At 41.3% G+C, this 101,592-nt stretch overlaps 5 protein-coding genes across 7 annotated transcripts; 3 read left to right on the forward strand and 2 right to left on the reverse strand.

The window, feature by feature from the left end:
• The first annotated feature begins 4,584 nt into the window (after positions 1–4,584).
• On the forward strand, positions 4,585–67,335 carry LOC6579659 (semaphorin-2A). Of its 3 annotated transcripts, none has more exons than XM_032729905.2 (16): positions 4,585–4,923; positions 24,892–25,565; positions 52,348–52,435; positions 53,966–54,017; positions 57,094–57,162; positions 57,406–57,516; positions 57,772–57,909; positions 58,580–58,712; positions 59,545–59,901; positions 62,064–62,292; positions 62,886–63,389; positions 63,938–64,090; positions 64,263–64,371; positions 64,560–64,701; positions 64,857–64,975; positions 65,111–67,335. In XM_032729905.2, exons 2-14 carry the CDS (start codon positions 25,391–25,393, stop codon positions 64,692–64,694), a joined length of 2,253 nt encoding a protein of 750 aa, XP_032585796.1. In that variant the 5' UTR covers positions 4,585–4,923; positions 24,892–25,390; the 3' UTR covers positions 64,695–64,701; positions 64,857–64,975; positions 65,111–67,335. The 3 variants fall into 3 exon arrangements, with proteins under 3 accessions (XP_032585796.1, XP_002005541.3, XP_032585797.1); XM_002005505.4 differs by having other exon boundaries at positions 57,409–57,516; XM_032729906.2 differs by lacking the exon at positions 64,857–64,975.
• Positions 48,428–50,757, reverse strand: LOC6579660 (NADP-dependent malic enzyme). Its single transcript, XM_002005506.4, has 4 exons — positions 50,552–50,757; positions 50,370–50,496; positions 49,091–50,290; positions 48,428–49,019 (listed from the first exon to the last, which is right to left on the reverse strand). Exons 1-4 carry the CDS (start codon positions 50,593–50,595, stop codon positions 48,561–48,563), a joined length of 1,830 nt encoding a protein of 609 aa, XP_002005542.1. The 5' UTR covers positions 50,596–50,757; the 3' UTR covers positions 48,428–48,560.
• Positions 67,336–69,839: 2,504 nt separating the features above from the next.
• On the reverse strand, positions 69,840–71,814 carry LOC6579661 (NADP-dependent malic enzyme). The gene has a single exon (XM_002005507.3). It carries the CDS (start codon positions 71,724–71,726, stop codon positions 69,894–69,896), a length of 1,833 nt encoding a protein of 610 aa, XP_002005543.1. The 5' UTR covers positions 71,727–71,814; the 3' UTR covers positions 69,840–69,893.
• Positions 71,815–80,430: 8,616 nt separating this feature from the next.
• Positions 80,431–83,856, forward strand: LOC6579662. The gene is made up of 3 exons (XM_002005508.4): positions 80,431–81,028; positions 81,571–81,761; positions 83,560–83,856. The coding sequence occupies exons 1-3, from the start codon at positions 80,455–80,457 to the stop codon at positions 83,734–83,736; spliced, it is 942 nt and encodes a 313-aa protein (XP_002005544.3). The 5' UTR covers positions 80,431–80,454; the 3' UTR covers positions 83,737–83,856.
• A 1,290-nt stretch (positions 83,857–85,146) lies between these two features.
• LOC6579663 (protein mono-ADP-ribosyltransferase Parp16) lies at positions 85,147–87,297 on the forward strand. Its single transcript, XM_002005509.4, has one exon. It carries the CDS (start codon positions 85,342–85,344, stop codon positions 86,458–86,460), a length of 1,119 nt encoding a protein of 372 aa, XP_002005545.1. The 5' UTR covers positions 85,147–85,341; the 3' UTR covers positions 86,461–87,297.
• Positions 87,298–101,592: the final 14,295 nt, after the last annotated feature.

Genomic DNA, 101,592 nt, shown 5'->3' on the forward strand with positions numbered 1-101,592 from the left:
ATTTATAATTACAATTCACTTTGATGACAGAGTTCAAGAAGTAGTTAATATTTACAATGTTTCTAAGGAAAACGGAAATATAAATTAATTATTTATGTATTTAAATCGCTAACAAAAAGGGTATCAGATAAGCTCTGGGTTGTATTGTAGCTATAGATAATTTACTTCTTCTTGATGTGTCAGGCAGCTAATAGGCATAGATACATAAATATATATATTTTTTACAGTGCACTAAGAGGGGAGCTACCAGGGCGGTCCCAGTAGAATCTTACTTAACTACTAAAACCCAAAAAATTAATTAAAGTGTTATGTTTTTTTTTTTACGTATTTTAAGATTGAATGGATAGCTTGATAAATATGGTTATGTAGGAGTTTTGCTACGCTTCCAATATTCATAAATAGACGTGAGTACTTATAACATATATGTGCTTAATTCCAATTCCTAATCTCCAGCTGCAAAAGCTCTCTAACAATTATTCAAACAGCATAGGAATACTCATTTTTGTATACTCTTTACTAGTAAGAGATACACAGATATAGGTATACGTATTCCCAATTGCACTTCACTCGCTTCGCCCAAAACTAATATGCCCGTCTGCCCCATCTGAAGTCGCATAAAAATGCCCGAAATTGAATTGCCCAAAAATTTGTTTGTGCAATCCGTACAGAAGCCGCACAAAGGTGCGAACTACTTGTGCCGCTGGGGGCGGGGCGGCAGCAGGGCGAAGTTGCGACTGTTAACCCTCTTGACAAGAGCCGCTTCATAATAAGTAATACATGTTTTGTTGCGTACAAGTGTTTGGCCAAAAAAAAAAAAAAAAAAATGTTAAAAAAAAAATAAAGAAAGAAAAAGGGTCGAGTTTTTATGGCTGACGCCTTTTTTACGCCTCTGCTTTGTGCGGGGGAATTAGAAGTGTGAAGCAAAAATGTTGTTGAATTTAACAGGCTTTAAAAAAGAGCGAATGAAATGAAATTCAATAAAAGCTAAGCGAAAGGCCCATGAAAATAAGCGCGATAAACAAAAGCCAGCGCAACTGAAACTAATAAATTGTTTGTCAAATTCAACAAATCACAAGGAGAGTCAGAGAGAGAGAGAGAGAGAGAGAGAGAGAGAGAGAGAGAGAGAGAGAGAGAGGGAAGGGGAGAGGTTTAGTAAATGAAAGAGAGAGATGCACACACACACACACACATTCAGCTCGTTTGAAACGTTAGCGGAAATCATTTAAGCTGCCAAATCAGCCAAGCAGCTGGGCCAAAAAGCTGCCGTCAAACTGTACGTATTATTAAGGTAGTCGACTGCGGCTACGACTCTCCGGCGGATGCCGTGTGGCCAGATGCCAGAGCAGAGAAAAGGAAAGAGCAGAAAAAAACAACGAGACGATTAATATTCATTCAGTGTCGCGCGTATATCACTTTTTATTTGCACAGGCAACGGGCGAGCGCCGGCAAGTATGCAATGGAATTCGCCGCACGCAGCAGCAGGTGAGCAGCGCTCGTGTGTGTGTGTGTGAGAGTGTGGCGCGCGTGTTGATGTGTATGAGTAACGCACAATTACATACAACAATTTGTGCTTTGTTTCTGTGCACGTCCATGTGACTACAGCGCGCCCCAAACTCCCAAATCACCAAAGAGCATTCGTGCTGCAGACTGAAAAGCGCCAAAAGCCCAAGCAAAAGCGAAGGCAGAGGCAGGGGCAGGGGCAGAGGTGGGGAAAGGGGCAGTGGCAGTGGCAGGCTAAGCTAGGCTAGGCCAGTGCCGGCACACGACTCGCTGCTGTCTGCCTTACTGACTGTCGTCTCGCCCCCCGGGAGAGAGGAGCACTTCAAATTGGATGGCCAAACATCAAGTTGCAGTTGCAGTTCGAATTTTTCTATGTTTCCATGTGAAAATTGAGAGAAATTGCCAAATGACTTGGTAAGCGATATTCTGTTTTGACAAGCCAACACACTCGGGATGGGCCAGCCAACTGGCATTGTGCTGCTGCTTGAACTTGAGCTGGCAGGTGTGCAGCTACACCTGCTGCTGCTGCTTGCTTTGGCCACTTGGCAGTGCTTCTTCTTGAGAGTTGGCGCCACTGTTGGAGAGGACATTGCGTCAAATCAAATGAAATTCGACTGCCCGGCGCTCAGTGTTGCGTTACAGCACAGCGCAGTCAGGGCCCACAGAATTACCACTGGGATCAGGGCAAATGACGCGAAACAGTCGAAAAGGGGGATAGGGAAAGAGGGAAGCAGGGAGAGAGCAAAAGAAACGACAACAGCAACAACAACAACACGTGCCTTACATAAAAATCGTGCAGGCCATGCTAAACGTTTATCCCTTTTAGCCCCAAGGACCCAACAATGAAAGTCTTCAGTTTCAATGGCTCGTTTAGCCGCTGGCTGCCTTGGCTCCATCTTGGCTCCATCTTGGCTGCCTCGTAAGCTGAGACTGATTGTGATGCTGTAGTAAGTCGGATTCTGGATAAATGCCGCATCATTGGTTATTTATATGCGTGCAACTCTACCTGTATAGGTTTACACACACACACACACACACACACACATAGATATATATAGATATATTTATTTGATTTCATTGATGAATGTGGCTGGATTTGCGTCCACTCACAGTGGCTTATGTCCTGTCATTAAGTTAGCCCCGGCAATGCGCATAGTTTCAGTTTAGCTAAGCACATGGCCTAATTGAAGCTCTCTCTCTCTATCTCTCTCTCTCTCTTTCTCTCTACCATCCATCTACCTCGCTCTTTGTGAAATTAATTAAATGGCATTCAAATGATTGGCTACGTGCCATTATTAATTTGCGCATAAATTATGCACATGTCTTAATGCCAAATGATTTCCTTTTTATGGCCAATCACTCGACTTGGCCACAAATTAATCAGCTCGGCCCCAATGCCTCGCGCTGTGCGTGAATGTACTCGTAAATATTTAAATGCGGCACGTTCGCCATTCACCTCGCATTTGCCCGAGCTCATTAGGAGGCGATTGCTCTGATTTATAGTTAACTCCTTCAAGCGATGCTCACTCACTCATGTTTACCATATCAATAATTGCGCAAATAATTAAGCGTGCCTCAGCTTTGTGAGCCATTTTCTATGCAGATTGAAAACGATTCCAGGAATTTGTTACTGTGGAAAATACATACGTACATGGAAAATCCTATTGAAGATAAGTTATTGATCTCTGAAAAAAAAAAAACAAGAAAATTCTTAATGCACAGGTTTATTATTATTTGATTGATTTATTTTCTTTTTATTTATTATTATTATTTTTTTATTTTCTTTTTATTGACATTAAAATAAAAAATGTTAAACATAAATTAGAAAAAACTAATCTGTAAAAAGAATTTTTAAGGAGTGGTACCAATAGAAGCCGAAGAAGGTTTTAAGAGAATGGAGAGAAAAAGAATGGGTAGTTAATGACAAATGATAATGATAATAATAATATGAAAATAAATGAAGGAAATCTGATTATCCAGCAGTAAAGTAGTCTAGAGAAATATAATGAACTCAAATTCAAAATTGATTGGAAAGAGATAGAGCATTACTTTTTCCTCTTCATTTAAAGGATTCTCTTCTTAATCAATACTTGGAATTTCATATGCAGTCCATATACGACGGACGACGACCCAACTGGAATATGGAAAACTTAGATAAATTGGATCACTTATTACTTATTTATATGTATATTAATATTTCTGCATTTTAAGCAATCAAGCAAGATTCATTGAAGGACTTTTGTGAGTCTCTAGTGGTATATATATATATTTCATATACATACATACATATGTGTATAAACAAGATCTTAAGTTTAGTTAGTTAGTTAGTTCTTGAGTCTAACCATATTGCAATTAGAGTTGAAGCTGCAGCTGAAGTTTGAGCTAGTCATTCGTCGGTTGCTCTTGTTTTCCAATTTAGTTGTGGCCCTTGGCACTTGCAGACCCTCGTCTAGGTCTTCGCCTGTGTGTGTGTGTGTGTGTGTGTGTGTGTTGGGCTGACAGTGCGTGGTTTCTGGCTCAAGGATTTATGGGCTGTGCGGCAGATTTATGTGTTTTTGGCTGTGAAACTGAGAGTGGTCGTGTGAAAGCGACTGGAGAACTGTGCTAATTGAGTAGAGCAATGAATATGACTCAAGCCGTGCCCGCAGGCAGAGGAGGAACTAGAGGCCGAGGCAGCGCTCTCAGTGAAGTGCTGCAGTGCAGCAGCGTATGGACACAGTCTTTGATTGGCCAGTGCCAATTGCATGTTGGTGCTGCAGCCAACAACAGGCAGCAACATGCCGCAACCGCGTTCGACTGCTGTTAACAGCCGGCGGGAGACCGACGCCTGCGCGCCGCAACGTAAACAAATGTTAAGCCAGATGCCGGCAAGTGTACCCAGTAACAGGGGCAGCGTTGCCAGCTGCGAGCGTGAATGCTAGAAGCTTGGGCAAGAGCAACAAAAAATACTGGTTTTTGACGAAGCCAGCCGAGGGCGAGAGAACGAACGCCAAGCCGAGCGCACGAAGCTGCCAGCGCCAGCTGAGGCTGAGACAGAGGCAGAGGCACTCTGACTGAGGCAGCGACAGCGACATTAGCAGAAACCAGAAACAGTTTCAGTTTGTGCTACAAACGCGTTTTGAACGGTACATGTTGCATGTGACGCGCATTCGTTGAGTGAGAGAATCGAAGCATAGAAACCAGAATAAACTCGTATCGAACTCTGAGACATAAACAATCTGAACTACCTGAAGTGAAGGTGTGCAAAAGCTGAAAGAAAAACATGTGAAGCTAACAGCAACCAAAAAAGTAATAAAATATAAATAAAAAAAATCAAGTTTGTGTTTAGTGCATGAATATAGCAAAAAACGGCGAAATTAGTTGACAAAGACAGCGTCAATTGTGAACTGTAAAATTGTGAATTGGCAAGCACACGAAAGCAAGGTGAATATATCAGCAATATGCCCAAATAAATATACATATATGTGTGTGTGTGTGTGTGTGTGTATAGCTATATATTTATGTATGTATATGTTAATGTGTGTGCCACAACCTGAAATTCTGTTTGTCCCTTGTGAAGTATTTTTTTGTTGCAGTTGTTGTTGTTGTTGTTGTTGTTGCAACTTGCAGCGTCAGTTGCTGCTCAAACGGCTCAGCCCGTTCTGAAGCCGTTCAGTACTCGATGCTCGAGTCGAGTTGAGTCGAGTCGACTGGCGTGGAATCGAATCGAGTCGAGGTACCTGTTTGCATTTTGGCCGCTTTTATAGCCCCGTTCGCCATTTCATGAGCTTGGTAGTCGTTTTGCATTTGGCCGCGCTGACCAGTTGGACCAGCTCTGGGCCAGCCTTTGTTGAAAAACACTTTTCATGTGTCTCTCGATCGCAGCGCTTCTCATGCTAATTGCATATAAATGCCAATTGCATGTTTGTGCTCTCACTCTCTCTCCCTCTCTCTCATTCTGTCTCTCTATTGAAATGAAAAAGTCATAAATTGTCTATGCATAAATCCAAATTGTTATTGCCACTTAGCAACGCGAAAAAGAGCTGGCCAAATGCACAAGAAACAAATAAAATAAAGTCAAATAAAGAGCAAAGTGGAAGTAAGAATAAAAACTGCATAATCTGCAAGCAGCCATCGGGCCAGCACCTGGTGGCAGCAACAACAAAGAAAACGGCTAAAATGCAAGCCAGACAAAAAACCGGGCAAAGGCAGAGGTCGAGGCAGAAGCAGAAGCAGCGGCAGAAACAGAGGCAGAGGCAGCGGCATCGCATGCCGAGGTCATTTTATCTTGCCCTTCCCGCACGAACTTCAAAAGCATTTCAAGCTGCGTCGTCTGTTTTTGGTCATTATGAAGAGAAAATATGCGGCAACAACTGCGACAGCGGCACAGCTCAAAAGAACCAAAATAAAAAATAAAAAACAAGCAAAATAAAAAAAAAATAAAAAAAAAATAAGAAGGGAAAAAAAATCACATGCAGCGCGCAAAAAATTTGTAAAACTGAAAAATAGTTAAACAAAGTAACTAATACGGCAATCTCAAAGCTGGCTCCTGGTCTGCTTTTGGCGCCCAATTGCGACAGCAGCTGCCAATCAACGTGTTTTGGCCATGTTGCATGTCAGTTGGCCTCGAGAGCGTGCTCGAAGCATACGCCAATTCAATATTCTCTGCAGCTAAAGTCTTGCTAAATTCTACTCAAATTGTTGTAATTGTGCGATAATAGGGCAAAGTTATTTGCATAAATAAGCAACTGCCTATATTTTACCTTGTAAAAAAAAGAGAATATTTCTGATGGGCGAAAACCTTATGTGCGGGTCGAAGCTAGAGAATATGTAGAACATGGCTAGTGTTTTGATACTCTTTACATATACCAATATATATATAATACAATATATTGCAGATTGTCTTTAGATGGTCTAGGCTGTTTGATTTATAAATCATTTGCCTATTATTGTAATAATAATGATATTTATAGTAGACTAGGTGAATATTATATAGACTTGATTAGGTTTGTAAAATAATTTTCTTTACCATATAATATGCATCTAATTTTAATGAATTTATAATTTATTATAATTTTCAATTATTTTATAGGTATGATAATATGTTATTTTATTTGTTTTTTTTTTATTTTTTTATTTATTTATTTATTTATTTATTATTTTTTATTAATTTTATTTTGTAGAATTTTCCATTATAATTAATAATAATAAATGAAATAAAATATTTAAAATTATATCATAATTGATTACAGCTAAAAATAAGTTTTCAATGGTTTTATAATTAATTTTAATTTTCAATTTTCGTGTGTTGAAAAGTCTCGTAAAACTTTTCGTATTTTAAATATACATATATGATAATAAAATAGTTTTTATTTTTTTTTTTTATTTTTTTTTTATAAAAAATACTGAAGTCTTTTTACTATGCAAGTTAAATAAAATCTCCCTTTACATATTGCACAATCCATGACAAATTGAATATATCCCCCATTAGTAGAGTATAGAGTAGGGAATGAATATTGTACGAGAGCAGCAGGGGAATTGCTTCAATTCGTAGCTTCAGCAAATTGGCCGCGATTACCGCTTATAATAATAACTTCACATTCAATTATTGAGCGCGGAGCGAGCCAACAAAGACATTTGCTGATCATTAAACGAATGAAGCAATTACTTTATTATTCTTGCATATTTGATTTAGGAGAATCGACACATTATCTATTGTTGAGAGTATAACAAAGCGCTTTTGTATGCCCGACATGTGTTTATATATATTATGTATGTATAAATGTATTTAGATATATGTATATGATAATTTACTGACTTGGGATGAGTTTGTTCTAATATTATAACTAAATTTGTTACGCATTTATAGATGGGCGTGTTTCTCTGCTTAAATAAATAATATAAATTAGTAATCCGAATTAGCATCAGAATGGGAATTTGAATTATGCAATGGATTTTTCATATATCTCTTACGTTCTTTTCTATTACTGATTACACAGTCCAACAAGGTTTAGTTACTGAAAGTCAATAAGTATTACATGACTTACTTTTTCGTATTATTAGAATGCTGTTATAAATAAATCAAATAATTTTTTAATATAAAATCTGCTTCAATAAATCAATTTAATAATTCAGTTTGAAGTTTTAGTTTTATAAAATAAAATATTTATATTACTTCAACTGTTAAAATGAATCAAAATTTTTGGAAAAAACATTAAAAATTAATTGCCTTTAAATTGCAATTAAGCTGTAAATAAACTTCTGCATAGACCCACTCTTCGATAAGTCAGCTCTCTCTCTACTACAGCTAGAAAGTATTGACATATCTGCATAGTATTTTCAACCCTCTGAGCTTAAATTTACCCTGCGCTGTTGTAACGGTTGTTAATCAAAACAATCATACATACTATATACGATTCACAGTTGTATTGCCTCGAAATAGTTTAACTATAATAAGCTAACTCTGGCTCTAGTCTTATCGATTCCACTTTCTGGCCACGTTAATGTTTTCATTGCGTTTACAGGAAATGCCGTGTCCTTTTTTTTTTTTGCTGCCTCCCAATATCAAAAGAGAAATAAGAAATTACGCCTAATGGTTTTTTAATTGTAACAATAATTGCTGTCGCCATTGCATGAGCAGCTGCCCAAATAAAAGAAATAAAAGCGAAAATCAAGAGGCGTAAGCTAAAGGCGAAGTTTAGATACCCTTTAAGGGGGTAAGAGAAGTAACGAATGTTAGATGTGTATATGAGATAGATATCATATGTTATATAGATAAATGTCGATGTGTATACTACTCTAATATATCTAAGAGATAATATATAAAAATATATAGATTATATATAATTATTGATATATATCTAAAATATATATATTAACATTTTTTTTATATATACATACTTATAGAGTAATAGATCTTTGAGTTAAAAAATAGAAAATGTTTTTGACTACATCGACTACAGGACTAAAATCGAATTTAGATCGAACAATATTTTCTATAAATCGGAAAATATGAAATGGTTTACAATATTGCTTGGAATGAAAGTTAGGAGATTTACTCACTTTACTTTACTTTACTTTCTGCTTTGCTCTGGAGCATTAGTCTTAAGATGTGTGAAGACAAAATTGATATAAAATGTTTATTAAAAATCAAATATGCTCCATAGCAATCGTTTATATATTTTGTCAAGTCGATGCTGCTATATAAACTAATGATGTACCTCATAATGAAACAAAAACTCTGCTTAAGAGTTATCTAAAATATCCAACAAAAATACTCAGCTGTAAAGGTCAACCAGACATTTATTATAATAATAGTATCATATATCATCTCTTCAAAATCAAAATACCCTTTTAAGGCCAGTGTAGCTAAAAGGCTAGCAACAAGCTCGGCAAGTGTTTAGCTGGCTGTGAATTGACCAGAAAGGAAAGGAAAAAAAAAAAACGCATTGAATTCACTGGCAACGCTCGACACATAATCGCTCATTTGGGCTAGTCTGGCCCCACAGACGTGTGTGAGTGCGGGTGTGCGTGTGTGTGCGTGTCTATAATTAAGCCTAAAAGTGCTGGCCTATGCCTTTTTTATGAGCCAACTGTCCTAGCTAGGCCCCAGCTTACTGACTTTTGCTGCTAAAATCTCGCTTTGTTATTTTATTATTTTGCTTTTGCTTCTGCTTTGCTTTTGCTACTCCTGGCCGAAACTGGCCTTTGTGGCAAGCAGTTGATTATGAGCATTTTGTGTTCCTGTTGCCGGTATTCCTGATGTTGCACAGTCTTTTCTATATTTTCTATGTTTTTTTTTTTTTTTTTTTTTTTTTTTTTGGGTTAGCTGGCATCGCTCACACTCGGCTGTGCGTTGCTGCGGTCTCTAATGTGCGCCATTTAGGTTTTAAACGTAAGTGTGTCTGAGTGTGTGTGTGTGTGATTGTGCTTGTGTGTGTTAGCTGCTTCTTTGTTGCCACATTTGCCCAGAGGTCATTATAGACGCCTCGCCCGTTGCTCATACGCGATGTAGCCGGCAACTTCCGCTGCCACTGCCGCTGCCTCTGCCACTGCCGCTGCCTTTGCCTCTGGCGTCGGCTCTGTCTCAGCTGCTTTGCCTCTGGCCTCTAAAGTGGCAATTTGTCTACTTTTGTAAGCGCCTCTTTTAACGATAATGATGATTGCGCTCTGTTGCGTTTTTATTTCACTGCACACACACACACACACACACACAGACAGTTCGCACATGCAGATCCAACTGTGGTCAAGCGTCCAAATAACCTGAAACCGAGTCCATTTTCGCCAGCTCGAACTTTGTTTTGCTTTCATTTTGCGGGCACATTCGTTCTCTGTTTGTCTCTTTTGCCACGTTATTTGCTTAGAATTTTTCGATTTCCATTCGCATTCGCTGTCCGTCCGTCCCGCCGTCCGCCTGCCTGCAGCCGGTTCATTCAGTTTTGCGAGTGGTTTAGCTCAGACAGACGCAGGTTTTAACATTTCATTTCATTTTTTACTTTTTTTTTTTTTTTTTTTTTTTTTGTTTCTATTTCCGTCAACGTCTGTCGAGCTGCACTGAGCTGAGCTGAGCTGAGCCGAGTTGATGTCCTGCTATGCCTTTTTTCGCACTCTGTGGCTGCCGTGTCGTCGCCATTGTTAATTTTTATATATACACACATATACATATATATATATAAATATACATCTACGGTTATTTTCCCATTTGCTTTATTGGCCATGTCCAGTCCACTGTCTAGACTATTTGCGTGGCAGCTCGCCTCACTCTCTCTCACTCTCTCCCTGTCTCTCTGTCTCTTTCTCGTTTTGGCCAACTATTTGATTTTTGTTTTGACATTAAATTCTGTTTTATTTGATTTATTTGCACTTGCTGTCTGCAGGTAAATAAAATATCTATATATGAATTGCAATTGGCAGCGATGCAGTTGAATTTATGTGTGTGCCCACACTGCGTATGCTTGATGTTTACCTATATGATATATGACCAATATAAAATCAATAGCATATATGTATGTATATAATCAATAAGCGTTTCCCTTCTTGTGGCTGGTCAGTGACAAGACAGCGGCAGGCAATCTATCGATTTATCTTCGCCTTTGTCAAATAACATCAACTGATTACTTTATCACAAAAGCGTAAAATGAGCAGCACACACACACACACACACATATGGAGAGAGCAAATGTGCCAGCCACTAAGGTCAGCTCCACAGAGAGAAAGAGGGAGAGGGAGAGAGAGAAAGCGAGAGAAAGAGAGAGACGGCATTCACGTGCTGTTCTGCGGCTGTGGCTGCCAACATTGAATGACTTTATCGGCTGCTAAACGTCGCTTGGTCATTTGAAGCGCACACGTTTAACCCGCTTTTACGCACACACACACACACACACACACATCCGCACAGTCGCACACACACGCATACACTTGTAAAAGTTGACTGGCATTACAGATTTTCCCAGAGCACACACGCAGTGCTCCGTGGCTGTGTTTGTGCTCGACTATTGGCTTGGCGCTTGGCCCTCTAAAAGTTTATTGCTTCATTTTGTTGTGCAATTTAATCGATGTTGATGTCTGTGCCCCCTCGCTCACCCTCTCATGCCCTCTCTCTGCCTCTCTCTCTCTCTCTCTCTCTCTCTCTCTCTGCCTTTCTGTTGTCTGTGTTTTTGTGATTTTAAAGCGCAGCTAATGTAAATCGCTCTAATATCGCCATTTAGGGCTTAATGAGCCAGCACAATTGAAGAGGCTTGTTCCATGGCTGATCCCAATGGCTTAGCATTACGAGCATTACGAGAATTTCTCTGTTTGGTAGGCAGAGATTTGCTGCCGCTAGGAAGTACTGTTTACTATTTAGAGATAGGCGAATTCCGTTTAGCGGAAAACTTTCTGAATTAAATTATTTGCCTCCTTTGGCATTTGCGGCATTTGTGTTGCGCTGTGCCACAGAATGTGGCAAACAAAGAAATGCATTGGCAAAATCAAGTGCAATTAGGTTTGATAGTTTTTGATTTAATACTAAACTTATGAAATATTTTAAAAATATGTATGATGCTGTGTTTATCTATTTATATGTGGGATAAAAATCCTTAATTAAGAAATGACTAAATTGCTTAGCTTATTAGATTCTGCTGGCGAAACTAAGCACACAAGAAAAGCATACTCAGTCGCTCTCTTCTCTGCCTTCGGCTTTTCGTTTTCTGTATGAGTTGAGTTTAACGAACGATTGACGATCCCACAATGCGAGTCAGTAAGTAAGCAAATGTCTCAGAAGTCAATGCAAACGATCTTCGCACACACATACACATGCACACGCTCAATGCACTTACGCTCTCGATGTGTTGAGCGAACACAGCGCTCGCACACATACCAATACATACGCAAGCGACTTTTTGCTTATCTTAACTCAACTCTGAGAACAACCAAAGCGAGTCAATCCCAAACGAAGTCGTTGAAGAACCGATGCAATTGGTTGCTCTCTAACTTTTTTTCTCAGAGTGTGAGCCACAGACACTTATTAATCGAGATGTAGAAACATTTTTATGGGAGCTATAATATTATGTATAGTCATAAAAAATACTAAAATTGAGCGAAAAGAAATTAGTGAAGCTGTTTTTCTGTTTGGTTTTCTTCACCTAAGTAAAATCGAAGTGCAGAATTGGCAGACATAAGAACAGTTTCGTAGCCAAAGTGATAATTGGGCTTACTTAGAATTTGCTGAACAGTTTTATAGGTGATCAGCGAACTGCATTTATATATGCATGCACATATGTTTGATCAGTATTAAAAATATTTCTCAAATATATTTTATTGGCAGACTTATGTGAACTGATATGCAAGCTAAGCAAAATTATTTAAAAATAAAAATTAAGAAAGATTGTCGGAAGATTATTTTAAAAATCATTTATTTTACTTAAGCTGCAAAAATAAGAAGACCGAAACTTTTTTTCAAAGTCCTTTTTAAATATTATTAAATAAGATTATGTCTAATAATAATAAGAAATATATTAATTATAAATATATCTTATAATATATAATAAATAAATATAAATCATAAATAAATTATAATATATAATAAAAATATTAAATAATTATAATCTCTATCAAGCAAATAAATAACCATTAATCTTTACGATTAAAATGAAATATCATTTGAATTTTTTCAAAGCTTATCAAATTTGTTAATGGCATAGCTTTGAGCAACAAAACTTTTTTTAAAGTACTTCAATTTTTATTTTATGTTTTTATTTTTTTTAATATAAATTCTCTAATTTGAGTCAAGAGTTAAGCTGTGTAATTCTAGCTCAAATTCAAACACATATATCAACTGAATTTCAATATCAATTTCAATACAAATTTGTTGTAAAGGGTCTCTCGATTGCCAAACTCTGTTGAAGTTAAGAGCGGAACACTAAATGGCTCAAATTAATTAAATGATTGATTACGTTTATTGTTTAATTGAATTTGGCCAATGTAATGAACTTGCAATTATTTCGTGTTCAATTGCATTAGCTACCAATGCAACTGAATGAATGCAAAGCGAATCCTTAAACACAGTTGATAGTTTTGGCGATTGATTAAAAATAAATTCAAATTGAAATAAAATTACAGTAAAATAGGAAATGACAAAGCAGTTCCAAAAATATATTTCGAATTTAATTAGATGTCAATTTCAAAGCAATTTCCTCTATATTTTGGTCTAATTAGTTGAGCAAAGAGAACTTAAAAGTGTAATGGGGGACCCTTACACTTCTCTTACACTTCAATTCAAAGTTCAAACTTTGTGTTGGTTATTTGGATTAGCTCCCTGGGCCTTTATTGGCCCGGGCACTTTCACGGCGGCTTAAATATTTATGCTTTTCATTAAGTTTGTTTGGCAGCGCGTCAATCATCGAACACGCCCCCAACAAATGTTGTTGTTGCTGTTGTTGTTGCTGTTTTTCGGTTGCTTAAAGCAATTATCTCATAACAGCGCAAACACGCAATCTCCGTTGGGGTCAATCCGTGCCGATTGCGCCTCATTTTGCGCTACAATGCGCCGGCAAAGCATTTAAGTACCTTGAAGCCGTTCCTTTCCTTACTTTTTTTTCTTGCCAACAACAACAACAATTTCAACTTCGTCTGGCACGTTGGAGCATCAAACGCTTGAACCCCTTTTCGCCATTATTGTGTGAGCGTCTTTGGATTATGTATTTTGTTTATCTACAACGCTCAACTCTATAGCAGCTCCAAAACTCGTCGCCAACTCCAGCGTCCTTGTCGGTCTGCCACCAAAATAAACACACACAAAGGCACGCCCATACACACACACACACCTACACACACACTCGTAGATATGTCTGCGCCAAACAAAAATGTAATGAAATGCAAAATCGCTTAAGTTCCTCGACGAATGTTGCCCAACTCCCTCGAAAAAGCAACCCTTTTAGCCCCCGCCCGGAAAATCTTGTATTCCCATAGCTCTGGCACCACCCATCCCCCTCCCTGGCAGACCCTCTGCCCTTTGTTGACAGCGTGTTAGTGCAAACTAAATGAATTTCTCCACGGACTGTGGGTTTTTGTTTCGGTTAGTGCGTTTTTATTCGGGATTACGTTTGGCTGGGTGAGTGCCTCGACAGGCTGGCTGCCTCTCTGCCTCTCTGCCTGGCTGGCTGACTGGTTGCTGCACTCATTTAACTGTGCTAATGCGAGGCACACACACACTCACACACACACACTTACTCACACACTTACCGCACACTCATGTACAATTAAAGAGCTTCTTGTGCGCTCGTCGTTGGGTCGCGTCAACTTCAGCATTATCCTCATCATCGTTCCCAACAAGTTGTACATCCACATAATAATCGACTTTACGAAACATGACTGTGGGATATTGTCTACTCATTACTGCCTGCCTGCTGCTTATACCCTGTAATAAATAGCCTGCGGTAGCTTCTGCGGCTTTGCATAATTTATTAGAATTTCATAGGAATACGAAATGTATAGATGAGTGTTATATAATAAAGATGTTCCCCATGGATCGCTATTTCTTGGGATATTAATGTCTTTTATTCTTATTCTCTTTTAGTTGACATATTTATGTATATATATTTAGTATATTTTTGATATGACTGATATTTGGCTCTAGATTAATTATTCTTTAAATTTACTTAAAAGAAATAAAAAAGTTAAAATATTTGTATTTTTTGCATTTATTTGTAATGTCCTTTACAATTATTATATATATAAAATATATGTATATAAACAATATTATATTTGTATTTAATAATGTATATACACAATTTGCTTTTATTTATAAAATAAATTTGAGAATAAAATTATTCAAATATGTAAAACACAAAAATCTTGAAAATTTATAATACATGAATAAACATGGCTAATGTAATAAATATATATAAGAGATATTTTTTACATTTATATTATACAACTATATTTGATTTAGACTATAGCACGGAAATGTGCTGATTTTTTTTATTTTATTTTATTTTTTTTTAATATATGCAGCTGTGTCTAAAAAATAAAATTTTAGTAAAACTTACTAACGATTACAATGTAAGTTTTTTTATTTCACTTGTCCAGTTTTAGTCTGATAAGCACGTTTGGCACGATATGATTGAAGTTTATACTTCAGCTAGTCTGGTATAGATATATAATGTATATACAAATTTGCATGCTGTAACAAAAAGTAATAGATATAAGATATAAAAAATATATATATGTGTGATTGCTTAAGGTAAAATTATAAATCAACTTAAACAATAAGTGAAAGCCTTGATTAAGCATTTAAGCTTGAGCAATGACTTAAGACTTTACATAGATTTCTATGTGGAGTAATTCCTGTCTCAAATTCTAGTAATTTCAGTCCATTGAGACTTCTAGCTAATACAGGATGAGCCAAAGTCGCATATGTTTATGTTTACTCTGGCCTTTTAAGTTTATTTTGTTGTTGTCCCTTAGCATAATTGAATGCGCAGGCACTTTGAAATTGTGCTCCATGTCATGTGTGTCTGTCTGTCTCTCTTACTCTCTCTCTCTCTCTGAGTGTGCAATGCTTTTCAATGACTTCCGCATAAGTGTTTAATTTCCTGTGTATTAACATGCTTAGCAAACAGAGAAAAACGCAACGAGCCGCAGGCGGCAAACGCACCTCTCACAAATGCCAAATACGGCCAAAGGGGGTTGCACACACACACAAACACACACACACACACCTATAGAGCGAGCGAAAAGGTGCGTGCCACCGTCCCCGGGCGGCATAACGATTTGTGCCAACAAATTTATTTAAAAAGGATTATCAGCAGCTAAGCGCCATGCTGGCACACTTCAAACGAAATGCGCCACGCCCCTGTCGGCATAGCCGCCCTGCAGTAGCCCCCCACACGTGTAAAATTGCGCAAAAAACACAAACAACCCCATACATACATACGTACAAACACGTATATGTACAAACACGTATATGTAAGAATTGATGGCATATGCAAATTTCAATGTCAAATTCATGCCACAAATATATGTATTTATATCTATGCATGTGCATGTATATATAGAAATTGACATTCAATTTTGTTTGACACAAATTGTGTAGCTGGAGCCGAGGAGGCTGCAGAATATTCAGAAGGCTAAGTGGCTTTATTTGCCAATATAGTGGGTTAACCTTGGCTATTTGCACACGGAATTGCCTTTGATGTTGCGAGGGGGGTTGCCAAGCAGCTGGTAGGGGCAGGGGTGCCAGAGGGGGTGTCTGAGCAGTTGTTGTTAATTACAATTGTTTTGCGTTTATTGAATTTGGGCGGAAATTAATTAGATAAGCTGCCAAGATATGTAGCTGCCATACGGTCGATATGTTTCATATATATGTAGATATTTGCTGAACTGAGATTATTTGATGTGCAGACTCTTCACTTTATAAAGGAAAAAAATACTGCAATTATTTGATGTGCAGATTCTCCATTTCATAAAGGAGCAATAAAAAATACTGCAAATCTAGATATAGATAAAAATATTCTGGAAGAACCAGAATTCAAATAGAGTTTAGCATTATTCTGGCAGAGAAATAGAATGTCTGATTAAACTGAAGCAGCTCAGCTGCTTGATTTATGTTTTTAGCTGAGTCTCCAAGCTAAGACAATATCTAAAAAAAAAATACAACTTTTTATTTTATGGTTTTTTTTCTGTTTTATTTCGTTTTAAATTTTTAAGCTGATATAGTTTCTCATATAAACTTATTTTTTACAGATGATAGCTATTGCTGAGTTAGATCTATTATCTTTCCCAAAATCCCACATTTATCACTCAGTCATACATTTTCCATTCGCAATTTTCCCATGTTGACCCTTTGACCTAAACCTAATTCAAATGACGTCAGCATCAAAACAGTTAGATAACATATTTAGCTCGATTATTTATTAATACACGTGTTTATTTTTAAGCGAATAAACGTGCTAATTATTAATGCCAGCATAAAAATAAATGGCATATATATAAATAATTTAAGCAAATAAAATAAACAAAATGCAAAATACTTTTAGCTCAATGAAATTCGATTCCCTTAATGGGGACTCGCTGCCAAGTTAAATGAGAAACTTGACTCGAAATATATAGATGTATATATATTCATTTTGTTGCTGTTTTTATTTGATTATTGTGAGCAAGGGGCAAGGGACACGCCCTGTCAGTCGACCCGGCAAAGTCTCTTGGCATTTTTATACCCTGTTTCTCTCTGCATTTGTATCTTGCTCAAATTTAACTCAAAATTACAAATTTTCAGGCCGATCTATATGTATTTGTATATATATATGTATGTTTGTATAGTGAGGCGTGAGAAATTCAATTTGCTGGCATGTCCATCAGCGCAAACCGCGCAAAGTGAACGAGGAACGAGGAGCGGGAAGCGAGAAGCGAGGTTTGAGTTTCACTGTTATTAAATACTTTAAAAGGTTTTCGGCCAGCTACAAAAGTGTCGGGTTGATGTCCATGAATGCCAAGCAGCAGCCGAATTCGCCCCTTGGCAATATTTGCTGGCAAAATTTATATACTAATTGCTTATATTTGAAAGATTTTCATAGTGACTGCTGCAAGATTTGTGTGCGTGTGTGTGTGTGTGTGTGTGTGCATGTGCGGAAGTTCACACACGCCTGAACACCACTTCGCTGTAGACATTGACAACGACATGCGTGCTGTCAAACGCACTCCAGGCAACAGCTGAAGCTGAGGCTGGGAGCTGAGGCTGGGAACTGGAAGCGGAGTCGAGTCCTTGGCATGAAGGAGTTTCTTCAGCTTGCACAAAATTTCAAATTTCCGGGCGGTTTCTACCCACGTTCCGCCATGACTTGCAGAGGATTTAGGAAATTGTGTACGCATGTTCCTGGCACTTTGCATGTGTGTGTGCGTGTGCGTGTGTGTGCGGGCTAAACTATTTAGTATTTGAGCATTATTAATGCATGATTTCAAGGCGAACACAAATTTTCAATTTGCACAAACTTTGGCCACACCCCTCATGCCCACCCCCGCCCCACAAGCCGGGCTTAAAGATTAGAGCATGTTGCTTTGGCTATTAGCAACAAATTCCCGTTGGGCGATAAACGTTATCGCAGCCAACAATGCACTCCACACACACTCACACACGCACACACTCACACACACACACACTCGCACACCCTGAGTGCCTGCCATATGCGTTTCCGTGTGCGGTCGCTCGTTTCCGTTCGCAGTTCGCTCTGTCCTTTGTCCATCGCCGTGCTGTATCTCGCCGTTGTGTTGTTGTTGTTGTTGTGATGCCTTGTCTGACGTGATAATCCGCAGGAATTAATAAATAAACCATTAACAAATAAACTAGAGTAAATCCCATGCAACATTGCACTGAGTGAACCGCCCGTCCATGGACTCGGGCGACCCTTATCAGTGGCACACGCCCGACCAGACGTCGCGACGTCCTTGTCGAAGGGTGGCCATGGCCCGCTATGAGCCGCAGCCCTATGTGACTTGTCGTTGACTTTCTGCAAACATCAGCAACAACAAAAGCAGCAGCAGGAGCAGAAGTAGCAGGAGCAAGAGTAGCAGCAGCATCGCCGTCGCCCCTGGGGACAACGCAATCGTTCGCCGTTTGTGTACAGTGAAACGTCTGTTAACGTGGATTTACATAGCATAGCATGCGTGCCGCGCCGTTTCCTTCTATCAGCTGCCTTGCAGTGCACAAAGTGTTGTTGCGCCTCTTATCAAAGATCGCGCAGCGGCTATAAATTTTCTGAATGTTGCAGGGCTTACATAATGGATAACCAAATGCACATATATACATATAATGGATAACCAAATGCACATACATACATATATATTTATATGTATATCTGCGCGTGTGTGTGTGTGTGTGTTGCTCCAAATGACAGTTGTGCGTGCTTGCTTGAAGACGTCTCCAATTATTAGTTGATTAAATGGCAGCTCATCAATAAAGTAAGGCCCCGCTTTAGGGGGCTGTTCCCGGGGCTGGGACCCGTTTAATTAAAGGTCTGCGCGGCAGGTATTCCATTTAAATATTTAAAATATGCTGTGGAACGCACTGCTGTGGCTGGTCATTGCCAATGCCATTGCCACTGCCACTGCCACTCCCACTGCCTTTGACTTTGCTGGTGACACTGACACGGCGCGGCGGAGGCAACAACAATGACATTAATGACAGTGACGAGTGGCCGTGCGCCTACGCGCACGCACATGCATTGAATGCAAACAAGCAAACAAACAAATGAAATGAACGCAGGACACAAACACACACAGACACACACACACGCACACTCACACTCATAAGCAATCAAATGCCCGGGGCATGCAAAATGGAGCAGGCGGCTTAGCTAAGTGCGCCTGCATGTATTCGTGTGTCACTGCGCATGTGTGTGTGTGTGTGTGTGTGTGAGCCATGCACTTGCTAACACTCACACCTAGACGCACTCACGTACGCATGCAGCATGCAGCAGGCAGATTAACAAACACCAACACAGACAAACGTCAACAAATGGCGCCTGATTGCATGGAAAGACAGCAACAGCAACAGTAGCAGGAGCAGGAGCAGCAGCAGGAGCAGCGCATAAAAAATGCGTTAAAGTTGAGCCTAACTGACTGTTTAATGCTTGCCTTCTTGCCCTTTCAAATTATCAGGACTCGACTGTAGATATATTATATATAATATATCTGAGTATGCTATATGTATATGAATTTATATTCCAAATTCCAAGTAAGATATTGCAAAGGCTAAACAATTTTTCAGATTTTTAAAGCTCTTTGCGAGATAGCTATGTACTATGTAACTTTAATAGTGTTGATCAGCCACGCCCCCAATAGCAATTACATATATACATATTCATTTATACACTACAAAATATCTCTCTGTATTTGAAACATCAGTATATATAGATATAATTTCAAGCCTCTAGCTGCAAGAGGTCTGCCAAAAACCCAATATACCTCTTTATCCAAACTGAACGAGTATTAAACGAAAAAAAATAAGAGAAATGAAACAACAATCAGTTTGTCTGCGTGTTTGCTTTGCTAGTCTGTCTGATTGTCCTGCTCGTTTGTCTGTCTGTCTGTCTGTCTGCCTGTTTCTGTCCGTCTGTCCGTTTGTCTGTTTCGCTGGCTGAGCTGTGCGACGAACATTCAACATTTTGCCGCCATTAAAATCAAATTGCGCTTTCGTGCACGCTCCCGTGCGGCATAACCAAGCAGCCAAAGGAACCAAAGGAGCCAAAGCCGCGTCCTGCCGTTCGCCGTTCGCCGTTCGCCAATTTCGACTATTTCAGCATTTTTTATGATTAATAAAAGCAAATGTAAATAGTACCGAAATAAGAAAAAACAGCCAGCAAACGAAATGAAAGCGAAATGTGCGCCCTTCGCTGCTCCTGCGCCCACTCCTGCTGCTCCTGCACCCACTCCTGCTGCTGCTGCTGCTGGTGCTGCACTTCGTTCCAGCTCGACCTTCACACGCTCGCTGCAGGGTGGCTCGAATTTGCAGTTGGCTGGCAACCACCCAGGTACACTCACTCCAGCCAGCCCACACACTCGCCTCCTCCTCCGCCCACTCCTCTAGCAGCAGCCATCAGTCGTGCAGCACTTTCGTTTAATTTCTATTAGCGCTGCCGCGCCGCTTGTCATTGCTGTGGCACGCGGCGCAGGTTGCTGAGGTTACCAAAATGAGGGTGGGCGCAGCCGAGGGGCGGGGCAGGAGTGGTGCATGCCCGCCTGACTGCCTGGCTGCCTGGCTGCCTGATGATTGTTTGTATTTCTCATGGCACTCGATGTCAGTCAAAATCGTTTCCATTTGCCCAATGCGTCTGGCTTTACGACTGACAATTTCCAACCAGGAACATCGAAACTGTTTTTAACGGACTAGAAAAAAAAAGCCAATAACCAAATTAGAGATGTGAGCGTGTGAACAGCACTATGTTTAGTTTGAATAGTTGGATATAAGCAGAATGTTTGCTTACCATATGTAGAGCTTTGAGAAGAAGATGTATGCAATGACTGAATTTTGTAAAATTATGAAAATGAATTATGCAATTGAAGGTAATTTTTCTAAAGGGGTAGTAAAAACTAGTATTTTAATTAGTCAATGTATCAGTAGGTTAATAATTAATAAATATATTATTAATAAACATGGCTGATAAGTCAAAAATATTCTAAACTCATCCCAGATTTCATCTCTTGTAAGCTGGTATTTTATATTAATGTATTTTCCTCTATGTAAACGGCTTCGTTGAAAAACTACTCTCTGTTATGCTCTCTGCTATGTTATGCTCTCTGTTAATCTATATATGTTATACTCTCTCTCTCTCTTATACTCTACTCAGTTCTTATTTTCTATATATTGTATATTTACAATATATTTTGGCTTATATATTCCAAGTAACTAACATCGTAGGAGTGCCAGCTCTTCTTTCTGAAAAGTGTCTCTGTTATAATATCTCTGTTATACTCTCTCTGTTATACAAAGATCATACTATACTATATACTATAACAGCTCTCCAAAATATATTCACATATATATTCCAACTTAGCCCATCTCTAATCATCTCTAGTTCTTTTTGCTGCCCTTGCTGAAGCTTTCGTCCCCGAAAAGTATGCAGCATTTTTTGCTCGCTCCTAATTTCCTGATTACCCTTAGCGCTGGGTGGGCAGCTCATCTGAGAGCCATGCCAGCCGTGCGCAGCCCCACAGTCGAGGCCAACGCCAACGCCAACGCCAGCGTCGGCATCGGCATCGGCGTCAGCGTCAGTTGCCACTCATTTCGTTTTGTTTGTTGTTTGTTTTACAACGTTTTTAACTTGTTTGCAAGGATTAGGTAAGCAACTCAAACACAACAACGTCAACGACGATGACGACGACGACGACGACGACGTCGATGGTGCTGGATGAATAGCAGCCAAATGCAAACTCATAAAAAAGCAGGAGGCGAAGCTCAACCTGAACCTGAACCTGGGTATCGGGCACGTCGCATACCCTCGGCTGCGACTCGAGGGCAACCTGCAGCGTTTGGCGTTGCCAACATTAAATGCATCGAATTACATTTTCTATTAACCAGCGCGGGCGCGGGCGTGTGGCTATGGATGCCGCTGAGGCTGAGCAGGAGTATGAGATAGAGTGAGAGAGAGGGGGAGAGAGAGGGGGAGAGAGAGATGGTAGCTGCGGGTGAGCTTGAACCGGTCTGCTGACTTTGACGTTGCAGATATCGCGCGCCTGGAGCAGACCTCGTTTGCTGGTCCCGGGTCGCTGCGGGTCGCTGGCTACTTTGTGGCTGCCTGCTAGCAGCATGTTGTGCCTGTGTCTGTGTGTGTGTGTGTGTGTGTGTGTGTGGGCGTGCCCTTAGCGAATGTTGCTCGTTTGTTTGCTGTTTGTTTTACAATTCATTTTTTAACGCTTTTTCGCTGTGATTCCTTCGGCTGCCCGTCGCTGACATTGTTGTGCGGCGCCTTGAAACTGCTGCAGTGCCAACAGCCTTGGTCCTGGCCCTGTTTTATGCTGTTGTAGCCGCCTCCTGTACGCCTTTGCCTTGATTGCATAAGTTTTTGTTGCGCTTTGGCTAAGAAGCCGCCGGCTGCACGCGGTCTACTGCCAGTCTGCCTGTCCTGCTCCTGCTTCTACTCCTGCTCCTGTTTTGTCAGTGTCTGTGTCTGTGTGTGTGTGTGCTAAAGTTATGAAAAGTTGTGTCCTTGTTTTTCCTTGTGCTGTGCCTGCTTTCACGTATTTGCCGGCTCTTTAAGCGTACATTAATCAAAGTTTTTTCCACTGCTGCCCAAAAACTCATTCCGTTTGAGTCCAAGTTTGAGGGCATTTATAAGGCAATTGTTGAGCTTGTTTTTGTGCGCTCCAGTGCACAGGACAGGTGCGGGTGAGCCGCATGCCGCATGCCGCATGCCACACGAATGTGCTGGCTGGCTGCCTGGCGCACAGCAAATGTCTGGGCCACTCGTCTTGATGCCACACAAATTAAAGCCTTATGCTTTTCGCTGCTGTCGCACAAAGCAGCCGCAAATTGTCATGGCCTTTCCAAAGATACACAGAAGAGGGAGATGGGATGAGAAATAGAGAGGGTTAAAAATTCCAATGCACAAAATTTAAGCCAAAATGCAGAGAAGCCAAATGGCAAAACTTTGTTAACTTGCGGTCAGCTGAACAGACAGTTTGTTGTTATTGGACTCCGTCTGATCTGGATGCCAAAGTCAAGTCCAAGCGCGCCATAAATAGCAAAAGTATGCTGAAACTTGTTGGACTGTCTGATAGTTATTACACTGCTAAAAATAATGTCGATTTTAAAGTGCTTCAAATGATAATATGCATGAATTTTGAATTCTAGCATTTAATGCAGACGAAAGGAGAAATGTGAAGATTTTGTTTAAGCTTTTTTTAAGCCATAATTCATATTGCTCAAGTTCACATAAATATGTAAAAATATTTAATTTATTAAATATTAAGAATTAAAATATTTTTAATATGATTAGACAACAATTTTTGGTAGTAAAATTTAATTTAATAAATATTTAATTTATTTAATTTTATTTTTATACTTTTTTTCCTAAATTGATTTTATTTTTTTATTTTTATTTTTTATTTTTTTTCTAAAACAGCGTGAGATAAAGAACAATTATAAATAAATAATATTTAATAATAATATAAATAATAATAAATAAAAATAAAAATAATAAATAAAATTTAATAAAATATTATGCCACATTTAATTTGTTTAAATATAATTTTTGTTTATTATCTTTTTCTAATCGTATTCGCAGAGAAATAAAAATTATTTAAAAATTTTCTACGAATAATTTGGCTTACCTCTTAAATATATTAAATTTTTAAATGAAAACGAGAAAAAAAATAAATAACATGAAATATTTATTGAATCCATTTATAAATTTAGAACAATTTTTATTTCTTTCTTAATATTTCCAAGCATTTTAATTTCTCGATTGTCTTCATTGAATATTAACTAAGCCACAATTATAGTTATCGACTAAAAATTCTTTGCACATACTTTTAGAATAAAATTATTTCCAACTTATACTTCAAGTGCTCAAGCCCACGCACACACACACACACACATAGAAAGAGTGATAGAGCGGGATAGAAAGCTTCTGTTGGCTAGCGTCTAATTGTCTCTGAGTGTCTGCCCTGCAGCTTGGGCCGTCTGCGTGACTGTCTGAGTGACTTATGTCTGGCCTTAAGAGAACCTTTTTGTTGTTTTTTCTTTTTTTTTTTTACAGCCTATACAAATGCAGCATTGAAAATGTGCTGAAATTTGTAGAAGGCAGCACGCAAAGCCGCAATGCAAAGAAAGAAGAGAAAAAAAAAATGTGAAAAAAAGCATTTAGCTAGAGTCTGGGCACACACACACACACACAGAAAGTATTTCTACTGCAATTACAAGCATATGCATAAATAATAATGCACGAAAATGCTTTAAGTGCAACTGTGTCTGGTTCCGGTTTGGGCTGGAAGTTAGCGTCTGGGCTGGGCTGGGCTGGGCTGCTAACGGTTCCTGTCTGCCATGTCCACCAAACTCCCGGCCTGTCTGCTCAACTGGCAACAGTCTCGTCTCGCCTCGTCTCGTCTCCCCGTCTCTCTGCAGCTGCGGGGGTGTCAGCAGCAGCAGCAGCAGCAGCAGCCGCCGCACTTCAGTTTCAATGTGTCTGCAGTTACCCTTGAAAATGTGTGTGGATTGCATTTGGCGTTGTTATTGTTGTAGAGCGCATAGCGTTGCACATTGCACGTTGCACGTTGCCCATTGCACGTTGCAAGCCGAGCGCTGCTCTAAATGAGTTCAATACACTTGGCGCACGGCTCGTAAACATAAACAAAACTGGGAAATATACAGGGATATTTTACGACACGCGCATGCGCAAACCGTCACGCTCACTCTCTCTCTCTTTCTCTCTCTCTTTACAGGTGTCTAGCATAGCCGAACTGAGCTGAGACCGAGTCGTGCATCAGTTCGTGTCGTCTCATCGTCATCGTCGCCGTCGTCGTCGCTGTCGTCGTGGTGTGTGTTTATTTAACACAGTTCCTCGTGCTTTGGCCACTCAGTTCGTATTCGCAGCTCGTGCCGTGCGTTCGTCCTTCACCCATACACACAAACACATACACATACATACGTCCACACACATACGCACGCGGAACACGCTCGCATTTGTGATCCGATTCGGAATTCGCGCTCATCGCGTCGAACATGTGAATACATGCAAACAATTCGAATCTAGTCGAGATCAGTCGATGCTCCCTGGCTCAATGCTCCACATCGTGTGCTCGCATCGTTTTTGTTGTTGTTGTCGTTGAGCGAGAATACCAGCTGCTACCTCTGATCTATCTCTGTGTGTGTGTGTGTGCGCGCGAGTCTGAGGAGTGCCGAAGCTTTAGTTTATAGCCATCGAAAGCGTTGACCAGCAAGATGGCCAGGTTGCGGCAGAGCCTGCTCGGCGGTTGGCTGCTCGCGCTTGCCGCCCAAATAATTTATGTGGATTACGCTCGGGCGGATTATGAGAACACTTGGAATTTATATTACGAGCCGCCGTGTTGCACGGGCGCAGCAGCAGCTGTTGGCCATCACCTGCGGCATCACAAAGGTAAGCCCAGCCCTGTCCTCCTATTTTATACATACACACACATACATAGATATTGTTGCTTCAGGTTTAAGTGAGTGTTTTTCGTTCTGTTAATTTATCTACTGCGAAGTGCGGCGCTGCGCTTATCTGTTTCACGCAATCTGGCTAAGCGAAAATTGTTGAGCAGCTAAGCCGTGGCAACAAATCGGGGCACAACAATGGGCGGCCAAAGCGAAAGCAAATCGAAGCCTGGTAAATAAGTCAACAGCTTAGGGCTTAAACAGCCGCCGCGTTTCGGCCAGAACTTTTGGCCAACACAACAGCCGCTTAGCCAGTTTTGTACACATGCACAAGGGTTCGTTCCGTTTGGCTTTCTTTATTTCTTTTCTTCAGTTTTTCCTTCTTATTTTTTTTTTTTTTTTGGTTAAGGAATAATTTTGACTTTAAGCGGATTTGCTATTGTTGTTGGGCGCGGCGTTGCAGGGGTTGGGGGTCGTCCCACGTCTGCTGTCGCAGCCATCCATTGATTTGCCATTTCGTTTCACTTCCGCCGTCTGTTATCCTTTCGCCATTTGGCCATTTGGCCATTTGGCACCCGATACTCGTGCTTAGCTCGTATTGCTTTTGTTTGGCCATCATTGTTTTATTTCCCCGGCAAGACGCTGCCCGGCTGCCTCGCAATCGACTCCAACTTATAGACTCATTCGCGCCCAGCAGCCTGTGTTGCCTCAGCTCTCAGCCCTTGTTGGCGAAATTAAAAAGTTTTGCGCAGCTTTTCTTTCTATTTTCCTTCAGTTTTTTTCTTTTTTTTTACTTTTGTACTTTTGTTTTGTTTGGTTTAATTGCAGGCTACTGCTGCTGCTGCTGTCCGACTCGCTGGCATTTCCGCCACTTGAACTGCCTTTGCGCAGCTTTTTGTTGTTTGCTATTAGTGTTTAATTAGTTTTCAAGTGCTGTTTTTATAGACTTAAAGTGGGCTTATGCCCAGCCAGATTTGCAGCCCAATAAGCCACTCAACGCCTCTGTGTACATATGTGTGTGTGTGTGGCCCACATTTGACTGCTGAATAATTAAAAGTCATTTAGGTAAATCAAACATGAGCATTACACAGAGGTGCATCAAAAATGCAGCTCGCATTAAGTAATCCGCTTTAATTTACCCACACAATAAACACTGTCCGCCAGCCATCCGCAATTCGTTCACAGTGCGCTGCAAAAGTTTGTGGCAGCTGCTGCTCCTGCTGCTGTTCGTGCTCCTGCTGCAGCTGCTTTGTCGCTTAGTTCATTTGCCATGCAGTAAATAAAAAGTTGAGCGCGCCAAAAAGTTTTTAATTTTTATGTTAACACTCATGTGGCATTATGACAGTTGCGGCATGTTTGGTGCCACACACACACACACACACACACACACACACATATGAGGATTTTTTTCCGCTGACCATCTAGTTTCAGCTCCTCCGCCTCCTGCTCTAACATAATTGCTGTTAGTCTCGCTCGCAGCTGTGTTCCCAGCGCTCTGGGGCCTCGTTGTTGGCACAGCGCAATAACAAAATATGTTGCAAAATATTTTATTCAAATTATGAACTATAACTGCATTCATATTCCCATTTATATGCAGCGCTCTCTGTTTGCCAAATTAATGCGGTTTAATTGCATGTTGTGTGCTCTTCATATTTATTTCTCTGAAGCATGTGTTGGGTGATGTTGGTGGGAGTGAATAAAAATTAAAAATTAAAATTAAAAATTAAAATAAATAAATAAACAAAGTATTAGAACAATTAAAAAAAGTATAATATTTTATTCTACTTTTTTTTTTACTTTTTCTAATATTTAGTGCATATAATAATAATTAAAAATTAGTTTTAAAAATATAAAATGAAAAATATGTATATTAATAAAATTATTATTATATTAATTAAATTTAATACAATGATATTCAAAAATAATTTTTATATATTTAATAAATAAATAAATATTATAGAAAAGCATATTTTTAAACATTTTAAAACTATTTACTAATATTTTCGACTACGTTGATTTATTTATATTTCTTTAATAATATATTTTGAATATTTAGAATTTAATTTAATGAATTATATTAGGCAAGCCATATAGCTCTCATCAAACTGAGAGTGCTGCATGTGTAAGTTCTTCGTGACGAAGCCATCGGCTCGTCTACTCAACTCTCTAGAATTCTGTTCGGCTGCCTCTCATTTCAACGAACGTAGTCAACGAAGTAAAGCCGAAAGCTTGATCTGATTCTCTTCCTCTGGCTGAGCCTCTCTATGTGAAATGGTAGCATATGATTGGCGCCTGAAGGGAGTGTGTGGGCATGTGTGTGTTAGTGTGATACACTTACGATCATCGGAATTGAGACAGCGCTGGGTCAGTCAGTCTTGAGCAGGAGCTCGTGGAGTAAAGTCCAACTAGAAGGCCTAGTCTTAAGGCATTTGTCTGTCAGACAAACTCGAGCTCATTGATTCATAAATTACTTTTAATCAATCATAACAAGTTATAAGCATAAACCAGAGCAAGAATCTCACAGATCTATATCCACAACAGACTGACCCACGCTGCACAGAAATAATTATTTTAGGCCGGCAAATATTTGTATTTTTGTTTAATGTATTAAAAAAGTTGGCCAAGTTCCGAGAATGGTTAAACATAATTAATTTGCATGCCCTTGAAAATTTAGCTTCAATCAAGCGCTAATCGAAAATTTTGTTAAATACACTTAATAAAAATATTAACTTAGTATTTTCTGTTTAACTTTTTAAGGCATTTGCGTTCAGCGCTTAAAATAAATATACAAAAAACCTTCAAAAAAATTTGCGTTCTGCTTAGTAAGTCTAATGGAATTCTCTATTATGAGCATTTAATCCTTGAAGCTGTTTGCACAATGCATTAAAGATTTAGCCCGCTAAAAGAGCCGGGTGCAAAGACCTTATCGAAACCGAGCAAACCGCAGCCATTTAAACAATTAATGCAATCAAATCAAAGACAAAGCGCCATCATTTCAAGGTGGTTTTTGTGGGCGCGGACGTTATGTAAACAGAGCCGTAGGAGCAGGGGGCGGGGGCGGGTTGGGTCTAACCCTTTGCCTTGGCCAGCATAAAGGAGAGCGGCGATGGTACAAATTTTAAGCACCAAAGTTTTTGTCGGGACCCGCAAAAGGAGTAAAAATAACACGAAACTTAATAAAGGTATGCAATGGCTAAAGTAAGCAACAAAAAACACAAGAAAATGGGGGAGGAAAAAAACCAAAATAAAAATAAAAATAAAAAGCCGACAAAAAATAAAGGCGAATAGCGAAAGCAAAGTAGAAAGTAGCATATCAGATGTTTGTGTTGTTAATTAAAGAAAAACAAGCAAAAGTTTAATGGCGAATATTAGCAGGGGTTGCCCCGCCTGCCCGCTGGCCATGGCCGGCAAACCAAATGCCAGGCCAAACTTGCGGCCGCTGCGTAAATAGAAAAGAGATCAAAATGCAACAACAACAAGCTGGAAAGAAAAGAAAATGCTGTCGAAAAAGGGTGTAAAAATACACAAAAAAAAAACCTAAAAAAAAAGAAGAGAAAAATAGAAAAAAAACTTGCCTCATTTCGGGCACGCACGCAAGCCCAAAAGAAATAAAAATAAAAAGCGAAGAACAGGGCAAGAAAATGAAAACTGCGCACAAATGTTTTGCTTGTAAACTTAAAGAATTTGGGGCATTTAGCGCTGCCCACTTTACAAAGGCCAAAGCGCCCGAAACTTTGGCCAACAAACTTCGGCGCCAGGTAACTATGTGGGCAGACTAACTGCGCTACTAGCTGGCTAATTTACCCGGCCAACGGCGACTGAGCGCTGGCCTCACAATTAAGCAGCAGTATGGCAGTGGGGCCATGGTCTATCTAGTCAGGCAGTAACAGAAATTTATCAGCAATTCAATTGATGGAGCTACGCCAAACTGAGCCCTGGCCTCAGTCGCAGCCGCAGCATCAATTATTAAGGCATAATAAAGTTGATGTGCGGAAAAACAATTTCAGGGCAAAGCCAAGGCAAAATGCTAGCACACACACACACACATACACACACGCAGGTGGAGCCCACATCAAAATCAACAACAACACGAAACGACAAATAATCTCGAGTTAGGTATTTGCTGATGTGCCTACACACACACACGCACACACACACACAGACAGGGAATTTATGGGCTGCGCCTTAAAGTAGGCAACAGAAATTTAACAAAAGCTGACAAATTGTCACAGGATGACGACGGACATAGCACATAGAAATCAATACAAACGAAGCAGCGACTCGGCCGGGCCTGTTGCTCATTTTTATGAGATTTAGCCAAAAATAGCCTGGTGTAAGCGCTTTGGCTTGCTCGACACGCCCCAAATTCGGTTAAAGCCATAATTTACAGCATTGTTGACCCAAATTCTGTAGGGTATCAGCTGCGTGGCGCCTAACAAGTTCATTAGGCAGCTGCAGCTGTAGTTGGAGCTGTGGCCGTAGCAGTGGCTGTAGATGCAGCTGCTGCTGCTGCTTCTGCTTCTGTCTCTGCTTCTGCCTCTGCTTCTGACTCTGCTTCTGCCTCTGCACTCGGCGTTCGGCAAGTGGCAAGTGCCATAATTCAACTTATGTCTCAACGTTTTGGCCAAACAGTCGAAAGCCACAAGTACAAATGCTTGTCAGCTCCACACACACACACACACACACACATACACAGAGGCGCGCAGAACCACAGATGCGTTGGCCGCAAAATGTAATATATCTTCATACACACACACACACACAGGCACAGGCACACACATATGCATACACACACATACTTGTGTATGCTGCTTAGCATCACATGTGGCATACATTTTGGTGTACCGCAGCGCTTGTAATACATACTCTTGCTCTATCTTTCTCACTCTCACACTCACTCTATCTTCGCTGATGTGTGTGTCTGTGTGTGTGTGTGTGTTTGCATGTATTGACACCTACTAACAAAACGACAACACACAGCAGGAGTGCTGGGCTTGTCGCCACGCATTTGAAGGCGGCTCCAGTTAATGACTACAAATTAATTAAACCAAAAATGTTTCAGCCACTAAATTGTATTACGCGCGTTTTTTGAGCAGTGTATTGCTTGCTATATGTTTGTGTGTGTGTGTGTGTGCTGTTTAGTGTAAGCGGAAATATTTGTTTGACAGATGCTGTGTAATCTGTGACTGAAGCTGTCAGCTAGGCAGAAGAAGAGCAAAGGAATTGTGGGAGTTTAAGAAGAGCGAGCGAGACAGAAAGAGAGAAGGCACTAATATGAATTCTATTATATGTACATGATCTTCAGACATGTATAGATATATAAGCAGAGCATATTTTCATTGTTTACTCTATTGACTATAGTAATGAATATAATTAATTAATTTTCACACACCTTCAATATAAATAAAATATTTATCGCTGGCTGTTGAAGCTGCGCAGCTTCACAACTCTTTAAATTGCGGTTGAGTTGCAATTTGTATGCGACTTATTGAAATTCTTAATTTATATATGCATGCATGTATATGTGGCTGGCACTTAAGCTGGGCGCGCACCTATTAAAAATAATGCAATATATTGTTCATTTATTTATTTAATTTATTTTAAACACATGTCGCTTGATTTAATTAACTGAACACGGCCGTTGCGGCCAGGGCGAAGGCCAGGCAACAGCTATGCTGACACACAGGGCTGCCAAGAGCGACAGCAACTGTGAGAGTGTGTATGAGTGTGTGTGTGTGTATTTTTAATTAAATATTGAACATGTATGTATATGGGCATTAAATAGTTTATCGAGGCAAACAACTTAAAGCTTTAAGGATAAGCGATAAACTGCTTTAAAGCAGTTACCAAAGTAAATAACACTTCAGATTAGCTATTAGCAATGGCTAACACACACACGCACACCTCACTTACTTACACTTAATTCAATTATCTGTTAATATTTGACCATACATATCATGGCCAAAGGCAATTCGAGCCGTTGCCAAACATGCGAGCTGGCTGTAGTTGCTCGAGTTATGGCAGCAACTGCTCGGCTGGCTCGAACTGTTGCCAGTAATGGCATTAAACACGCCAACAATTGACCCCGCGCTAATCCGGGTGGTTGGAAAGTCACTCAAAATGCTCTTGCCGGGGGGGCGGGGGGTCAGGCAGTCACATAAATAAATACTTTCGGCTATCATAAAGGCAAGCAACCCTCGCCCCAACCAACTCACGCTCGCTGAATTTGTCCATTGTGAATGCATGGACGTCAAACTATTTTGACCATAAGCCATAAGCCAGCGACCGGCTTTGGCCCGGGTGAGGGTGGAACTTGGCCACAGACGCATCGTCCTTTTCGGGTGGGTAATTCCAAGCATATTGCAAAAGTTAAATTGGTTTATTGTCAGTCGTGGAATTTTTTGCTGGCCCCCGAATAATTGCATTAAGTGCAGCCGGGCTGCTGGCCAAGTCTGGTCATGCATAGAAATGAACAGCTAAACGGGCCAGCGGCCAACGACTCGCATATGTGGGCCACAAAATTAACACATCATTTAAGCGACACACAATGCCAGCCCTTAACAAAGCAATCATACACAAGGCTCTAGCAAAATATATGGATATACATACATACATAAATACATACATGCATATGTCTGTGCTTCAATATAAACAAACAAGCGAACCAATTTCTAATTATTGCTTGCCTATTCAAGAATTTCTAGCTCTCCCTGTCTGTGTGTGTGTGTGTGAGTGTGTGTTCATATAACGAAACGCCTTCAAAGGATCAAGCGTACAAAATCGATTGACCCGTTTCCAAATAGATAGCGATAAACATATACACATACATATGTATGTGCCATCTCCTCTTGGGCAACAACAATAGCGAGTCGCAGACAAAAGGCCGGCACGCTCAATAATATTATTAAATAATAAATGAAAGGTGGGCGGTGGGCTGGTGGGCAGTGGGCAGTGGGCGTGGGGTGGTGGGCAGAGTGTGACTGCTGCGACTGCTGCCTTGGTATGTGAAGTCATTTATTATAAATAATAAACGTAAAACAAAAGGATCTCCTACGCACCCACACGACAGCATTCCACACACACACACAGGCACACACACACAGACAGAGGCAGGCATGCATGCGTTCACACATACTATAAATAAAGAGGCATAAATGCAAAAAGGCAGACAGCAAACGAAGCTAACAGAGTTATGACCACAAGCTTCATAAGCAAACGAGGCTTTGTCTTGCTGCAGCCATGCTATAAGCGACAGTTACATGTTACGTATACGCAGCGTGATGGCACGAATATGCAGCAACAAAAGGAAAAAATTGACACGCAAACAGCCGAAATCAATGCCAGAATTATGCACTCGATTTATGGTTTAATTTATATGACAGCACAAGCAGTCAAATGAGAGAGAGAGAGAGAGAGAGAGAGAGAGAGGGAGAGCGAGAGGGAGAGAGACAGAGTGAAGGAGAAGGAGAGAGTTTATGATAAACAAACACATCTCAAGGGCATTTCCACATGCCAACTGGCAGGCACGAGATCGTGCGAATACCCTGCATAAAGCCAGTAGAGTTGTATAGACTGTAGATTGATAATTGAATAATTGAAGGAAGTTAAAATATATTTTGCCTTGCAAGAGCAACAATTGAATAAATGTATATAGAAAATGCTACTCAGTGTGTTTATTTTATTGTCATATATAAATATAAATAATAAATGAATAAAAATAGATAATAAATGAATTTATTCACACATTTAAATAATAAACATAAATTCAACTCTTTTATTTGATTTACTAATATTTTATTTTTATTATCTTGCATGCATGAGAGAGACCTTAAATGGCTGCTGAATAAATTTGAATGAAATTTCATATTTTTGAGTTATATAAGAGGGTGACGAAATGCAAAAACTAAACAAGAATATAATATATTGCATAATATAAAAACTTAATAAATAAATAGAAACTCTACTCATTCTTAGGCCGCAGAACTTATTCGTTTAGTCCATATAAATTTTAGAGCTTAAAACTTTTTTCTAGACAGATCGCAGAGTCTTTAAATTACCAACTTATGCTTAACAAATGTTGCCTAAATCTCAGTAAATTTCTTGAGCTTATACACACTCATCTCTCTCTCCCCCTCTCGCTCTCTCCACCACTCAATTGCACTTGAAGCAACTCATCAAACAACCTTTGTGCCTGCAATTGTTTACAAGGTATTTTTGTTGAGCAATTCAAACACGAATTGTTCCACAAATGAAGACACAAAGCAAGTGCAATAAAATGCCAACAGCCTGGCATATTATGCCATATTCATCCAGAGCAAATGTCAGGCCGAAGCCACAGCACGGAAGACACGTGTCTAATGTGCGACTCGTTTAAAATATATCAGCGAAAATAATAAAAGCACAAATTCGAGTACATTTCGCATGTCAAATGTGGTCGAATATATGAAAATATAAATCTCGGCGAGCATTTTGCATGCGGCTTGGCGATGCTTAAATTATGCGTGGAGCATAAAAGCCGCATGTGGAACATGTGGTGGTTGGGCGCATTAAATTGCAATTGCGCTCGAAAGTATGCAATAAAAATTTGCTAATGCGCGCAGCCAGCGCACGACGTGTGTGTGTGTGTGATGGGAGGGTGGCTGTATGTGTGTGTGTGTGTTAGTCATGCCCACACACACACACATACAATTGCACATAAAACCGCCAATTTAAAAATGAAAACTGCCGGCCATGCGGCACTTGGGTAGGGCAGGGCAGGGCTGAGCAGGGGGCGGAAGGGGGATTGGGCGCCCTCGCTCGACACGCTCTGTTGCCGCATAATTCTCTTCTTGTTTTTTTTTTTTTTGTTTTGTTACCGCTCAATTTCTGCTGGGCTGCGGCATGGTCGTAGCTGTAGCCACGGCAATTGCCACACACACACACACACACACACACACACATGGCGCAGGCAGCTCAGAGTGTGCGGCTGGCGAAACAAAAGTGAAATTTAGCGGCTGCAATTACCGCGCAATTTCGGCCAAATTTCCTTTTGCTGTTACTCTGTATTACTATGTGTGTGTGTGTGTGTGTGTGTGTGCGAGTGTGCAATTTGCCACACTTATGCCGCATGTGGACGCCGAGGGGGTGGGTTGCCAAAAAATATAAAGTCTAAAGCATAGTATTGCTTGCCGCAAACAACAGCCCGGCTAGCAATCATAAAAGGTAAACACATAAAACCCAAGGGGAAGTGCGCTAATTTGAGGGGTGTACGACCCCAAGCGGCGAAGGAGCGCTGACGCCTGCAAGTATGCAATGTGTGCTTTGAAATTTAAATTCTCTGCCATAAATAAATGCTGAGGTGTTGCACAAGTGCCCGCCGGAGACGGAGACGGTGCCCTTGGCCAGAAAGGGGCGCTTGTCTTTAAATTCTGCCGCAAGACGTCGCCGAGGGGGCGACATTGGCTCACTGTCTGCTGCGGCTGGCCTCAACATTGCCCACAAAGCTCAGCCGGCGCTGTATCTGTTTCTGTGTCTGTATCTGTGCACCGTCTACGGTCAACTGCAAGTCGTCGCGTCGCGTCGCGTCGCTTTGGCTTAGCCCTAATTTATGCACCCTTCGTGGAGTCAGGAAAAACCTGCTGCGTCTAGTTATGGCATTGCATGTGGGCCTCAGTCCGGGCACCCTTTGTGATGTTTTCTTTTCTTTATTTCTTTTTTTTTTTTTGTTCTTTCTCATATTTATTTTTGCTTGGTTTTGCAGCTTTGCTTTTGCCCCCAGTTAGCTTAGTTTTTTCTCTCATTTTTTTCTGGTTTACGTTTACCCAATTGAGGTGAAACGGAAATGAGCTGCCGGAAATACCTGACGGCGTGTACATATGTACCTATGTATATATGTCTATATGTATTAGTGGATGTGCGTGTGCGTGTGTGTGTGTGTGTGAGCAGAATAGTTATGTGTGCCTGCCCGCAGGATTAACGGCCTCACTTTAATGGCCGTCTTGTAATTTAAAACAATTTAGGCCACGCGTCGTTGAAACTAAATTGGCTGAGCGTGAGCTGCTGCCAAGGAAGCTGCTGCTCCTGCTGCTGCTGCTGCTGCTGCTGTAGCCGCGGCAACGGCTGCTGCTCAACGGCAGTCGATTCATGTTAACCACAAAAATGTAGTAAATCTTCAAGTTGCCTTTCAGCTACGTGGGCGTGGCATACGGGCGACTGTCGCTGGCCGAACAACTTCTGTCATAAGACGACAGCACGCACATGGCTGACGCTCAAGTTTTGCCTTTGCCAAAATACATATAAAACATTTGTTTGAATTGGGCATTAGAGATGGCAGCCAGAGCAAGACTTTGACAGAGCTCTAATGCTGCTTGAATATATAAGGGAATAGAATGAATAGAGGAAAAATGGGATAACAATAAATTATTAATATACAATATATAAAGCTGAGCTTCTCTCACTATTGAGAGTCAATAGCAAAAAAGTATTTATATAATAATTCCATTTGCATAATAATTATATTAAGTATAAAATAAAATAAAAAATATAAAATTAATTAAATTTTTAACAAGTTTGTATAGTAAAAGTAGAAGCTAGCATTAAAACTATTAACAATTTTTTTATTAATATAATTTATATATATGGTTTATAGACTTTATTTTGGTGTACTGTCAGTAGACAGAAAGTATTGCTGGTATTTTTATTTAATTTATTTTTATTTTTTTGTTTATTTTTTATATTTATTTTTTTATTTATTTTTTTTATTTATTTATTTATTTTTGTTGTTGTATTGAGTAAAGAATCTGTACATAATAATTTGTTATTAAATTATTATAGTTATTATTAATGTTCCATACCAAACAGAAACTAGTAGATGGTTCAGTTTGTATGCCTCATGCTCTCAATCCAAGCTCTGAATCTTATTTAATTTTTTTTATTTAAAAATTTTATTAATACTTAAAAAAAATTTTATTATTATTATTTCATTTTTTTTATTCAATAATTTTATTAATATTATGAATGTACAATCAGTGAAAAAGTATATTATTTAATATTTTGTATTAGCATTTTATATATCATACATCCGTCTTCTTCTTATATTCCTCTCCTCTAAATGCTGCTTAGGTTTGTTTTCTATCAACTCAATACTTGAGCTTTTCGTGACTGCAGACTTTAGCTCAGACTGTTATTGCGCATCCCTGGTGGCCAGTCGTCGGCAGATATTTGAGCGAGGTGCAAAGTTATGCGCATACCTGGAAGTGAAACAAGAGCCCAGCGGGCTGTGTGTAGGTGCGTGGGTGGGTGGGTGAGTGGGTGAATGGCTGTGTGATGGGGCGACGCGCGTTGCGTGCGTGCTGCAAGACGTTAGCATACTTTCAGGTGTAAATACATGTAGGCTGCTTCAAAAGTAGGCAACAAAGCCGCAGCCCAGTCAGTCACACACACGCACACACAGTGAGTAAAGTTGCCTTTTGTCACGAAATAGATACGCCTTTGTGTGTGGCAATTCGTTTGGTGGCGCGTCTTGTGCCAGTTCGTTTTGGCAGGCGCACAAGCACCAAAAGGATAATCAAGTCGAAAAGAAGCAAACGTGTTGAAAATTAAGAAAATAACAGGCTAGCTACCAGCCAGCCAACCACCCAGCCACCTAAACCACCCATCACACGCGACCTGCTGCCAATCAACGACGCTTGCCACGATAGCGCCAGAAGCATTGTTGTTGCTGCTCTTGTGGCTCCACAAGGATTGCTGACAACGCAACGAGACAGAGTTAGAGTGAGAGAGGGAGAGGGAGAAAGTGAGACGACTTACCTTTCTGCAGTTGACACAAAAGGTGTATCTTGAAATAAGCATATTATTATGTTGTGCTGTGTTTCATGCCGGGTCTTATGAAGGTGACAAAAGGACGAAAATGGCCAAATCTAATGAGTAAACGAAGAGCCCAGACAAGTTTTACGCCAGGCGAGCAAGCAAACTACATGATTTATGGCCGCATAGGGTAAAGTCCTGACACACACCCACACACACACACACATAGGCAGCATATCATAAAAACTCCAAATATTGTTATAAATAAGGCGCCTCTAAAGAAAATCATTTGCTGGCACACCTTACGCCCGCCCGCCGTCTTTTATGATGATTATGTTTTTTTTCTATCTACTTTTTATGATTTTTTTATGAAATAAATCACCCAACATGCAACATGGCCACAGAATAGGCAGCACAATAGCCAGGCAATGCAATCCCACAAAAGTCTCCAAATGCATGGCAAATGGGATGAGCTCTGAGAGTCCGCAATCTGTGATGTGTTTTGTTGGCAGCCATCAGGCATTTGCGCTAATTAGATCAGAACTTCTTAACAAAACGAGCTACAATACATTATATATGTAGTTGTAAGGCACACGCACACACACAGAGAGAGGGAGAGGGAGCTTCAAGTTGAGTTTCTGTTATCCTTTTAACTTGCACTTGTAACTCGATTTACATTCAAGTAACGCAACTACAATGTGGGTAATTAAAATTGCCAGTTGCTGCCAGACTTGTGTTTACGTTGCCAGCTTGTTTGCCACACTCTCCATCACAGACACACACACTCACACTCACACACACTCGCACACAAGGCAGACAATGTATTACCTCTTTCAGTTGAGTTACTTTGTTGGCCAGGTGCACGCTTAGCTCGTCCTGCCCGGCCATCATTATGCAGTGCTTCACTGTTTCAGTCTTTCCAACTTTAATAATGTGCCTTATTTATGGCTGTTACTGCCGCCTCGTTGCCTCACATCATTCTCGCAAAGCAAAAACAAAAACAAACAAAAAATGAGTAGAGAAACAAATAGCAACATCATTTCTGCCGCATAATTGCAACATTAACAGGTTAATGGCTGTCAGCTTACTCACGAAATGTCTTTCCTTATGCCACCGAATGTGGGTTATTATGATGCGCAAATGTGTTATAAACTAAATAAAAGGCTGCCACGCAGCCACAGAGCAATGGCCTGGCCAATGGCCTGGCCAAATAGCTAAACTATGGCTTATTCAAGTGAATAAGGCAAAGCTGGGCTAGGTATGTCTAGGTAGAAGCATAGGAAGTGGAATAACTGGGGAATTATAGATTACTTAATTATAATATTATTATTTTTTATTAATTATTATAAAGTGGAGAATTTATACTATGTATCAATATTGCGGTAAGCAAAAAGGTGGTAAGAAATTCATAATCAGATGAATTAAAAAAGCGCTTTAGATACCGACAATAAATTTGTTATTAATTTTTTTTTTATATTAAAAATAGTTTTAATTAAGAACTAGATTTTTTTTTCTCGATATTTTGTCTATAAAATGTAATCAGACCTCTGCTCAACTCCCTTTTAAATAACTCAATCTAGTTTCATATACAGTCGACTCTCGATAAGTCGCACACACCACAAATCGAAAATCGCGATAAATCAAAAAAATTCTATCCGCTTGAAAGAAATTCGTTCTCAATAATTCTCCACCATTTTATCGGGATTCTACTGTATTTTTATTTTAGCTCATATTGAAATGCTAAACATGAATTAAATATATATATTTTAATTTAATATTATTTATGTCCATAAAGAATAAATAATTCCATATACTCCCTCTAGAGCAATCTTATACCCATTTCTATCGCATAAAAACTTCAACTTTCACAGTTTTATACATTTTCCAATTATTTTTATTCCTTACATATTTCTAATTCATTACACATTCATCAGAAACACTTTGTCAACAAGTAAAGGCAATAATCGCTAAACAAGTGTTCCACAGAATTTCCACAATAATTGCGAAACGAGAATTGTTAACAACTTTTTGTAGTCTCCTGTTCATATTTCTGTCGTGCCTTTGACATTTCTGTTGGCTTTCGTAGACATCTGCGTAGATATAATTATGATTTCATAAAACTTTCGAGTTGTGCCTGATTCAATTATTTATGATATTTCATAACGCTAGAAACATCAAACGTATAGCAACCGTAGCCGTAGTAGTAGTTGCTACCCTTAGAGCACTCTGCCACCCTCCCGGGCCGAATGAAAAAACCAGATGGGCAATGAAAGGAAATACACGCAGTGCAAACATTTTTCCACTTAATTAACATGCTGGCCGCACCACACCGCACCACACCGCACCACACCCCAGCGCACCGCACCACACCCGCTCAGGGGTTAAACACATTGTTGCAGTTATTAAAGTATGTAACATGTTCCAACTTGTGCTAGAGATAGAGCGGATATAGCTGGGGATACATAGGTGGCACCAACCACCGGGATGTTCATTGACTCGAAGAAGAAGAAGAAGAAGACGACGACGAAGCCCAATGGCAAATAAAATGCATGCAATGCTAGAACGTAGCTTAAGCGTTCCGAAGGCAACTTTTGCCGCTGCATTAACATTTAAATGAGTTTATCTGAGCAGCTGGCGGCAGGAGCAGGAGCAGGAGCCGGAGCAGGAGCAGGCAGGAGACTGGGAGGCAATCAAAGGCGGCAGGAGGCACTCGACTAGTAGCAATGTGGCGCATAAATATTTATAGTCGTCCCGCAAGGGCACTAAAAGCAAAAAAAAATAAAAAAAGGCAAACAGCTTGGCTAGCTTGGCTCGGCCTGGCTCGGCCTGGCCAACAGTTTTTAGTGGCAGCACTCGCAGTCCCGAATGACGCCGACTGATTTATGTGCTTTTGAACATTTTTGCGTAATTTAATTAATGACGGAAATAAGCTGCCACAATACGCCAGGCTACGCAGCCGGCTGTCGAGGTAGGCGTGCTGCTGTATATATGTGTGTGTGTGTGTGTGTGTGTGTGTCTGCTCGGCTTTAGTGGCCCAGGGCGTGCACTTCATATCACCTGGCAGGGCTGTTGGCGAAGATTAATTAGCGCTTGTAACGCAGCCAAGGTGCGGGGGCAGCTTGTTTAGCCAGCGCCAAAACAAATTGCTGGCAATTGCGCGCCAGTCTCTGACACAGAGTGAGTCGTGTGAGTGTGTGTGTGTGTGTGTGTGTGTGTGTGTGTGTGAGTGAGTGTGTTTGTGAGCTTTGGGAAATCAGCGTAAAGTGCGAGGGCCGCTGCAACAATTAAAAAGCAATTTTCTGCGTATGTGTGTGTGTGTGTGTGTGTATAGGCGTGAATCAGACAGCACATGAGTGAGTTCACAGCTCACTTTACAAACGGCTCGAAAGTGTGCTAGGCGAAACGGGGCCAGCTGCAATGGAACTGCTTTATGTCAATGTCACAAGGCAGCCCCAGTTATGCCAAAGGACTCCGGGCGTCAAGTGGCATGCTGACTGAGAGCTGGCTTGGCTGGCCAACGGAGTGAAAGTGTGGCACTGTTGAGCCCTTGCAACGACGCCATTTGCCAGCTAAGCAAGCGTTGGCCGGCGCATAGTTTACGGCTAAACACGCAGCTGACACAATCTGTGCCCCAGTTGCTGCCACTGCTCCTGCTGCTGCTGCTGCTGCTGCTGCTGCTGGCGAGACAGAGCGCTGCACTGACACATAGCCCCAGGGATATCAAAAAATTTACAACGCTCTTAAAAATTCAAATCACCTCAAAAATATGCAAGAGTCAGTGCCGGTGTGTTGCCTGCCAGAGTGTGTGTCTCTCTCGCTATCTCTCTCCTCCTATCTCTCTCTCTCTCTCTTTCTCACTATGCCATTCAGCTTTGCTTACTTTGTATTTGCTTTGGCTCGCAGCTGAAAGAAGCGCTAAATCTAGCCCAACCGCAAATAGTGGGTACATAAATAAATGCACTGCAAGAAATTAAAACAAAACTGCAAGTTGAAAGTGAAAAAAATTAATAAAAATAAAAAATTAAAATAAAAAATTAAAATGATTATTTATTATTTATTATTTATTATTTATTATTTATTATTTATTATTTATTATTTATTATTTATTATTTATTATTTATTATTTATTATTTATTATTTATTATTTATTATTTATTATTTATTATTTATTATTTATTATTTATTATTTATTATTTATTATTTATTATTTATTATTTATTATTTATTATTTATTATTTATTATTTATTATTTATTATTTATTATTTATTATTTATTATTTATTATTTATTTATTTAATTCTACTCTATTCAGCTTCCTCTTAAATATGTAATTAGCAGATTCAGCTACTCAGTTATATATAAACCTTTACCTAAGCGAATTTCTCTCAGTGCACTGTATGTAAATGTGCATGTTTACAGCTGACATAGTACAGACAATCTATGTTTATGTATATGTGAATGAATACCCTTATGCCCGCATGGCCTGAGTCTGTTACCCTTTCCCTCATTCTCGCTCACTCTCTATCTCTCTCTCTATCTCCCTCTCTCGCTCGCTCTCTTTCGCTTTGCTTTCTATGCGGCGTATCTTTGCACACGTTTAGTTTTCATAAATTTTCGCTATAAATATTTATGTTCGCGTTTTGAAATATGTAAAATCGGTAATTGGAAAATTTTTATCATGCTTGTGCATTTCCCAGAATTTTCGGTGCGCTCCGAGCAACTATCGCTGCTCTGCTCTAACCTCTCGTTGGTCATGGCCAGAGGTTTATTTTAATTTCAAGCGGTCTATGCATGTTGACCCCGACGCGGTCTGATATTGAATTCCAATTATGCGATGTAATTAAAAATGCTCTGCAGCGTTCACGTTCAATGTTGAATATTCGCATAATTTTTGCGCTGCATAGAATCGCTTAATTTTCATGCAGCCAGCAGGAGCACCGACAGGAGCTGAGCAATGACAGCTAATGCGTGTGCTGTGCATGTGGCTGAGCCGACATTTTACTTACATGTGTCAAAGGGCAACAGCGCAGAAGAAGTCCTCCAGCCAAGGAATTCGGGCCAAGAAAAAGCGCAGCTCAAGAATCCAGGAAGTCGAAACGCGTATTTTTCAGCATATTAAACAAGCCAAAGGCGAGCAGGCTCTGCTGTGCGCCCATCCTGAAGGAAAAAGGGCGCAATGCATTTGCCATTTGGCATTGGAAGTTGTTGCTGCTGCTCCTGCCCCTGCTGCTCCTGCTGCTGCTGCTGCTTCTACTGGCTTTGAGACTTGCCGCGCTGAGACTATTCGTTGGCTTTGCCGTGGCCTGTCTGGCTGTCAGCCCGTCTACCAGTTTGCCAGTCAGCCAGTCGGTCTGTCGGGGTGTCCTGCCACGTCCTTGTCTGCCTGACGTCTCAATTTTTGGCTTGCTTTTTACATCAGCGCGCTTCCTGCTCACGTTTCGGCTCTGCCATGACGCATGACGTAGGTGTCTAGACTTGCTAATGTTTCCTCTTGCAGTTGCACACACTCACACACACACACACACACACACATGCATGCATGTGAGCTGCTGACTCTTCAAGATGAAGACATAAAATTTTCTGCTGAATTATGTAGTTTGCTTTTTATTTGGCCCAACTGCAATTGGACTTAAAGTTGAACACGTTCGCACTGTGCCTTGGCTCGATTTGAGTAAGTTAGCCAACTGGATTGGATTCATCTCGCCTCGACTCGACTTGACTCGACTCGACTCCATTGCTTTTTCACTTGAGGCGTGTTTTCTTCGTGCTGCCATCTAATTGCCTGCCTCGTCTTATTTCCCAGCTGCATTGCAACGATCTGTGCTGCAAGCCAAATGAGCCAAGCGAGCCACTCCACAGTCCAGGATCAGAGAGCCCATGACCCATGGCCTTACTGTTTATGTTGCATATTGCTTTGGCGCCTGTTTAAATATTTAGTTTGCTTTAAGCTGTCGCTGCCATTGACTCCAGTCAGCGCCAGCCGCAGGCCACTGACATACTTCTGGTAATAGCGACGGCAGCCAACTTGTAATATATTCCCACGCCGTTTCCTGTCGAGAGCACACACACACACACACACACATACACACACTCATCTAGTCTTGGCCACATTTACAGCAACACAATTGCACGTTTGTGTTTTTAGATTACAGCATTGTCTATGTGGCTGCCTCTGTTTGCTGCCTCTGCCTCTGCCTCTGGCGCTGCTGCTGCTTGTTGTGCATTATGGCATGAACTATATCTTAATGTAAGTGTATCTGTGTGTGTGTGTGTGTGGGTGGGTGAATGTGTATTTAGTTCAAGTACTGACAGGCGGACTGCTTGTCTATGGCTTTATTTTACTATACATCTCTCTCGCTCCCACTCTCTCTCTCTCTCTCTCTCTCTCTGTTGCACTCTCTTTGTGTCGCTGCTTTTTACGGCACGGTTTTGCGGCCATCATAAAACGGCATAAAGAAGCAGCAGCAATAGCAGCAGCAGCAACAGCAGCAAAATGAAACCAAAAGCACAGCGCAGTAAAATGAAGTCTAAAACTAAATCCCACATAAGGTACGAACGTGCTCAACACAAATGCCAGGTGCTTACTTCTACACGTCACTGTTGGCTGCCGCTGCCGCTGCCGCCGCCGACGCCGTCTTGTTTACCTGACTGGATTTTTACAGTGCCAGCTAGCTATTTGTACCGAACGTTTGTTTTGCACACACACACACACACACACACAGACAGGCATTTATATGTACAGCATATATATCTATATATATATATTGCGGCAAGTTGATGTGCTCGAACAAAGCGCAGAGCAAACTTGCCAACGGCAAAGCTAAATTTAAGCCAACAGGCAGTTGGCGCACACTTTGCCTCTTTGCATATGGCCCGAACTCGTTCAACTGGAAGCTGTTAAATTTCGAACATATATTTCTACACACACACACACACACTTACTCTAAGTCTGGGAGCTGCCTGTGAACAGAGCCAACTGACTTTGGTAAATGGTCCGAGATTTGTGCGACAGTTTCTGCTGCCGGACCGGAGATAAGCCTGATGCATGGCCACCAAAAGCAAACTTAAAGCCAGACGGCTGAGTTAATGCACCTTCAATTCAATACACACGCACACACAGACTAGCACTTATGCACATAATTAAAGCACAAACACCAGTGACTGCATTAAAGCTGTGTAATAGGCTTACACTGCAAGAATCTTAAGTAAAGACGCTATAATTATTAAATTACTTCTATATACAATATAAATATTTATATATATTATAAAAATTATAAAAAAAAACATTTAATTATTATTATATTCAACTGAATAAATACAAATATTTATTACAAATATTTTGTATAAATTAAAAAATCAAGTAAAAATATTATATTATATTGATGGTTCAATATAATAAAAAAAGTTATATGCATTTACATTTACATTAAAAAAATTATTTTATTTAATTATACTTATTATTTAAATAACATAATTATTTAAATTTTTAATTTATAATTATTTAATAATTTTTTTAAATATTATATATAGTTTATAAAAATATTTGCTATACCAAAATTAACTTATTATTTATATTAAACACTTTTTACTATGGAATACTTGAAATATTTTTCAATTTATATCATTCAATAAATAATATTTAATATTATTTTAATTATTAATTCGAATATATTTTTTTTTGCAATATGTAGAATATATTAAATACTAACTTAAATAAGATATGCATTATGTATCTGTATTTGTGAGGCAGCTAAGACTTTCATATAGTTCAGCCCTACAAAGTTTTCTAACACAAAGTAATATAAATAGCTCCCTTTTCTGCAAGTGTAAGAAAGAAAGGCTTTGGCAAGCTGCAGTGGCAGTGTACGGAGAATGAAATCAGAAACACAAACTCTGAGCGACACTAATGAAAACACAGACACGCACTCGCCTGACTGAATGGGTCCTCAGAGAAAGGAAGAAAGAGAGACAGAGAGAGACAGATAGAGCTGTGCAGGTGTTGCTGCTGACAAATCAAGCTGAAATCTGTCAACACCTGCTGTTGCCGTAGCGCGTGGCGCTGTCTTCTCATATGAACTGATTTGCTCACAGAGTTGTAGCTCGGAATGCTGTTTGCCGCTCTGGCATTTGTCTTAATAAAGTTGACTTTGCCAGCGAGCGAGCGACTGGCAGCCATTGGGCTTGGCGGCCATTTTGTTAGCGTGCACCACTGCCGCTGTCAGTGGTGGGCCAAGTGGAGCCCAATCATTGTAAAATTAATGCCATAAAAAATGCCGCACTTCTCCACTGCGCGCCGAGTGCAAGTGAAGTAAAATCAAATAAAAATTAAGTGCTGACTCAGTTCGTCTGGAAGAGAATCCGGAGCCGAGAGTGTGCGGCATGTAAAGCGCAGATAAGAAAACAACGTGGGGGGAGTTGGGGCATGGGGAGTCAAGATTTAGACACGGTTGGACGGGGCTGGGCAAGTAATTTACATGCCCACAAAATCCAACAACAACAATGGAAACGTTGCCCAGGACATAAAGCTGAGCGGCGAACGCATGAGTGCGTCTGCTTTTGCTGCTGCTCGGCCATTGGATAAGTGAAATGTGAGGCAAAAGCTCATACAAATGTCACTTCCCACACATTCACTCTCACACACACGCACACATGTGCTGAGCTCTAACCCAAAAATGCATTGGCCATGTGAACAGAGCGAAGCAGGTGTGAGCCGCCGAAACAAATGATGCAAATACGTTTCCAGAGCCGCCCCAAGGAGAAGAAAAATATTCAAGAATTTTTCTTCGCTCTGCGGCAATTTTTACCTGCCTGCCGCGTCGCGGGCGTTGCCATTGGAAGTTAAGTATACGTAACGTAAACGCAAATTTAATGCTTGAAAAATTCGCTTAAATGGATTTAAGTGCGGCATTATTTTTTTCCTCTCTGCTTTTTTGTTTTGCCTTCGTTCCACTTGGGCTGCCGCTGATTCTACTGCTGCTCCTGCTGCTGCTGCTGTGAGCGTTATCTTTGTGGCCAACGTTTGCCGGCAGATAAATGAAAATCTTTTAAAAGATGAAGTAGAAGCCCCAGCCGGGCAGGACACGGCCTCTCGGCCTCTCGGCCTCTGTCTTGGCAGGCTTTTGTGTTTATTGAGGCTACTTATCGACTGTACACAGTCAAGTTAACTTTGGGGCTCTTTGGTCAGCCGAACGTAGCTGCTTTCGGGCTACACCCGGGCGTATACGCAATGAAAACTTAATCAACGCATAGCCTGCCGCATGACGCATTTATGTTTAACATGACGCACACACACACACACAGAGCCGTAATGCATTTGCATAATCAACTGACGACCCAGTTACCAGAGGCTTCAATTCATGCCACATGGCAAACGCAATCATCTTGATGCACAGCACAACTGCCTGCTTGACTGCGCTTAATGCACTTGACTTGCATTTGATACGAATGTCGGCTACTGCTGCTGCTCCTGCTGCTGCTCCTGCTAACGCTCCTGCTTCTGCTCCTGCTACTAATACAACATGTTTTATCTGTCATGAAATTTATATGCTGACGCACAATATAATCAGAAGAGCGTGGCTGGCTAACGGCGCTTAACCTCTGATGGCGGCATTTAGATTCGAGCGTTTATCGTTAGCCACAAATCGATGGCAACAGTTTCTCGCTCTCTGGGGCGTTGGACACTCAAAATTTACGACTCAACTCTGGCTGGCTCTTGGCCCTATACAACAGCAGCAGCAGCAGCAGGAGCAGGAGCAGCAGCAGCGGCAGGAGTAACAGCAACAAGGCGCGCACATTCTTTTTATAGGCAATTAAATTCTATAAGCCATGGCAACTGGCAGCACGAGAAGCTCAGCCCAATCTCTCCTAGAACATGAGATTTGCATTTTTGGCCAGTCTCTGAGCTATATTGTGTTAAAAATTTAATTCGCCCAAAAAAAAAAAAGGTCAAATGGAAAATGGAAAAGGAGTAGGGAAGAAAGGAAAACGAAACCCGAAACAGAGCAGCAGACGGGTCCGGTCAATGATAACCTTCGGCATTATAGTGTGAAGTAATGAATATTAAAATGAAATTTGCAGAGACACTTCACACCCGCACACACACACACACACACACACACATACAGCTGGTTGGAAAATCGAAGACGCAGCTTGGCCAACAACAACGCGCGCAGTTGACAGAGAGCAAATATTTTGACAGCTGTCAGTTGAAGAAAATGATTTTACATATTTTTTTCGAGCTGCCGCTGCCTTCTTTGTATATTTTAACGGGTATTCTGTATATGTATATGTGTGTCTGTCTGTGTGTGTGTGTGTGTATGTTTATGTATGTCCTTTTCACACCAATTGGTGCTGGAGTAGGGTCTTTCATGCTGGCGCAACCACATGCCAGGCTGATAGACAGGCAGACAACGTGACTGCTCCTTTAACACCAATTGCTTTTTAATGCATGCATGCCAGAACGAGAGACAGACAGAGAGAGGGAGAGAGGGAGCGAGAGGGAGTGCCGGCAAGGACAAGGCAAAACAAATATATGTACGCAGGACGTTTAAAAAAAATTGATTGACATTTTTGGTGAGCACACATTTCGTCTTATTTTATATGCAAAGCAGCAACGTTCACACACACACTGATACATACACACACATACATATGTCAATGTCGCTTTGACAGACAATAATGACGTTAAAATTCTCAACATTTTGCTGACGCTATTTGGGTCGTATTTGTTGCTATTGTTGCCAACACGTGCAGGTTGGGCACATTCGACTCGCTCGAATATTGAGAGCTTAAGCTTAAGAAAAGTTTAAATAAGTTTATAGTAGGGCAGCTAAAAATCTAAACTTAGATACAGGCTGAATCAGTTTAAGGCCAGGTAATTAACAAGCGAAAACTCTTAAAATAGAGCCACGTTACAATTTTACATAATTTTTTCTATTCGTTTCTTTTTCTATAAAAAATCGACTGAGTTTTGGGAAATGGAAAGATTAAGAGGGAAAGCTGAACTATCGATTATCATCGGGTTTCTCTTCAAGAGCTGCTGAAAATTTTCATGCACATTGAAAGAAGAACTCTTAAATATTTCACTTCGGATCCTTAAACTTGAATCTCTTTATTTCGGATATATTATCTAACGTCCCTGTCTTTGCCTCTTTTCTGTTGGCTCAGGTGAAACAAGTGAAATATATAATGTATAATACACACACACGCCTGCTCAGTCCGCGCACTCCATCTCCTCATCTCTGTCTGGCAGTGGCAAGCGAGCCAGCTCTGGGTACGGCCATACCGAGGGCAGAGCTGTGCCGAGATCCGTGTAATACTGATAGTCCTTCACGTGCTTTGTGATGTCCTTGGGTATCGGGTAGATGGTGGCCGCGCCGCAGCTGATGACGTACTTGGCCACGGCCACGCCCACATGGAAGGCAACATTAGCGGCCTCCTTGACGGGCGGATAGAGCGCGTTCTCGTTGGGCGCAAACTCTCGGGCATATTCGGCAATCGCATGCGCTGTCACCAGGAACACATCGTCCGTGATGGTGTGCGGCTTGGTGCAGAGAACGCCCAGGGCCACGCCCGGAAAGGAGAAAGCGTTGTTCGCCTGCGACGGCGTTAGCCGCTTACCATTAATCACGACTGGCGGAAATGGCGATCCCGAAGCATACAATGCTCGACCCTGAAATCGCAGTGAAGAGAGGATAAAGGTGGAGTGGGTGAAGGTGGAGTGGGTGAAGTGCGTTCGCTTACCTCTGTGAAGTTGTAGGCCTGCTCGGCGGTGCACTCGGCCTTGTTGGTGGGATTGGAGCAGGCCAGAATCGCTGGATGCTTGTGGTTCTTGCCCATGCTGCGTAGAATTTTCTCCGTAAAGATGCCGCCCTGGCCTGTGGCGCCCAGCAGAATCGAGGGTTTCAGATCCTCCACCAGTTTCTCCAGATTCTTCTCGGGCGGCAAGTCCTTGGCGAAGCGCTTGATGTCTGGTATGACGAATTTCTTTCTGCCCTTGGTCACAATGCCATCGACGTCGATGAAGTAGATGTTCTTGACAGCGTCCTCCTCCTTGATCTTGCGGCTCAGCAGCTCCTTGACCAGCAGATTGCCCACGCCCAGCGCTGCGCTGCCGGCGCCAGCAAACATGATCACGTGCTCGTTGAGCGGCTTCTTGGTGATGTGCTCGGCGGCGAGGAAGCCGGCCAGGCCGCAGGACGCCGTGCCCTGGATGTCGTCGTTGATGTAGCAGTACTCACTCTGGTACTTCTTGATGAACCTAAAGGCATTGGGCGTGGCAAAGTCTTCGAAGTGAATCAACGTCTGCACGCCGAAGGCCTTCACGACCGACTGCATGAACTCGTTCACCAGTTCATCGTACTCCTCGCCCTTGCAGCGCTCCTCGCGCACCCCGATGTACATGGGATCGCACAGCAGCTGCTGATTGTTGGTGCCCACGTCGAGCACGACGGGCAGCAGATACTGCGGCGGAATCCTGCCCAGTGCCGTATACAAGTCCAGCTTGCCCACCGATATGCCCATGCCATTGGCGCCCAGATCGCCCAGCCCGAGGATGCGCTCCCCATCTGTCACACACACTGCCCGTATGTCCGTCTCCGGCCAGTTGTTGAGCACGTGCGTCATGTGCCCCTTGTCGTACTTGCTGACGTACAGGCCCATGGACGTGTGGTAGATGTGGCTGAAGTTCTGGCAGACTATGCCCACCGTGGGCGTGTAGATGATGGGCATCACGTCTTCGATGCGATCGATGATGAAGCTGTAATAGAGACGCTCCTGGCGGGCGCGCAGCGCTCGTAGATAGATGTAGCGACCCAGATTGGTCTTGTGCGCCTTGAAGTTCGTATAGACGGCAAAGAGCTGCTCCTTCTCGGTGCGATGGCAGCTCGGATAGAGGCCAATGATATTCAATATCTGGCGCTCCTTGTGTGTGAAGGCTGTGCCCTGGTGTGTGTGTGTGTGTGTGTGTGTGTGGTTGACCCTTAGTCACTATTCAACACGCTCCCCATACGGCTTGGCTTACCTTGTTATACTTTGGATCCACAACCTTGCGATAGTCCGTCTTCAGGACACTCGCATGCCAGCTGCGCAGGGGCGGGCTGAGGCGGCTTTTATTTACACTGCTCTGGTGCTTCGAGGCCAGCAGAGAGCTAAGTGAAAGACGGTGTGAGAGGGCGAGCAAATCACCCCACGCATTTTACGTACCTCAAATTTTGTCTTAGGCCAAATTTTAGTGCGCCGCAAGCCATTGCAACAGCACTAATGAAATTCTGAATGCACGCGGAAGCCTAGAAGAAATATATACATACAAATTAGGGTTACCAAATTACACTATAAGAAATATCGTTTATTAAAGCAAAAGCTGTCTATGTTTCTGTGTGTTTCAATGTGTCTGATCTGGAGTGAAATGCGTACAATTATAATCTGAGCTACAGCTAGTATACTTTCAATATTTAATGATAATATTTATTTATTTTATTTTATTTTTTATTTAGTTATTATTATTAATATTTTTTTTTTATTTGTATTTAATTTGTATTTATTATTATTATTTTTATTTTTTTATTTGTATATAATTTTAATTTATTATTATTAATAATATATTTTATTTGTATTTGATTTTTATTTATTTATTATATTATATTTTTATTTATTTTTCAATATTTTATTACTATTTCATTTATTTTATTACTATTTTTGTTTTATTTAATTTATGTATTTATTTATTTTTAAATTTTTTTCCTACAATAATTTTAATTTCTAAAACTAAAAAAAAAAAAAAAACAACTATAAAATAGGGAAACTTTTGTCGAATAAAATAAGTCATCATGTTGTTAGGAAAATGACAAGAAACATAAAAATTTATTGAAACAAAAAAGGCGAGCTCAAGCAGAGGAATTACGCATCGTTAAAATAATGCTGTTCCGCATTTGGGGTCTGGGTCTGGGCCTGGTCAACAATGACTAATTTGCATAAGGGTCAACTTGTCAGCAAGTGAGCCACGCCCATTGGGCGGCGACTATTTACATAGATACTTGCTTATTATTCATTATGTATCTATTATTATGCAAATCACCGCCAAACTGCCAAAGGAATGGCCCAGGCTCTGCTCATTTTGATGAGCCTCTCTTTGCTGTTATTGTCGTTGCTTCTTCTTCATCTTCTTCTACTTTTGTTGTTGTTCTTTTTTAGTGGGAGTATGGGTGTGGCGGCCATTGTCAGTCGTTGCTCATTAGCCGCTGTTTTATTTTGTATGTTGACATGAACGGGCAACAACTCAAATTGACTCTTAGCGCTGCCATCAAAGGATTTGCCAAAGACTCAAAAGTTTTGGTCGCCTTTTGGCCCGCTCAGCGCTGCCTGCTAATTGCGCCAAATTAGTTGACAACTTAATGTCGTAAAAATTTGAGCTAAATGCCTCAATCTTTCGTTAATGGCATTGACAGTGGTGTTACCTACACACACACACACTCACACATACACACATTTATTTCGTGGCACGTGACGTCTCTGAGTACGTGACACTTGGCCCGCAGTCGCTGTCAAATCTGCAAGGCCAGGCTTCGCTGTTTGTTTACAACTGCCATGCATGTATGTGTGTGTGTGTGCGAGTGTGTGTGTGTGTGTGTATATTTAGTGTATTGTTCCCGCTTTATACACAAGTTCTTTTGTCTTGCTGCAGCCGCCCCATAAATTAGCTCTCTCAGCTAAATTATAATAGTTTAATTAGTTTTTTTTCTGGTTCGCTCGACACACGCTGCCGCTGACAGTTTCATTAATAGATGCATAAACTTTAATTAACTGAAGCTGAAATCTGCAGAGGGCCCGCTCTGCGACCTTTAAGTAGGCTGAAGCTTTTGTTTACTTTGATTTGCCAGCTAGATTAGCAACGTGGCGTATACGTAATGTGCGCTATTTATTACTGCGCGGCGTATACTTAATGTGCTTATATGATATCTGTATTCCTGTACTCATGTGAAATGCATTCTCCTCTCTTGCAGAGCATGTCAAGGACTTCAGCTGCGGCCCGCTGCACTACAAAACCTTTTACATGGATGAGCGCAACAATGCGCTCTACGTCGGCGCCATGTAAGTACACCGTGCTAGAATTATGGCTGGGCTAAGGGTATACCCTTACTGTACATGTGTGGGCGTACGGCTGGTATCTAAGTTCGTTGCGGTTTGCCATTTGACGTGCTCGAGCCCGCGTTAATTGCGCACTTCCGGTGCGACTGTGTGAACTTCCGGCTGGCACTAAAAGCAGCTACGCGAAAAGCTTCAGCACATTTGAAGCTGCATATTTCATTTTTGAAAGCCCAGCGTCCAAAGTGCCCAGAGTTGTTGGCAACACTGTCGGCATACATAATTATGAATTAATGCTCGACGTGCGGTTCGAGGGAGCCAAAGCCGAGGGACTGATGGCTGCGGTAGGGCTCCATTCGGTTACGGGTCGGGGTCGGGGTTGAGGTCTGGGTCTGGGTCGGGGTCGGGGTCGGGTGGTTCAGGGCAGAGAGCTGAGAGCTGAGAGCTGTGGGCAGGTCGCTCTAGTGCTCGAGCTCAATTTGACAATGCCCGTCGTCGTCTGCTCATTTGTCTGCCGCAAGTTGAACATGGCCGCATTTTAACAGTTGCGGTCCCTCGCCGCTCCCTCCCGAAAAGCGCTGGCAAACAAAGTAACCAAAATTACCACTTGACTCGAGCGCCATTTTTCCAACGCAACCCACAGCCGGCAGCGGTCGTCGGGGCATCATCAGCAGCGAGTGCCACTGCCACTGCCACTGCCAGTGCCACTGCCACGGCTGCTGCTTGCCCCTAGTTCTCGCAATGAAGATTAATGGTTTCGAGTTGTTGGGGCGCCGCACTGCCAGGGCCTAAAACTCTGCCGGCAACTACATAAAACACACTTTAGCACCGAGTTTCGGCGTCGACGCGTTCCCCTTTTTCAGTCGGGTCTCCGCAAACTTTTGAGTAGCCGGCCAGAGTTAGTGGGAGGGGGCGGGGGGCACTGCAAATGCTGTTAAAGTTGGTCCGTATGGCTGGGCCCATGGACGCAATATTGCGACATCGATATATCAATCCATCAATCAATCAATCACGAGCCCGAACAGTGCAATAAACGTAACAGGCCGCCGCAGACGCCGGTGATGAGCAGGTGCTGCGCTTCAGCCATGTGCAACGCAACGATTTTTCAAAAAATACCAAAGAGGTACAGAGACACACACACAGAGAGAGGGAGAGGGACAGAGACAGATACAGACATAGCTGACTGAGAGACGCCAGCAAATAGACAATTTCAATTGCTTGACAGCAGGCAAAGTCGTTCTCGAAAGTCGCTCGGATGCCGCCGACTGACAAACTGACGGCTGCTCCTCAGCCACTTCCTGTATGTGTGTGTGTGTGTGTGTGTGTGAGGGTGTTTGCGGGTGTGTGTAAGGTCACGCTCTTGTGCTGATTGCGTTTCACAGCACAGCAGAGCATTAACTTATCGCGTGTCGGGGCACGAGCGCGGGATTAGCTCAAGTGTCACTCGAGCCGCCACATATCTATCTATCTGCAACAACCAGCAACAACAACAACAACAACAACAACTGTTAATATATTTCTTATTATCTCTTGCAGGGATCGCATTTTTCGTCTCAATCTGCGCAACATCAGCCAATCGATATGCGAGGTAAGTGAAATGAGGCGCAAGAACAGAAGCATAAGTAAAAGCAAAAGTAAATGTTAAAGTCAAATCTCAATTGACTGCAGGTAAAACAAATGCTGCTAAGAAAATATAAGTGAAATGGGCGATAGTTGGGGATGATGGACTGGGGTATACCCTAAAGCTATAATAGGCATAGCAGAGAAGTTCCTAGAAATATTTGAAACACAGCCAGAGAAAGAGAAAGCTACTTTCATTTGGAAATGAGCAAATTAAGTTTTGCTTTATGTTTCATTAACTACAATATATGCAATACACATATATAATATATATTATATGTATAGTAGTAGGTCGTTTGATTTAAGCCGTTACCAGTTCTCAATGGCTCTATAGGTCTGCAGCTAGATTTAGATGAAATCAGCCTCTTGATGCTTTCTCCTATGTAAATACAGCATATCCAGCATACCCTCTACTATATATTCCAGGGTATTATAAAAGCGCATGTAAATGCACAAAACACTTACGCACACCTACACACACACACAGACACAGGCGGGCAGACACTTTTAGCCTCTTCAGTATTGCTTGCCAGACAGAATGTTGTTGACACACTCACACACACACACACACACACCCAAGTTTACATATGAACAGGTTACACTCACTTGCAGGCTTTTTACCTGGCCAGACACTCACTGAAGATGTTTGTCGAGTTTGTGTTTGGCTGCTGTTTGTGCTCGCACACTCTGTGACATGCTCTTATATAAATATTTGCACACACTCACACAAACACACACACCTGTGCATAAGTTTGTTTAAGCATATGTCTGGCTGCGATGCGTTTATTTCTTTTTCTTTTCATTTTTTTTTTCAAGAGCTTTGCTCTGAATATGATGCACTTATTTATATTTTAAATGAAAGTTGAAGTTTTTGGCTTTAAAATAAAAAAAATGTTTTTAATTTAAGTTGGGTTTTCAGTTTGCTCAAACTAGGAATAAAAGTCTATATATTTGAAGTCTATATATATTTTTCTCTTAAATTATTAATATTTATAGTACATTAATATTTATATATCAATATAAATAAGTTCGTAATTTTCCTTTCTGCTGGCATTCACATTTAGACTTCAATTCAGACTGGATTCAGTACTCAAAATATTATCATATCATATGAAACTTCAATTATTAAGCAGAGTGTCAAATGCACAAAGACAGATCGATGATTACTTGCAGAGCTGCATAAAATTTAATTAATATATTTTCATTAAGAATAATTACAAAACTAATTAAAACTGTCAAAATGCCAAATGCAAATTTCTCCATATGACAAACTCAGAATGAAGGATATTAAATTATGGCATTTCGATTACTGAAGGGAAGTGTGCGAGAGAGAGTGTGAGGGAGAGAGTGAAGGTAGAAAGATTTAAATGCAAGAGCCTGAAAGTGAGTGCACATCTCATTAATCTCTGCTCTCCATATAAATAGACATCCATATGAAATCACTTTGAGTTTGAAACTCGAGGCGGAAGGTCGCTTTATTATATTTTGGCAGTTCTATTGCAGTTCTATTCAAGTGTTCTAGCTGAAGAGACAAAAGCAATTGACAAATATAAAGAAGAAAAACTCTATGCAATAAATATGAGCCTCGGCAGTAGCCCTAGAGGAAGTCTAGTGCTTTGATTCCTAAATATTTATTTACACAATAAAGCAGTTTAAAAAGTTTTTTTTGTTTTCCTTGGCTCTTCCTTTAATTAATCGATATTTGTTGTTTTTTTATTTGTTAGATTTTATTGCCAAGTGATTTCAAACCATAAAGTATTTGAGATTCTCGACTTGCGATTTACGATGCTCGGAACTGAAGTCGAAAAACTTGGCATTTTTGTGTGCGCCCTCACATCCGTTTTGCCCAAGATCTATGTAGACAGCGCACCACCCCGCCCCCGCGCACACTGCTCCAGCGGGCGGCACAATTGCACTTTAATGATTTCGTCTTCAACTATCAATATCCGTTTCCGTTTCAAGTTCATTGAATTGGCATTTGGCTAGTCCGCACTTGCATCTCGCATCTCGCATTTTGCAGAGCTCTGGAGAGCTGCGTACTGGACTGGCAGCCATTTGCCACATCTTTAGAGTCATCTGAGCGACGCTTCGGCCCAGTCGGCGGCAAATGCTTTCAACGGCAATTATTTGTGCTGACTCCTAAACGGCCAGAGCCGAGTTCGTGCTCGCAAATTGCGTTTCAAGTTGAAGCCGGAGCACTTAGCCGCTGCCCGAGGAGGCGGACGGGCGCCTTAAAGTGCACTGCCAGTCTCTCAGTCCCCGTCTCAGTCTCCGTCTCAGGCAAACTGCAAACTGTCAGCCGGGCAGGATATTGTGTTCACATGGCCGCAGCGCAAAGTGTGTCAACTCTGAGATTTTTCTATGTGTGTAGGTGCGTCTCTTTGAATACACAAGCACGGCGCATTAACGATGGCCAAACTCGAATGAGAATGTCGCTTAACCACTCCCTTCCCCTCCATCGCAATCAACTAGACGGCTTTTCAAATCAGCTTTTCTTTTGCTTCCTGCTTTGGCAATAATTCGCATGGCGCGTTCAAAATTCAAGTGCAGGCGAAAATCGAATTAAATAAACAAATGCCCAACGTGAGTGAAATACCAACAACAACAACAACAACATCGACAATGGTTAGGAATAAAAAGAGCAGCGTAGCTGAGGCACAGTCACAGTCAGAGTCAAAGAAATGTGTACATAGTGAGTGAGAGAGAGAGAGAGAATACTGGCATATGAGATGGGCGTCTTGATTGTACGTGTTGTACACACACACACGCACACATTCCATACACACCCACACACACACACACACACACACATTTCTCCAATCTCCAATTGTTGCGCAGTTCTTTTGTTGTGGCTGTTGTTGTTTTGGCTGTCGCGTTTGCCTTCTTGATAAGCATGAAATTTTATCACGCTTTCAATAAACTTTTTGGAATATTTGTAAAGCGTGGCGCAATGGGCAGAGCATAGCAAATGCTTTAAGTACTTAAGGAATCATTTGTTTGCCCACATTTCTGATTTGTTTCTCTTTGTGCTCTTCTGTTTCTAGCGCGATGTGCTCATACTGGAACCCACCGGCTCCGACATACTCAACTGTGTGTCCAAGGGCAAGCGAGAGGTGCGTCTTAATTTAAAGTGCCCTATATATAGCTAACATTTATCAACATATCCATAATCCATGCTAAATTAACTAACCGAAATTGCATGCAAATATTACGGCCTTCATCTCGATTCGATACTTATGCATTGCCTTCACATTCTCTATCTGTCCCATTACACACACACACATACACAATTATTTTGCTTAAACATTTGTTTTCATTCAACCGAATATTGAATCGACATTCGGGCACCTGTCAAGAAGGTGGAATGCCGCAATCACATACGCGTCATTCAGCCAATGAACTTCAATGGACATCGACTCTACGTCTGCGGCACCAATGCGCACAATCCCAAGGACTACGTTATAAATGTGAGTACATATACTTGTATTTGTATATGTATATATGTATTTAATACATCAAAAATTCACTGGGCTAGAGCTGGCTGTGTCAGCGCCTAATTGTGAATGTCAGTCAAGCTGGAAGTTAATTTTCCAGCCAGCAACAAATTCCCAAATTAAAGTCAACTAATGCGCTTTTTCTTTTCTCCCTTCTCCCATCTGCCTTCTGCCTTCTCCAACTCCATCGACATCTCCATCATCGTCTCCATCTCCGTCTCCATCCAGGCCAACTTAACACATTTACCCAGATCCCAGTACGTGCCCGGCATAGGGTTGGGCATCGGCAAGTGTCCCTACGATCCCGCTGACAACTCAACCGCCGTCTATGTGGAAAACGGAAATCCCTTTGGTTTGCCAGCGCTGGTAAGTCCAAGTCTCGCCCAAGTCGCGTAATGCCGACGGAAAGAAAAAGAAAAGCAAAGAGAAAAGCAAGGGCAAAAACAAGCAAGAAAAAAAAAAAAAAAAAAGGGAAAAATGTCAATTGTAATAAAATTACAAAAGTAAAGTAAAGGCAAAGGCGAAAGAGAGAGTGTGCATGTGTGTAAGAGAGAGAGAGAGAGAGAGAGAGAGAGAGAGAGAGAGAGAGAGAGAGAGTAGCAAGAAGGAAGGAAGCGACAAAGTTCTGTGCGGCTATGGGAGGCCAAATGGCAAGAAATTTAAAAGAGTCGCAATAAAGCAGCTGAAATTAAATTAGAGTGAAGCACACACACACACATGTACATGCACATACACAAACACACACACACACAGAGTCAAACACTTGCAAAGAATCGGCTCTGAGGCACGTGCTTACACTTTACGCGTAATTGTGTGCGTGCCTGTGTGTGCCTGCGTGTATGCGTGTGCGTGTGTGTCTGTTTGTGTGTGTATATGTGTGTGCCACATTTCGCCTTTGCCTTGGCAAATCAAATTTCCCGAATATTTGGCGCTAATTTGCCGGCATTGCTTGCGATCCAACTCACAGCGACTTCAGCATAATCCATTTCCCTCAACTTTCCACTTTCCACTTTCTACTTTCCTATACGCACACCAGTACGCGGGCACAAATGCGGAATTCACCAAAGCCGACTCGGTTATATTTCGCTCGGACCTCTTCAACTTCACCAATGGCCGCAAAGAGGCCAACTTCAAGCGCACTGTTAAATATGACTCCAAATTACTAGACAGTGAGTATATGGAACTGAAAATATGAATTGATTTACCTGATATTTTTTATATATTTAAAATATATTTTTTAAATATTTTTTTTAATATAATAAATAATAATATAATAAATAATAATAAATATATAATATAATAATAATATAATATAATAAAATAATATAATAAGAGTAAAATATAATACAAATATAGTTAATATAATATAAATAAATATATATATATATATATATAATATAATACATATAAAACATAAGATTAAATTTTCCTGTTTGATTCTCTTTTAAAAAATTTTACTTGGTTCAAAAAATGGCTGCAAAATATTTGCAAATATAAGCTTTATATATAAAGAAAACATATTTGATGGTTCACTTCATATTTTGAAAAATAGGATACGTATATAAAATGAATATGATAAAAATATGAAATGATTTTTATGTATTGAAGAATGTACAAAATTTATGCATTTAAATGATGTTGATCCGAAATATCTTCAAATCAAACGAATAAACAAGTTTTTGGTTTTTATAGCCATTTTCAGATTATTATTATATTAAAAAGAAGAAGATATACACATAAAATAGAATACAGTAAAAATGTCAAAAAATTGTTATTGATTTGTAGAATAAATATAAAGAATTATAATATTTATGACCTCTTAAAGTATTATAATTCATGTACTATAAATTCAGCAAAAGTAAAATAAAATATATTTTATATAATTATTATAAAAAATAATTAAATTCTTCATTTTAAATAATGTGAATTTCGTTTACTCCAAAATTTGGCCGTAATTAACATATTTTTCTCTTCAATCCATTTCCATTTTTCATTTTGCAGAACCAAATTTCGTTGGCTCCTTTGACATTGGGGACTTTGTCTACTTCTTCTTCCGCGAGCATGCCGTGGAGTACATCAACTGCGGCAAGGCCGTCTACTCGCGTGTGGCACGCGTCTGCAAGAACGATCGCGGGGGCAAGTACATGATCAGCCAGAACTGGGCGACGTATCTGAAGGCGCGCATGAACTGCAGCATCTCGAGCGAGTTCCCCTTCTACTTCAACGAAATACAATCCGTCTACAAGATGCCCAACGACGATAGCAAGTTCTATGCCACGTTTACAACGAATACAAACGGACTGATTGGTTCGGCAGTCTGCAGTTACGATATCCGGGATATCAATGCGGCCTTTGAAGGTTAGTGGGTGACTGCATGAAATATATACATATATATGTGTGTGTGAGTGAGTGTGTCTGTGTCGGCAGGGCGGGCCAGTGGGTGTGCCTACTATGCCTGTGTCTGTGCCGGCGTCGGCGTCGGCGTCAGCGTCTGCGAGTGTAAGCGTGAGATTTATTGCATTGGCAATAATTCTCTGCGGCGCCATTTTTACGAACGTGCATGCGGCTACGTTTGACTTCTTCCAGCATTTCCCATTACGTAGGGCTGCAGCTGCCGGAAGAAATTACGCTCACAGGTGCTGCATGTGTGTGTGTGCGTGTGTGTGAGGCGTGCAGAGAAGCTTTGGCATTTTAGCGTTAAATGGTGCGAGCTGAATTGATGTGCCTGCCACTGGGGCTCGTTCTGCGGCTTTAAGTGCTTTAACATTTGCTACAAAACGGCTCGACTGGCGCTGCCGCTGCTGCTGCTGCTATTGCTGGCGTGCTGCATGGTTAACGGTAACTAGATATGCGTGACAGGTGCTAACAGCCCACCGGTACCTGTACAGCTGCTGCTCCTGCTGCACGGTTTGCCCGCCTGCCAGCCACACGCAATCCAAACGCATGCGATTTGCAATGCAACAAAGTCTGGCATGCACCCCGAAATGCATGTCATATACTTTAATCCTAGTGGCAGTCTCCTCAGCCACAATATGCGCATATATTGTGATCTTCCCCACCCACTCTCATTTCTCATGCTAAATTCACTGTACGAAATGTCTGAGGTGACGGCAGCAACAGCAGCAGCGACATTTGTTGATTTTGTGGCAGCTTCTGAAGCTCATTTCCGTTAGCAATTGCTGTTGAATAACATTTGCGAAGGATCGAGCAAAGTTGCCTACATATAAATTTAGATTAGAGAGAGAAAGAGATAGATAGAGGGAGACTGAGAGTACAGCTTGGTTCAAGAGTATTGAAAATTTATATAATGAAAATGTGGCAATCATTTTGATTAAATAATAAATAAATTTCTAAAAAATAATTTATAATTTTCATAAATATAATATAAAATTTTCTTGGTGTAGTGATCAAGTAAGTAGTACAAAAAAGACTTTTTTTTAAGTAAATTAAATAATAGAAAATAAATAATAAATAATAATGAAAATAATAAATAGATTTTTAAAGACATGAGTTATTTAAAAACAAATATATTTTCAATGGCTTTACTTTAGTTTGAAGTTCCTTAAAATAATTAGACACTATATAAAAGCTTAGATTTTATTATATTATTAAGTAATTATATTTTTTAATTAATATTTGATAATTTATATTTGCATATGGCACTAGAGCTCAATTATTTGCAAGTTAAACTTAGAATTTTTAATTTCCAATTCAAAAAAAAAAATAATTTTCTTATTTTTCCATAATATTTATGCCAATTCTTATTAGCGTGTGATTACTGTATCTATAAATAACACACATAAATTTGTTTTCCAACTCTGTTGCCAAATTCAAGTGGAGCAAATTCCCGTTATGTGTGCGTGTGTGTGTGTGTGTGTGAGTGTGTGTGACAGCACTTTGCTCAAAAGTTCATTAACACCATAAAAATTGTGTGCATGGAGCTGTGCCAGAGCACTCATCTCACTCAGTTAGGCCAGCCGACGGACGACAGCAGACGGCAGACGGCAGACAGTCGACACAGCGCCAAAAGGCGAATGGCAGCAAAAAATCTGGCATACACTTAAAATTCATTATGAAAAGTTTTGCGGGCATGTTGCAACACACACACATGCATATATACATATCTATATAAATACATCTATATAAAATATAAAAAAAAGCTCTAGCAATGTGTGAAAAAATGTAGTCGAGCTATTGCCAAAGTAATTAATTATGAAAAACAAATGATTATGCAGCAAACACTTCAACTCTCACTATGTATGCGTCTGTGTGTGTGTGTGTGTGTGTAATTAGTAGCTCGAACTGTTTTACTTTTGGCCAGACTCCGGCTGTGGCCCGGGGCCACAAATCAGCGCAGAGAGCTCTGTAATTTATCATTTACCACAGCGCTGACACACATAAATTTAACATAGCATACTTTTCAGCGCTGCACATTTATGCAACCTATAAAATAAACCACTCTCTTCGTGTCCCCTCCTGCTCTTGCCCACTCTCATTCAGTTTCTCTTTCTGCTTTGCAGGCAAGTTCAAGGAGCAGGCGACATCGAACAGCGCCTGGCTGCCCGTGCTGAACTCGAAAGTGCCGGAGCCACGTCCGGGCACATGCCACAACGACACCGCAACATTGCCGGACTCGGTGTTAAATTTCATACGCAAACATCCGCTAATGGACAAGGCGGTCGATCATGAATTTGGCAATCCGGTGTTCTACAAACGAGACGTTATACTCACCCGCCTCGTCGTCGACAAGTAAGTAAAATGTGTAAATGTATTCATTAGCGAGCTGGAGCAGGAGCCGGAGCTGCAGCTACAGTTGCCTCTGGCGGCCCCTTGGCAAGCAGCCACGTATTCGCCTCAGCCTGTTGACATTTGCCAAGTTTATACAGTGCACCACTCGCTGCACTAGCCACAGCCAACAGCCAACAGCCAACCGCCAACAGACAGAGCCGGAGCCAGAGCCAGGACAACAGTCAGGCCAATGCTGACATTTGGGAGCACTCGCTCACTGACAGCATAAAAATCCTGCTCTTTTTTTCCTCTCTTGCTTCTGCTGCTGCTGCTGCTGCTGCGAGTGTTGTTGTGTGGCATAACGACTTGTAAAATAACTTGGCCGGAACTTATGAACATTGCGCCGCAGGATATGCTTTTAGTTAAACGCTTTGTTTTGCTGCTGCACACAGAAAGAAGAAGAAGAAGGAAAAGAAGCTGAAAGCTAGCGAGGAGGAAAAAGTTAGCCAAGTCGCGTGCATTTGAGATTTGTTGCACAAAAACTGTCGGCACTGAGGAGACTTGTGCGATTTATCAACTCAACTCTCTCTCTCTCTCTCTCTCTCTCTCTCTAGAATACGCATTGATAAACTGAACCAAGAGTTTCTGGTCTACTTTGTGGCCACGAGCACCGGACACATCTATAAAATCGTGCAGTTCATGCACTACGGCCAACGCCACTCGAATCTGGTGGACATCTTTGAGGCGTCGCCACGCAACGAGCCCATACGGGAGCTGACGCTCAGCCAGAAGACGGCCTCGCTCTACCTGGCCACCGACCATCAGGTGAAGCAGATCGACTTGGCCATGTGCGCGCGTCGCTACGACAGCTGCTTCCGCTGCGTGGCCGATCCGTACTGCGGCTGGGACAAGGAGGTGAATGCCTGCCGGCCGTATCAGCTGGGCCTGCTGCAGGACGTGGCCAACGAGACGTCCGGCATCTGCGACACGAGCGTGCTGCGCAAGCGCGTCACCTCCTCCTACGGCCAGACGCTGCACCTCTCCTGCTTCGTCAAGATGCCCGATGTGCTGCGCAAGAAGCAGACGCGCTGGTACCATCACTCCACGGAGAAGGGACGGTGAGTAGAGGCAGGGTAATTGAATTTTTGGACAGCCTTTGCCTGCTCTGAGCCGAGCCAATGAGCATTGAAAGCAAATAATGAAATCGGAAGTGCAAACGAAACTTTGCTTGGCTCCCATCCCCAGCCCAGCCCAGCCCAGCCCCAAAACACCCCCAACCCCACACCCCCACATGGAAGCAGCTTCTAAATCCAAACGCTGCCAATGCTGCGGTAAATTGACACTTTAAAATGTTGCTCAAGTCCGTTCGCTGTTTGGCGTTTACGCTTATTTTGGCCGGGTACCGCAGCGGCACAGGGCGGATCCGTCGCTCTGGCTGTCCGTAATGGAAAAAGTTTCAGCTGGCGCTGCGAAAGTTTCACACACAGTTTATATTGATTTTTATTGTGCGTCGCCAATGAGACACTTTTTCACGCAGCAAACCAAACTGAAAATGGAAAATGGAAAATTGGAATATAGCAAATAGAAAATCTCCTTATCTCTGCAAGACTCTTTCACTCACTTACTCACCCACTCTCCCACTCTCTGTTTCTCGCCCTCCTTGCAGCTACGAGGTGCGCTACACGCCCACGAAATACATCGAGACCAACGAAGGCGGCCTGGTATTGTTGGCTGTGAATGAGGGCGATGGCGGCCGATACGACAGCTATCTGGATGGCACCCTGCTCTGCAGCTACGGCGTCACCGTGGATGCGCACAGGTGAGTGGAGCAACCCCATTTGAATTTACGAGCCTCGGGCGTCAAAATATCCGTGGCGCAATTAGAAAGTGGAAACTTTCGACTTTTCTGACTATGTTTGTGGTCTGGCTGCAAATGTAATTTCCCGACGATAACTTATTGTGCTTTCCTCTCTCCCTCTCTCACGCTTTAGATGCTCGCCTCCTTCGCAGAAGCAGGACTACCAGAAGATCTACTCGCACTGGTGCAACGAGTTCGAGAAATACAAATCAGCCATGAAGCAGTGGCAGGCCAAGCAGGAGGTAGGCCAAATCCATAGCAATTAAATATACATTTCACAACTGGCGGCAGCTGTCGTTAATTGTTTTAATTAATTTTGCATGCAAATCGTTGATTCCTGCGCCTAATTTCCATGTTATTCCGTTAGCAATTCACGAAATTCGAATCTAATTACATTTGTGGCGTTTTTCTTATTTTATTTTGCTTGTAGCAATGCGGCCTCAAGGACAAATCAGCAACAAGCAGCAACGGCGGCAGCAGCAGCAGCGGCAGCAGCTCTAGCAGCAGCAGCAGCAGCAATGGCAAACATGTCAACGATGTGTTTAGCAACGACGCCCTGGTCTGACCCAGAAGTGAGTATGCGGCTCGACAGCGACGTCAACTCAGTTTAGTTGCCCAGCTGCCCCCAACCCCCCTTAATACACAAATCCCAACAAAATTAACTCATGGCCTTTGCCCTCTTCTGTGCCTCTTCTGCTCCCTCTCAAACCATGCTGCCCACGCTCAGAGTACTTGTACAGCTCCGAGTTCTTGTCGGCGGGCGCACGCCCCAGTTTTGGCCAGCACTTGTACATTTTCGTGTTTCTGCTAGCCCTGTGCACTAGTTTCTAAAAGTCTCTAGTCGAAGTAAGTTGAAGCTGCAGCTCAGGCTCTGGCTCTGGCTCTGGCTCTGGCTCTGGCTCGAGCCACGTCTAATCCTGGCCAATATACAAATGGATATTAATGTTTGCTTTCCATGTTTGCCATTTCGTTTGCTTACAGCTAGCCAGAGCAACAGCAACAGCAACAGCAACAACAACAGCAACGAGCAGCAGCAGCAGCGAATGGATGGAGAGTATCAGCACCCAGAAAGCAGTGACAAGAGCCGAGCAACCAACTACAAAGACTGAAATTTTTAAGCTTTTGAAAGACAATATTTCAATATGTTTTCAATATGTGTTTTTATTTGCTTCATTTACACACACACACACACATATATATACACCAATATATATATATATATTGTTTAGTGCTCTTCGTTTGGCATTCAAATTAACAACAGCAAATATCAAATAGCAAAAGTCTCACAAACCGAACAACCACATTTGATTGATTTCCATATGAAAGTACACCGAAAACATATACATACATACATACACCCATATATATAGCCAGAATGAAGTGGAGAAGGCGCTAAGCAAGTGTAAAGAGTAAACGCTAAAAAGTTACTAACAAAAGGATCCTGCCATAATGAAAAATGGAAAATACGGTTTTACATGGAACAGAGAGTCGCTCTATCTATCTCTTACACTCACACTCTCTGTCTCTGTCTCTATTTCTAATTCTAATTCTATTTCAATTGCGACTGCGATTGCTTCAACAAGGAACGAAACGAAAATATGAAAGAAAACAAATAACAAAATGATACTAAATTATGCTAAGATATTTACTCGTAATACAACCATCTACAGGACACTCACACACACACTCACTCATATAAGTATATGTATATATATATACATATATTCAATTTGAGCTCAACATTTTCTTGCCTCAGTTTGTGTATATATTATTTAGATGTTTTGTGCATTGCGAACGGCACAAATCGAATACAAATATGCGAAACAGAAGAAAATGAAAGAAATAAAATAAAAGACAAAAACAAAAACAAGAACAGAGACAACGTCGCTTGGCCATGGGAAGATCTTAAACGAATTTGTATATTAACTAGCAATATTTGTTTAATAATTCTAGTATTAGTTATACGAATAGCTATGTATAAATAGTTCGTAGACAAGAAAACAAAAACAAAAGTTTAAATACTAAACTCGGTATTTTACGGAACCAAAATTTCAACAAATACTTCTAGAAATCAGCCCAACTTCAGCTAGGTTAAGGCGAGTTTGTACATAGCGCTGCTTTAGTTGTAATCGCAGAACTCTAACCGTACATTAAGTGTAACGTGTATTTAGTTTTATCCTTGATTTGAGAGACGACTTTTTTAACGGCTAAATGAAAACACGCTAACGGCATTCGGGCCGTTGTTGTACAGATGGCGCGTTAGCCTGATGTTTACTATAAGCAATATATATGCATATACACATAGTTACTGCATTGAGACCAACATGCTCACACACACACAGAGACACACACACACTCATACACATATATCTATATATATTTAGGGATACTTAACCATAGCTATAAGTCAGTTGGTGTGGCAAATACATTTTAGTAAATCTCGAAATGGCAGTCAGGCATGTTAAAGTAGAAGAACTTATTAAACGATTATACAAGAGAAATATTAATAGAACTGCCAGCAGCAATAGATTGAAATGCATTTGGAACGCACTCAAACACAAACACACACACACACACACACATACATAAATGGAAAACTAAACGCTTCTCTCTGAACGATGAGCCAAGGCAACAAGCCTGGCGACATTATCGAAGAAGTGCATATATACAGATAATCCATATGTACTTAATATATATATACATGCATACATACATACATATATGTATGCTACGTAAATTAATGAAATATTTTTCTAAAAGTTTTCTCAGCAAAAGCCACAAAACCAAAATTTTAATGTTTCCAACTAGAAATTATCCACACACTCCCAAATAGAGCAACTGAAATACAGAAACGTTTTAGCTTAATCCTCGGATCTAACCATTGTAAATGAACTACAAAAAAAAAATAAAAATAAAAATATTAAAAATAAAAGTGAAAAACAACAAATATTTCTATGTATTTTTCAGCTAATCATGCTCTGAGCTTCTGACTTGATCCACAAGTTTCTTTTGCTTTTGGTAAACCATTTGATTTCGATTTATTGTAAATAATTCAAAGATTATGTGAAATGTTTTGTATGACAATCACATGATGTTGAGCAAATAAAAATATGATGACCCGTAAATGAAGCAAATTGCAATGTCGGTATTTGAATAAAAAGAAAAATAAACAAATAAAAGCAGCAACAAAAACAAAAACAACTAATATAAAAAGTAAATAATTACATATTTAATATAAACTCAAAATATATATACATATAAGTATATATATACACACATATATATATATTCTTTATATAGTTAAAATAGTAACAACAACAAATCCTTGTAAAAACTAAATACAAAAACAAAATTATATACTATTCGAGGCGTACCATAGGAGAACCCCGTTTTACAAAGTATTCATACAATAAAATAAATATAAAATAAATTACAAAAAAAAATTAATACTAATTCGCGCTTGAAGTACATTTGCATATATACATTTACATATGTATACAGTTTTCTGTCTATGGTAAACTAATCATAAATAAATATATATATAAAGAATTATTACTACAAAATAAAAATGAAAAAGAAAAAAATTTAAACACAGCTGCCCTGAAGAACGTATCATGAGCTATTTAAAACTTTCGTAAAAAAAAAATGGAAATAAAAGTAAATAATTATGAAAACTTACAATTAAACAAAAAAACTTAGCTGTAAACATAAAAAAAAAAGAAAAAATGCAGTAAATAAATGTGATAAGATTCTTTAATAGAAAATGATTGTTTTCAATTTTGGGCAGGTGTAAAAAAAAAAAAAAAAAAATGTGCTTGAGGCTTTAAGCCTTAGCTTAAAGGTCTTATTCGTTTATAGACTCTGTAAATGATATTGTAATTTTCTTGAGTAAAAATATCAAGCCAAAGTCTGCGCTCTTTACATCCCCATATTCCCAGTGCTCCCGCACATCAAACCATTCATAATAGTCCCATTTGCGTTTTACCTTTGCGCTGGCCAGGTGCATACTTTAAAAACTTTTCCTTAACTGGCGGCAGCATCAGTTGTGAATTGTTCCCGGAGCTTAAGTCTAAGAACATATTTAACATTTACGGCTGGCAGGACCAGGGCCACCTTCGTCTGCCTTCTTCCTCTGAGGGTGCTAAGTAGATTTCTGTGTAAGTACTTATTTGTTTATGCTTTGGGTAAATAGAGTTTTGTTTCAGGCTCTTAACTACAAATGTTTAGTTCAATTTGCACCGGCAAGAGCTACGAAAGGGTAGGTATGAAGAGGCTGCCTCTAATTTACTTTGACTGTTCAATATTGTGGGTTTACAGAATTACAGAATTTCAGCATTTGTATGTAAATTGAACGCAGAGATGTCAGTGATTGCTGGAATAGAATAGCTTATAAAACTGAATATATTTTACTACGAATTGGGGCATAACAAATAATATGGTTTTACTGTATTGGTGATATCATTAATATACCTCTTCTTTGTCTTTATTTACGTTGTATATTGTATATGTTTTAATTTTATATTTATTATTATTTTTTTTATATTAACTTTTTTTTTGTTTATTTTATTTTTATTTTATTTTTTTTTTTTTTAATTTTAAATGAAACAATTTATTTTTAATAAAATGTAGGCCAATCGTCTTCAATAAATAAATTAATATAAATTATACATAAAAATATATAAAAATTCGTGAATCACTTTTTGATCTTATAACTTAATATGTTAAATTATTCTGTATGTATATAAAAATATACATATTTTTTCTAATAATATTAATATTGTTATATTAATATTATCTATTCAAAAAATAGAAATATTTCACAAGATTTCCAAAGATCACGCTGCGTATACTCAACATTCAGCCGTAGTCTTATAGCCTTACATCATTTTCCAGTCAAACTTAATATACAAAAAAGGTTTTTATTCTCAGCTATAATTGGGTCCCCACAGTATAGTTCTATATGCAGCATAATAATATGTTATGCCCCATATTAACTTAATCAAACTTTGCTCGAACTGGCGACAATTAATCAAAGCACGATTCCGGGCAGCAAATAGAGACATTTAACTAGTATTTTGAAAAAATGCCATAGTTATATGTATGTATGTAAGTTTTCCAATTAGCTGTAGCTGGGCAAAGGCGATTGCCTGACCTCAGGTCATTTCGCGTTGTTAACCGCAAATAGAGGCACGGAGAAATGGAGGGGGGCAGAAGGGGAGCAGGCAGTTGCTGTATATATTTCATTTGGCATATTGATAAATGAAATGAAACTCACATGAGACGCCGAGAGAGTGAGAGGGAGAGTGAGAGGGAGAGAGTGAGGGAGAGTACACAAAAAACACGCTTCCCAGTGGAGTACCTGTCAATGGCAGGCACGGACACACACACTGGCACACACACACACTCGCACACACACATGCGCATGCAATTTAATTTGGCTGCCTCTTTGTTGCGGCTTTGTTTTGTGCCATTTTACGGTGGTTGTTTCAATTTATTATACAATACAACTGCAATTGGGATTGTTGTTTTTAATAGTTTCAAGCTCGAGCCCCAGCCGGGGGTCAATAACACACACACACACATGCAGACATGTGTTGACATGTAAAACTGTGCATGCAGCTAATTGCTCTGCGACTGTGACTAGACTGAGCCACTCAAGGCGATCCCGGAAAGCCTGCGCCGCAGCCAAATAATTGCCATACCAAAGATATGCAATTTGAGTTGCGCTTTTATTAATTATTTAATCGATAGGCGGGGGTAAGAACTATATGCGCTCCTGGTAGTATTGCTTCGACTCGGTGGTGCCAACGTGCTGATCGCCGGTGCAGTAGAGCTCGGGAATGCTGGGGGAGTACTGGGGGTTGAAGAGCTTGCTCTTTATGTAGGCCATGGGATCGCTCGGCTCGGGCCAGAGCGTGGCGAGGCTATGTCGGTAAGCGTAGGAGAACACGGCCTCGGCTATCTGGAGATTCACGCACTTGAACTTGCTCTGGGGCGGGTAGACGTTGCGCTTGGCCAGGTCGGTGGGCCAGACCAGGTTGGACAGCCGCTCGGCGACTATCAGGAATATCTCCTCCGGCACCGTGGTCATGCCCGTCAGCATGATGCCCAGCGTGAGGCCGGTGTGTATGTAAATATCGGTGCAGTAGCCCGGCTGATACCATTTGTTGGCGTACTTCAGGGGCGGCAAATCACAGCCCGATATGAAGATGCAGCGGCCCTTCGTGTAGACGAAGGCATCGTCGGCGGAGCACTCGGCCAGGGGCAGGGGCCGCGACATGGCGAATATGATGGGCATCTGGCAGCTCTGCTCCATGGCCCTGAGTACCTCTTTGGTGAAGACCTGCGGCTCCGCACTGCAGCCGACCAGGACAGTCGGCTTAAGCTTCTCGATGGCCTCCAGCAGTGTGCCAATGGCCTCGAAATCGTGAGCGAACTCCAAGAGCTCGTCGGGCACCTTGGGTTCGCCACGCTGCTTCACGATCAGTCCATGGCTATCGCAGAACCAGATGCATTGCTTCGCCGCAGCGTCATCGAGTCCCTGGCGCTTCAGATACGCCACGCACATGCGGGCCAGGCCGATGTTGAACTTCTCCATGCCGTAGAAGAGGAACTGATTCGCCCGGAGCTTGATTTCGGTGATCGTGAGGGCGGCCAGCAGGCCGGCCAGGCCGCAGGTGCCGAAGAGCTGCAGGCTGATGTCCATGTAGCAGCGACGCCTCTGGTACTTCTCCAGCATGCTCAGTGTTTCCTTGGGGCTGAAGTCCTTCGTCTGGATGACGGCGCGCGGACCGAAGACGCGCAGCACGGCCACGGTGAACTCCTCGAAGAAGTCATCGAAGGCGGCTCCGGTGGTGCGGGGCTGGCGCACCCCCAAGTAGAGTGGATCCTTCACCAGGCAGTCGTTGTCCGTGCCCACGTCCATCATAATGGGCAGGCAGCAGTCGGGATTCATGCCGCCATAGACCACATTCTCGTACAGCTTGTAGAACACAACGGGCGCCCCACTCGACCCGAAGTCGCCCATGTTCATGACGCAGTGGCCATTGGTCACCATCAGGTAGCGCACGCAGTGGCGCAGCGGCCAGTTGCGCAGCACATTGTAGATGTGGCCCCGATCCTTGATGGTGACGTACATGCCGCGGTTGTTCGTGTACAGCATGCCGAAGTTCTTGATCATGTTGGGGCACTCGTTGGCCTTGTAGATCGACATGTATGTGTCCGGGTCACTGATCAGCACATTGTAGAAGAGCCGCCTGTTGCGCGCCTCCATGTCGGACAGGAACAGATACTTCTGGAAGGGCGTGGTGAATCTGGCGAAGCCCTGCTGGCACACCTTCACCTGCTGCTCCAGGCTGTAGATGGCGTACGGGAATAGGCCGTGGATGCTGAGCAGCTGCTGCTCGCGATGCGTGAAGGCCATCGTTTTGTTCAGCCAGCTGATTCTCATAATCTCATGGCCACTGGTCGTGTTGCGCGATGCCTCCTCATTCCACCGCCAGAAGGTGTCGCGGTCCACGGGCACGGCATCATAGACAGCCAGCTGCGCCTTGGCATCCACGCACTTGTAGACCTGCTCCAACTTCTTTGCGCTCATTCCGGAATGGAGAAGCAAATGGAAAGGGAAAAGTGTTGTGGATCAGCTGACTAACGAATGATATATATATATATATATACATATATTTGTTATGACAATCTAACGGCCTGAGACATGACTTGATCGGGCTACTACTGTTGTGTCTTGGGTTTCAGTCTGACCAGGGTCTATGTGTCTATGTGTCTATGTGTGTGTGTTTGCTTGTAGTTTGATGCACTCTGGCCACATTTAATTTGTAGTCATTTGCATTTCGGGCGGGCTCCTGCTCCCGGGCATTATGCAAATGTCTCTGGCGCACTTTGCGGCGACCTCAAACCGAAACCCAACCCGAACCCAGACCCCAGCCCAAACCCAAAGCGACAGCGACACCTCAGCCTGTCGCTCTGGGTGCCGACATCAAGTTCTCTGAAATTTGATGCAGAACATCAACGGCGCCAAGACACGCCCCAGCCCCCGCTAAAGGGATATTTAGCATAAAAGGTGTGCTGCGACGGGGCGTGCCGGCCGAGGGCGGACAACAGCCATTTGTGGCAAGCACAAGTGCACTTGAGCAGCGGCGGCAACATCGTTATATTTCGACCAAAAGATGCGAGTCCAGGCAACGGCAAAGGCAACGAAAACGGAAACGGAATGCCGCGCATTTAAAAACAAGAGCCAAGCGGCTGGCCATAAGCGGCTTAATTCCAGTGGGAGTGGGGGGTAACAGCGTTGCTTCTTAAAATTCCACAGAGCTCTGGCCAACTGTTGTTCTCGCAGCATTCCAAATAAATTTGCATCCGACGGCAAAGAAAATGCCGCAACTAATTTGCAAGGAGTAAATGGGACTGAGCGCGTAGTCAAGGCAACGCATAGATTGAAACAGAGCGAGATAGAGAGAGAATGTGGGAGAGTGAGAGTCACACAAACACTTTAGAGATTCAATTAAAAAGGCCAAATGCATCATAATGAAATCAGTTTTCAATCAAACGCTTTCGCTGCCAGCCACAAGGCAGGCGAAACTGGCCAAAGCCCAGACTGCCCCAACTATTCACGAGCGACGGCAACAAAGTGACCAAAGTGGCCAACAAATGTAACGGTAAATGTGAGTCAATGTGTGTGTGTCTGTGTGTGAGAGAGAGAGAGAGAGGAAGGTGGGCTTAGCGGCCGTTTTTTTGTGCGCTTTGTTTTGTGACCCGCTGGCAGAGCGCCGACACATTTGCACTTTTTGGACATTAAAGGCAACACCATTTACCGTTTTTTTCTGTGCTCGCAGTTCTCTGCCGTTGCGGATGTGCTGCAAATTGAATTTCTGCCACGGGACATATTAAGCGATCGAACTCGGTAGAACTGGACGCCGCCTACGGCTTTGGCGTTTTAACATAAAAATTTATGCGCTAGGTGTGAGCAGAGAACTAAAAAGAGAGAGAGAGAGAGGGAGAGGGAGAGAAAGTGACAGGGAGAGTGGGGCAGTGGATGTAAAAGGCCAAACTACCTGTTCAAACCTGATCGAGTGTGAGTGTGTTATACAGTATGCACACACACACGCACACACTCACACACATCTCTTTGAGCAGGAAGACGAAAACAAGAAAAAAAGTAGAGTAAATGTTTATGCGACGTTTATGCTACAGCGCAATTTGAATATTTTATGGATGAAATTCGATTTCGGCCATGGCCGGCACGTGCACTAAAAACTTTTGCATATGGAAATTGATTTCCTTTGGTGTCATACCTTATGAATGCCCCTGTGTGTGTGCGTGTGTCCAGCCCAGTTGAGCCATTTGCTGGCTAACTATTTTGACAGTTGTCAAGAGCATAAAAACAAACGCAATTTGCACCTCTTTGGCAACAAAAGGGGCGGCGGAACCAATTTTGAGGCATGATAAAACTAAGCAATTTATATGCCGCACGTGAGGCGTCCGAGCGCCAACATTATTACGCATACGCCGGGTGCTACAAATTGAATAAAACCTGCAGAAATAGCATTTGATGGCATCTATGATTTAGTGGATCAGTTTAGCTAAAAGCCAGCTCACTCCTCGCCTCTTCTGGCCATCAACAGCAAAAGCAGCTTGGCCAAACAAATTAATTTGCATATTATTTCGTTTATAGAGAGAGCCATAAGTTTTCTGTGCTAAGTATAGCATTTTTTCTAGCTGGCGGAATGGCTAAGCGAATGTAATCGTAGTTGATTGTAAGCATCATAATACATATATATGATATTTTATATATTAAAGGGAAGAATCAGCTACTAGAGTCATCTTGAAAACATGTTTAAGAAGTAATGTTCAATGAAGGAAACATTTCCTATATATACTTATAGCGAATTATATATTAAAAGCTATTTAATCAGCCTAGAAGAAATAGCTATACATGTATATTATTATACTCCATAAAATTACTTCATATGCTTCTATAAACTTCCAATTATTTCTTGATATAAATAGTTATCTACAGTGGCTCACAGCTTATTTCAACCAGCACCTCAAAATAAAGTTTGTTGAACTATAAAATCTGAACTATTGGGGATATCGAAAAAATTTAAACGCGGATTGTTAGAGTGATGTTTAAACTAATGCAAAATTAAGTAATTTATTTTTAAAATATTTTTTTAATATTTAATAATATTTAAAAACTAAAAAATGAAACCAAAACAGTTCCACAGCTTATTTCAACCACAAACTTTGCAGCTTAAATTAAAGATCCGTTATTTCGCAAGCAATATTCAAAGCGATATATCTATCCTATCTGGACTTCATAGTTGTAGCCGTATGAAAATGTCAGCTATAGCTATTAAATCATTCTTCTATGGACTACTTTTTCGTATATATATCTAAATATAAGTTAATATATATTTTGTATATGTATAAATACTTAAAAAGTCATAAAAACAGTTCTTTTCTTTCTTTTATTTTATTTACTTTTTTTTTTGACAATTTATTCTCAATCACATCAGTAAACTTATAACAAATTAATCAGTTGGGCTAACACACACACACTAGCTGCATATCTCGATTGAGCCCAAAAGCAGTTTGACAGCCGATTTAGTTACTTTGCCATCAATATTTACGCTTAGCATGTCCATGTCAAAAGGGCAGCAGTTGGTTAAATATTGAAGGCTTGAAAAGCTGTCAGGGCAACGATTCGATTCGATTCGATTCGATTCGATTTCAGTTGTTCAGTTGGCAAATATTGAAATCGGATATGCGAAGCGACAGCAGCGAGTTTAGTGCCAGGGCAAGTGGACGTTATTAAATGCTGTGTCCGATGTTGTTAGATCATGTGGCCCAAAGCCAAACAGGCCTCCATGCTATAGCTTTCCACTGCCCACGCTCCCGCTCACCCTCCCCCTCCCCTTCCCCCTCCACCAGTTAGATTGGGTTATTGAAAATTTCAAATATATTTGCAGCCCGCTGGGCATTTAATGAAATGAAATGTCTAAACGTGTGTGTTTTTAGTTTATTTTAGTTAGTGTGGCATTAACGATTTCATAATTTATGACGGGGAGTTTGGCAAGGGCTTCGTGTCAGAAATTGGGCCATGATTTACTGGCAGCATTCAATGGAAAAACTCAAATAAATGTCACATGAGTCTCGTACTTGCTCTCTGCCTCCCCCACTCTCTCTCTCTCTCTCTCTCTCTCCCTCTTCTGTTTTGCCCGCGAGCTGCGTGCAACTCGTTCAAAGTAAAAAGTCTTGAATAAAAAATTTATAAGCTTAATAAAAGCGCTGCAGCAGAGGCAAAGACCAAGCCACGACTCTGGCTCTGCTTGTTGTTGATGTCGATTCCCTTTTTGGCTTTCCAGGCACACTCACTCACACACACACACACACACACACACACACACACACACACGCGCACACATAGACTGTTGGAAAAACTTTGAAATCGGCTGCTACGTGCGTCAAAGCCAAAAAGCGCCAACTTTATATCGTTGACGTTGTCGCTGCTTTTACTTTGGAACTTCAAAAGACTTTCCGATTATTTTCGTACTTCCTTGCTGGCATTTTGTTATTTATTTAACTTGCTCGGCATCTGCAGCGCCAATTGGCGCAGTGGGAATGCCAAATAATTTGAGCAATAATCAAAATAAAATCACAATAAATATTCAGCTGAATAGCAGCTCGAATGGCGTAATTAACTTGTTGCACGCTCCTTTTGCCCTTTCCATACACTTGTTGTTGTTGTTGTTGCTGCTGGACTGCAATCTGGGCCAATCTAATCGCATGTATCCGGCAAATATTTCTGTGCCACAAATGGCATAGCAAGCATATACGACTACTCAAATAGTTGTTCGGGCATTAGTGGCAAATTAAAGAAGGCATAAACACGAAATCAGCACATGCACGAAGCAGCTGTACAAAGCAGCTCTGTCCGCCTTTCAAATCCGCAAATCGCACATAAAAATTGTTAACGGAAGCGAAAATTAATTAAAGCCATGGACAAGGGCAAAGTACGCGCTGGCACGCAACGCCCTGGCCAGGAGCTGTCCAGGAGCTGCCCACGAGCTGGCGACGACAGTGGGGCAAGACGATGCCAGATGGCAGAAGGAGCCAGGCAGCAGGCAGCAGCAGCCAGGCAGCAGGCAACAGGAGCCAGGCAGGAGGCTGGGCCTCAAATTCAAAATATGAGCACCCCGCGAACGTTGCGCCATTTTAGACGTGCTCAAATATTTGCGAAACGTGTCAAAAGCGTAGCAAACTTTGCGCTTCAAAAGCGCCAACCAAACAGCTACCCAGCCAACCGCTCAACCCAACCACCCCACGGTCTGCTTCCGCCGCCAGCTGTAAAAACAATTGATTGAACGCTGTGCGCGTGCGGCAGGGCTGGGGCACAATGGCCAGGTCCAGCTTCAGGTGTGGGTCCAGGTTTAAATGTCACTGGGTTAGCATCGGCGAACCCCCCCCACTCACCTGTCTCTCACCTGTGTGCGGTCAGGCAAACAGACGATAAATAGATAGACGAGCAGCGCAACAACAATTGCTACCAAAATCATCCAAAATTATCGAAATATTTTTAGCCCCACACACACATACACACGCACACACACAATAGCAGCGACAGGCCATCAAGGTATTGCCAGATATGCACAGCTATTTCCAAGTATTTTTATTTAACTTTTATTCGAATCAAAATCAAAATCAAAATCAGGAGCAAAAGCAAAATCAAAGCTGACATTCTGTGGACAGTTGCGGCTGACAAACGAAATGTCATTTTTAGTGTGACGTTTGCTAAGTGCTCGGATGAATCATGAAACCCATAAATAAATGCCCAAAATTGACAAAGCAAAACAAAACAAAAACAAAAAGCAGAGAGAGCAAAATGTAAGCCATTTGCCAATCAATGGGCATTCATGGACTTTACTGAATTAAAATATGCCCAAAATTTTTGATGAAATTCTGAATTTCATTTGAATTATTTTCAATTTATCAATTAATTTCGTAGCTCGGCTTTGGTTCTGTATCGATCGAATAGGAGCTTTGCAGCAATTTCAGCTATATTTTTATTGGTTTAAAAAGTTTGTACTTAAATTTAAAACTTAATACTTTTACCTGGATGGGGCATAGCTGCTTTGTTTACTATTGTATATTGCTATGTATATTGTTTCTTCTTAAGGTTGAAGAGAGTGAAAGAAAATAATTGGTATTTCAAATAAGTTGGAGTCTTCAAAACAATCGGGCTCTGAACAGAAACTCTTCGGGATACTTTGTTCCTGAAAGATATCTACCCAAGTTATACTTTTAAATTAATCTAGCTTGAACAGGGAGATTTCAGAGTCTAAAACTTGTTGGTCATCGCAAAGGTTTATTATCTTCAAATACCTTGTCTTTAAGCTACGCTCTCACCCAGCAGATACTTGTGTAACTTAAAGATATTTTCTTTATATATGTATCTTAACTCGTTATTATTATTATTATTATTATTTTTTTTTTTTTTTCATATATAATTTGTATTTAATTTTTCACAAAAATGGCTTACTTTGAAAGGTTTTTCTATTTCAACTGACATCAAAAATTCTCTGCCTTATATAAATACTTGTGTCAGATTGAGATTCGTTTCCTTAATTATTAAATTATTCTCAGATACTCTCAGATCTTAGAGCAGATACTTTTGTCAAATTGAGATACTTTTCATGATGAATTAATTTACTCAAAGATACTCATTGATAGATACTTGTGTTAGCTTGAGATACTCTACCATATCAATTAATTTACTCAAAGATACTCTTCTACATATTTTGCATAGACTCTCAGCTTGCATCTTGCACTCACACACAGGTAACTTGGCCAGCCCAGCGACTCATTTGGCATGCTTACAGTGCAGAGGCACATAATTAAAAGCAACCAAACAAAAAAAAAGAAAGCTCAACTCAAACTCAGAGAGAGAGAGAGAAAAAAAGAGAGAGAGAGAGAGAGCGACAACAATAACAAGGAGCGGTAACAGATTAAACAAAAATCTGGCAAGTCGCAGTCGACAACTAGGAAAATGCTAGCGCAAGCAGTTTGTCGGCGTTGCCAGGACAAGTTAATTTATGGCACTCAGTGAACCAGGCAGATAGCGCCAGACAACAGACAACAGGCAGCAGCAGCAGCAGCAGCAACAACAACAACAACAACAGCAGCAGCCGCAACTCAAATGGCGGCTCGACGTTCATTTTGTTTTGCGCTTGAAACTGGATTTATTTTATTTCGCGAGAGAGTGCGAATGAGAGAGAGAGAGAGAGAGGGAGAGAGTGTGTACTTCTGCTTCCTTTCATTTTTTTTTGTTGTTTGTGCGAAAAGTTTTGCTAATTTGCGGTAATGTTAATGCTGAACTTTGCACAAAATTAGTCAAGTTCTGGCGCGTCGGATTAAGCGCAATGTTACGCCAAAGTGTTAAGTTGGAAATAAATGTTGACACTTGCGGTAAAATGCGAGTTCTTGGCCCGCAACATAAACAAAAGCGCCGAACGTTTTAAAAACAGCCCCAGTCCCAGCCACAGCCACAGCCAGAGCCAGAGCCACAGCCACAGCCATAGACTCAGCCAGAGCCTCAGCCAGGAGCCGTGAGCCAAGCGTCGAACTCCATGAAATTAACTTTGCACCCCAAAAGTATGCAAGCGTTGGCTGTCACAGGTGCGCGCCATAAAGCACCCGCTACCCGCTGGCCGACAACCCCTGCCGTGCTGGACTGCAGTTAATTATGAGTAAGTTGGCCATAACCGCAACACTTGCCTGCAATTCCTTAGGCCGAGGGCTCGCCATGCGTAGCAGCAGCAGCTGAGGCATGCCAAGACCTTGCCAAAGTATTTCGTGTGGCAAAATTAATTTATAAGTTTGCGCCGCGACAGTTGCGGCAAGCCAGAAGAGACCAGCAGCAAGAGGGAGCGCGAGAGGGAGAGGGAGAGCGAGAGAGAGGCAAGAGCAGGCATCCATTGGGCATTGGCAACCTGGGACAAGTTTTGGCGCGTTACGTGCCAAAGTTACGGCACTTGCCAAGAGTTTCCGGCTGGCCGTTTCAAATTTATAAAGTGTCATATGTTATGAAATTTGGCACCATCGCCACTTTGCATAAAGTTACGGCTAAGTCAAATTATGTACGTATAAAAATTGCCTCAGCTGAAGCTAGACGGCACTAGAGAAGGAGAGAGAGAGAGAGAGAGGGTGAACGGGAGAGGGGAAGTGGTAGAGGGGGAGAGCTGTCACTGCTGACAACGATACAATTATTGGTTTGTATGCGCACAATTTACACACCCACACCAGCACTCGCACACACACACACACACACACACACACACACAGGAATAGTATTAGGGTGGGGGCAGCAGCGGCTTGTAATAAATCAAACCAAGTGAATAAATCATAAATGTGAGCACACACAAACACACACCCACACACATATAGAGAGAGGTGTATGTGTGTGTGTGTGCATTTGATAGTCGCAGCTTGTCACATGCGAAAGTGAACGCCGTTCGCCACGAATGGAACGCTACGGAACGGAATGGAGGAACGAAACGAACGAATGACATGAAATAATGACATGAAAATTGACAATTTTATTCCTACTTAGCTTGCTGAATGAACGAATGAATATATCAAGCCTCTCTTTCCCACGCCCAACAGTCGCTGCCCTCTCTCTCTCTCTCCCTCTCTGTCTCACTCTGTTGTTATAGAAGATATTTTATGCACAGTTTGACGTGCGAGCGAATTGTAGCCAGAATGAATGACAGTCAGTGACTAACTGAGTGATACAGTAACAGCTGTCAAAGTGTGAATGACACTCACACACACAGACACACACACACTCGCTCACTCATACTCCATTCGGTTTGTTTTTCTTGTAAATTGCTTTTGATTTGCATACGCGGAAGTGTATTTAATAATACAGTCAAATAGATATCCATGCTCGAACTGGACGGGAAATGTTCGCGATTTCAATCAGAGCCGCGGGGGCCTTGGCGTTTATTGTCCCATTCGAATTGAATGTGGAAAACAAGATAAGTAAGATAAGCATAATTTATGCGCTGTATAAATCAATTTCTTCCAGGGAATTGTGAAATATAATGCATGGCCACAGCTGATGCTCTTTAGCTGTCAATTGGTCGGACATCTCGTGACGCACACGCACACACATGCACACTCAGCATGCTAATAAAGGCAGCTGAATGGCTCAATTAAATAATCGCCCGCAATTAGTGAGTGAAGCGTCACAGTTGGGGTCGCATAGCCGACTAGGAGCTCGGCGCAGCGCTCGCTCGGTCAGTAGCAAAATGAGACGGGAACGCGAAACATCGTTTGGCTATCGCTGCGTTCTGCTGGCAGTGATCGTGCTCTGGGCTGGCGTCAGCGCTGCGCCGCAGCAGCCGAGCGCAGTGACAGAGGCAGCCAATCAGTCATCAGACGCCGAGAGCAAGTCCAGCTCCAGCGAGGAGGACAGCCACTCGAGCAGCAAGGAGGAAAATGTCTCGGATGACTTGATTGTGCTCAGCTCGGATCGTGGCCCGACCAAGGAGCCAACGAAATACGACGATCTGCTGCGCGAGCTGGAGGAGAAGGAACAGGAGGAGCCATTCAATCCAGCCCCGCCCCTAAACATTAGCGAATTCGTGGCGCTGATACCCGCCCGACAGGTGGTGGCCATCGTCAACAACTACTATCGGCACGACGAGGAGGTGCAGCGCGCATATGACTTCATCAAAACCGAGATCTTTGAGCTGCTGCAACTGGTCGATGTGCTGGCCTTGACGAACTACCTGCATGGCCTCGGCCTGGACGTGATGGATCTGGCCCAGACTGTGGTGCAGGCCCTCAAGTCCGCATCGGCGGACAACACGCCGGGCAGCGGTGCGTATGAGCGATGGGGCAATGTTCCAGCTCGCCCTCTATCTCTCTCTTTCTCTCTCTCTCTCGCTCTCTCTCGCTCTCTCTCTCTCTCTCTGGCATAGGTAAACATGGCCAGAGCCGTGTCATGGCACAAACAAGCTTCCAAATAACTTTCAAGTCATGCACTGTCCGTTGTCTCACATATCTCTCCCTACCTCTCCCTCTCTCTCTCTCTCCTTCTCCCCTGTGGCCATGATGGCATTATCCCCAATGTCATGGTGCAACAGAACTGTCCGTTGTCTGCTGTCCACTGTCTGCTGTCCTCAGTCTGCCTCTAGCTTATCAATGTTCACACATGCTCGCCTCTTGGAGCCCGCAGAGCACCTGGCATGAATTATTCGCAAATAGCTGCAAACTATGCAGACAAAGTCAAACGGAAGAGCTAGTAGGCTAGGGGTGCGAGGGTGAGCTCTGCCTGCACTGGCCAAGTGCATTTAATTAAATATTTTGCCTGTTATTGAATTTGAATTTGAATCTGAGTCTGAGTCTGAATTCGCTTGCAGAACTGGATGTGGCCATTGTCAATGAGGAGCAGAAGGGCGTGCATGGCCTAGTTGACAGCGTACTGGGCCTGTTGTCGGCGAAACAGTTCAGTGAGCTCTATGCCCGGAAAGTCAAGACGGATGAACATTTCGCCAGGTTCAACAACAATTTCTTCTCTACGGAGCTGAAGATTATCTTGAAAAATCTCTATGTAAGTTCCCTACGTACCACCTTTAACTCACCTGAGGCACGTACCTGAGTTCTCAAAAGGTTCGATCAAGGCCTATTTCAAATTTTCTTTTTTTCAAACAATTATTGAAGTGTGTGCGTGTGTGTGTGTGTGTGTGCGTGTGCGGGAGCTGGAAAAGCACTTGGAAATAGGCAGACCGCGGATGCCTAATAATTTTTGTAGCAGACGTGAGCTAAATATTAGAGTAGCATTTTCTCGGAATGCGAGTGCGAATGCGAATGCGAGTGCCACATCCTCATCCTCAGCTTCAGCCTCAGCCTCAGCCACAGGCATAGGCAGTGCCAATGCTTTATTACGCTCTCGGAGTGCTGCGAGTGGCACAATTTCTTTCCGGTCGTGGCTGAGGCATATGTATGTACTCCGTATACAAATCAACTTCCGTCGGTTTGCCGTCGAACTGCTTCGCCATGTCCTAATTTTAAAGCAGACTTTCCATGCGCCCAGGCATTCGCCTCCCCTCGTCCCTCGTCCCTCACCCACTTCTAATTGGCAATTGAGCTGGCCTACGTGCGGTACATATTTATGAAATGGCTGGATGGCAAAAAGCAGAACGCGTTTGTTTTCCCAAATGCTCCTGCGCCGGGCATATCGAAGCCAATTTATGTTTATGTGTGAAAATATGCCAATTGATTTGGCGTAAATAGAATGCCTATAATTGAAAAGAAAAAACCAGACCTGAGTGTGGCTGGCTTAGGTGCAAAAGCACTCGCAAGCCGCAATAAATATCCCCGATTCGTTCCACTGATTGACGAAGAGCAACCGCCCCTCGTAGCCTGTCTAATATCAAAAGCAATTAACAACAGATCAACTCGAGGCTGACTAATTTTATTGTTGTTAAGCTCTTAGGCTAATGTGCAATAGAATTTAATATGGGCTATAATAACAGTGTGTGAATGAATATAATTTGAAGATAGATGATTTTAGTCAATCAAAGCATGTCTTAAGTAGACTAAAGTCAAGAAATGGAGAGGAAGCAGGAGATAAAAGATAGAAAATATGAGATATGAGATAGGAGATAGGATAGAAAGGAGTTGTCAGTTAAGGGATAGGAGATATGATATAGGCAATAGAAGATAGGAGATAAGAGATAAGAGCTACGAGATAAGAGATAAGAGATAAGAGATAAGAGATAAGAGATAAGAGATAAGAGATAAGAGATAAGAGATAAGAGATAAGAGATAAGAGATAAGAGATAAGAGATAAGAGATAAGAGATAGGAGATAGGAGATACAAGATACAGTATACAGTATACAAGATACAAGATACAAGATACAAGATACAAGATACAAGATACAAGATACAAGATACAAGATACAAGATACAAGATACAAGATACAAGATACAAGATACAAGATACAAGATACAAGATACAAGATACAAGATACAAGATACAAGATACAAGATACAAGATACAAGATACAAGATACAAGATTCAAGATACAAGATACATGATACAAGGTACAAGATACAAGATACAAGATACAAGATACAAGATACAAGATACAAGATACAAGATACAAGATACAAGATACAAGATACAAGATACAAGATACAAGACACAAGATACAAGATATTAAGAGTTTTAAATAATTATAATAATCTGAAGAGTTGTTTTCTTTATTTATACTCCCATTTAATCTTGATGCATTGCTTTATTATTATTTTTATTTTTTATTTTAAGATTTTGCAAATATTCATATTAATATTATTTATATTTCTATAAATATTTATATTGAATAAATTCCAATATTCTTTGCAGTATTCGGAGCCAGTGCGTGAATTGTTCTACAAGGACAAAGATGACATATATCTGCCCCAGATATACGAGTTCATTCGGCACATCCGCATCTGTCCAACAGACACGCCCATCAGAGGCGAGTACAGATTGAAGACGTGTCTGCAGCATGAAGTGCCCATAACACCAAAGTCCAAATAAATGTGCATCTGCTTAGGCCTATTTGTAAAATATTAAACAGATTTCATTGGAGAAGACGATTTCTGTTATCTTAAAAAAGAATTGCTCATAAATATATGCATTTATGATATGACACTCTGATTGATATGGGAACCTTCTTTAATGTGCTAGACTAAATAGAATTAATAAAGAACATTCCAAAAAGTTGGCAGAGTCAACAGAAAGGCAAAGTCACTTGCTAAATGAGAAAATGTTGCTCTGTTTTATGTGGTGTGGCGCTTAAAGGTTTGTGCCACAGAGTAGAAAAATTTCGAGCATATGCCAGGCAATTATTTAGTGGGCCCGGCCCCTGGGAATTGCCAATGTGAGATTGGGAGAGTGCACAAGAAAACGGCGCATATTAATAAAGCTTTCGGGCAGCAAAAAGAGGGTTAAATGACGCAAAGGTGGTGGCTTTTGGTGCGTCAAAAAGTTTATCTACGAAAAAAAAAAAAAAAAAAAAAAAAACGAAGAAAAGTTGCAAACTGGAGCTGGCTCTCTGATTTATGCCGCCTCGCTCGAGTCGACTCGAGTCGAGTCGAGTCGAGGTCTATGGCTCCAGCCTGGGCCAGTGGCAGCGCAACAGTTGCAACTCTCTTAATGTCGGCGTTTATTTGAATAAACTCAAACTTCTGATTTCACAGGGCAGCTGGCAGAGCAGCAGCCGCGCGGCAGCAGCACAAAAAGTTACAAAACTTTCTCGGTTAACTGATTTCTACACCGACACCTGCCTGCAGCGAGCACCGAAAAAGAATGAAAAAAAAAAAAAACAAAAGTCAAAATCAAAAAAATGTGCGCCAGTGCGCGGACCCCCAGGAGACTCATAATTTAAGGAGAGTATATCAATAAATTACGCATCCTGCTGCCAGCACTTTTTAAAGTAGATAAAGCGACGGCCGCTGAAATGCACACACATACACACACTTTCGGTTACCCATGTGTGTGTGTGAGTATTTGTCAAATGAAATTGTTGCTGATCAAGAAGCAGCTACAGCCTGCTGATGCTCTCCCTCTCCCTCTCTCTCTCCCTCTCTTTGTATTACTGACCAGCCAGCAGTCACCCCCTGCTCATGCGGGTGGTGGCTTTCCTGCTCGACCATAACTCAATGCGGTCCAATTGATTGGCTGGGCCAAAGCCGTAAAGGCGTCGCTGTAAACATGCAAGCTGACATAAGCTACGCGTCGTGCATCAGCTCCATTAATCAATTACAGACACACAAAAGCAGCAGCAGGAGCAGCACGAGGAGGAGCAGGAGCAGATTTTCCCTCGATGCTGGGCACGACAATCACAACCTGTCACAGAAGTGTCTAAATTCAATCTGCAGTTGGCCGAGGTGAAGCGCAAAAGAACGAAAGCAAACGGCAACAGCTCGAAACCCGTCAATCTCAGCTGGCACTGGCCCAGTAGGTAGGGGGCGTGGCATACCTTTTCATTTCCAAATGTCAGTAAAGCAGATTTTGGAAATTCTCGGAGTGAAATAAATTTACGCTTTAATCAAAAGCAAGTGCATCCTACCTAATACCATTTACAAACCACACCGAATCCACACAGACTCCATTGCACATTCGATAAGCTCCAAGGACATTATGAAGCTAATTCACTTTCTGGACAACTCGAATATTGCCAGCTCCATGGACACGGCCAGCGAGGCTGGCCACGTTTTCGCGGAACCCTGTGCCGAGCCGGGTATCAGCATGCAGCAGCTCTATCAACTGCAGGAGTGTCTGCAATCCGATCTGCTGGCCTGCGATGTGCGCTTCTCGCTCTTCGTGGCGGCGGCCAACAGCTACCGTTACGAGACGCTGCTGCGTCCCTTTCCCAGAGAGTTCCTCGACAGCGAGCAGCGGCCGAACATCGGCGCCATCTTCCAGGTCATTGCCGACATCGATCGCCTGGAGGTCATACTGGACCAGCTGGACAGGGGCAACTACGGCTGCTACCACGTGAACGTGCTGAGTCTGCTGCACGCGGTGCTGGTGCGGCATGGCGAGCGCGTCGCCCTGAGCACCCTGCGGCCAAGTGAGTTCACAGATCTGTACGCGCACCTGCAGATTGGGGCGCCACAAGTGGCGCCCACGCAGATCATTGAGGTTACGCCGAGTCTGAGGTGTTCGCACACCAAGGCCTACACCGCACTGCGCGAGAGGTATCCCGTGCGCATCGGGTTCTACGGCGGCAGGGCGGAGCAGCTGTACGCTATGCTGACCGTGGGCTGCCTGCCCACACACACCGCCCTGGAGCTGAGCCGCGACGTGGACGAGGCGCTGCAGCACAGCCCCGAGGCGCCCGGCTGGGGTGGCTCCCGCTGCGGCGCGCTGCTGCGGTGCGTCGCTATCGTGGAGTATGTGCTGCAGCCGGAGATGGTAAGCGTGGAGCGCAATGGAACGGGACACGTGAGCATTGCCGATGCCAGCTGCATACAGATCTCCTATCTGCTGTTATTCGGCCAGAACTGCGAGAGTGACGAGAGCGACGAGTGCGACGAGAGCGTCGAGAGGAGGCAGTGCAGCAGGCTGGTGCGCCAGCCCAAGTTCAAGATTAACCTGACCGAGGTGCTCAGGTGGATGGAGAGCAACAAATATGTGCTCTCGCTTGGCATGTACCTCATGCTGATGTCCCTGACGACGCCCAGTGGGCGTGGCATTCTGCATAGATTCGCTTGCACTGGCATGTGTATGCTGAGGAGGGGATTTTTGAAAATTTAACTGTTGCTCTCCGGGCACTCAGCTAATTGGCTAACTTGGCTAATATAAACACGTTATTGGGGCCAGCGCGCCGGCGGCAATAAAGTGCTTATATGCGTCAATAAAGTCAAGAAAGTTCAACCAAATTCAATCATTCGTTCAGCCACAAAGGCACCCAACTAAAACAGAAGGAGACAGCAACACATACACTGAGCGAGAAAGCGAGAGGGGGCGAGGACTGGTCGGAGCTGGCGTGTGTAAGCAAATGTTGGCATGAGTCACACGCAACTGGCCATAAATAACAACAATTTAGCATTACAAGTGACGCAGTAAAAATTTATACGCTCTCGCACATTTTCAATTTTCTGCAATTTTTCTAACAATTGTGTGAAATTCCTTGCGGCCATTGGGCAAGCAGCAGCAGCAGCAGCAGCAGCTGGGCCACTCGCTGCATATAAAAAGGACATGAACAGATTTTCCATGTATGCGTGTGTGTGTGTGTGTGTGGGCACACATAAACTGAGTGCAGGCAGAGTCCCTATACAACAGCACATACTCTGGAAACTTGGCATTATGTGTTGCCGGACACATTTCGGGGCACACAATTTAGCAGCTTGGCTGGCAACATTTCTTTCTATACCCAGCGAAGCCCTTGCAAGGGGGCAGTTAGGCCATAATAAGCTGCACGTAACAGGCCCAATGAATACATATACTCTTGATGTGAGAGTGACGAGCTGAGTCAATATCCAGCTATATCTGTTTGACCGTTCGCATGTAAACAGCGAACACATGTAAAACAAATTTTAGAGAATTAAAATTTTAAATAAATATAATCGTGTATACTCGGCTTAAAAATAATTTTTTATTTTTAATATTTATGTATTTATTTTATATTTTTGCTATTTTTTTAATTTTTTATTATTATCTATTTAACATATATATATATATATATTTTTAAAATTATTTTTTCGATAACTTTCTTTATCAAAAATAATAGATAATTATTAATAAATTAAAAATAAAAATTAATTATTTCTTAATTATAAATTATTCTATAATTGACTTCTACACCATTAGAGCAGCAAGTTTCTAATTCAAAATATATATAAATGTATTTTTATATTATTATTTTTAATTTTATTTTATTATTTTTATTTTTAATTTTTTTTTTTTATTATTTTTATTTTATTATTATTTTTTTTTTTTTATTTTAATATTTGTATTTTTATTTTCATATTTTTGTTTTTATTTTTATACTACTGTTGGAATATTGAAGACTTGAGTGTCTGTTCTCATATTGCAGCCCAAGCAGAGTCGCTGCATCAACTGAGCAGTTAGCAGAGCTCGGCATTCATGTGCATGTGTGTGTGCATATCTGCTTTATGCTATTATTTATGCATAAAACAAGCGAATGATTGGGTTATAAGTGCTTTGCAGGGTATCTCCTAATCTATCATTCTTAACCAGAGCACCCTTACTTGTTTTTTCGACTTTTCTTTTCTATATATGTCCTTTGGCGACCACAGGCATGTGTGAGCATGTGTATGCATGCATGTGTGTGTGTGTGTGTGTCTGTGAGGGCATTTTTTACATATGCTCGTCTAGTTGCCGCTACAAGTTATGCAGACTATGCACTGGGCCCCCGTTTGGCGGACAGACTCTGCATAGCTGGCATTGGCATTGGCAAACGTGGCTGACAAAAGGCATTCGCGAAATACTTTTGTTAACCATATTTCATAGCATTTAAGTGTAAGGATTGCAATTACGACCAGTCCTCCCTTCCCCAGTGCCCATTCGAGACCCATTCGAGTCTCAGACGCAGTGTAAAAAGCTATCAATTATTTGAGCTAAGTTCGCTTTGCTATCATTACTCCCGGACGGACGTCCCAGCAGTAGGAGTGGGAGCAGGAGCAGCAGCAGCAGCAGCAGCAGCAGCAGCAGCCATTAATAAACGCACACATCAAACTTGGCACTGTCACATAAAATTCAATTTAGTGGCTTTTATGCCAACAGCAACAAGGAACTGGGCTAAGTCACAAACGAAAAAAAAAAAAAAATATATAAAGAAAAGAAAAGGGCAGCAACCCTCAAAGGTTTTTACGCAGCTAAGCTGAATGCACATTAGCATGAGCACGACTTCAGGTTGACGGTAGACAGAGATCCGAGTGGTTGGCTTTGGGCGGTGTGGGGCCGTGGGGGTGTGGCACGCACTTACGTACTGGGTCCCAGCTCGGCTGGCAGTCCCTGGTTGCACTCGACCTGAAATCAAAATAAATGTCAACGCTGCTGTCACACAAAGCAAGCAACAGCCCCTGATACCAGAGTAAGTCGAGCAGCCCGAGCAGCCCCCGCAGTTTTTGGGGTCTAAGTTTTTGACTTCCTTAATGACAGTGTGGCAACGATGATGATGACAACAATCACGACGACCACGAAGACGGCGACGAGACGATAGCAGAGGCCAACGTCATCAATGCCATCAGCATCAGAATCAAAGGGCAGAGGGCAGAGTGTCAAGGGCAAGGGGCAGAGCGGGCAGAGGGGGCAGAGGAGACATCAACTTGATGATGCAATTTAAGAGCTTTTTGCCTTCCCCCGGCTGGCGCCATTCTTCGGTTTTGATAATCTAACAAAATTGATAAGGTGTGAAATTCTTGATTTTATTTTCTGCGTTCTGCACAAGAAAATGTTTTCCTTGCCAATTTTTTTTTCGGTTTTTCAGTTTCCCCCTCACAGTATTTATCTTCGCGCCTTTCCTTTCAGAGGCCTGTGCCGTCTTTGATGTTTTTGATGAGGTGTTTGTTTAGTTTTTGATGTAGCGCATAAGGCGACATTTTGGCTATAATTCAGCAAGGTTTCTCGCTCTCCACCTCCCTCTCTCTCCCTTCTCTTTCTGTCTTTATCACCTTTTTGGTACATTTACATTTTAAACGAAATTTAATCCAGTTTATGTTGCCCCAAAAAACAGCGCATTTCAGTTGCTTTGATATTTAAATAAACAAGCAAATTGACTTTGCAGCTTGGATTTTCTTGGATTTGCCGTAGCCTCAACTAAGTTACGGCGACTATTTTCCATTTTTGTGTAAGCTGAGTTTTTCTCAATTTTTTTTCTCTTCCGTTTGGCTCTAGGGGCAGGCGATTTTCTTTGAGCTTTTTTGCTGCTGTTGTGCGAAACGCACTCGCACATGCTAGCCAGGCGTAATTATCGGCACGTCAATTGCACAAAGCGGCACGAAAATTGTTTAAGCGTTGGTCAGCCATAAATTGATTTGTATGGCAAACGAACGATCCGCAGTCATCATTCGGCTTGCCTCTATTCGTTTCTTTCTCTCTCTCTCTTTCTCTGTTGCACAGTGGCACAGTGCAAAAAAGTAACCCGAAAAGCATGGGCAAAAAAAGCGAAGCTGCTGCCGGCGATTGCTTTGAAATTGGCAGCAGAGCCACAGCCGCAACCGTGAGCAGCTGAGCTCCAATTGGAAACGTTTGGGCAACTGTGCAACAGAAGCATGCATCATGGGCCTTGGTTCACTTTGTGCTGGGAATCAAGCTGCCTTACAGCTGCCCATCTGTTTGAAAGCCTAATTGAAGTGCATCAACTAGATCTCAATTGAATTGCATTTTTCTAGCCTATCAAACGATCTGTTTGCCAAAATGTTGAAGCTCTTATTAAGTGGATGAGCTGATGTAGTGTGTGCATAGTATATATGATATACGTTTGCCAGTTGAGGCTTGAAATTTGAGGGATCAATTTATTGTAGAGTAATATGGAAAAATTAATCAAAAATAATGAATAATAAATACATAGTAATGAAATAATAAATTGTTAAAAATGAAATATGAAGAATTAAATTATTATAAATTATAGCATGGAAAAGTTTTTAAAAGGGTTAATGAATAATAAATAATAATGAAATATTAAATACAAAATATTAAATACAAAATAGTAATGAAAAAATCAACTTATAAAAAAATTAAATACAACATTAAAAATTTAATTTCAAATAATTAAATAAATTCAATAAATAAATAATTAAAATAAATCATAATGAAATAATATATTATTAAAAATTAAACATTTAATTACAAAAAATTGATGCAGATTATTAAATAAATATTATATATCTTGATTTAGATTATTAAAAAGATTGAAGTTTAGGTAACATTTAGCTAAGGATTGTATCTAATACTTTATTGATTTTAGAACAACTAACACATGATAAGCATAATCAGTTGGCCTCAACAGGAACCATAAATTGTCTTAGCTTATATAATAGCATTAATATTAAATACATATTATATAAAATTACTATATAAATCACTCAATACGTTAAACATAACTCAAAGGCAAATCACCATAGTTTAGCCATTGATTCAAGGACGACTCCAACTTGTTCATTTGCCTTCAACTTGAATCGATAGTTTGCTCCATTGAATTTAACATCAAGATATTCAATGCCAACCCGAAATGGAATCGAATACTGCTCTCTGTGCTCGGGTTAATTTTCAATTTCCACATTTAGCCAAAACGTTGCTGCTCTTGAGCTGTTAGAGGATATTGAGTCAAGTGACACGAGAGCCTGCTGCTCGAATGACTAAATGATTGTTTAATTATTGGCAATGCGAACGGCAAACGAGCTCAAAGGACCAGCTAAATTAACGTGTGTGTCTGCGTGGGTGTCTATGTGTGTGTGTGTGTGTCTGTCAGCTATCAATCAGTGCAGCAATAGCGAACAGCAAAGCGATAATGTGAATGCTTTAAGTGCCTAGGTACTCGGGGGTTATTGCTTAGTGACCACATATATACTGAAAGAGTGAATGAGAGAGAGAGAGAGAGAGATATAGAGAGTGTGGGATGGAGAGTGTGAGAGCTAGACCGATACATATGTTGCTGTGGCTGCTCAGTGTCAGTCGCAGATGATGAGCAGATCAAAGTGCTTCCTTTGAGTCGCTTAAGTGCTCACAAAGGCTAATGTGGCAAAGGGTCAAGCAGAGAGCTTTTCAGTCCAACGCTGATTCAATATACAGTTCGCTTTCAATGGAAAATGCTTATCATGCAGCAAGTGTGATAATTAAATAAGCGAATTACGTATACGCAGCATTGGCAATAGTTCGATTGAGATTGCTCTGTTGTTAGCAAACTTTAAATATTTCTAAAAACATATTCAACTATTATTGAAAAAGTTGGAAAACAATAGCGCTTAAACATATTCGGCGACTTATTTTTGCGGACATATTAACAAAAGTGTGGTTATGGCAAACGAATTCATAAAGTTGTGAGATTAAATGAGATTAGACAACTTATTCTCATGAATATATGCATGAGTGTGGTATGCGTGTGTGTGTGTGTGTGCGTATGGGTGTGTTAATATGCATTTTGCACAATATGCACATTTGGAATTGTTATTATCGATGCAGTGGTGCATGACCGCGTTGGCAAAGAGGCCAACCACGCTGAGCCGCGGCCCGCATAGCAGTTGACGGTGGTGCTGACTTGTTGATTTTATGCGTGCGTGTCTGCATGACATTTGCAACTGTTGATTTGGCAGCGCAGTGCAGGCCCACTGCATATGGCATCAATTCAATTGAATCCAAGCGTAAATTATGCAATGCGCTGATAGACAAATTTTGGATGCGTTCAACATGAGTGTTTGTCGCATGGTGTCTCGGTGCCACATTTAGTTGCATCAACGCATTTATGCCAGCCGCAGCAAGAACTTATCGAACAGAACAGTCTAACAATTGATCTACATTGCGGATTGATTTATATGGGCTGACGGATTGATCGATTGATTTACGAGCTGATTGATTGAGTGGGGAGTGAAGGTTGCTCTAAACCGAAAGGGCGACTAGAGACTTTTACTTGAATAAGTCTAAACTAGAAATGTATCAAATCCTTTAAGCTTAAGCTGCAATCGTATAATCGTATCGTATAATTCTTTATTTCCTCAGCTGCTATAGCCCTATATATATATATATATATTTTTATTTATTTTTTTTATTTATTTATTTTTTTTTTAACTGCCTTTTAGACTAAGTTGCCTAAAAGGTAGTAAAAAGAAATATTTTATTGAAAAAAAAAAAAAAATAATAATAATAATAATAAATAAATAAAAATAAATAGATATAGATTATAGATTATTCGCCTTGATGTGTTACCTTTAGAAGCTATTCGAACTACGGCCTTATAATAATATAATAAAATTGATTATATTATTCATATTCATATATTCATATTCATATTTCAAATTAAAGCCGAAAAAATGTAAACATTTACAATTGAATTTGTTATTTTACCTGCCATGAATTAAATAAATTAAAAATTGTGCAAAATCAGCTATTTGCAGAAAGCAAAAACAAAAACAAACTCAACTATTTTGGGGCTGAAATTCATAAATGAAAATAAATTCAAGCCAAATCGAGTTAGCGCTTACACAATTTACCGGAGCACAAAGTTGGTTGGGATAAAGCAGTTGTTGCTGTTGTTGTTGTTGTTGTTGTTGCTGTTGTCGTATGCGCGATAATGTTGGCAGTTAACTTAATTTTGTCACATTTGACAACACGTTAAAACAACAACGACAGCCAACAGAATGAAATGGAAATGAGCAGAGCACGCTGAAAAGTAGAAGTTAGTGGCATGAACACGCGCTGCGCATCTGCAGAGGATAAACAATGCAAGCCGCAGACAAATGAGTGATGGCATATAAGAGAGTCCTGCGACTGGGGAGAGACTTGCGGGCAGAGATCGCAAATGCGGCGACGACAGGTTAAAAACTCCAGCGCCGCAAAGTATGCAATACAAATTCAGTGCGCGACGCTGCGAAGGCTGCGGGCTCAGCTAGGCAACGGTACTATGACGTTGTCGTCAGCTGCAGCAATGTAATTTGTGGCTGGCACAGTGCGTATTACACTCACACACAGACTCACACACGCACGCACACATGGCCATAGCTAAGTGAGTGAGTGATTCGCCAGACAACGAGACTTGAAGGCAAAATGTTAAATGACGTTGCCAGCGGCAGCATGTGCATGCGTGTGCGTGTGCATGTGTGTGTGTGTGTTTGGCATAGTGTATTGCATTATACGCTGAGCTTAAATTGTAGCCAGACCCCGTCGGAGAGTGGCAGCAGCTCTTGTCTCCACAATGGAGGCCACAATATTTGCTTAAAGCGCGATTTCCCTCTCGCTGTTGTTTCTTTCTTGTTCTTCTTCTGTTTGGCATCGACTGGCAGCGCTGTTGTTGTCTGGCCTTGTTTACATAGAAATATTCTATATGCGTGCATTTTATTTATGATTGCACAACGGACAACTCACTCATTGCACTCAGCACTCAGCAGAGAGCAGAGACTCCACAGCATCCGCACTCTCCACCCAGCCCCGGGTGGAACGCCAGCAATTCACAATTTGATGGCATCATCTGCTCGTAGCGGCAATATTTATGTGGCTGCAGCACAGACAGCATCACTTGCTGCACTTAAAAGCGATTAAATATAAATCAATATAAAAATTTGCATATTAAATGTGTGTGGGTGTGTGCTTGTGTGTGTGTGTGTGTGTGTGTGTGCGAATGTTTGCGCTCGTTTATTCAATGAAAGCCACTTCTTTATGAAGTAAATATGTGCATTCGAATGTTTATTACGTGTTAAAAGAAATGTTTATATTTATTATATTCCTATGTTCCCACACACGTATTTAAATACTTATACATATACATATAAAAATATATGCATACCATATGCAAGTTTATCAGTCTATTTATGTGTGTGTGTGTCGAGAACTTTGTTGCGTTTATAGCTTAAATCTGACTGTAAGCTTATTCTTAGAGACTGCTACGAGAGATAGAGAGAGAGAGAGAAAGAGATAGGAGGAGAACAGCAAAGCTGCTGCAGTAAAAGCAAAGCGTATAAAAATTTTAGTAAAAATAAAGCATAGAAGCGCATTTTCCCTACTATTCTCTGCTTAAGATGTGCTTTCTTATCATCAATCAGATAATAGTAAAGCTCTTAGAGCTGCTAACAGATGTTAGTAGTAGAAAGTAGTAGAAGTAGTAGAAATGGGTATATATACTAATTGTACTATTCGTAATGGTAGTAGTAACGGTTTTTGGGAATAGTAGTTGGAGTAGTTGTTGTAGTAGTAAGAGTAGTAGGAGTAATAGTAGGGGTTGTAGTAGTAGGAGTAAAAGTAATAGTAGTAGTTCTAGTAATAGTAGTAGGAGTAATAGTAATAGAAGTGTTTGTAGTAGTAGTAGGAGGATTATCAGTACAGGACTAATAGTAATATTAGGAGTAGTATTAGTAGTTGGAGTAATAGTAAGAGTAATAGTAATAGGAGTAGTAGTAGGAGTAATAGTAGTTGTAATAGTAACAGGAGTAGTAGTAAGAGTAATAGTAATAGTGATAGTAATAGGAGTAGTAGTAGGAGTAATAGTAATGGTAATTGGAGTAGTAGTAGAAGTAATGGTAATAGTAATAGGAGTAGTAGTAGGAGTAATAGTAATAGTAAGAGTAAAAGGCGTAGTAGTAGGAGTAATAGTAATGGTAATAGTAATAGTAGTAGTAGGAGTAATAATAATGGTATTAGTAATAGGAGTAGTTGTAGTAAACGTAGTTTGCATGCTCGTTGTCGGAATAATAGTAAAAGTAGTAGTAGTACTATTAGCTAGAGATAATCTCTAAACTTCTCGGTTATTTAACAGTCTCATTACAGTTAGCTTAAGCAACAAGTACATGAATAACTCTTTACTCATCAAGATTATATCACGAATATGCAAATTTTAATTTTAATATTATATTTCCACAATATTTGAGACTTGCCTCCCTCTCTCTCTCTCTCACGCAATGCTACTCCTTTCACACTTTTACGATACTCGCTCAATAAACATTTTAAGCATCCAGTTAATCCCTCCAAGCTGCAGTTTCATGACTCTCATCTTACATTTTGGAGCTCTTGGCTAAGTTTTAATAGGGGCCCAGCGGTACTGCCACTCTCGATGTCTTTTCGTGTCTCTAATGCTGCCATATAGGACTATAATCGTTTGGAGCGTGGGGCTTTATTAGACGCAGCGCACATATGCAAATGCCATAAAACAGCAACATGTTTCGGCAATTGAAATATTGTGGGATTAGCCCTTCGCTCGTGACGATGCCGGGCTCAAGTTGCCTTTATGATGCCCCGTTTTTCGGGCAGCGCACAGTTTTCCGTTGACACTGTCATCGAGCATGTCAAAACAAACAGCATTATATGCAAAATTCAACACACGCACACACACACACACAGAAAGAGACACTCATACACCCTTACGCATAGGCAGGCATATTTTTAATGCGTTTATGCTAATCGCGTGGGTTTTAATGCGGGCAGCGTGTTAAATGTGCCAGCACTGGACGGAGTGAGAGAGAGGGAGGGAGGGAGAGAGAGAGCGCCTGTCAACACATTTCGCTGATTGCCATGTGTCTCTGCAGGGCCAGGCTGTCTTCGACGCTGCTAGACAAACGAATTTGCATAAATTGCGTTTAAAGCCAACCAACATCATCTTTCGTCATATGGCAGGAGGCGGGCAGCAGAAGAGCAGGAGGTGGGCAGGCAGTCAGGCTGGCAGGCAGGCAGCTGGGCTTCAAAACTAAGCGTCATTGTGCTCAGCCGTGGGTCTCGCTGACAACATGAGCTGAAGCTTGGGAGTTTGGGTCTATGGATTCATATGGCTGTGCCGGAGTTTTTGCAATTACAGTGCTTCAGGTAATTACGTGGTTGGGCCCCTGCGCCTGGCAGCTTCAAGTGGGCAATGTTGTAAAATTATGCATCGATGGCACTGAATGAGTCTGCTGAATTTGACATGAAGTTTAAATTACTTTGACACGCACACAGAGACGCCGAGACACTGGGCATACGTAAATACAACATGAACGCGGCGCATAATCAAGTGGCAACACTGCCACAGCAAGGGTCAACGGTCAACGGTCAACGGGCAGCGCTCAATGGGCGCTACACAGTGCAAAATTTGCAATCACCAGCGACACAACACTTGAGGCGGACATTGGACAGCGGGCGGGGTGGCCCGGGTGGCCCGAGTGGCACAGCTGAACGGTTCAGTGAGGCGGCTAAATTTTCAATTTTTGGCAAATTCATTTGCGACTTTTCCTTTTCAGTCAAAGCTGGGCCGCTGTGTGCCCGGCTAACCGAACATTAGGCACAAAATTCTCAATTCAATTGGCCCTGATAATGACAACTTCATGCATTATGCGTGAGCCCCTGTGCGCCATATTTTGAGCGACAGCCGCGCTGCATGCAACGGCTCGCTTGTGAGAGGGGCCGCTGCGGGGTAGTAAAAATTTGACAATCTCGTTTGCCGGCCGCAAATATGCGATTGCCTTGTTCTCGTGCAAATGAATAGCTAGAGCCCAGGCCAGACCAGGCCAGGCCAGGAGAGGCTAGGCTAGGCGAGGCGAGGCGAGGCCAGCCCAGGCCATGTCCCAGTCGGGCTGACGAGTGCGCCATTTTGTGCACAGTTTTTTTCTTCTTCTTTATGCACTTTTTTTTTTGGGAAATTGGACGTTCGTTTTGTGCGGCGGTGGTGGTGCGCCTCTTGTCGCTCTGCTGTGCAAATTTTCCAAAAATGTACCAAACATTTCGTTAAACATGAGCCACTGCTAGTATCTGTGCATGTGGCAGGCGGCAAGTGGCAAGCGCCAAGCGGCATGAGGCATGGTGGCGTGGAGGCGTGGAGGCGTGGAGGCATGAGGCATGCGGCATGTGTGCAATGCCCGATGCCTGCACACATGCCAGTTATACAGCCCAGTCCATGCCGGCCGGGCTTCGGCCTGCCAACCTGCCTCGCTGACTTATGCATTCATCCATCCAACTAGGCAGCCGCTAGCATGCCCGTGTGGTTCGCTTTTAATAAATTCATAAATATTTATATATGCAAAAATTTGGGTAAAATGCTGGCAGCCAACTGGCAAGCGACTTGCCCATCTACCAATCTATTCAATTTGGGGCAACATCCGAACACCGAACACCGAGCAGCGAGCATCGAGCATCGAGCACTCCAAGCACTGAGGCACCAAACACCGTTCTACAGCTGCCAGGCAGGGCTAGGCAGGGCCAGGCCAGAAGCTGGCTATGGTCATGTAAATGGGGCTTTCGTGCGACTGGAACTGGAACTGGGATCGAATAGCTGAGCCGGGGTACTTGTAGTGAGAAAACGGTGATAGATTGATGCGGCATGTCACAAAACCACAGCAGCAGCAGGAGTGGCAGCAGGAGTAGCAGCAGGAGAAGCAGCAGCAGCAGGAACCACAAGCAAGGCCGTGTCAGTGAGTCGAGGCAAGTGCAATTTTGCATATTTTGTCGTTGGGTATGAGGCGCACTAGTGAATTATACAAGTAAAGTTCTCAACTGGAAGTGAAAGTAGTTGAGTGAAAATGCAAATAACTTCGAGCTGAACTAACCAAATTGAAGAGCATGTCCAATGTGAGTCGAGTCGTGGAGTGTGGAGTGTGGAGTGTGGAGCGGCGAGCGTTGCCTCAATCAACGCTAAATACAAATCAAATTCACATCAAGTCAACACACAAAAGCAACTTGAAGCCTTCAGCCAACCCCACGAGCCAAACAGGGCGCCCTTGTATCAAAATTCAGAATTTGCCAGCTCAAATTCACACTCGTAACACAACACACACGCACACACACACACACGCACACACATACACACATGATGTTCAAAAGCTGGCTAGGAAATTCGCATTGAATTCTGCTCTGCCGACTGCAACTGTCACATCATGAGATGGAGGCTGTAGAGGCGGTAAATCACAACATGCGGTGCTCTCTCGCTCTCCCTCACTCTCTCTCTCTCTCTCTCGCTCTGTGTGTCTGCTGGAACACTCCTATTTTAATCTTGTTTTTGAATACTCGTTAACTTGGCTTTTGTTATTCTTATTTTCATGCTTATTTGCATACGAACGAGAGTGCCCGCACCGTGCCCCACCCGCGCCCCTCAATCCGGTTGCCTTCCAATGTCAACATCACCACCCCGATAAAGTCGTCTGCGAAAATGATTTAAAATCAATTTATTCTTTTCTGTCCTTCTTATGTAAATCATTTTACGACGACTACGCAGACCACTGCCACTGCCACTGCCACATGCCACTGCCACATGCCGCATGCCGCATGCCGAATGCCGAATGCCACTGCCACGAGAAGAGCGGCAAAAGTTTAATCTAAATAAATCAACTTGATGCGTATCTAAAAATAAGTGTATGAACGAACGAATGAGCGAATAAACGAATAAACGAATGAATGAATACTTCTGGATTTATTTACAAATTCGCAAACAAATTTTCACTTCACTCAGCCAAAGGCAGCGGAGTGAGCTAGAAGTGACAAAGCAGTCCAGAAAAAAAAGATCGGATAGAAAATGATAAATTCGCATCTCTCCCAGATTAAAATATAAATATTGTTAAGTGCAATTTGTTTATTCATCTCCCTTTTTTTTTTTTTTTTTTTTTTGCTTAGACTCTGCTCCAGTTTTTATGGCCAACTAATGCAAGTGAAAGCATTAAAAATGATTATTAGCAAACATTTCGCTGGGACAGCGGCCACAATATGCAATTTTTATATGCCAAACAAAAAGCTAAATTTAATATGCATAACTGCATTGAATGGCTTTTGAATATTCATACGATTAAAAGCAGAAAAAATTGTGGGTTGTGTGCATTAGCAGAGAGATCTAACACGAGGATACCCTATATTGCTTAGAAGAGGAAAATTTAAATGAGATATGGAGAAGTTTAATTGCCCCCATTTATAAATTATTTTAAATATCATAATTACTTGTTTATACTGATATATTCTATAAAGCAATGCAAATGAAGAGTTATACCAAAAAATTTAATTATATACATATAATATAATATATGATATACTAATTTTAAATCAAATCATGTAGTTTAAAAAATACTTATTAATTTTAATCACTTATATATATTAAAAAAAAAAATATTATATATAAAAAAAATTCAAAGTGAAGAAAAATAAATAATAATTAAAATTTTATATATAATAATAAAATTAAAATACAAGTGTTTTTTTTTAATAATTATAATAAATAAAGTTATTAAAAAATTTAAAATTAAAAAATTTAATTGTAGTAGTTTTAAAGTTAAAAAATTTAAACATTTAGAAAACTGTTTTAAAATTAAAAAAAAATATATTAAAATAAGATAAAACAAAAATAATTTTTTTTAAATTAAATTTTTATTAGTTTTGCTCGATTTTTAGACTGTTTATCAAATTTAAAGCATTTGTGTAGAACTCTGCCTTTTATTTTTATGCTTTACCCAATATATAGATGCTTAAGTCTTACAATACTCTATTTCTCAGCAACTCAATAATAATACATGAAAATTACAAAAACTGTCCCCAATAATAATTTTGTATTATGCTTAATGGTTTTATTATTGTTAAAAATAATTGCTAATTGGCAATATTTTTTTATCATCAACTTAACTGATTTGCGCTTGAGCGTGTTTGTACAGGGTATAGAGAAGTGGAAAAAAAAATGTCGTCTAACAAAATGACAAGTCAACTGCATGGCAAATCGTCATGAAATTTACATGCAATTTGCGCAAATGAAAACAAATAAAAACAGTCTCTGCGCGTGTGTGTGTGTGTGTGCGAAAGTATGAAAAATATCAAATTGCATAAATAACTAATTAAATTTAAATTTGCAATTTGCAATTTGATGAGCGTAATTTATGAACGTGTGAAAATTGCAAATTGTTGTCGTTTACGCTTTGGGAATGCTTCGCTCCATTCCACTCAACTCTGCTCAGATGTTGCACATTTCAAGTATAAATTGAATATACAAATGAATAATAATAATAAAAAATATAATAATCATAATATGATTTGAATGGGGCTTTTTGCTCAGACTTTAAGCCTGTCAACTTTTCAAGTCAGATTTTCGTTCTTTTCAATAAGTACTCGGGCAAAGTTGCTTTTAAGTCAAGTTTCTAAAACAAAACATTCTCCTTAAGACACTCACGAAAAACTTTTGCATGACATTAATTAATAATTACACGCTTTCAAAGCTCCTGGGCTCTTTTTTTTTTTTTTTTTTTTTTTTTTTTGTCCTTCTCCTACTTCTACTTTTTCTTGTTCTCATTTTTCGTCTAGTTACAATGTCAAGCTAATTAAAAGTTTTGGTCAAAGAGAAAAAATCGTACCGAGTGCGGTATTTTCAAGTTATTAGTAAGTCGTTTGCTATATGGCTTAAAAGGCGAGCCAGCACTGGAAGAGGAAAGAAAGTTGTTTTCTATTTTGTTTTTGGGAAGAAAACCTAGGCAGAAATTGAAAATATTGTCAAGTGTCTTTAAGTACGCGATAAGTAAATAGCACAGAAAATTGTGTAAAGTAAATAAATTGGAACGAGTCGAAAGTGCCATGACAGCAAGGGACTGAGCATTGCGATGTGCGAGGCAAAAATGATATAAAAATAGCTGCAAGCCAACACACCCACAGAGAGAGCAAGAGAGAGAGTGGGAGAGAGAGGGAGTGAGGTAGAGAGACAACCACCAACTGCGCGAGTCTGGAGTATAGCTCTAGCCCCATTATATGCTGTTAAGTTGCCCCAAGTGGTTGATGGCAACAAACTGCATCATTTTCAAATGAAATAAATCAACGCACACAAACAAACAAACAAACGTAGAAACCTTTGGGTTAACCCCTGAAACCAATTGAATCACGCATAGATATATAAACACACATACATCTACATACACATATAGATATATATAAAGATATTTGTATTTTCAGGGTCATTCCATGGCACAGGAACTGTCTATGCCCTGGTTGGCTGAAGGGGGGTGAGGGTGCTCTGTGAACAGTGACAGTTGTGCGCATCCCTTGGCCTCGCCTTGCAGACATTGGCCAGCCTCAGTTACTTTAAGCTGTATTTCCATTTAAAATTTCACATTTCACTTTTCACATTACACATTTTATGGCTCTCATTTAGGAGAGGTGAGGGGTGGAGGTGGAGGCGGAGGCGGCGTCGGCGGCGTTGTAATGAAGACAAAGGCAATGACGCCCATTGACACTCACGAAAAACTTCACATGTCGCATTATGCAAAGCACCTGAAATGCTGCAACTTTTTGACCCTTTTT

The sequence above is a fragment of the Drosophila mojavensis genome, unplaced genomic scaffold (genome assembly GCF_018153725.1).
Source record: "Drosophila mojavensis isolate 15081-1352.22 unplaced genomic scaffold, ASM1815372v1 contig_80, whole genome shotgun sequence".
Lineage (NCBI taxonomy): Eukaryota > Metazoa > Arthropoda > Insecta > Diptera > Drosophilidae > Drosophila > Drosophila mojavensis.

Coding starts and splice junctions, on each gene's coding strand:
- LOC6579660 (XM_002005506.4), bottom strand. CDS start 50,595: ATGGCTTGCGGCGCACTAAAATTTGGCCTAAGACAAAATTTGAG. Junction 50,497..50,551: donor GGCCTAAGACAAAATTTGAG/GTACGTAAAATG, acceptor TCTTTCACTTAG/CTCTCTGCTGGCCTCGAAGC. Junction 49,020..49,090: donor AGGCCTACAACTTCACAGAG/GTAAGCGAACGC, acceptor CTGCGATTTCAG/GGTCGAGCATTGTATGCTTC.
- LOC6579662 (XM_002005508.4), top strand. CDS start 80,455: ATGAGACGGGAACGCGAAACATCGTTTGGCTATCGCTGCGTTCTGCTG. Junction 81,029..81,570: donor GGACAACACGCCGGGCAGCG/GTGCGTATGAGC, acceptor ATTCGCTTGCAG/AACTGGATGTGGCCATTGTC. Junction 81,762..83,559: donor TTATCTTGAAAAATCTCTAT/GTAAGTTCCCTA, acceptor TATTCTTTGCAG/TATTCGGAGCCAGTGCGTGA.
- LOC6579663 (XM_002005509.4), top strand. CDS start 85,342: ATGAAGCTAATTCACTTTCTGGACAACTCGAATATTGCCAGCTCCATG.
- LOC6579659 (XM_032729905.2), top strand. CDS start 25,391: ATGGCCAGGTTGCGGCAGAGCCTGCTCGGCGGTTGGCTGCTCGCGCTT. Junction 57,163..57,405: donor TGTCCAAGGGCAAGCGAGAG/GTGCGTCTTAAT, acceptor GCACCTGTCAAG/AAGGTGGAATGCCGCAATCA. Junction 58,713..59,544: donor TGACTCCAAATTACTAGACA/GTGAGTATATGG, acceptor TTCATTTTGCAG/AACCAAATTTCGTTGGCTCC.
- LOC6579661 (XM_002005507.3), bottom strand. CDS start 71,726: ATGAGCGCAAAGAAGTTGGAGCAGGTCTACAAGTGCGTGGATGCCAAG.